Source organism: Haliotis rubra, unplaced genomic scaffold, assembly GCF_003918875.1.
Source record: "Haliotis rubra isolate DU_JTF1 unplaced genomic scaffold, ASM391887v1 Scf1783, whole genome shotgun sequence".
Classification (NCBI taxonomy): Eukaryota; Metazoa; Mollusca; class Gastropoda; order Lepetellida; family Haliotidae; genus Haliotis; species Haliotis rubra.
The window spans coordinates 1-112,883 of NW_025765762.1; the positions used below are offsets into that span (position 1 = coordinate 1).

At 40.4% G+C, this 112,883-nt stretch overlaps 4 protein-coding genes and 2 long non-coding RNA genes across 11 annotated transcripts; 1 reads left to right on the plus strand and 5 right to left on the minus strand.

The window, feature by feature from the left end:
- The first annotated feature begins 23,910 nt into the window (after window positions 1–23,910).
- LOC124273237 lies at window positions 23,911–27,054 on the plus strand. The gene is made up of 3 exons (XR_006897583.1): window positions 23,911–24,007; window positions 25,683–25,751; window positions 26,847–27,054. It is a non-coding gene; the product is annotated as an uncharacterized LOC124273237 (long non-coding RNA).
- A 1,218-nt stretch (window positions 27,055–28,272) lies between these two features.
- Window positions 28,273–62,554, minus strand: LOC124273240 (BTB/POZ domain-containing protein 3-like). 5 transcript variants are annotated; one of them, XM_046708456.1, is made up of 5 exons: window positions 62,307–62,554; window positions 40,601–40,870; window positions 39,625–40,087; window positions 29,558–30,035; window positions 28,273–28,570 (listed from the first exon to the last, which is right to left on the minus strand). In XM_046708456.1, the coding sequence occupies exons 1-5, from the start codon at window positions 62,411–62,413 to the stop codon at window positions 28,476–28,478; spliced, it is 1,413 nt and encodes a 470-aa protein (XP_046564412.1). In that variant the 5' UTR covers window positions 62,414–62,554; the 3' UTR covers window positions 28,273–28,475. The 5 variants fall into 5 exon arrangements, with proteins under 5 accessions (XP_046564412.1, XP_046564411.1, XP_046564410.1 ...); XM_046708455.1 differs by lacking the exon at window positions 29,558–30,035 and having other exon boundaries at window positions 28,273–28,555; window positions 39,129–40,087; window positions 62,307–62,510; XM_046708454.1 differs by lacking the exons at window positions 28,273–28,570; window positions 29,558–30,035 and having other exon boundaries at window positions 37,709–40,087; window positions 62,307–62,461.
- A 4,702-nt stretch (window positions 62,555–67,256) lies between these two features.
- Window positions 67,257–67,952, minus strand: LOC124273236 (BTB/POZ domain-containing protein 6-like). Its single transcript, XM_046708450.1, has one exon. It carries the CDS (start codon window positions 67,950–67,952, stop codon window positions 67,257–67,259), a length of 696 nt encoding a protein of 231 aa, XP_046564406.1.
- A 212-nt stretch (window positions 67,953–68,164) lies between these two features.
- Window positions 68,165–75,119, minus strand: LOC124273238 (BTB/POZ domain-containing protein 2-like). Its single transcript, XM_046708451.1, has 3 exons — window positions 74,987–75,119; window positions 69,162–69,431; window positions 68,165–68,293 (listed from the first exon to the last, which is right to left on the minus strand). The coding sequence occupies exons 1-3, from the start codon at window positions 74,995–74,997 to the stop codon at window positions 68,203–68,205; spliced, it is 372 nt and encodes a 123-aa protein (XP_046564407.1). The 5' UTR covers window positions 74,998–75,119; the 3' UTR covers window positions 68,165–68,202.
- Window positions 75,120–79,163: 4,044 nt separating this feature from the next.
- LOC124273241 lies at window positions 79,164–81,134 on the minus strand. The gene is made up of 3 exons (XR_006897584.1): window positions 80,981–81,134; window positions 79,656–79,760; window positions 79,164–79,540 (listed from the first exon to the last, which is right to left on the minus strand). It is a non-coding gene; the product is annotated as an uncharacterized LOC124273241 (long non-coding RNA).
- A 4,823-nt stretch (window positions 81,135–85,957) lies between these two features.
- Window positions 85,958–98,220, minus strand: LOC124273239. Of its 2 annotated transcripts, none has more exons than XM_046708453.1 (3): window positions 98,122–98,220; window positions 87,419–87,503; window positions 85,958–86,279 (listed from the first exon to the last, which is right to left on the minus strand). In XM_046708453.1, the coding sequence occupies exons 1-3, from the start codon at window positions 98,132–98,134 to the stop codon at window positions 86,069–86,071; spliced, it is 309 nt and encodes a 102-aa protein (XP_046564409.1). In that variant the 5' UTR covers window positions 98,135–98,220; the 3' UTR covers window positions 85,958–86,068. The 2 variants fall into 2 exon arrangements, with proteins under 2 accessions (XP_046564409.1, XP_046564408.1); XM_046708452.1 differs by having other exon boundaries at window positions 87,380–87,503.
- Between the last annotated feature and the right edge of the window lie 14,663 nt (window positions 98,221–112,883).

Here is a 112,883-nt window from a genome sequence, read left to right on the forward strand (position 1 = left end):
ATATTTGCAAAGGAGTGTAGCGTGAGGGCATTCCATTTTGTCATGCCACTGTTCAAAGGCACCTAGGTACATATTCGGTGCTGACAGATGTGGGATTGCTTGAAGAAGGGTTAATGTGAGGATCCAGACTGTGCATATTGTCCATTTCATTAAGTAGAAATAGAAAGGACATACAAAATTAAGTATAATGCGCCAATAACAAATGGTCATGGTTACAAATAATTCTGAAAAACAAAACAAATGTGATGTGACAATCATGTCATTAATGGTATTGATTGGTTGATTGAGAAAGCAAGCATATTACCACCAGGTACTAGCGAGCAGTCACCTGCACAAGAAAACAGAGAAACCACAAAGCATGGCATTCTCTAGACTAGCAGCTTAGTACCAATATATATATAATTTGATAGTAACAAACAAACCCATTTAAATTGAAAAGGAGTCCCAGGGAGACCAGAGATTCAGAACCACAGAACCTGAATCTAAGGAAATCTAGACTTGCTCCAATTAGGGCTTTAGCACTGCAGAGAGCCTAGGTAGTAAGGGAAAATAATATAGTTCAGGGACTGCAGGACAGACTATGATTTCTTAGCTGTCAGAAATCCATGGTATGGGAATTGAACTATGTGTTAACATTCAACTGGGTTTGTTTTATAATTCTCTACAGGTTCACATTGTATTGGTTTAAATGTATGTTGAATATGGGTATATATTTGTCTCACATGTACCAAATCTTTTTCAAAAAAAAATCATATTTGTTATGTAGCAGAAGTTGCATCGATCAATGTCTGTGATATTTCTTTTGAGTGTGGACATGGAGGGTAGATCTGCATGAATTTGTTCCTAAAATTGAAAATACTTTGTTATTTGTTTTGCAGTATCATCCTATTTTGTTAGTACTGCATTGGTCCCGGTGTCTAATGATATTATTTCTTTAGACTGTGTTATGACAATATGCTCCAGGTGTTTCAATGAAAATGTGTGCTGAAGATGTCCATCACTAGTGTATGATAATTGTAAAAACATTAAAATATATCCACATAATAAACATGGAGGGATATATATGTGCATGTATGTGTTCCTAAAAATTGAAAATGCTTTGTTATTTATTTTGCATTATCATCTATTTTGTTAGTACTCATTGGTCATGTCTGTGATATATGTGAGTGTGTTATGGCAAATGTCATCAGGTTTGTCAACTGACAAGTATGTGCTGCAAGACATTTATTGTTTAAAACAGCATCATAAAAAATTAAAATAAACATGGATGAAAGTGAAGTCGAATGAACAATTAAAAGACTCTTTGTGCTATGTATTTCTGCGTTGGAACAATGTTGTCCATAGGTGTAACACATTAAACATGTTATGTGTGGCACATTAAATATAAATTTGCTCACCTGACACTCAGGCTCAACCGATTGAATGCCACTGCCCAGGCACCGTCGCTTCGGGGAGGTCTCACTGGTTTGATGGCGCTTCCATCGGCACTGATCCGGGTCTGGAAACTCTCGTGGGATATCCATTCACAAAATGCTAACAAATATTTTTAAAATAGACACAAATACATTAAAATTATCACCTATACGATTATATTGCCTTGGTAGGAACACGACGTTTAACTTGCTGAACTACCGCTTAGTACTTTGGTGGGTTGTAGCGAATTCAAGAATTATCAACCAATTATCGTTATATAGCCAAAAAGGAAAACGCTGCCATTAGGATAATATATTGCGTTAGTAAACATATAATCCGAAGATATATCGATATGAATTTACGGTCATATGCTGGAAAGACCAGTTTATACGCCTACACTACACTCCAGTCATACCTTTGAGCAGACGAACTTTAAAGGTTTGTTTATGTTGCCGATACATTCAGGTGTCCGTGGGGTCGGCCGCACGCTCTAATCCACCGCGAGCACTTCTCAAACTGGGTTTCGGCTTGGAAATGGCGGGAAATGGACATTAATGACTCTCCTGCTGGGTACCTTTCGTCCGAATTGCATGTACCCCAAGCGCAGCGCTTCACCATTTCAGAAAAACTCGCTGACAGCTATGTACCTTAGATACACAAAAGCTTGGGGACCAAATGGCGCCTTAGCGACAAGCTGTGCAGCAGTAAAGGCGCTGGAGCGATGCTGATTGGTTAAATTAATTCAGCATCGGAACTATGCATACTTGTAAATAATCGAGTCTGGACCAGAAAATCCTGTAATCAACAGCATTAACATCAATCTATGCACTTAGGAACCGATGGCGTGTGTCATCCCGTCAGTCGCCTCTTACGACAAGCATGGGTTACTGAAGATCAATTCTAGCAGATGCTCATGGGTGTAACATACGAGTGGATTACATCTATTTCTATCTTCTTGATAACAACCAAAATCCGAAGACTGTTAAAACTATCTAGAAACAGAGTTTGTATAGTTCTATACTTAGATTAGTAATAATGTGCACATATAATTACAATAACAGAAGTATATAGCATATTTAATTTATAATACCAGAAATAAAAGACTTTTCAATTTATTTAGGGGGATTGCGATTTACCATTCCCTCAAAGGGAGGCATTATTTCCATTCCCGTAGGTTCTGAGTTTGTGTATAACGTTATATTCAATAAACAAAGGGCATGCAATATAACGAGATTAGATTTTCACTCTGCGAAGTCAAACTACAATAGAAGAGGTCACGCGCGTATACATTCGTCACCACTCGCCCCTTTCCAGCTAGCCTCCAAACTCGTCCCCACTCGATACTTGTTATGTGCGAAAATACGACAAACCAATCAGAGACGCGCGTAAATGAGCGCGGTGCTGATAAAATATAAAAGTATACGTCGTTTATGGCATTATAATCATTGTTTAAAATCATGAAAATATATATCGTCATATTGAAAGTACTAAGAACGTAATAAAGGACTTTGCTGCCTAATGAAGTTTTTAATAAGAATCATGTTATTGACGGTAAGAGATTCAAATACACGCACGTGCGTTTGTTGACATAACTCTCTTGGGTCCAACTGAGTGTATTTCTGACGATCTTGCGGGCTTGTTATGCAGATTGTACGTGCGCTAAAACCAATTTAAAGAAATGTAATTATAATCCTTTATAACCAATAATATCGTATTTGTATGTAACTACTCGCATAATCTTTAACATTGGGATTATATTTCATATCTCTGGGGATATTTTAGTCTGTGGCTGTTTATGGTCATTCATATTTTTTCAGCGGAATTCATTTACAATTCCACCAGAGTGCGAGCATGTAATGACCTACTTTTCAGCCGATCCGAAGTTTCTCCTGTAGACATTGAGCAGGCACTGCAAAACAACTATGGTTACACTGAATTCCCTTCCTTGTTTCAAAGGAAAATGGTGTTTACAAATTTATTTAATTGTAAAGTTTTAAACAATCTTATTTTTATATTTTATGTCATTTTAGTCAGCATGTCGTTAACTAAGACGTCTAGACTGCCCCCATGTTTGAAGAGGTCGTACAATGATTCACAGTTCATCCTGGATCACTGGTTACATCTGTTATGTGTTTTTGCGTTTAACAACGTATTTTTGTAACGTACAATGTGATTGATATAATTATCAAGTCCGTACCTTTCTAGCGGATTAGAGGAGCGTAGTGCTGCAATAAGTGCTTAGATACAAGTGCAAATAATACTGATTAATATTTATATATCAGAAGAATAGAATTGGTATAAAAATTCTGGACTGGTTATTTGTACTTAGTTGCGCAATAGGACAGACCCAGTCTGCAGGAAACGAGACTTGATTGAATATTGCACATCATAAGACTGAAAGGTATTACATGTATTAATTATTTCATCTACTACTGGCAAACAGGGGAACGCGTTCACGAGAAATAAGCGGTGCACAGCAATGAGCAAGCCATTTGGTTTGTGAAAGTTAGAGCAGATGTTGGCTAGTGCACGTGCATTACATGACGATGAGAGTGATTCCGCGCGTAACTGCGCACGCCTTGCTCATGGGACTCTCACGTAGTCGCGCTACACTTGATCGCGGACAAATTGGGTCCTTCGCTCACAATGGCAAGCGCCAGTGAATTGGTGAGTGAGGTTAGTTTTACGCCGCACTGAGCAATATTCAACTATATGGCGGCGGTCTGTAAACAATCGAGTCTGGACCGAACAATCTGATGATCGACAGCATGAGCATCCATCTGCGCTGGTGGGAACCGATGACATGTGTCAACCAAGTCAGCCCGAAGTCCTGACCACCGCGATCCGTTAGTCGCCTCTTGACAAGATAGTCGCCTTTTTATAGCAAGCACATGGGTTTGCTGAAGACTATTCTACCCGGATCTTCACGGGTCCGAAAGCGCCAGTGGGAGGCGCTCATACATGCTAATACGGGTCGAATTGTCAGGTCGATTGCTCCAGCTAATCCTTGTTTTTCCAGTAACACCTGTTTAATGGTTAAAAATGTTGTGTACTACGTTTACTATCTCAATTTCGTGCCGTATTGTTCAAACAAAACGGTTTGTGTGCTGGCGATTAGTGCCTGACTCCAGCCGTGGGTTCAGCGAATCGGATGGGACTCAACCCTACAAAGGACAAGAATATGTACATTACTAAGAAAGTGTAATCCAAATATAACGTCATGTTAAAAGTTTCAAAGGATAAACCGACATTGAACGAAGCTAAATATAGAACATACATTATAATACTGAAAGTGTAGTAGCAGGATAGGGTGATAGTGTTTATTCTTATTTCAACCGACCTTCACCTCAAAGGGTGCCAAGTAGTAGTATACCAGAAAATATTTGACGTAAGACATCAAGTTCGCTATGACCATTGCTTCGGTGGCATAACCCTACAGGATTTTGCGAGGACATTCTCCTTATTCGGGGACCGTTTCTCCATAAATGTCTTGATGTCGGTAATAAGGAACAGACTAAAGAATAGCCATTGCAATAGAAATTTAATGCCGGTAATGTACCCATTGCCGTTTTGCGATGATTATGCGTCAGTCGCGGCGTTCCTGCTGCTGAAACGTGGCAATTTGAATTTATAAAATCTTTATTATTATATGTATTTTAATTCTGTTTCTTGCCTGGATACTCTTGCCGTGCATATTCTAAACGTATTGAGCCAATACCTGCACTGGATAGACCGGATGGATGTTTAAATTTCAGAACACCATGTCCACTGTCATTTGTCAAGTTTGTCAAGTTTGTTAATCTACATGGTTTTGGGCCGACGTTGTTATTGCTCTCGACCAACAACATTTTCCTTTGATTTCTACCTTAAAGGCGTCGTACTTTATATCTATACAAGATATCATGGTGTGATTGAATGAATTGATATCAAGACCTATTGACATAATTCTCTCCAATACAGGGAGCAAGACTTAGGCCAGGAACATATAATAAACACACACACACACACACACACAAACAAACAAAACAGAAAAAAACCTGGAGACATCTTGTGACAAGTTCTGCATGGGATTTCTGTAAGTCTAAAGCGCACCAGTGACGTCACAAAATATGCTCAGTTAAGCACGATGCGTCATAAACATCCATATATTCATATCACATTGTTGCAACTTACGCTGATAATATACTGGCTGTCGGATCTTTCAAGCTACCGTTGTCCTTAACCTCCTCGTTGTAATATCCATGCAGAGCTGACGTACAACAGTGGACTCAACTGGATTTGTGGGTGAGTGAGTGAGTTTGATCTTATGCCGCCTTCGCTATATTCCTGCAATATGCGGACTAGAAATGCGCTTCACACATTGTACTACATGTTGAATCAGACGAATTCGGCGTGACCACCCCAGATTTATGGGTGCAGGGGGCGTATACTATTGATCTCAGTGTTAGAGAGACATGCCCGAAGCTGCTTTTGATCACAAAGCTTTATCAGTGTAATGTACGGCAACTAAGTAATTACATGTAACAGTAAAACTTGATTATTGCCTGCAGTGTACAATATGAATACAACAAGAATGCCAGTATACCACCACTGCCAAACGTACTTACCAGATCCATAACACATGATCTACTAAATGTAGCCAAGAAGTATGGGTTATCAGGAGTACCAGACAAACTTATCAAAACCGGAGAATTCCCATGAAAAATGTATGGGAAAGCACAGTGCAACGAACCTTGTGTAGATTTGAACATATGAAGTGGAGGGACACTTTGTAACAACATCATGCTGAGGTTTAGTGATATTCACAACCAGCTTGCTCCACATTGTCACTGGAATCTCTGTGCATGGTATGGTATTGCATCTTCTGTATATACCCTGGTTAAGCTCGGCATATTACCTGTAACATCGGGACAATGTCTGCTCTGTGCCTGCGAAAGTGAGGACATAGTTAAGCACCAATTGCTTTACTGTGAAAGCCTCTTTGAACACAGATATGTGGTATTGAGTCGTTGTTTGATAACCTCAACCTTGACACCTATCTCAGACTCAAGGACACTGCCAGTGACGAGGCTAAGGTTCTGACATACCTCGGTGTTATTTAAGATGTGGTCCATGATATGACACTTGACAGCTGGGCAACGTTCATGAGCATCGTGGCTAAAAATTGTCAGCTCACGGAACTTAAGGTGTATATTATATCTGTGAAATTATGTCACACACAATGTATATACAGCTCTCATATTTCTCTTCGTTGTGAAAACCCTGTTTCCTTGTCATATGTATGTTTCTATTGTCAATTGAGACCTGACAAGTAATATAATGTAATGTACTTTCCCAATCATTGGGGGAAATAAGAGCATTCATTCATTCATTACATGTAACAGTAAAACTTGAAATTGAAAAATCTACCAACTAATCTAAGTCTGCAGTGTAGTGTCAGTATCAATAGTGTAACTATGTCTCTTCGAGTGAAATGGCTTTTAACTATACAATTTGTTGAATTATTTCTATTTTCAGTTTTTCGAAAAATGGGTTTCTATTATTTTTTTATTTATTTATTTTATTACATTTTAGAAATTGTTTGTTTGTATATTTTTTTGTTTGGGGTGGTTTTGTTGTTGTTTTTCTTTCTTTTTTTACTTTTTGGGGGTTATTGTCATGGCTTTAACTGACGGAATATAATAATTCTTTACGGCCCAATTCTAATTGCTGCACTTCTTGTTTCCCAAGAACTGCCAGTTTTGCCCGATACCTGTGGCCCGAGTTTGAGTTCAGCCTGGAGTATCTGCTGCTTTTGGTGGAGGTGTTATCAGAGTGCCTTTGAACCTCTCCTTCCCCTAACTCTTGTCATCGCGTTCCTTGTCTGGAGCCATGTCGTCTTCACCCCTTCCTACCTAGCTTGTGGCGCCCTCTGGGTTCTGTACTCCAACTGTAAAAGTATTATCATCATTATTATGAAGTATTGTCACGTCATGCAACATGCATATGTCAACCTGGAGACACTGACACTACTATCGTTAAAAAAAAAATCAAGAAATGTGGATGTGGGCTGTAACACCATACAGGTCGTGCTAAAATGGAATTACTGTTAAAGAATTCATAGTCCAATTCTCCAGTGATATACGCACACGCACGTATACGCATCGCACGCGCACGCACATGTACACACACACACACACACACAATGAACACAATAAAGATTATAATCACAAAGTAATAACATTGTGGCCCGTAAGGATTTATACAAGACCAAATTCCCGGCACTCTCTTTCTGGTCGTGCAAGGCAACGTAATTAGATCGGTTGGCCAGGCTAGACAACTTGGGTGCACTGTCTCTCATAATATCAACCACATGATATTTTGCGTCGGGTCTTACAATATGAATACCAAATGAAGATGTTGGCAAATACAAGGAAAATGTTAATATTTGTATTTAAACATTTAGACCCACAGCTGATGCAGGTGTAGGGATTCGAATGAGTTTCATTAGTGGCAACCGGCACTTTGTCCTCGTTAGGGGCTTTTATAGCAAGTAAATGTTTTGTTTGATATTTAACGCCGCATTCAGCAATATTCCACCTATATGGCGGAAGTAATAATTCAGTCTGGACCAGACAATCCAGTTCTATCCATAGCACTTCAAACCCTGATCTTCACGGTACGCATGTATACATGTACATGACCCTTTCGAATGAGTATAGTTTTACGCCGTTTTATGCAGTATTCCAGCAATATATCACGACACGGGACATCAGAAATGGGCTTCGCACATTGTAACCATGTGGGGAATCGAACGCGGGTTCGGCATGACGAGCGAACGCTTTAACCACTAGGACACAGTTGTCATTAGGATAAATAAGGGTGGTGGTGGGACTAGGTAAAGTTAAGCGTTCGCTTGTCACCAGATTCGATTCCCCACATGGATACAATGTGTGAAGCCAATTTCTGGTGTCCCCCGAACTATGATTACTATGACTTATCACAGCGACTTAAGTGGAACGAACCATCTGGATCAACGAGTGAGTGAGTGAGTGAGTGAGTGAGTTAATATTTAATATTTTTGCCAAATCGTGACGAGAATTGGAATATAAATACAAAATAGAGTTTGAATATAAAGGCTAGCATCGATGGAGAGTATAATAGCAAGGTTATCACAGATACAATTTAAAACTAATAAATAGCGGTTAAAAGAAATAATTATTAACCAAAGAAACAATTTGAATGAGAAACCTGTCATCGATAAACAGTATATGGACCAGATAATCACCGATGCAATTTAGAACTAGGCTATAGCAGTTAACCATTAGGCTACCCCACAGCCCCCCTTAATTTAAGGACCGCCTCCGGGGTGTAGTGGTTAGAGCGTCCGCCCGGAGAACGGAAGGTCGTGGGTTCGATCCCGACCATGTCATACCAAAAGACGTTAAAATATGGTACTTGTTGGTCCCTGCCTGGCACTCGGCATTAATGGGTACAACAAGGACTGGTCGGCTCGGAGTCAGTATAATGTGTCTGAGTGGGGTACTGCGGCATGGTATCTCAGTGGGCTAGCACTATAACACCAGGTGAAGTCTGGGCTAGTACAAGCAGCCGCACATACACATACACACGCATGCACATCGTCATATGAGCGAAATATTCTCAAGCACGACGTAAAACCCAATTTCACCTCACCTCACCTCACCTCACCTCCTCACCTCACCCATTAATTTAACGCTAACGCAGCATCAATATATACATTTCTTCATGAGTCTCTTTCTGACCTGCATGGTTGTTCCAATCCATGTTTTATAGGTCAGTGGGATCATGTCCCGCTTGAACACATTGTTGGAAGTTCTTTTCCATGTTTGGTTCGTTAAGTGTTATTGTTTATATACAAACTGTCGCGATACTCTTACTGTAGTTGAAACCCGATCTACTTCCCTAACAAACACTAACATGGCATGCCAAAGTCGCATAAACTGTTCTATAACCTTTAACTATTACTGGACCCAGTCAATTCAGGCGATATGTTCTTCATCGTATTTCATAACCCGTCATCATGTATCAGCAACTACAACCTGTATAAGAATTCTTGTCTTCAGCAACTACAACCCGTATAAGAATTTTTGTCTTCAGCAATTCGTGCTTGTCGTAAGAGGCGACTAACGGGATTGTGTGGTCATGCTCGCTGACAAATGTCATCGTATCCCAGATGCGCTGATCGGTGCTCATGATGTTGATCACTGAATAGTCTGGTCCAGATTCGATTATTTGTAAACAGACCGCCGTCATGAAGCTGGAAAATTGAGTGCGGCGTAAACAACAAACAAACAAACAATATTATTCACGTCAATACATATCCATAGGAAGAACGTGTGTATTAAGTATTTCACACCATGTGCAGCAGAGGTGTGCTTAATGACCTCACAACGCATCTTCGTAATGTTGACACATTACACTGGTTCCCGGTCCCCGCGTCGTCAGCGTGCGATATGAGAGAGACGGGGCCCAGTTTGTTGCCATCCCAGATGCGTTGATCGGTATTCATGACATCAAGCACTAGATTGCCAGGTCGGCATCATATAGCTGGGAAACTATTGAGTGCAATATAAATATCAAATCAAACAAATCAAACAAACTATTAGATCCGCAAACAAAATTCTAATTGTATTATTATGTTATGCAATACACTAGTTTTGTAAATCGGGTACTACTATACGTGTATATTATCATAAACGGCCAGGGAGCTATTCAAACTCTTGTGTCTTAAAATTTGGCACTCAGCATCTTTGACTGTTACCAACCAGATGGAAATATACTACCCATCAAAAGTTTAGACTCACTAGTGTAAACTTAGCCACTTTCTTCAGTCCGCTGTTCTAAACTAGACTTTGCAACATATTCCATACTGTTTAAAGGTACTGTTTACACATGAACTGATGTATTGTAAAACAAAGTCGTAACGTTGAAAAGATTATAATGAGTGTTTTAAGCAAATCTAAACTTTTGATGGGTAGTATAGATGTATTCCACTCATATGTTAATTTGACCACCTCATATACCGCGAATAGCGTTACAGTGAGTGAACGAGTGAGATGGAATTTACACCCCTTTCAGCAACATTCGAGCACTCTCACGCCGGGGACATTAGGAAATCGGTTTCACACAATGTACCCATGTGGGGAATTGCGTTTCAGTTTCATGTGGGAAAACGCTCTGTTCTGTTCCTATATTCTGATTTCAGATTCTGTTCCACTTGTCATCTGCCTGTTCTGCAACATCGTGATGACCTCCAGGTATGTATACGTTTTCATAAACTGACGTAGAAGAGAAAGTACACACCTGGTGTTTTTGGGATTATCTCCTGCTCCCGAAAAAAGCCCAGCGGTGTTTGGTTTTGGCAACATGTGTTGGTCACTATCAAACGGGGCGGTGGGGTAGCCTAGTGGTCTAAGCGCTCGTTCAAGACTCGAGTTCGATTCCCCACACGGGCACAATGTGTGAAGCCCATTCCTGTGTGCCCCGCCGTGATATTGCTGTAATATTGCTGAAAGCGGCGTAATACTAAACTCACTCATTCACTTTCACTTTCGTAATGTTCACATTCTTGAAATATATACTTCATCAAAAGTTTAGGACTCACTATTGTAAATATATAGCCACTTACTTCAGGTAACTGTTCTTAACTAAATTTTGCAAAATATTCCATACTGTTTAGAAGTACTGTTTACACATGAACTGATGTAATGTAAAACAAATTCGTAACGTTGAAAACCTTATTGTCATGAGTTCAGTGAATGATGAAAATCAGTGAAAATTGGCGAATTCTTAACAAAACTGTACACCATAACGCAGCTGTTCACATGCACGACACTTGCACGTGCTTTTAAGCAAATTTAATGCATGATACTTGTGCAATTCATTTGCATAAAGTTTTCAGTTGCATCCCCAAGTTAGTGGAGAAATCAATCTTCGATGTAACCATATATATATATATATATATATATATATATATATATATATATATATGATGCTGATAAACCTAGTTACGTTATCACGGTGAACCGGGGATTCATACCCACAATCATTTGCGGCTAGCATACCAAGTGGACGCGACATAACACATGAAGTTGACGTGATATAGTTTAAAATTATATTGAAAGCGAACGTGAAACGCGCTCACAAACAACAATATTCATTCACTCGCTCATCATAGATGTATGTGGTGTTTCAGTGAAAAAAGCGGTTGGGAAGCTCCGCGAGTAAAAATAAAACTACTTCGAAAGGTGAAACGGACAAGGTCAAGATGTATTTTCATGCCCATTTCATATATATTTAGACAACCAGCGGTATGGTGCATATGTTGGTTCTGTGTTTTCTTGTAAAATGTATTGTCATACACATGCAAAGATAGAATAATAAACACAAACAAATATTTCGAAACTTTCATTTTCATTATTAAGTAAGTTAGGCTATTATTTATGGTCTGATTCGAGCGATGACATCATCATATTTTGTCGTGACCCACTCGTGGTATTGTTGGACAGGCCTGTTGGAGGTTACGAAAGGGGCAAGTGGTGACAAATGGATAGCGCCTGATTCGAGTGACCAGAATGGGTGCTGAGGGACAACGGGATTGCTCCATGCAACTGATCCGATCAGATCCGATTTTTCTTTAAAAGATCCGAAATTACCCGTCTAAAGCGCCTCCACTTAAATTTGATGCGGATTCAACGAACCGATCCGAATTCCTCTTGGCCTAATCGCTTATGCCTGTACAGATCGTAGCCGGCCTACATGCGGCAGCACTGTGTGAGCATTTTCCCAGTTGGCGAGTGAATATTGGTAAATATTATTGACGGGGTCACGTTTACCACAACAACTGCCTTGCCTGGCTCATTTAGTCGTCGTCAACCAGTTTATTCTATGACGGGACTTCGATTCACTCAAACTAACACGTTGGCACACGCTACACGTTAATTTCGGATCGTGGAAGATTTCGCATTCGGATCCTATATTAATCGTATTCATCCACCTGTATCTGTCGATCAGATAGATCTTTGCTTTCTGCAAGTGATACTTGCGTGTTCTGTTGAGCAGCACGAGCATGAGTTAAAAAGCGTAAGATCAAATTTAAGTTTCTCCTTAGTCTTATCCACCACACTCACCTTTTAGGGTTCCAAGTCGTACCCAATTTTTCCATCTCTCTCTCTCTCTCTCTCTCTCTCTCTCTCTCTCTCTCTCTCTCTCTCTCTCCTCTCTCTCTTCCATCTCTCACTCTCTCTCGAACTCTCCTAAAGTTACTCTCTTTTGCCTATTATCTCCACAGCCGATAAACCTAAAGCCGATATGAATTCCACAGCCGATCTAAGCCGATATGAATTCACATTCGATAAATTACAAACCCGTGAAGATCCGAAAGTAATTTTGATCTTCAGAAACCTATGCTCGTTGTATGTATGAGGCAACTATCGGGAGGTCAGGCTCGCTGACTTGGTTGGCACATGTATGGCATCGGTTCCCACTTGCGCAGATCGACGCTCATGCTGTTGATCACTGGATTTTCTGGTCCTTATTTACAGACCGCCGCCATATAGCTGGAATATTGCCTAAACCTAAACTCACTCACTCTCTCACTCAATAAATTACAGTGAAAAAATGGATGTCAGCGATTATAAGAGACACGTTTTCACACGGTCTGGTACCATGTGAACTGAGATATATTATTCCTGTTCCTTCTTCGCAGATGAGAAAACCTACTTGGGCGTCCCTCTATCTTTGCATTAAATCTCCGATGTAACCTCTGTGTACAGGTAAATCAGCGTTTAAAATTCCCGCCTGCCCGACCGTCCGGAACGGTCTATTTTCATCCTGGACGGTCAAATTTCAAAACTAGCCTGTCCGGTGGTCTGGTAGATAATTTACCCCTAAGAGTAAATATTTCATAATATCGGACAGGTTTCTCTTGTCGTCAGTTTGAGGTGTTTAAGATTTTATGATAATTATGTTAAACTATTTACGATTGCGCAGTTCATGTCACGATAACCAATCACAATCATGTACTTTCTGTTAACCTAAACTCGGTGCATTGCCTTTTAGTGCTAATGTAGTTCATTGCGATGCCTACGAACAGTGAATGGAGCTTGTGCGAGTTGGAAATGGCAGTCACAGTTTTTAATTGTTGAAAACCGGACAGGCAAGTTTGTATCCGGACTGGTAATCTTTTTAAGTTACCAGTCCGGCTGTCTGGCTTGGAATTTTGGGAGTTTTAAACACTGAGGTAAATTCATAACTGGGTGTTGCTTTGGCTGCAGCATCAACTATTATTGTGTTGCAGGAGTGATTCCAGCATGGCTGGATATGTCTGTGATATTTGGATTTGAAAGTCGTGATATTGATGAAATGTCGACGTTAAATCGACATGAGATTATATAAGTTGAAACAAGGTCATGTGCCCTTCCGGGAAATACATGCAGGGTGTCTCTTGTATGTTCAGTTTGACTTCCCCTGCATTCTACAGCATTAACAAGCCATGTATAATATTAACACATTATGTTCACTGGATACAAAATGTCTAACATGCGACTAACGTGATCTGGTGATCAGGCCCGCTGACTTGGTTGACACGTCATCGTATCCCAATTGCGTAGATCGATGCTCATGCTGTTGATCACTGGATTGTCTGGACCAGACTCGATTATTTACAGATCACCGTCATATAGCTGGAATATTGCTGAGTGCGGCGTTAAACAACAAACCAACCAACCAACATGCTGCGCATTGCTTTTCTAAAATAATTCTAAAAACTACCGATCAAAAAGCATTTTGTCTTTATGAAATGCTCGAAAACATTTATTATTTTAATATCATTCTTTTGCTGCTGGGACGGTGGGTAGCCTAGTGATTAAAGCGTTCGCTCGTCACGCCGATGGTCCGGGTTCGATTCTCCACATGGGTACAATGTGTGAGGACAATTTCTGGTGTCCCCTGCCGCAATATTGCTGGAATATTGCTAAAAGCGGGGTATAAACCTTACTCACTCACTCACGTTTTGCTGCTGATGCTGCTTCTGACGTGTTTCACAGTTGATCAAAACATTCCTTCAACTGTGGTCCAATTCGACTGATTCATCAGCAGCATGTTTCCTATTCGTGACCAAGTCGGGTTATTCCGGGAGCCTTCGTTGAGGTTACGGAAAGGGGTGAGTGGTGACGAATATTACAGCTAACGTATATCGGGATTATTAGTTGTGTCAGGTTATTGTTGGTTATATATAAACAGGCTGAATGTTCTCCCAAGTGAAATTTCTCTCTCTATATATATATATTTTGTATACACTCGGAATGTTGAAAATAACTTTCAGCCAATAATATTTAGTGTCTTTGTATTTTGGCAATTACTAATGACCAATGAACATAGCTAATTAGGAGCCACGTGACCATATGGGTAATGAGGAAATCAAGTTCTCTATAAATCTATAATTTAAACACATTCTGTGATCTAAAACGTTAATAAACTGATCCATTTTCAATTCAAACAATTTTACAAGTAATATAGCACACTTGTACTATTTCAGTACATAATTTCGAATTTCAGAATTGGAAAATCCACTCCAATTTAGTAGCACCCATTAGGTTTTCCAAGATACATAGCCCTGACGTGTTACTATTTTAGGAGGGAATCCCCCAATTCTGACAGGTCACGTGATTCACAATGACGCCGCTGACCTGCGAGAGATCGACTGAGATGTTTGATGGCTTGCAAATATTGACCTCTGGTTAGTTTCATAATGAAAATCCATTGCGGCCGATAGAGGTGCTTCACAGCGTTCGTGTGTGAGAGAGCTATGCATCTTAGCTAAGACATGGGTAGACATGACAAAGACCTTTGATATGTAATGTCACATACTGGAGATAAGAGTACCGTATAATAGAAGCAAGTCTCTAATAGACGGAGGTATGGTCATCCTGATGCTCTTGAAATCAGCTTCATTCCCCAAATCATCTCACGTTCTTCTGATTAAATTTCTTTATTTACTCGGGTGCCTCCAAAGTTGCCTTTTTAAAAGTGTTTCCTCGTTGTAAATGTGTAACAAATGTGTAACTCCCTTTCTGATTCCGGCTGACCTTTCGCACACACAACATTCATGATACCATGGTGAACCGCTGAATTTAGTTTTTATGCCGTAGGAATCAACCCTGCCGCACTTCGTGTCGTAATATAAAATCAGTAACGTCAACACACATCAACCTCTTCAACTGTATAAACTCAAATACCATTCGTGTATTCACCTTGTACATAATGTTGTATGTCATTTGCCTGACAATGGTGTTAGTATCTACACCTATATAGCAATGAAGAAGTTGTCTACCCATCAACAAGTGCTCCTCTTCATCAGTGTTCAAGCTTCTAAATGCCACTTATAGAACAAGTCATAGAATCAGTTTTCGTTTTCATTCGAACTTACCACCTTCACTCTTCAGAAGTGCAACCATTTTTTTCCTATGCTTACTACGCGCTCACTCCAGAGGCGTCACTCCAAGGCCATTCGTACGGTTGATATCGACTTTGTCTGCCGGTAGAATAAGTTTCAGTATGTTCAGATCTCCTCCATCAATGGCCCAATGTAGTATGTTGAGCGAATTATTATCTACCGCGGACATATCTGCTCCTTTGTTCATTAGATATTCAAATACCCGCCTCTTTCCGTACATTGCTGCAATTAAAATTGGCGTCATTCCGTCCCCGTTTTTGGCGTTGATATCTGCCAACCCCGACTCCAAAATGCTTCTGACAACATACAAATTCCCGGATCTCACAGCCTGGTGTAATCGTTTTCCGGCTTTTTCGGATACCTGAGTGGGATTCTGTGCTGCTGTAACAGAAGATGTAGGGCAATGTGACACAGGTGCATGGTATGACATCGATGGTATTTTGCTAAAGTGATAAAAGAGTTCATAAAATAAAAGACACAAGTTTAAACGCATTGTGTTTCAAAACCTATTAAATGTGTGGTCCTGTGCATAGAACTCAGGTCACACATCAGTTGAAGTTCAGTAACCTTTGGCGCGGAGAGTCCTTGTATGGGGGACCGTGTTTGGTAGCTTCACTCCTGAGAGTTTATAGGACCTCAGTCTAGCCCCACAACGAAGCGCGTTGGTCACACCTTAGGCAAGTGAATTTATTCAAAATTGCCTTTGTTCACCCAGCAGAAAATGGGTACCCGGTGGATAAATCATGTTAACCTTCTAGCGCCTCACAGTTTGGGTTATCCGGGTTAATAATAATCAGATTGTTAGCCCACTGAGCATTCACCTGGTGAATGGAGTTTATTGCATTATAAAGATAAGTATTATATCTATTAACATAAAATCAATTAAAGCAAGGGCGCCATGATCCCGGCAACACTGTTCTTAATTTATCATTAAAGCTTGCTGTATAACCCGGACTCTCTCAATTACGGATTACGGCCTGAAAAATAACAGTCCCGACAATCAACTTGCTATGAGACAATTTGGCTCATCTACGGTTATATACGGTTGACCAATCCGGACTGCTTAATCATCCGGACACATGAGTCGGTGCCAGGCCAGTCCGTAATAGACAGATTCCACTGTACTTAATATTCGTCGTGTCTGACTCTAATCCTGATTTGCTCTGGTTGTGTTTCAAGAATATCAACACAGTATCCGCCTAAACAGCGGGGATCCGTGAAGATCCGGTTGAGAATTGATCTTCAGTAACACATGCTTGTCGTAAGAGGCGACCAACGGGGATCGGGTGGTCAGACTCGCTGACTTTGCAGACAAAAAAATACTGTATATGAAATTGTTTTACTCACATTGTTTATTACGTTCATCTGTGGCAGGGTAATGATTACCTTTGACACAGGTTTCTTTTCCAGATCTTGTTACAAAACATCTCCGGTCCTGCATGATCGCCTTGCTGGAACGGGAGCCTTTAGGCATCTGAAGTTTTAATTTAATGTACAATGGGGAGAACAATGTGCAAATGTGTAGGGAACGTGCTTATGTTTGATTATGCATGTTATTTTTCATGTTGCTGAACCTTTGACCCAAGACAGGGAATATTTTTATTTGCACTTAGGTACTCAACACTAAATGTATATAATTTGTTCGCGTGTTGTTTAACTCAGTACTCAGCAATATTCCAGATTTATGGGTTTTCTGTAAATAATCCAGTCTGGACAAGACAATCCAGTGATCAACATCATGAGCTTCAACCTACGCAATAGGGATACGATTTGTCAGTAAATCGCTTATTACGACAAGTAATCTCCGACGCCTGTTAACAGGGACGACCTTGGGCAGAAAGCGAATGAGAAGTCGAATACAGGAGGGTATTATAAATTTCTCTTTGCTTTGGATGAAAGTCATTTTGTATATTTTGCATCGCAATCAATTGTGTGAAGTCACATAAGTGCGATGTGGTGAAGAACTGAATTTTGTATGGTTAAATATATTTTAGTAAGGTGTCATTTATGATAGCAAATATAACGATATGAAACAAATCAACTTCTAGCCTTTTAAAGGTGGTAAGTGGTTTCAGGTAGATATTGAACACGAGTTAACATCAAAGTTAATTCTGCAGTACATCAGCCATATCGTTACAAAAACTAGCATCTATCTCTAAAAATTTACTCCTATCAGAACAATTCAATATAAAAACGCGCTGTAGATCACGAACAACTGAAGGTTGTATTACTATATAATAGCCAGTTTTTATCCTCACTTTTTGACAAGATTAATTAACAAAAGTTCTAGATTGTTTTGATAAGTATTATATCATACTTGTTGACAAAAACTAGTATGCATTTACGGCCAATAAACATACCATATTATACAAACATTTCATTTTATTCTTGAAATTCTTTACAAAAGCATTAATACCATGCAAATAATTGGTATTACAGTTGTGTCTAAACATGAATATTACATTTGCTCTTATCTGTTTACTAATAGAACATTTATCAGAAATATTACTATACATGTGTAATATTATATGAAGAATATGATATCGAAGTTGACAAAAACTATGCAATTATGGCATATATTTAATCATTTTCAATAAATTGGGACATTTTGACTACTTCCTGGGGCAATATTTGACCAAACATCCGGGGCAAATTTGCTAGGGCATTTTGTAGCAGGGGCGATGTGACTGGCACCCCCAGGGACCATGGGGACTTACAGTACATTTGCGACCAGCATAGACATAGCTTGATTTAAATCATATAAATGAAGTATACTGACATAACTTTATAAGCTTGGTTGGGAATCTAAAAAGGCAACATACATACAGTAGTTGGCCATAAGTGAGTCATCATTAGTGACATTTCCATAGACTTACATGTTAATTAACTGTTGCAAGAATAATTTTCATATAGTTGAAGTCATTTTATTTGGAAATTTTACAAACATCTTGGAAATATATATATAAGTACAACTTTTAATCTATCCCATAGACAGCCATGTTAAACCTGATTGGTATTTCTAATATATGTTGTTTTAAACAGTTGCAGTTTTCTTGATAATCAACAGAAAATTGAATGGAAATTTTCATCCAGTGTCATGCCTGTTTACAGGCTTCAAGAGGAATGGCAACTATGGGTATAAAAAAGACCCACACGGGGGCAAAAAAGGACACAGAACTATACTTTGGTGGTAAACCCTGACAGCATTAGCATACATGATGCACAGTTCACCAGATGTGAGACACACAGAGCGAATATGACAGCAGAGTCGTGAGATTTGCGCCAGCAATAAACAACAAAATGGCGTCGTTTGTGTAGACAACGGTCGCTATGGAGAGGTTGCTAAACCGTTCATTCCAAACAAGGATGTACTCTCGCGACAAACTGGTTCCATCAGTTTGCGCTCCAAGCAAATGGTTTTGTGTGCTTCTGTAGACAGGAGCCTTGTCCACTCAACCCACGGGGTCCTTATCATAGAATCTACACTGAAGTGTGTGCCCATCAACGATAACACACTTGAACAATGTTCATCAAATTTATTGTATCGTGTGTATCGGGCTCCGATTCTTCGACATTGACCGCCAGCACATGGCATCAATTCAGAGGTGTTGTCACGGCTATAAACTCGTATCTCATGGATATAACCCTGTGAAGAAATAGTGTAAGCCTGTCTGTTGCGATTTCTGCGTCAAAGTAGAATGATCTGGCAAGAATGCAACAGATATTGTGTCGGGAACTGTCAACTGGTAAACGGTGCCTGACAGTGTATCCGCCATTTTGACAGCTCGGCATCCCAAAGCTTGGGGGACGTAGCAACAGTAACCAAGGTGGGCGGAGCTTGTCTCGGAAGTCGGAACTATGCATTACGTTTCAAGGTACTTTCACTACACATTATTTCAGCATAAAGTATTTGGAGAAAAATGCATTTTGAGATTAGGAAACATTCAACATGCTGCTTGTTTCAATCGCATGCATATCAATACTTTGTTTCCATACATTGATATATTATTACTTACTCAGTTGGTACTGCATCCAACTGAGTGAGTGAGTGACTTGGGTTTGACGCTGCTCTTAGCAATATTCCAACAATATCACAGCGAGGGACACCAGAAATAGACTTCACACATTGTAACCATGAGGGGAATCAAACCGGGGTCTTCAGCATGACGGACGAACACTTAAACCACAAGGCTACCCCACTGCCCCACATCCAACTGAAAACAGTGTGTAGATCGCAATACACAGGACCATGACATGCTGTATTTGGTCTGAACTGTTGACAAGAGATTGTAATTACTCAGATGATGATGCGTGTGTTTAAACTAGATTTATTTATATAAGTTAGTGAAATAATGCTCATGCGATTTGCTGAAAACAAGGTTTGTTTCAAAGCGCCCGAAAACGCGTAAGCGAAGAAAAGCCCGGATCGGATCGGATTTTGTCGGCACAGGTATTTTAGAAATGGTCCGACTGTACCCATCATCAATATCTTTGATATTTATTCCGAGGGTACATTTGCCATGGCGTAGAATATGACAATGTTTGTCTTTTTGGACAAACCAAAAAGACGTGTCATCACATCAATCAATCTATAATTAGTGAGTGAGTGAGTATGTTTTTACGCTGCTTTTTTTGCAACATGCCAACAACATCACGGCAGGGCACACCAGAAATGGACTTCACACATTGTCCCCATGCTGACAGTCGAACCCGGGTCTTCGGCGTGACGAGCGGACGCTTTAACCATTAGGCTACCCCACCGCCCTTCTGGACCAGACAATCAAGTGATCGACATCACTGAGCATCGATCAACGCAACTGGAATACGATGACATGTGTGTCAACCAAGCCGGATCTAATATATGAAAATCCGTTAGTCGCCTCTTACAAACAACAAACAGATTATCTAGTTCTTATTTTTTCCCAAAGGAAAGTTTGCCCTTTCGTGGAATATTACAATGTCTGCCTTCCCGATAAACCCAAAGGAACATCAACATCTAAATCTATAATTATACATAGATAAGTAGGAAATCTTCAGTTAAATGGTGTTCAGCACTAGTTTAAATAATCTGAGTCCCACTTTGGATAGAGAACTCGGTTTTTTATAAGTTCTGCTTGTTGTATAAAACATGTAAGTATTCAGAAAAAAATCTCTTTGCCCTTGAAGATCCGGGTTAGAATTGATTCTCAGTAACCCATGCTTGTCGTAACAGGCGACTAACGGGATCGGGTGGTCGAGCTCGCTGATCGTTCGTAATGTTAATTACTGCATTGTCAGGTTCAGACTCGATTATTTCCAGATTGTCGTCATACAGCTGGAATATTGCTGATTGCGGCTTTAAACAAATGAAAACAAAACGTTTTCTATCTAAATGAGGGAAGCATGTATTTGATCGAGTCGGGGCCAGATTCTTCAGCGACTGAAGTGAGCGAGTGACACAGATCATGAGTGAGTGAGTTAAGTTTACGCCGATTTCAGCAATATTCCAGCAATATTACGGCGGGGCACGCTGGACATTCGCACATTGTAACCATGTGGGGAATGGAACCCAGGTCTTCAGCGTGTCGAGCGAACACATTAACCACTTGGCTACCCCACCGCCCCATATATTGTGAACATTTCATAACTTCGGGTTTTCGTTATTGCCTCAGCCAGTCGAGGGGCCTTAATTCCAGAGTTGTCTTCGATAACTATAATACTCCCGGGAGCGGGTGCCACACCTACCTGGGATAGATATCCCACTGACAGACGTCCAGGAAGTTGCAAGTTGATAGTGAGTGAGTTTAGTTTTATGCCGCTTTTACCAATATTCCAGCAATAACAAGGCTGGGGGACACAAGAAATGGGCTTCACACATTGTACCCATGTAGGGAATCAAACCTGGATCTTCAGCGTGACGAGCGAACGCTTTAAGAACTATGCTACCCCACCGCCCCTAAAGGTTGATAGACCGTGGAAGCGTGATAAACTACAGTACAACCAGAAATTATTAAAAATTTAAAGATTGTAAAAAAAAATTAAATTTTCACTCATTACTCACGTATTAAATGTGAATATAAGCAGAACATAACTCCAGATTCAAAGACAGGTGAACAGTTAGTATTTTGTCAAGTCACCATAGGCAGCAATGCAGGCTTCAATGCGGCGGGGCATACTACTGATCAAAGAAGTTAGAAAGTCGTGGTCCATGCTGTCCCAATATCGGACCACCTCTTCTTTCATTTCAGCAATATTTGTCAGATTTTTCTTATTGACACTTTCCTTCATAAGTCCCCAAACATTTTCTATTGGATTTAGGTCAGGGCTATAGCTTGGCCAATCTAATAATGTCATATTTTGGGTCCGAAACCAGGGCCTGTGAATGCTTTGAACGATGTTTTGGGTCGTTGTCCTGCTGGAAAATCCAAAAATTTCCATAGAACACGTGAGCAGATGGAAGTAAATGTCCCTCGAGAATATGTGTGTACCGCTCACTGTTCATATTCCCTTCAAATACACAGAGGGGCGTTGCCCCTAACACAGATATGCCACCCCACACGTTAAATTTCGGACTGTACTTTGGGCGCTGATACAAAGGTTTTTCAGTTTGTTTGGTCCAGAATTTCAGTGTATTAGGAACAGCCACACAGAACTTTCATCTGAGAAAATCACATTGTCCCAGTTAAAATTTCTATGCTGTAAGCACCAGTTCAACCTTCGCCCTTTTGTTCAGGTTTCATGATCGGTGATGGAATTCCCTCGACTTTTCTGCCAACCCATTGCATGCAGCTCAGTTCTAATTGTCTCCTTACAGACAGCCACAGTTCCTCTATCAATCATATCCAGCCTTAAGTTTTCTAAACTCCTTCGTTTGTTTTTAGAAACAAGAATACCAAGCCGCCTCCTGTCACCGACAGTCAATTTTCTGGGCCTACCTGCGCCTCCTTGGTGCTCAATGCCATATCCATTTGCAATATTTTTCAAAACACGATAAACAGTGGACAAAGGGATGCCTGTTCTACTTGAAATCACTTTAGCTGATCTGATGTCCTTGTTATAATACTCTAAAATCAACTTCCTCTTCTAAATCATCCATACTGAGGATCACTGAAAATGTCGTCTGCTAGCAAGTAAACAAAGGGGGATAACTCTTCACAAACTAATGAAAAAGGATTAACGGAGTTGTCTCTCTTGAATGAAACCAAGCACTTGATAGCTGGTCAAGGTTGTTTATACTAGAAATCCAATTAAACATATTCCTAAAATTCTCAATAATTTCTGGTCATACTATAGAAGTTGGTTGAAAGTAATTCAGCTTTAATCTGTTTTGTGGACCTTATGACATTGTTGTAATCGGATATCTGAATTCCTAGATCATTTCTAACAGATTGTATATACACATTCACACCTGATACCTCAACTGTAAGACATTCCACCTCACTGCCCTACAGTTAGTACAAGTTTGATAACCGGGCTGAGGCCGTTTCACCATTGACGGTCTCGTCCACCGTGAGTCGGTGAGACTGTAGTGCACGTGCTGCACGAGGTGGCCGAGAGCTGACACGCATGTTGTCTTTGAACAACCTGTCCAAGTAAATGGAAAATACGATAACCTTGAATGTTTAATTATATTAATTCTGTGCGCCCAATTTTGTGAAAATTTGTGACAATATTTAATTTAAACCAGCCATACCACAGCGATGTTATTTTCTGCTTCTATTCAACATACACATTAATTCTCTCTGTTGTGTACTAAAAGAGACAGACACATTATTTGCGTCTGGTAAAAGCATGTCCGTTATGAATTTTTTTGTCAATTTTGTATGATGTGATGAAGTGTACCGCAAAGTAATTAACTGATAATAGTAACTTGCAATTCTACAATATTTCTTTTTCTTTTTCACCAAATTCGAAACAGAAAAATAAATAAAGTCGCTGACAAATCAAGATTATTATTATGACGTGTATACCCTTTCGGCAACACGTCAGATTCTATATTTAGACTGAGGGTAAACCCAGGATCTCCTGACCAGATAAGTACTTCCTAGCAACGAACAAACATCCGCATTCTGTCAGTATATATATCACCGGTTTGTATACTGAGATACAACACATACTTCGCCACGATGTTTGGACAAGGTAAGTGAAATGACGCTGTACCTCACACTAAAGACTGCAGTATTTATTCTTAAAGATTGAAAATATAGTCAATGTGTTATATCTTTAAATATATAGGAATGGTTTCACAGAGATGAAATATGTCAGCAAATAGAAACGTCCTTCCAGTACATGAACCACTGTCAGTGATTCGTATCACAAATGAAACGTGTATTTTTTTTAATTTTTGCCATCCCACCCTCTTTGACTATTTTTTAACCCTTAAATACCATATCACAGATTGCATTAAAGACGCCATACACTGGACATTGGCGGTAAGACAGTGTGAAGGTTATATATACTCGTGCCAATAATGGCTGTCACCCCTTCAATATTTTTCTTGGAGAGGGGTGTGGCGTGTGTATGGGGTTGGGGTGGGGGATGGGATGGCATGAGTATATTTGAAGAGCATGATACAATTTCCAGATGTAACCTGGACAGTATCAGCAGATAAATATGTATTTTTGGCATTTTCATAACTGCCTTTAAAAAATTGACGATAATTCTAAAATGAGGTAACGGTTTCTTTTCGTCTCATGAGTCAGACGTGTAAAAACAGAATTACCTATTTCTGATAGTGTTTTTCGGATTCATAATGCGATGTGCACGTGATCTTGAAAGACCTGTTTAAAATATGGGTGGAAGGTTCGAGGGTTTGTTCTCAAGCCAAAAGTGGCGGTGGGTAGCCTACTGGTCAAAGCGTTGGCTCGCCACACCGAAGATCCGGGTTCGATTCCCCACATGGGTACAATGTGTGAAGCCCATTTCTGGTAACCCCCGCCGTGATATTGCTTGAATATTGCTAAAAGCGTCGTAAACCTATATTCACTCACTCTCACTCAAAAGCCAAAATCCGGGTTCGTTTCCTACATGTGAAGTCGATTTCTGGTACCCACCATCTTGACATATAGGAAATATACTAAAAGTGTCGTAAGCCCGAAATAACACATACATTTGAACAAAGGCATGTACGGCTCGTACAATACAACAAAACAAACCGAAACCTGAGTCTCATTAACCTATTCAGACAATGACCTACTTTCTCGTGTGAAAGTGAAAATAGACATCATAAGCAACTATGGTTACACTGAATTCCAATTCCTTGTTTCAAAAGAAAATGGTATTTACAAATGTAATTTAATTTTAAATTTTAATAACATCGTATTTCTATATTTATGGCTAGGTGTAGGCAGCATGACCCTAACTAAGACGTCACAGACCGCAGATTCACAATGCATCTGGCTCACTGGTTACACCTGTTATGTGTTTTTTGCGCTTATTCAGAGTGGTTCTGTAACGCACAATGTGATTGATATAATATCAAGTCCGTACCAGACCGCAAAACTTTTCTAGTGAATTTCCAGATTTCCGTTTCTCAGAGCACGCTGTGCGACAGAGCACGGTGCACGACGTGTTTGCAACGACTAGAAGGAGCGTAGTGTTGAAATATACAAGTGATTAGATGTATCAAATAATACTGATTGATATCTATATATCCATTTGAACAAGTTGGTCTCAAAATTCTGCTGGACTGGTTATTGTACTAAGTTGCGCAATAGGACGGAACCCATTCAGCAGGAAACGAGACTGATGTGTAATCAATGTTTTGACTTGTACGTTTAACAAGTACACTATTTGTCGTTATGATATTTTTCAGGGAGAGGACCCAGACTTCAGATTCCCAATCCAGATATTAACACTGGAGGCAAGGGATCAAGACCAAATAGTAAGGACGTTGTCACGATCAAATTAGTATACTAATTATTCTTAGGTTTCTGGGTCTGTGCAAAAAGCACAATCAGCAAATCAATTGAAGTTAAGCAACGTCCTTATGGGTGATCGTGATTGGCACGTTGACTCTTGCGACTTTCTAGGAACACATGCAACTCATGTCGTCTCACCTTAGGCAAGTGACTTTGATCAAAATTGTCTCTGTTCACCCAGCAGTGAATGGGTACCCGGTGGGAATAAATCACAGGCAGCTTAGGTTGTTCTGCTCACTGATCAATTGCCAGCGGTAATAATTATAGCGCTTTGAGCATACACCTTGTGTTTGGAAGTACAGCAAAATAAGTACACACATTATTATCATGACACTGACTCTTTATCTAAGAGGACAAAATACAAAGAGCAGTGGGAATCAGAATTAGTGCATTTTCTTACAAACACTAACGATTTAGTTAGATCGAGCGCACGGGGTGGCCCATTGGTATTTTTCGCGGCATTTCGATTTGAAGATATGTGAAGATCCGGGTTAGAACTCAACTTCAGCAACCCATGGCCACGCTTGTCGTAAGGGTCGATTGAGGGGATCGGGTGGTCAGACTCGCTGACTTGGTTGATACGCCATCATATCCGTAGATCGATGCTCATGATGTTGATCACTGGATTGTCTGGTCCGGACTGGATTATTTACAGACCGCCGCTTCATAACTGGAATATTACTGAGTGCGGCGTACAACTAAAGTCACTCACCTAATTTGATGAGATTGTCTCTTGGGTGTACCAGTCTTGTCCCGATTTGCCTTATTATTGTTGCTTTATCAGCACAAAGACTTGGTTTGATTTCACCATATTAATAAAATTACTAAGACATGCTTATATGTGGTCTCGTTGCGCATGAAGTTCACAATACGAATATAAACTAAACTACTGTTTAAAGCGACGTTACTCAAACACCTCACTCACTCTAAATAGTTGCCTTCATGAAATCTGTTAGCGAGTTGTCTGGAGGTCAAGTGTAGTACTCAGCTGAACATCATCTATTAACCAGATTTCTATATTGTACGTTGTCAAATCGTAAACATGTTGTCTGTTGTAGTTCCGAACATTCCACGTCCAAGAAATGTACCCAACGGACCTGCCCCCAGAGATCCACCTGCACCGAAGGCAGAGCAAGGTGGGGACTGCACCATATCCTAACCAGACGCACGCCAACGCAGCCACGTCTGTTTCCATGGCAACAATACTGACGGAATTTTAATACGTTTTATATCTCGGTGGAAATACTAAAATAAAACATGGAACAAAATGAAGCTCTTTATTTCTGTTTCACAAGAACATAATGAGAACGAACGATAACAATAATTTTTCTTTTTTTTCAAATAAGTTATTTATCACGTGGTTTAAAGAAAAAGATGATATTTGCACGATGATAAAACTTGTCATTTTTGTCAAATAAGTTATTTATCATTTATATTATTTTTTTAGTTCTCAAAAAACATGCCCGAGAGTTTCACAACATAGATATTTCTTTGCTGATCTAATAATGGCAAACTGCGTCCTTGTGTCGCTGACGCAGGCCGACGGTTGTCCACCACAAAATGTTATGTATTTCACATATGACGTATGTATTTCCGTGTAAAAATATGCTAGTACAAAAACAAAAACGAGCGCACACACACAGTCATTTGTACACTATAAAGCCTCTGCCGGGTCCAACGGCACGAATACGACACGACAGTACATTTAGGGAATCCTAGTGAGTGAATATGGTTTTACGCCCCTTTTAGCAATATTCTAACAATATCAGGGTGCGGGACACCAGAAATGGGCTTGACACATAGCACCCATGTAGGAATCGAACCCGGGTCTTCAGCGTGAGAAGCGAACGGTTTAACCAACCGCTTGGCTACCCCACCGCCCCAAGGAATCCAAGAATTGCATGAATCGTAACTAATGGGTCATTTGTTGGTCATGATGAACGAAATGGGATTCATATTAAAAAATCCTGTTATTAAGTTGCTTGGAACGTGTACGCATGCTATCAAGAAGATGGACGATTGTGTGTTAAAATACCCACTTTCTATGGCAAGGAGTAACCTACTTATCCACATCCAGTTAAAGTAAACTTAGGCTCAGTATTATTCGTAACGAATAATACTGAGCCTAAGTTTACTTAGACTGATCCACATATAAACAGACTTTACATTCGACGGTGGTCGCTGCATTTAACGTTTTAGCTCAGCGTCAATCAGATGATGATGATGATAATGATGACGATGACAATGGTATCTATCCAGGAATGCATGCTCTAACCGCAACACAAACGTGCAACAGATGAGTCCCCAAAGAGTGATTGGTATCAGGTGATTGGTCAACAGACAGATAATGACTGTCAAACCAGGTTTGCAAAACCTCACACTATTACACTACGACTGCTGGCTTCTAAACTCTAGAGTATTGATAGCCCTCATAATGCATAACATCAAACTCACTGACTCACTCGGACACAATTTTGAAAATGATGGAATTTATTATATTTATTGTTTGAAAACACGTGATAAACGCACTGGCACTTTGTATCTTGTTAAATCGTACTAGTATTGTATGCAAGATTCATCCAAACTCATTGAATGCAATTGATACATTTCCCACTTAAACACAGTCATGAGTCATGTTCCTTCAGATATACTGACTTACCAAAATATAGTACACACACACTATGACACTATGACTGCTGGCTTGTAAACTCTAGAGCATAGATTAACTCGGCGTGGCCCTCCCAATGCATAATATCAAAGTATCTACGGAGTTTGCATTGACCAGTGGTCTACTCCCATTTGTGAGAACTCCTAATTGTGCGACTCCCAGTTATGAGACAGTGGAGTAGGTAAGTAACAAAGAAAACACACCATACTCCCCTGTCTGATAGAATAGATTAACCCTAGCTAATTACTGATTTGCTATGTAAAAGAATCTTGGGGAAGTCTTAATGAAACTTTATGAGATAAATTGATTAACATACACTTTGTGTAGGCAACTTCGTGATCATTTGAAAGAGAAATTAATTTACCTACTCAGATTTACATCCGTCTCCTAAACTACAAGATATAGTCTAAGAAATAACTCTGAAATACAAGTTTACAGTCGAACTGCCTCTTATGCCAGTTCCTTTTTACCCGGCACTACCCGTTATAACCTGGATACCATTTTCAACTTAAACCAGAAAATAGTTGAATCTGTCCACGATTATATCATCAAGACACAAGGATTCAAATTTTCTCAGGAAAATACTTAAATTAACTCAACAACCTTCTCATGATTGATTTATATTCCTACAATAGCTTGTTAGACACATACAACTGTAACTCTCTAATTATGACTACTTAGAGAATAGATGTATTTGATGTATACTTAAAAATATATTTATGAAATAGTCAATATCGATGATGTCACATCCTCCATTCCATTTTGTATTTCATGTTGCATGGGAGCGGTGTTAACATAAGCAGTAATGCTTGCTCACCAATCCCAATTCATTTTCATAAATGATAATAAAATATGTTTAAACCAAAATGACTTTCAAACTTCATATTATTCTATTTCTTCTGTGTAAATAGAATCTTTGATAATCTATTTCATTAATCTACTCATCAATGACTCCTGTGGGTACTCTTCAACAACTGGGCTGATCCCACTTTCATTGTAGGGATGTGAAAACGCCACCTATGTGCACTGAACCATTAATTAATGTGTATCACAACTGGGAGTTCTCACAAATGGGAGGACACAAATGGGAGGACACCTGACCAGTTGTTACACTCTCCATCTCACCATCACCAACATACACTGGGGAACCTTTCTCCATCTCCACATAAATGTAATAATCTTCCTTTGCTCTTATAGCCACTGGAGTATCCAGGTGATATCTCTTTATATGACGTGTTTCCAACACCTCTTCCGAACTTCGTAATGTAAACTTGATTACACCAAATATGTTCCTGTAATCGTCCCTGCTAATTTGACACGTAGAGAACTCTTTATCCCCCTCTCCCCGTCCATACAGACATATACTGTGTACAGTGATGTCGCGAGAACAAGTAAAGTCGATTCGTCCATATACACGGGTTTGTGTTGTTTGTACACCACTGAATACTTTGTGTCGATCGAAGAGAACAAAGTCTTTTCCTGATTGCCGAATAAAAGGGGATGGGACTTTACCAGGACACAGCAAACATGACATAATTTTAACGTTTTCCGCATCTGTCAAAATCCCTCTGGGTACAACCTTGTCGACGTAAAGCTCCTTGTCCATACTGGTGAAGGGAATCCCGTAAGCTATATCACCTAGGATCGATCTGAGGTTGTTGGGAGTTATCTCCCTTCCTTTCCGATAATGGGATATACTTGAAACCCTCCGATGCGAAGCAGGTGTCTCCATGCCAAAGCACAAGTTTAAAAGCTTTGTTGTAGAGATCTTTTTCATCAAACATATGCGCCTGCTCGAGAATCAGACAAGCATTTTCGGGTGTCAAATTTTTCTCCAGGAAAGTGAGGCAAAGACTCTCAAGACCCCCGACAGCATACTTCTTGGCCAGGTACAGCAATCCAGTGACATTTTCGGGCGTGACAGTCGCACCATCTGTGTACAAATACCTGCAAGAAACAACTGAACGTATAGGCGACAGTTACTCGTTAGACCATGGGGCCGTGGGAAGCCTCGTGGTTAAAGCTCGTCATGCCGGATTCGATTTCCAACATGGGCACAATGTGTGAAAACATTTCTGGTGTCCCCCGCCGTGATATTCCTGAAATATTGCTAAAAGGGGCGCAAAACCATACTCACTCACTCACTCGTTAGGCAAAATTTTGAAAATTGTTTGCATTTATTATTCGAAAGCACGTGCAACACAAATGCATGCTCTGTATATCTCTGTATTGCCAACGCCAAGATCGACGAGATTTCAAACGCAAATCGTACGTTATTGATTCAATTTTAAGTGAACTGCATTTGCTCTGCGCTATCCGAAACATGGTAAACGTTTCTTGTTAAAAATCGTAATATTTCATGCAAGATCCATCCATGCCCCTAGAATGCAATCTAAGAGGAAGCTGATGATACATTACCCACTTACACACAGTTATAAGCCATGTTCATTCAGATATACTGACGTACAAAAATATAGTACACACCTTGGGCTTTGGTATGATTTTTCTCCAAAGGACAACAATACAGTACTGATTGTGACTAATACGTCAAATACAGTGTGATCGTGTTGAGAATCACTTTGTTTGCTTGTAAACGTGCCTGCAATACTCACATCAACATTTCCGAGAACACGTCTGCCTCAATGTCAGATAATTTTATGTCATCTTTCTCCGCTAGGGGTCCATACATCATTGCATCAAACACATGGCTTCGATTGATGAGCACGTAGTGATGTGCACGGACTGTCTCTCCATCTTTGCCAACCAGGAAGGTGACGTCAGGGGTGTGTTTTGATGTCAACATGTGGCGGTTACACTCAACCACGGACGTTCCATTTTGCCAATTCTCAACAAATCCAGATTCAGTCATGTCTGTCTGTTCACTAAAATGAGAATTTAAAGAAAGTGCAAGAAGTTTGCCAGATTCGGATGCTATGTCTGTCTGTTCACTAAAAGTAGCATTCCAAGACGACGCAAGGAGTTTGCCAGATTCAAATGCTATGCCTGTCTGTTCACTAAAATTAGCATTCCAAGAAGACGCAAGGAGTTTGCCAGATTCGGATGCTAATGTCTGTCTGTTCACTAAAATTAGCATTCCAAGAAGACGCAAAGAATTTGCCTCAAGACTGCGGTCACAATTCATTAACTTCATGAAGACATCTACTGATCTGAGACTAGTTCCGAACACGATTCACTGTACATAGAACACCTCTTACTGTTTGTTGTTAAACGCCTGTCGGTTGACGACCACCCATAAATAACCCAACCTGAACCACACAATCCAGTGTTTGAACAATTTCATTAAAACCAGATCTTAGATCTAGTCGGAACTAACATTTATCGACCATGAGAACCGATCTATGCTTGCTAAATCAGGACAATCAGAATGTGTTGTCGAATCAAGTATCCTTGAAAATGTTAAATACGAGGTATGAACCCTGACGCCCCACCACCCACCACCCGTCCCCCGAGTGTCTGAAAAGATCTGAACTGACTGTAAATTCCATATGATTGTGTCCAGTATACTATTTATTTGTGCTTTCGTATGATTTGTTTTGAATATTTCATCTGATGTATATGCTATCATCATATGAACTGTTGTATGCTTTTTCAAAATAAGACATTTGTAATGTTGTGATATTTTGAGTGTTTATGCGAGTGTATGTGGATGGTGAGGTATGAAGTACGTGCTTAGGTGAGTAGGGGAAGGAGAGTGAGTGTTTTGGGGGCATTGTGAGAATGAAGTTGTGAATATATGACTTCAATTTCCACGTCAACGCCTACAATATTACTACCTCGTCTCGAACTCGAAAAACAGATGTCCCAGTTTACGAAATTCTACACTTGTCAAGAGTTGCTTCCCCTGAAACATATGTTCCCGTCGTTGCACAATGCCTTTCAAGCTTAAACTTCCGTGTATTATTCGAACCATTAAAGGAGGTACATGCACCCTTCGAATGCTTACTGAACATAATTGAAAACGCACCACCTGTATTAGTTTGGATTTCGAAGAGCATAAATGAGCAATCGATGTACCTGTTTCTCGTACTTTTGTAGTCCAATGATTGGTAAAGAAAAGAAACAAGAACCAATCCAGCAAAACACTGACGTTTTAATTCAGCTGACCATGAAAGAAAGATGGAGTCAAATTGGAAAGTCAGTAACGTGTATGACCACCGTTAGCAGCAACACAAGCTGTGCAACGTCTCCTCATTGAACTGATAAGTCTCTGAATAATGTTTTGAGGAAAATTAATGCTTTCCACTCTTGCTGCAAGGCATTCTCAAGTTCCCCAAGGTTGTTGATCTGTGGGCGACGTGAGAGGCGTTGGCCGATGTAATGCCACAGTGTTCAATTTTTATTTGAACATAGGAGTGTTGAGTGACACCTAGAACTACATAGAATCTTTACCTTGTAACACTTGCAGCGATTGGACTGACGACGCTTTGAGCCAGCACAGTTGCATTTAGTGAAACCTTGTCCACTACAGTAAGAGCATTGGTGAACAGCTTGCCGAAGGGAAATGGTTTTCTCAATGTTGAAGTCATCTACAGAGTACAGTCTCGTAGCACACATGTCGGATTGGTTACGAGCATACTTCCTATCGAGCTCACCACATTTCACTGCTATAATACACATTTCACTGCTATAGTACACATTTCACTACTGTAGTACACATTTCACTGCTGTAGTACACATTTCACTGCTATAGTACACATTTCAATGCTATAGTACTCATTTCACTGCTATAGTACACATTTCACTACTATAGTACACATTTCACTAATATAGTACACATTTCACAGCTATAATACACATTTCAATGCTATAGTACACATTTCACTACTATAGTACACATTTCACTACTATAGTACACATTTCAATGCTATAGTACACATTTCAATGCTATAGTACACATTTCAATGCTATAGTACACATTTCACTACTATAGTACACATTTCACTACTATAGTACACATTTCACTACTATAGTACACATTTGAATGCTATAGTACACATTTCACTGCTATAGTACACATTTCAATGCTATAGTACACATTTCAATGCTATAGTACACTTTTCAATGCTATAGTACACATTTCACTGCTATAGTACACATTTCAATGCTATAGTACACATTTCAATGCTATAGTACACATATATGTAAAAGTTAAAATGAATTAATGCATCGTTGCAATAAATCGACTCTCGCACCTTCTACCGCCCGAACATTATTTCAAGCGAACCCCATACAGTTGTGTCCCTTGGAGCACTCTTTACGAATACCCATGTACAACTTGTGATTAAAACCAGTTCGGCAAACACCGACAACGTCGCGTGCGACAGTTTTCGATGTACGGAGCAATTGTTTACATTCCATTATATTGCAAGTGTTCATTCGTAAATATTCGTGTCATTCCGGCAAGCCGGATGGCGTCTCGTACCCCTCTCATGACCATAGTTACGACTGGGCCCTGTCCATCGCAAACGAGCATTGGTGATGAAAATAGTCTAGTACTATTACAAGGAAAGATACCTCCAAACATTTCCAAACACGGCTCATAGAATATCCATTATCCCGTGGGCAAAACAGCAATACAGTCATTTCCTTTGTAAATATGTTTCAGTGTTTAAAGTTTGTCATCCTTTAGCTCAAGGTTTATGTTTGAATTGTGCTTTGAAAAGTTTAGCGAGGTATCAAAGTTCAGCGGTGCCGCCATTTCATGCTTCGAAATGCGTTTTACAACGCGCGATTTGTTTGGTGTGGTGCGATTCTTTGCAATAATGGCGTACGATAGGGGTACGAGTCTTCTTGTAGGTCACGGAAAGAGGCGAGTAGTTATGAATGGCAAGTTTTTTCTGGAAGCTGTTCGCCTCAAAGTTTTTTATGGATTTCAGGCAAGTCGTAAGGGATAATAAGTCTGTTATTGCATCAAGAGGTCGCTAAGGTGAGTGCATATGTCCCAAAATGCATAACATAGGCCAAAATATTGTGGAAAATGTGTGACATTGTACCTTGAACACTGTGCTGAGTTCCGTCGCCTGGGCCAAACATGGGTTCGAATTTCGTCTCGTCCCCATTATAGTTCTATACAGCACCAACGTGAACGTCTGAGACCTGCCTCAGTTCTATCTCTCCTCAGAACTAGCCGGTTCCATGTGATATAAATGGAATTATGTTCGGCGTTATGGTACAATGTGTGAAGCCCCATTTGATGTCCCCTGTTGTAATTTTGCTTGGACGTAAAACCATACTCACGCACTCATTTGTCACGCGGCAAGGAAACGGTGGGGTAGCCTTGTGGTTTAAGTGTTCGTTGGCCACGCCGAAGATCAGGGTTCGTTTTCTAACATGGATACAATGTGTGAAGATCATTTCTGGTGTGCCCCGAAGTGATATTGCTGGAATATTGCTGGAAGCGGCGTAAAACTAAACACACTCACTCACTAGTCACGCGGTAGGTTGACACATCAGTTGTCTTGACAGGTGTTGTGTTGTGGCATTCTCCTCCTTGATCGGCAGACTTTTAACAGTACTCACCCGATACATCCGGAACTACAGCCTCACTAATGTATGGCCTTAAATTCCAGATCTGGTGCCATACCACCCTGCAAGAAGGCCTGAGGAGTCACTTCCATGAGTTAGATTAATCTTCGGTCTCAAAGTTTTAAAAAATCATTGAAACCTTTCTGATTTTAGCATTTTTCAGTTGGGTCCTGGAATAACAAAAATGAGTATTTGTTTTTAATTCATAAACGAACGGGAGGAGTCATTGCACATCAGTGAAGACTCCGTGTGTTACATATACAAAGTAGGTCGTACGGCGGCAATAGGAAACTGTACAGTAATTTCAGAATCACACTGTTTCCCAGTACTGTCAATGCGTGGTATATGGTCGACAGAGGAATTAGCTCATAATCAAGATTAAGTGTACTTTGACAAAGATGAAGGAATACGTTGTGTTCAAACTTCTTTAGTTGGTTACACAAGACATGGCAAAGAAGTATACAAGAATGAGGTGAGCGGAGTTCCAGCACAACCCAGGGCGTTTCCTACGAGCGGCATTATCCTGCTCGCGGTCGTCCATACGCAGACAGTCGAAATACCGGACTGCTTGACAATATAGATGTCACGTATCTATAGAATTTTTGACAACAATGGACAGACGACGAGTCAACAATGGACAGATAGAGAAACAAAAGCACTTCCTTGATCAGTTGATGTGATGGCAGACACGGCCAAGGGGGATGACCAATTAGGGCAATAAATGTCATATACAATAATTAATGACAGTGACAAAGTGGTACAGGGTGGCTGGCAAGACAATGTACACTGCGGTAGTGATAAGGATTAAGATTGCAGATTGAGTAATTACAATAAAGTCACACATGGCTTGGCTACATAGTTTTGGAACTATTTAAATATTTGGACGATGTCTGTCCTGAATTAGTCACTATAACAGTACTCACCAAGCGAATACTATCTGATGCACTACCAGGTACCTTCATGCGAAAGATCGTCTCAACAAAATATTTTCTATATGATGTCAACTTTAACTTTATTACACAATTTTTGCATGAGTTAGAGTGTAACATTCTCTTCCCACATAGGTTACTGGTCATATCTTCCTACGAACCTCTGTTCTAATACGGCCCTTTCATGGTGCGAGTGTTCAGGATTCGTGATTGGTTGCAATTAGATTTAGTTGTGCAGTCAGCGACGTTGTTTCTAAAGTGATCATTCGCAAGGTAATTTCCGTATGCTTCGGGAAAACTAGAACCTCTTTCCCTGCGCGATGCACAAACGTTTCTTCAAGACAGAACTCAGTCATGTAACAGCTGATCAATGGCGTCTCTATCGCGCTCGCTGACAACGGACAAGCTAGCCATTAAATGCCTTGTGTGTCACATCAACACAAGTCCCCGGCAGAGGAGGGATATTTGTGGCCCCACATTTGCTTGCATTAATCTAGTTGGATCTAAGTCGGTGTAACACGTGTTCTGATTGGATAGAAAGAAGAGAGCTAATTCGTGTTGCGATTTTTGCCGCAAGGGGATTTTACGAGAACTGGGAAATATGGCTGTATTAGAACAGAGGTTCGTCAGAAGATATGACAAGTAACCTCTGTAGGGACAGATTAGGGGTGTGAAGGAACCAAAGAAATTAAGGTTGTTAAATCAAAAGGAACTTCTTACCTGCCTGCTTAAAAGACGTTGTTATCGATGACGTTTGACTGAGTCTGGCAATTAGCATTTGACTTCTAAGAATTTCCTTCGTAACGATCTCTGTATAACAGCATCAAACGCGTCAGCTCAGAGTCAGACATAGGGTGATGATGATGATGATGATAGTGATATCCATCCAGGAATGCATGCTCGTAGTGTAGCAGAGACATATTTCATGTTTTTAATAAGTCAGTTTGGTTTGTTTGTATAGAACTATTTTACAATTATTGAATATAAAATGGTGTTATAGTGTCTTATTGTTTTACAAGTAAAATAAGAATAAAAATATTATATAAGTCATAAAAAGGTCACTAAAAATATTGAAGGTTGGTGGTAGTGTTCTAAAGTTTGTGGTTTTATGCGTATGTCAATCATATTGATATTTGGTTGTATTTGTCAAGTATTTCGGATGAATTTCGTGGTACATTATGGTTTACCAACAAGAATCCATTCAGATCAAGGTGCCAACTGTGAAAGTCGTCTGATAGAAGAACTTTGTACAATTACCGGAATGAAAAAGTCAAGAACAACGCCGTACCATCCCATGGGTAATGGTCAGACGGAGCGCTTCAACCGAACACTTTTGAACATGCTTGGAACTCTTCAACCTGACCAAAAGAAGGATTGGAAAATGCATGTCTCTCCTCTAGTTCATGCCTACAATTGTACCAAACATGAAACTACTGGGTATTCTCCGTTTTATTTGATGTTTGGAAGTCATCCACGATTGCCGATAGACCTTGCATTTGGAATTGACTGGGATCACACAAGCCAGTCAATACAATCCTACACAACGTCTCTTCGTGACAGACTGAAGAAATCTTATGAACTAGCCACTAATATCACTCAAAAGTCTAAAGGAAAACAAAAACAGAACTATGGTCAAAGGCACTAGCACTCTATCACCAATATGTACAGCTGCTACATAGCTTACTTCAGGTCAATTACTAAGGCAGTAATTGACCTGAAGTAAGCTATGTTACTACATAGTTAATGTTAAATTTAATTAAGAATTGAATTAACTGAGTACTGTTTTAAATATTTATTTAATATAACCTAAGTTTGGATTTGGTATTTGATTTAATTAAGATATAGCAGTAGGAACCTAGTTACCTAAAAAAATGACTGAAGGAATTTACAACACAAGGACTAGTCATTCATGTCAACTCATCGTGCAATCACCCAATCATGTCACAAGGTAAAAAATACAAAATCCACACATCACACAGGCACAAAAATGAACCTATAAAATAAACATGGGCAATAATTGACACACATGGGCAACGACTAAGTTCATTTTGTGTTTCACCACCCCTAAAATTCACAAATATCACAGTGTTGAGATACAAGTATATATATTAAAACATGCTATAAATCAGAAAATGTATAATATCACAGAATCTGTAAATTGCAAACACCATATAATAACTCTGTAGATTCACTGCTGCACACATATAAAAGTCAAATTCTTGTTGTATAAAATGAATAAAAAGTCAATGTATACAGAGTTTCTGGTGTAAGAGCACAGCAGTGTGTTTAACACAGCACAGTTGACGTTAACACAGGCACATTATAAGTATCACAAGGCAAAATGACACACGGTAAAGTCACTCACAGACACATCAAGTCGTAGCAGATGAATTACAACTTCCGGTCCACATTCTTGTACCAGCAGAGATCAGCTCATGGTCCTTTCTGAACAATCCTCACTGGGGGCTCCAAATGTTACAGCTGGTTAAAACGCCAAGTAATGTCAATGGATCACATCACTCGCTGTATGGGTGAGGTGCGGTCTATTCAGATATTATACATCGAACCCTGAAACACACATAACAGTCTTAGAAACATTTACACATATTATATAAGTCATAAAAAGGTTACCCGAAAGGTGTATATCCTTTTTTTTTTATGTACACCTTTCGGGTAACCTTTTTATGACTTATATAATATGTGTAAATGTAAGACTACAGAATTGATTGTGGTAAGCTAATTGTGATACCTATGCAAAACGTTATGTAATGTGTAAATGTTTCTAAGAATGTTATGTGTGTTTCAGGGCTTAATGTATAATATCTGAATAAACCGCACCTCGACCCTACAGCGAGTTATGTGATCCATTGACATTACTTGGCGTATTAACCAGCTGTAACAGTAGCATAATACAAAAGTGAAATGTTGTATGATAAACCTTGAACACATTGCCCGATGATGGGTCATGAAACGGCTGAGTCTACTAGTGCCTACAGGGAATAACGCCTACAGTCTTATATAAACAACTTCACGAATTAATGGTTTTCAATTCTACAAACAGGTAGTGAAAGTCTATTTAGGTTCGCAAAGCCTCACACAAGGAAACTATGACTGCGGTCTTGTAAACTCAAGGGCATAGATTAAGTCTGCGCAGCAGCCATGGTATGTAGTATAATATGTTTTATAACATTTTCGATGGAGTGTGCATTGCCCAGCTGTTACACTCGTCCTCTCACCATCTCCAACATACACTGGGGAACCTTTCTCCATCTCCACTTCAATGTAATAATCTGTATTTGCTGTTATAGCCACTGGAGTATCCAGGTGATATCTCTTTATTTGACATGTTTCCAACACCTCTTCCGAACTTCGTAAAGTAACCTCATCACGTTCACGAACCATTTCCGTGTTATCGCTCCTGCTAATTGTACACGTTGAGAACTCTCTTTCTCCTCCTCCCCGTCCATACAGACATATACTGTTCAGAATGATGTCGTCAGAACAAGAAAAGTTGACTCGTCCAAATGCACCTTTTTGTGCTTTTCGCACATCACTGAATACTTTGTGTCCGTCGAAGAGAACAAAGTCCTTTCCTGATTGCCGAATAAAAGGGGATGGGTCTTTCCCGGGACACAGCAAACATGACCATATTTTAACATTTTCCGTATCTGTCAAAATCCCGCTGGGTACAACGTTGTCGACGTAAAACTCTTTGTCCATACTGGTGAAGGGAATCCTGTAGACTATATCACCCAGGATCGATCGGAGATTGTTGGGAGTTATCTCCCTTCCTTTCCGGCCACATTCGGCCTCTGCCCAAATTGTGGCGGCTTCGAAAGCGTTTTTAGGCAGGATAATGAGATCACGTGACCTCATGGCCTCATTAAAGCAATAATGAGACAGATACTTGAAACCCTCCGATGCGAAGCAGATGTCTCCATGCCGAGGCACAAGTTTAAAAGCTTTGTTGTAGAGATTTTTTTCATCAAACATATGCGCCTGCTCGAGAATCAGACAAGCATTTTCGGGTGTCAAACTTTTCTCCAGGAAAGTGAGGCACAGCTTCTCTAGACCCCCGACAGCATACTTCTTGGCCAGGTACAGCAATCCAGTGACATTTTCGGGCGTGACAGTCGCACAATCTGTGTACAGATACCTGCAAGAAACAACTGAACGTGTTGGCGATACTCATTAGACAAAATAGGGAAAATAATGGACGTTTTTGCATTTTATTGTTCGAAAACACGTTCTACATAAGTGTTCTCAAGATCGATGAGATTTCCAATACAAATCGTACGTTTTTGATTCAATGTCACGTACATTGCATTTGTTCAGCGACATCTGAAACACGGTGAACGTTGTTTCATGCTTACAATTCATATTATTTTATGCAAGATCAATACATTCTCCTAGACTGCATTATCAGTAAAAGGTCTGTTGTACTGCTGATGCATTTCCCAGAAAACCATAGTTCAATTTTGACAGCAATGTTGCTTTAGATATACACTGAGGTACACAAGAAAGTGCAAACCTTATGCTTTGGGATTATTTTCCTCCAAACGACGTAAAGTTTCTAAAAGTGTTCCGATTTACAGGACACAAACATTATGTACGTGTTGAGAATCACTTTCTGGTCTGGTTTACTTGTAAACGTGCATGCAATACTCACATCAGCATTTCCGAGAACACATCTGCCTCGACGTCAGATATTTTTATGTCATCTTTCTCCGCTAGGGGACCACACAGCATAGCATCAAACACATGGCTTCTGCTGATGAGCACGTAACGATGTGCACGGACGGTATCTTCATCTTTGCCAACCCGGAAGGTGACATCAGAGGTGTGTTTCGAGTTCAACATGTGGCGGTTACACTCGACCACGGACCTTCCATTTTGCCAGTTCTCAACGAATCCAGATTCAGCCATGTCTGTCTGTTCGCTAAATGAGAATTCAAAGAAAGTGTAAAGAAATTGCAAGATTCGGTTGTCAAGTCTGTCTGTCTGTCCACTAAAACGAGAATTCTAAGAAAGTGCAATGAATTTGCCAGATTCGGTTGTCATGTCATCTGTCTGTCTGTCTGTCTGTCTGTCCACTGAAATAGGAATTCAAAAAAAGTGCAAGAAATTTGCCGGTTTCGGATGCCATGTCTGTCTGTTCACTAAAAATGAGAATTTAAAGAAAGCACAAAGGTTATACAATGTTGTCAGTATTCATTAACTTCATGAAGATATCTGCTGATCTGAGACTAGTTCCGAACACGATTCACTGTAAATAGAAAATCTCCTATTGTTTAGATATTGTTTATGAATAATCTGGACCATACAATCCAGTGACTGAGCAATCTCATTCAAACCAGATCTTAGATCTAGCCGGAACTAACTTCTGACCAGTCAGAACGTATCCCAGTGGGAAAGCGTTCGCTCGTCACGCTGAAGACCCGGTGTCGATTCCCCACATATAGGTACAATGTGTGAAGCCCATTTCTTGTGTCCCCAGCCGTGATATTGCTGGAACATTGTTCAAAGCGGCGTAAAACTACACTCACTAATTCACTCACAGTTCCCAAAGGGCCATTCAAGCGTGACCTGTGCTGAAATGTCCCTATGTGTTGCGGAAAGAGCAAAAAGATTTTAATGATGCTGGTGATTGACATCATGAGCATCGATCTACGCAGTTGGGACACTAAAACATGCATCAACCAAGTTAGCGAAACTGACTACATGATCCAGTTATTTGTCTCTTACAACCAGCATGGCTTGGTGAAGGCAAAGTTATAACCCCAACCTTCACGGGGGCAAGTCATCTTTTCTTGTTTCAGACATCGTTATAGTGCGCAGGTGATCGCAACTCATTCCACTTTAGATCTCTTTCAATTAGAATGTGTGAATACATAGCTATTTTATAGAAAACTTGACACGTTGGAAAATATGGACAATAGCCTCTATGAGATTGTTGTAATCAATTAAATACATGAGTTTAATGCCAAAGATGATCAAGGTCATTTGTGAAACTGATTTTTTTTATCATTGACGCCAATTTAGTAACTCATAGTTTCAGAAGATATGCCTTCTGGTGTCGGGTGAGATAATTTACTTGATTTATCATCTAATAACTGTGATAAAAAATAGAATGTTACTAAACCGTGTCTGTAGTAATTCAATTCAGACGCAAAAGAATGAAATATGTTACTACCCACACTCGAACTCGGGAAATCGATGTCCCAGTTTACGAAACACTACACTTGTCAAGAGTTGCTTCCCCTCAAACATATTTTGCCCGTTGTTCCACTATACCTTTCAAACCGAAACTATCGTGCATTATTCCAATCTTTAAGGAACGTAATGTACACTTCCAATGCTTAATATATATTTACTGATTATGTCAAACCACATAGCATTATGTAAAACTACTAGGATTTAGAATTATTACGCTAACAATACAGATCTAGTTCAGTAAAAGGAAAGCAAAAGTAGAATGGCCGTACAAATAGAAACACACACACACACACACACACAGACACAGACACAGACACAGACACACGCATATTCAACTCAATGTTGGTTTTATATAGATTACTTACATGTATGTTATGCATAAATGTACTTAAATGAAGGAATTGTCAGGTAAAACAACCTATCTTACTCAAGTGATAAAATTATACAATACCCAAGACTCCCTGTTATCCCAATTGTTGACGGGTACGTGCGTCACGTGATTGTGACACCAAGCTCAGAACATTGATTGGTCTATTGTGACTTGTTCCTCTATAGCATACCCGAATAATGACTCATGCCTTTCTATGTCATTCAGTGTCCATTGACTGTGGTTTTGTAGATAAGCAGTTACAAATGAATGTATGTATTTAAATATTCAATGCATATGGGAATAATAAAATGTTGGTGGTGTGTACAGTCAACAGTTCAGTGAGCATGGGTTTACGCCGGTTTATCAATTTTAGAAATACAGTTCGCTCTACCCTCATGTATAGCGTAATAAAGACCACTCTTGCCCTGAACTATTATAGTTAAAGTTCGAGGACGCTTGCCAACGTACAAGTCAAAACATTGATAACACAACAGTCTCGTTTCCTGCTGACTGGGTTCCGTCCTATTGCGCAACTTTGTTCAATAACCAATCCAGAATTTTGACACAAATTCATTCAACTGGATACATAAATATTAATCAGTATTATTTGATACATCTAACCACTTGTATATTGCAACACTACGCCCCTTCTAATCCTTGCAAACACGTCGTGCAGCGTGCTCTGTCGTACAGCATGCTCTGACAAACGGAAATCTGGAAATCGTGGAAATCTCAAAACGAGGCTCTGCCGCTAGAAACGTTTGGCGGTCTGGTACGTACTTGATATTATATCAATCACATTGTCCGATACAAGACTACAATGCATAAGGGCAAAGAACACATAACAAGTGTAACCAGTGAGCCAAATGAATTGTGAATCATTTTACGACCTCATCAAACAGGGGCAGTCTGTGACCTCTTAGTTAAGGTCATGCTGCCTTCACCTCGCCATAAAATACAGAAATACGGTGTTATTAAAGTTTTAAATTACAATTAACTTGTAAATACCATTGTTATATGAAACAAGAATTTGGAATTCAGTGTAACCATTGTTGTTTGTGGTGTATCTTTTCACTTTCACACGAGAAACTTCGAATCGGCTGAAAAGTAGGTCATTGCCTGAATAGGTTAATAAGACTCATGTTTCGGTTTGCGCAGTTGACAACAAGAAAGTCTATTTCCAGCTGAAAACCTTATATTGTGTCACCGAATGGTCAGTTTCAAACAAAATCGTCGGAAATCCGCGGATCAGCGGAAAATTGCCATCCCTGACGTAAGTTTAGAACAGTAAATCCAGATGAAATTGACCAGTCACGCGACATTCCACGGATGCATGCATTGTGGAACTGTGGACGTTGGCTTAGTCAGCAAACATTGCCGTGTCGCTGTTTAATTGTGAGTCGAGCTGAGACATTTATCCGTCGAAAAAGGTTAACTTCGTAAAAATGTTTCCAGCAGTGATTTTAGCCGAATGGAGCAAATGCAATGAAAGAAACGAGGTGCTACGGGTAGTTCACAGTAAGCGACTGTACCAGGCGATGACAACTGACATGCATCGTAACGTCGGTTAATAGGGTACGTTTAAATACGAAGGGGCAGAAGAGAACGGAGTAGTGACGTCAATACAGTGTGACGTAATGTAAAAAAAGTGTACTTTATCGCCTTTGATCTTTAATACCCCCTTCACTCTTGAGGCGGAATGAGCCGCAATGCCGTTGGAATGAACATGCCTGGAGATTCATGGAAATTCGAACTGCATTCTAAAACTTCTTACTCAATTCCGAATGCACTCCAACTATGTTCAAAACTTTCGAGGCACATTCGAAGTGGAAAAATATTGCTACACCAGCACTGCCAGGAGATGGTTCGGGTATAATGCTACACCAGCACAGTGAGACCGTGGTTCAGGTATAATGCTACACCAGCACAGTCAGACCGTGGTTCGTGTGTAATGCTACACCAGCACAGTCAGACCGTGGTTCGTGTATAATGCTACACCAACACAATTATACTGGTTGTGCTGGTGGTTCGGGTATTATGCTACACCAGCACAGCCACGCAGTGGTTCGGGTATAATGCTACACCAACACAATTATACTGGTTGTGCTGGTGGTTCGGGTATAATGCTACACAAGCACAGCCACGCAGTGGTTCGGGTATAATGCTACACCAGCACAGCCAGACTGGGGTTCGGGTATAATGCTACACCAACACAGTCAGACAGCGGTTCGGGTATAATTCTACACAAGCACAGCTAGACTATGGTTAGGGCATAATGCTACACCAGCACAGCCACACCGTGGTTCGGGTATAATGCTACACCAGCACAGCCAGACCTTGGTTCGGGTATAATGCTACACTAGCACAGTCTTTGGTTTCGCAAACTATAATCTGTTAAGTGATGGCCCCTTGCTGTACATTGTAAGTTCCACGACAACGCTGTGATCGCTAAGGATCTTGGAAGGTGATATGTCACGTGAGTCACCTTCACCTTGTTGATGTTTACAACGGACGAGACTGCTTTCTTCGAACGGATTTCGGTTGTTTCGAGTGTGTGTTCAGGTAATATACCTATAAGTTAATTTATTTATATTTGTGCGATGTATCTGTCGGACATTTTGCCGTTGGTTTTTTTTTTTAATGTTTTTAAAGGGGTCTAGAGCTACTCCAGTTTTCGTTGACTCATCATGGCGAATATTTCATATCGTACAGCCTTTTTAGGTGTCCGAGTAATCAGCAGCGGACTGTCCTCTTTATCCACGATCAGCAGATCTGAGACGAGAATCTCAATACAAATGTACTTTCAGTGCAGTGATTTTTGTAACCTCCAGCGTCAAGCCCTCATTAAAATCATGGGACAATTTTTTGGTTTGCTGGCAGAGTTATCTCCCGCACATGGAAGGTCATCAAACTACGATTGGTGGCTTATCAGCACGGGGAAATGCTTTCAAAGTCAACGTACCGCTCAAAACATGGGCAACGTAACATGTTTTGCGAACAGACTTTTGGCCACTGACTGTATTATTTTTAATTCAGACATACTGTTCTATACCTTGGACTTTTTGTTCCGTGACACATAAATACATTTAACTTGAAATTCAGACAAAAGCTTATTTTCCGAGCTATTACATTGTAAGCCTGAAAATAGCCACCTTCAAAGTTTGAATCTTTTTAGGACAGTTGGGTGGATTATTACAGAAATTATCGCTTCCAGATTATTGTTAGTTTACACAAATACCGTCACGTATTATCATATATTATTCTCTCAGTAGGAACATTGTCAGTGCATGTTTTTCTTGTAGCTCAAATCAATATCCATCCTCCCAAATCAGGTTGGGCAAAATATCTTCTAAGGAAATACAGTAATTAGCAGGCGAAATGTTAGGGTTCAAATTATTAATTAGTAAGTAAGTCACAAGTCTTACCACTCCATGGATGTCTCTTTGGAATTATACAGGGTTTAAGGATGTAGTAAGTAGAGCCTGGCTTGGAAATGTGGGTGATTAAGACAGTATTAGAAAAGTGTGTGTAATTGTAAAACCCTTACAAACAGTCCTCTGTAAATATAGAGTTTGATGGTAAACAATAGTACATGACTACCACATGTTGGAGGTGTGTTTGTAGGCATGTCATAAGTGAGAGTATATGCCATCAGAAATCAGAAGCCTTGTGTGTATTTGTATTTGTGCCTTTGAAGATGATCAAGGAAAAACATGAAGAGAGATTCAAATGAGATACACACGCGGGGCGCGGTGGGCGAACTGGCTAAAGCGCCAGGCTAGTGATGCAGCGAGCGTGAGGTGACGGGATCGAGCCCACCTGTGACCGGGTGTAAAAACCTTGGAGTCAACTTTGTGTGCAGACTCTTTCAGTGTTGTCACAACCCCTAGTGTACAGTACACAACCCTGTGCACTTAAAAGAACCCACGAACCGTTGGTATATGACCAGATGGTGGCCACGTGAATACGTGCAAACACCCAGTTGCGGGTGCAGCAAACTTGGACAAAGTACTGTGACTATGTGTCCCAGTCCACCCAGCTGTGAATGGGTACCTCGTAAGGATGGGAATGCCCCATTAACTCGGTGCGCCTAGTGGCTGCAAGAGTTGTATGCTCCCAAGGGAGTTGAGATTGACAATACGATGTGCTGTTGAGATTGACATCCAGTGAACGAGGGGAAAACAAAGCGCCTTTGAGCAGCTGAGCTGAGCTGGATATCGGCGCTATACAAATGTTAGTATGTATGTATGTATGTATATATCTTCCTATCAAAGTCATACATGCTTTGGCAGGATATAGAAACAGTTGGGGAAACAATCACACACCCCAAAAAGGCAAACTAAGGGACCGTTCATAATTTATGGCTAGAGGGGGTGATGATGATTTTTAAGGCGGGGTCACCCATTTTGTTCTGGGGAGGCGGGCCAGTGACTATTTCGCTCACTGCTTTAATGTCGCCTCTCTAGTCATATAGTCATTGTTTTGACACTCTGACTCAATTTGTGCATAGATTTTAATGTGAAATAGACGAGGCGGTCTCACTGCTCTTCTTCGTCTCTTGTTCAGTGTGACCATTTCGTTTTGAATGAACGATATAAGATCATGATAGGATGGTTGGGGAGATTTTGAGTTAATTGATGAATTGGTTCTCGTGTTCTTAAGTCAGTGATATAGTCTGCACAGTTACACGTATATGGTTTTCAGATTACCAGTTTTTCTCTTTCCGTTACTTGAAGAAATGAGGTCGTTCAGGCATTTCAGACTGTGGATTTAAATTTCAGTTCACCCAAATTATTAGGGCTGTAACGATTAGTGTTGGGAATTGGTTAAAATCCCATAATTGATGATTGGTTCATTACAACCGATCAATCTTCGAAAATAATTGGCCAGCGTCATTTATGAAATTTTCCTGGTTATTTTTGTTTGCGCAAAAACAAAAAGAAAAAAAAAATGTACTTCTTTGATTTTTTGTTGCAGATTGCACATCTTTAAAGGATGACTAGTATGTTAGAAACATTAATTTCTTGGAGTCTTTAAGATAAATTAAATCATGACTTGGAACGAGCTTGTTGTAGTGCTTATGAAATGTAACAGACAAAACCAAACTTGTGAAATATCTTGTTAATGCAAAAGTCCTTTATCACTCCAGGCCTTCCTCTCACATGAGTGAGTGAGTATGGTTTTACGCCTATTTTAGCAACATATATTTAGCGGTGGGATAGCCTAGTGGTTAAAGTGTAAGCTCGTCTCGCCGAAGACCCGGGTTCGACTCCACATATGGGCAAACTGTTTGAAGCCTGTTTCTAGTGTCCACCACTGTGATATTGCTGGAATATTGCTAAAGGCGGAGTAAAACTAAACTCACCCACTCACTCGTACTGCGCCTTAAAATAACATTCAGTCATTGCTCATCTGAAACTGTTTTGTTTTCTGTTTCAGATCCGCAAATATATGGCTGCAGATTCTGGGTTTGTTGAAAACTGGCAGAGCGGAAGGAATGTGGTAGAAAGTAATCTCCACATGCTGAAAGTGAGATACTGTGACGTGCACTTCGGGGAAACGACAGTCCGAGCTCACCGCTACGTGCTCATCAGTCGCAGCTGCCATTCGTCACTACTCGCCTCTTTCCGTAACCTCCAAGAAGATCGCTATTCGGCTTGTCCCGGAATAACACGAGTTGGTCACGAATGCATTATACCCTGGATGCACCCACGGCTTACCTCCCTTGGCTGGCTTTTTATCCAATCAGGTGTCTACGCTGGGAAGTTGAGTGAACCAATCACAACTCACTTTCGCTTCTTAAATTATCTAACGGTTTAAACTTTGCAACACAATTGATGCAGAGGTACTCTGAAAGAGGTAGGAGTTCTTTTATATATTTTTGAAAGTACCAGATCTGTCAATTTGTCTATATTATTTCCTCAAAATCTGAGTGGCACTGCGACTGCGACCGCTGTCGTTGTTGACACTGGCAAGCTCCGAATGTAACGGCGGCTTAGCTGATTGGCTGCTGTGAGAATGCGAGAGACCAGCAAAGAGAGGTAATAATATTATCGGGACCAAGCCGTGTAGCATCCAGGGTATAGTGGAGAGTGATCGTAACGTATACCCTCGAGATTATAGAGGATGTATCGCATGGAGAAACAAGAAATAGGTTTCACACATAGTACCCTTATAAGTTGTAGAATGAATGAATTCACGTGTTTGTTATGGATGAACAAGTAGTTCCGTCACAACGTGACCTAACTGAAGGTCATCGGTTATCCAATCAAATCTTTAGAATCTTAGATCAAGTCGTTACGACGCAGGTCAACGCGATATGACGCTCGTGTGACGTAAGAGATTTGTATGCACCTACCCACACGTTGACCACGTGGGTAATGAAAAAGTGATATCTCCTAGGATATCTCGCAATAAGCACATCCTGTGGAACACAGCTTTGGATGATGAAGGCATTTCCCTGTCACTATAACAAAACGAGAAACTTATCTATATCAATGGCATCATCATTCTATTATTTGAACCAACTAAACCAACCAGCTGAAGCAATTTGTAAATGTTAGCCAACAGCCAGACACTATCTCACACACCACACTCCTAAAAAAATTAATGCATTTCTCAATAATACTACCTATCAGGCCTTAGGAAGTTACCATATAAACTAACGGTCAAAGAAACGATACCGAGTCGAAATCATTGATATTACAAAACAACAAACCACCATTGTGAAAAGGACAGTGAATTTAATTACGGGTGTATGGGCAACATGCACTCAGTCATTACCTTACACCTGTTATTACAATTCGGCGCCATTTCCATTTTCGGACGGTCAATTTTACAAACTAACACAAAATTGACTCACTTATCACTTACGAAGCTTTATCTTCCACTGATAGTGTGAGAAGCACGAGAATCCCACGTGTCTTGACGCGACAAAGGTCTGCTGATCAGATTCTACCTCGTCATAAGTATGACGTCACTACGGAGTCACGTGAGAGAGACCGCGTGCTTCGTCTTCATTGCGCCGTTAGCTTTCGAGGTGAACAGACGCTGTTTTCTTCATGTGAAGCGTTATTTTCTTGGTTTGTTGAAACCTGAAGTTACTGGGCCATATCTCTGCTCCATATCTGGATGACCGTTACATTACAAGGGGAAACAACCACTGATTGTTTTGCAAAGTGTAGTTGACACTATCAAAATGCTTGACACCCTGGGACTTATTATACATCCTGACAAATCTGTGTTTCAACCAATTTAACCTGTTTAACCTTTCTGGGTTTTATTATCAATTATGTTGATATGACGGTTCAGTTAACAACTGAAAAAAAGAAATAAATATTCAATGCTGGAAAATAACTGTAGGTGGCAAACACATCCTCAATTAGAGATGTAACCTTGTCTTAGGTTTAATCACATCAGTTTCCCTAGATTAATGTATGGGCCATTACATTACAGAAGGTTGAATCTATGAAAATCAGAAGCCGTTAAAAACACAAAGAAAACTTTGACTGCGAAATATATATCATTAATGCAGCAAAACAAGACCTTGATTAGTGGCTGATACACATTCATGCAGGCTACAACATGGTTGATCAAAGGACCCCCTTCGTTACAATGTACACTGACGCCAGCAAAACAGGACGGGGAAAGTACTAGATGGTCAACGTACTGGGGTAACTGGGTCCTGAGAAAGCTTACTTGAGCACATATAAATATCTTGCCCTTTATTTCTCATTGAAATCATTCAAATCTGACATTTAGACTACACATGTAAGAGCAATGATGGATAACACCACAACTGTATCAACTATTAATCACGCGGGCACAAGCTATTATTCAGAAAAGTCCAATCAACTTACCAAAATGATTTGGGATTTTTGCATTGAAATGGTATTTGATTTCAGCAGCTCACATTCCTGGTGAAGAGAATATTTTCTGCGGACGCTGAGTCGCGCTTTAGACAGGAAAGAGAAAGAATGGAAACTAGATGAGAAATTGCTGAGAAAATCTCTTGACATACTGAAGGTTAAGCCTGATGTAGATCTGTTTGCATCTAGCATCAATGCTCCAGTTGGACAAATATGTTGCCCGCTTGCCAGACCCAAATGCTTTTGCTATTGGTGCATTCTCACTAACTTGGTCATGTTTTGATTTGTGTCTACATATTTCCTCCTTTCAGTGTCCCGACTCCAGGCGCTTCCAGAAGATGGACCAGGACTGCTAGACCGGGTGTGGTGGTTGCACCCTACTGGACCGGGACGGGGCACCGGAGTGTGGTGGTTGCACCCTACTGGACCAGGACTGGGCACCGGGTATGGTGGTTGCACCCGCTGGACCGGGACGGGGCACCGGGTAACAGTGGTTACCCCTACTGGACCAGGACTGGGCACCAGGTGTGGTGGTTGCACCCTACTGGCCAGCAGATTTGGTTTACGATGCTGATCTGCCTTCTGATCGACGATCCCTTGATCCTTCCCAGAGGAAATCCGCTTCTTTGCCCACAGTGCAACAGCCAGCAGAATTCACCCGATGCACAGGACACTGCAGTTAATGGTGTGCCACTTATCAGGAAATCCTTGTGCGAGAGACAATTATCTCGGAAGGCTACGAAATCAAATCACCTAAAGTGTTGGAGGAAAAGGCACACAAAAGCAGTACGGAGTCACTTACCGGGTTGGAAGTGTATTATTGAGTCAAGGCAGATTAATCCTTTTGCAGCAACCTATCTCGAGGATCGGATTAACCTTCTAGCAGATCTAGCATATGATGGATTGGGCTATAGTGCTATGAATACAGCCCGCAGTGCAGTCATCTTCAGTGATATCACCCCTGATGGTGTTTCATTTGGAGAACGTACTGCCGGAAAAACCAAAATCGAATTTCTTGTCGAAACCGTCTCTTCCATGCCAAGGTTTCATTTGGGATGGATATTGTTTGAATCATCTGTTAAAACCGTCTCTCAGCCGTGAAACTATTAGGGCCTCCCAAGAGTTAACTCCTCAAGACAGTGATGTTTTCACGCCTTCGATTGATTGATTAACATCAGAACTGACGATATCATCTGATATTATAGATTAGATAGACCATCTGAATTGATTATTTGAACTTTATTTAGCGTCAAAACGGATTTTATTGTATTGATATTATCCTTGATGTTCATTATCTGATAATCTGATGCAGCAAGTGTTACTTTTGTTCTTGCAATTTAAGAACATGGAACTTGTCGTTATTTCAAGGTTCATGGACGCAGCTTTAAAGTCTCACGTGACTTTTCGTAGTGATGTCATACTATGACGAGGAAGACCATAAACCAAACGAGACTTACCTGTAAGATGAAGCTTTGATTGTAGAACCTACCGAGTTATAAGGCGTTCAGGAACGGATGAGTCATGCGCCCACCCGGTAGTTATAAAATTCTGGATTTCGAAGCAAGCGCCGTACGGACATGCCCAACGCGCTTTAATAAATGAAGATTGGGCGGTGCGTTTCGATATTGATTCATCATAATTAAATCAAAGTTCACCTTTACAGGTAAGTCTCGTTTGATTTCATCAAATCAGTAAATCAACAGCAGGATAACGGTAAGATTAGTAGGCCTGTTGAGACACGAGTGGAACCCATTCCACCGCTTAAGCCGTCTGTACAGCCGTATAAAAAGCAGCGCAGTGTGGGTTGACAAAACATGTGTGGAGGCTGCAACTCTTCCTTTGTTTTCTTTCCTTGTTTCTTCAAATGACTCATGAACATTTTTGGTTTCCACCAAGTGAACGAAAACGAGAAATCCAGATATCCTGATATTCAGTTGGTCAAATACCATGAAACGAAATGGGTCCTGGCAATTCCAGTCCCTTACTCGTAACACTCATAAAGCTGCCGGTTAAATCCCAACTGGTTATATGGTTCTATGGATACTCATCGCTTTTTAGCAAATATTCCGCACACGCGTAATAACAGGAATGGCCTCAACAACATCGTACCGTAAAATCGAACCTGGGTGTTCGATCGTGCGCCACTGAGCGACGCCTTTAGCCACGAAGAGCGAACGAGCAGCTCGGTTTACGCCGCCAGCAATATACCAGCATTTGATCACCAAGTAGACACTTTCAAGAAATGAGTCACAACATTGTAAAATCACGTAACGGAAACCCGTCTATGACGAGCAAAACGCTTTAACCATCAGGTTGTAATTCTTAATTCCAGGGCCCTAAATCACCGGTAAGTTCCAGTTAATATTATCGCCATTTATACTTCACCAGTGGGATTCGACATCAGATACCAGTGTCTGGCCTTCGACACGAAATGAAATGCCAACGCCCGTTATTTCCTGTTTTAAAGAAACAGCGAAAATATACGGCCTCGCCCCCAACCGTGTTACATCTCCTGAAACCATTTCAATATTCGCCGGTGGACATAACTACTCCATCTGAATGGAGCAGTTTCTATCGAATCTTTCTGATTTGTCTCTTGTGTTGATTCCTGGCCCAGAGGGAGACGTGAAGGATTGCGCTGCCATGCGCTGGTAAGACAGCAAAACGTCATCGTTCATATATCATTCAACATCCGTATCATTAATGGCAGCGATGGCGCAAACAAAACGGAGTTTCAGCCACCGTGACGCGAAATAGATATGAAACCGGTTTGCTGTGATTATGTATTTTATGCCATCTAGGGATCGTTAACAAATCATAAGTATGAATTGCGAGCATTTTATTTCTGTGAATATTTTACGTACCATTTTGCATGTGAACTTATTCCACCACTTATATATGTATGCAACAGTATGACACTATGATATTTAGTAAACATTGATATTTCTTTCAATAATAAACAATTAATCCATATTTTCACTATCGCCAACCCCATATATTTTCCATGCGTCGATTAACCGAGATGATCAGCAATCGCCAGTCTTTATCGAAACGTAAATTCAGAAGCCGTATTCGTGGTTGTTTGCACATCAATAGATGTTACAGGATGATTTTCAGGGCGACTTATTAACCGCTGACTTCGCACCAGTGAGTTTGGCATGATTTTGTCCCGCACTAGCTTCTGCGGGTTTTGTAATTTCCGGAAAGCTATGACGCACCAATTCGGGCTACATTCATGCAGGATCGCCCTTGACGAGAAAGCTAAAGACGCAACTTCACCTGCTACATTCATGCGTGTAGAATCGTCTTGACGAACGCTAGGATGCAATTCACCCGCTACATTCATGCGTAGGATCGTCTTGACGAAAGATGGTCTCCGGTGGATGTCAACTCATTACTATTTTATTTCATTGTCTTTAAGAAATGTCTACATTGTCTTTGTTAGAAAAAAGCTGTTAAATCACAATATCAAAAGCGAACAATACATCTGCCTCGCTGAAAAGGGGCTTGCTATTTAGCACCCGGCGATTGGTCATAAGACAGAATGTCTAGCCAGGTTCGCGAAGCATCACACTGTGACAATATGACCGCTGGCTGTAAACTCAAGAGCGTAGATTAAGTCTGTGTGGTACCCATACTACTTTAATCTTTGTAATGGAGTGTGCACGGCCAAACTGTTACACTCTTCCTCGCACCATCTCCAACATACACTGGGGAACCCTTCCATCTCCACATCAAATATATAATTTGTATTTTGCTGATATAGCCACTGAGTATCCAGGATATCTCTTTATGTGACATGTTTCCAACGCCTTCCGAACTTCAATGTAACCTCCTCTCCTTCACTGTGATATATGTACTTTTTCTTCCCCAAGCATCTCTACACGTACAGAACTCTCTATCTCTCCTCCTCGTCCATATGCAGACATATACTGTGCAGATTGGATATCGTGAGAACAAGAAAAAAACGACTCCTCCTTTTGTCCACATTCTTCTGCTGTTCCTTCCATCACTAAACAGTTGAGTCCATCGAAAGAACAAAGACCATTCTTGATTGCCGAATAAAAGCGGGACGGGTCTCTTTCCCTGGTAAACACAGCAAACACGATGATAATTTTAACGTTTTCCGCATTCGTCAAAACCCGCCGGGTAAAATTGTTAATGTAAACCTTGTCCATACTCGGGTGAAGGGAACTTATAGACCGCGTTTCACCCAGGATCGACATCTGGAGGTTTTGGGGAGTTATCTCCTTCCTTTCCAACACCACATTCGGCCTCGCCCAAACTGTGGCGGCTTCTGAAAATATTTTAGGCCGGGTGAATGAGGACTGTCTGACCTCATTACGTCATCAAAGCAGGCACGAGAGATATTTGAAACTGTCCGATGCAATAAACATATATTTCCCTACGCCAAAGCACAAGTTTAAAAAGCTTCGTCGTAGAGATGTTTCTTTTCATTAAACCTGGCGTGCGCTCGGAGAATCAGACAAGCATTTTGGTGTCAAACTTTCTCCAGGAGTGAGGCACAGATTCTCTAGACCCCCGACAGCATATCACTTTGGCCAGGTACAGCAATCCAGTGACATTTTCGCGACAGTCGCATCATCTGTGTACATATACCTGTAGGAAACAACCGAACGGGTACAGAGAAACTTTATGGGGTTTTTTTGCATTTATTGTTCGAAAAGGTATTTCGCCATTCATCCATGCCCAAACACTGCCGTCTTAGAGAAACCCTCTTTACCGTGCTGATGATATTAATTTACACTTAAAGACAGTGATGTTCCTTCAGACATAAACTGATGTGCAAAATATAAGTTTAGTACACACCTTTGGGCTTCTGGTATGGAACGCCAAACTTGGAAAGTATTCTGGTTGTGGCTTACGGGTCACAAACATTGTGTGCGTTGAGAATCACTTCTGGTCTGGTTTGGTTTGTCAGATTGAACATATGGCCCAAGATGTCTATCAATCCACTAGACTGATATATTATTCTGGAAAAAGACGACTGAGCTCTAATGCCATCGAAACTTCATTACTTTATCCTTTTGTTTTACAGTTAGAAATATTTTGTGAAGGCATTTTCAGCAAAACGAGAATAACAGCTGTATCAATGGAATCGTTATTTTATTTCTGTTTAAATGTGGAGGGCCAACTAATTAAACCTAATCAGCTGGAAGCGATTTGAAAATGTCAACCCACAGCCAGTCCTCAAGTTATATACCGCAATTCGATGGTACTTGCAGAGTTATTTCCCACTCGGCCCTGCAGAAACCTATGAACATGGGTTCTAATCTTCGATTCGCCCGGAATGTATTTCTAGGCTTAGAGCACAGCCCGTGCTCGTGGGTCTCATAAAAAATAGCAAATGTCTGGAGACCCTTTCTGCATAACTAGGGTTCGAATCACTGTTTGAAAATAACTTTTTAAAATATAAAATCTAGACTTTTGCAATCATATATTGTTTGTATATGTTATGATCAACATAGATTTCAAATTTGAACGAAATCGAAATAAAGAATTTACTAAATTCTACCGCTACACTCATTACATAAAATACACCTATAAAACAATATATGATTGCAAAAGTCTAGACTATTATTTTCAAAATTATTTGGAGCTTTCCGCATACCAGAGGTGAAATGCTGGTCAGAGGCCTTACTCCCAATTATTTCCCAGGAACTAACTGTAAAAATCCTTTAAGTTACTGTCATTAGTCGGAGTTATGGATAGGTCTGTGGTTTAAGCTTTTGCTCGTCACGCCGAAGCTCCGGGTTTGAAAATCCGTTAAAATCACGCTGAAACCATTTTGTTTCTAGTTTGGGGGAAATTTATTTTATCCAGTTCCAGGAAACAAAATTTTATAGTGTTGATGTCCGTAAACAAAACTCTGGGGTTGGAGATTCTGCGTGTAGCATATACAAAGTAGGTCGTATGGCGGAAATAGGAAAATTTCCTGTGGTTTTACAATCATACTGTTTCCCAGTACTGACCAAGCGAATACTGCAGCAGCATAATTCTATTGCAACTTGCATCTGTCACTTTAAAAACATGAAACAAAATTGTAACTAATTTCTTTATCAAAGGCACAACAACAAAATTATTTAGACCTTTATCGTGAGGATCAGTAAACAATATGATGCTGAGTGAGTTTGGTTTTACGCCGCTTTGGAACACTATTCCAGCAATATCACGGCGGTAGACACCAGAAATGGGCATCACACATTTTGTCCATATAGCCGAATCGAACCCGGATGATAGGCGTGACGAGCGAACGCTTTAACCACTGGGCTGCCCCACTCCCGTTAAAGGGCCACTGATTCAGAGCAATTTCCGTGAACTGGTTGTTGCTTTTCGTTATTGTCTTTCTCCAGTGAAAACCGGATGATATCCCAGAATTCATGACTGCTTCGTGCCCTCATGCTGCGCCACCCCTCATGCGCAATTGAAGTATAGACTGATCAACAAAGATGAAATCTTTTTTACTCGATAATCTTATGTTGCTTTTGTTGTAAAATTATGTAGACTTTGATGAATAATTTGGTTTCTTATAGAAACATATTCACTTTGATAAACATGCTGATTTTGATGTAAAATTTTGATTTCATAGTAATGTTGACTTTACAAAAATGATAACCTAAATGGATGTAGAATTTGATTTAAGAAATAGTTTGATCTTGAGTTTGGTGAGAAGCCTGATATAATAGCATTGTTTTGAACGTAAGGCTAACTAAGTACATGGGGAGTCTTGGGGAGAGTAGTGAGCTTGGGTTCACTACTAGTCAATCTGTATGTTGTATTAAATGGCATTATTTTGATAACAAATGAAAACATTTTAAGTTTAACCATCTGCCAGTGGTAATAAATGTTAGGACTGAAATAACGACGTCAATGCACGTCTTTATATTTTGTCTTATAATCCTAATTAGTTTATTATCATATTTGTATACATTTTGAAACTTAATAAAATACACACGATCTGCTTATATTTAGTGAATTTATAACTTTTATCTAGACATCTTATAGATTGCCAACGTGTATCACATTTCACACAGACGCCCTAAATGCGACCTAGTGTGTATTTACTGTCTCATTACACTTCACGACAAAAAATAAAATGATTCTGTTGAATTCCCGTAACAAATAAATAAAAACAAAATGCAAATATTAAAATTAAAACAGACCAAAGTTATAGCAACAATATCAGGCTATTACCTTGTTCGAAATGTATCCATCAATATCCACATAAAGGAATGAGGATGCCATTCATCTGCAGCTGACAAAGTATCCTGTTCCATGTCATGTGTCTTTTAACTGTGTAATATGCGAAAAGAGAAGTGATTTATCGTTTCAGGTTTTCACATTGGTGTATAGTCCCATTGGTCACCAAGATGGCCCACCTGGCAACTAACTGCATGATGTAGAAAAGTAATTTAGTTAGCCAATAATCGGCAATCAATGTATTGGCGGTTAATCCTTTGAAGGAAGGACGTTGTTTTTACAGAGAGACTTTACGACAGGGTGTATTCAGTACAGACCATTCTTAGCCAATGTGCATGACCTCGAGGTCAAATCGAAAGCGAGGCTTAAATAGGTTGACCCAACCATTGAAAATGGCGACCTCGAAAGGAAAGATTACTGCTGTGTGCCTTTGCGTTGGAGTGATGCCCGTAAGGATTTTACGGTATCTTTTCACCATATTTCCAAGAATAAGATCAGAAGAAGGCAGTGGTTGACGAAAATACGGAGAGATCCTGGAAAATGATTCATAGTAAGTACAAAATAATTACGGCACATGGCATAGTCTAGATCTGCCGTGTAATGTACAAACTGTTCACTATGCAAGGTTTTAATATCAGGGGCACATGTACAATGTGAATGTCACACACACAGACACATTCAAACCCCACCCCCCACCCCACACACACACATTGTCATGTTCAAAATCAGTGATCACCCCTAGTTCATATGGACACAATTGACCCCTCTCCTGCCTCCCAAAACAAACTGGGAGACACCCCAACCCCCACAAACACCGCACCTAAAATCATCATCACCCCTTAGTCATAAATTATGAACGGTCCAATATATTAAAAAAATTAAGCATATGGACATGTGCAGACACTCTTGTCATGATGGCAAGGGAATTTTATTTGCAAATATTCTGTATCAGTGAAATTAGATTGGCTGCAAATCAAAGTAACATTTCAAGTACATATACATTTGTATATGCAGGACATACACATGCTGTTAAAAATCTTAAATATGTATGTACTTTCAAAATTACTGCATACTGACCAGTACTTCAGGGATACAGGACATATTACTGGACAATCTAATTACACCAACTGAAATATATTTAGTGTTTAAATATCCATTTCAGATGCTGCTAATTAAGAGTCAGAGAGCATGTCACCAGCTCAGGAACCTCCATAAGGAATCTACCACAGTCACCATCTCAGATACAGTAAGAATGTCAGATCGTATTAAGTTAATTTTGCCAACTGACATGGTTTTAAAAAGAATTTAATACAACTGAACTTTGACCTATATGCTATGTTATTTACATATAAAAATATTGATTGCCCATACTGTCTAAAATATGAAATGATGTTAGCCTCTATTCCTTGATGTATATTTGTAATTCCAGAGATATATTTATTGTTTGTGTGGTCGAAGAGATAATAGTGATGCTTTACAATGCTTATATTACAGTGAAGCAGAGAGTGATACAGCAGCCACTGACCCCAGTCCTACATAGAACAACTCCATCAAAAATTACATGAACAGGGAGGCAACTCAAGGAAAAAGGTTGACAAAATAGAAAAATTGAACAGAAAACTTGAACTTGAAAAGTTTGGAGTTTGTAAGTTCATGTATGATGATAAAAATTGATTGAACATTTTACAGTATTCCATCATTTCAAACATTGGCACTGATTAGCTGGAACTTTTTCATTTGTTGAATATCTTCCCAGGTTTTGTGAAGTACCTTGCCCAAACAGCACAAAAATTGACAGACATGAATGTAAATGAAATTGTTTGGTGCTTTTGTGTTGTGTAAATGATGGATGAAAAAAGAGACAGCTGTAATACATACACATTGATGGATTTAACTGAATAATAGAAAGGTCTTTCATAATGGCATAGTTGTAGATGTAACTCATTTGCTGCTGTTTAATTAATAATTGATGAAAAAGAATGTATTTCATCCTGTTTGAAAAGAGTTAGTTGGGAATCAGAAAAAAACATCATTCATAGGTAAGAGATTATGATAATGTGTAAGGGGAGAAAACTATGATAAATTATGCATTGATCCAGCTGTAATTGTTGCCATTTATGTCAGACTAATCTAAAAGGATACTTCTATCAACATAAATATTGCACCCAATATATTTTCAATTTGCATCCTCTGAAAATTTTATTGTTATTCATCAGTATTACAGTTGGAAGCTATTGTGAATGTGTCTATTGTTATTGGACTTTTAAGACACCATTTCAAAATAATTTTTATTAACTGCACTCAGGTGTTCGTTATTTATTTGGGTTAATTGTTTGCTGTAGTGTGAATCCTGTTATGTTAATCTGATAATATGTTCTCCTTAAAAATGTCTTCAGTTACAGTGGTACAGAATAAATACACCTGATCTACAATAAATCAATTTTATGGTATAGTAACACAGTATTGAAAATTGGTTCAAATATTCCCATGCAGGTACCACTTGTCCATTTAGGTAAATTAATTATTCACCTCCAAATCAGTCAAGAAAAAACTTGAAAAAAATCATCCAGTTTTGTCTTGCACATTGTGTCCCACCAGAGACCATATAATAGATATGGTCTCTGGTCCCTACTCATGTTGATTGAAATAAATAGTTTCTACATGATGATGTGGCGATTCGTTTTCCTCTGCGATTGTAACATGCAGCTACGCGCACATCGCCATCACCACTAGTCCTGTACAACTGAAAATAAATGCGTGAATAAATACCCTATATCTATAAAACAGAGTCGATAGGACAAAACATTTTAAACAGAAAAAATACCAAACAAATAATTTCATCACATGAATAATACAAACAAATTTGTTTGGTCCAGATCCACTCGAGGAGAGCTATCTTGATCTACATATTACTTATAATCTCGATTATCCAGCTCAAGAATTAACAACACTACTCCCATGTGGAAGTGGATGATTTGAATCCAGGTCAGGAAATACGTTGAGTCTTTTGCTTTGTTCATATGTTGATAAAGTAAACGTAATTGACTTCCCTTGGTAATATTTCCACTATTGTGACTTTAGAGTAGCTTCCCTTCATAAATGCTGCGCAACATGGTAAACGTTACCTAGATATCTAGGTCATATGACTTATCGTGATGTGTCGTGATGTACAGTAATTATTCACCCTTCAATCCGTGGATATGCTACAGAAACATTTGTGTAGCCCTTTCCCATTTCTCTGCGATTTCCCTGAACTACTGGACAGTTTCGTAATGTACCGTTCAAGGGAAATTTGAAACCAGGAAGTATACATTGAGATTTGTCGCCATTATGCGATTGTGTCCTTGCCCCATTTAGCCTCGTTTTGGTACAGATATGAATATTCATGAGGCCTCATTAAGAATGGTCTATAGATTACGGTAATTCCATGCGTATATTACACAAGATGTAATACATTTGCGACATCAGACCTCAATTTATAGTGATGAGTATTTACTCCAGACACAAGAAATGCCAAATGGGAACCTTTGTCGGGTAATCTGAGTGGTGTTATCACTAATTATACCTGTTATAAATTCATTAACTGACCATCAAGTGAATGATGACAAATAACATGTGTTACCACAAAACAAGGGTTACAGCAAGAAAGTAGTAAGAGAGCAAGTTCGATTGCCTGAAAAAAGAAAATAATGGGCCGACACTGTTTTGAGGATACGAACGGAACTTCATTGTTACATAAGAAATATATATAAGCATTTGCTGTGTACTTAGTTAAAACTGTACATACCTATGTACCTAAGTAAAATTTCAGATTTTTTTTGCAATGGCAAAGTTGGGTTGTTTAGTTTATGGATTCAAATATATCAAATGTGTTTTTTGATATCATAGCGTAGGTAATAGACATATTTTTACATGATTAAATATCGAGGTAAAAAACACAGAAATAGGATCAAACTGGATCAGTCACTATAGCATCGAAACATTTGAAAATCTGAAAAAGCCTACACCACTGGGATACTTTATTACAATCATACAAGAACTGTCGGGGATATTTTTCAAATAACGGCATCAGATGGGCATCCACCCTTCCTAATGTTCCCTTGATTAGGTTGAAGAAATTCTGCCAAGGTGGACAGTAGCCCAGTCCCCGTGTTCGTCACGGTCGAGGGAGCAGGGGCTGACCAGTTTGCAGCTAGGTTGCGTAATTAGACTGTTGGCTGGAAACATTAATCGCTTTGGATCAGTGGCCCTTTAAGTGGTAAGAGCTAGCCGAGAACAGGATCTCGAAAAATCGATGTCCCAGTTTACGACACACTACACTTGTCAAGAGTTGCTTCCCCTGGAACCCATGTTCCCAGTTGTTACACTATTCGTTTCAAACCGAAATTATCGCTCATTTTTCGAATCATTAAAGAAGGTAGATGCACACTTCGAATGTTCAATATATATTTTACTGATTATATCAAACCACGTAACGTTATATAAACCAACTATCGTTAACAAATTGAATATGTTACCAATATAGATCTAGTTCAGTGAAACGAAAGAGAAAGTAGAGCGACCGTACAGATTGACGCACAAATATTTAACGCCGTGAGAGGTGATTATTGGTTTTATATAGAATACTTGCATGTATATTATGTACAAATGTATATAAATGACTTCATGAGTTGTCAGGCAAAACAACAGATCTTACTCACGTGACAAACTTTTGCACGACCCGAGTCTCCGTGTTGTCCCAACTGTTAAACGGGATGCGAGTCACATGATTATGACGACACCAAGCTCCGTACATTGAATGCTTCATGCCTCGCTTGTTCCTTTATAGCTTCCCCGTATAATGACTCATGCATTTCTGTTATTCCAGTGTGTATCGCTTGTGGTTTTGTAGATGTGCAGTTACAAATGAATATATCTATTTTATATAGCCTATAGTCAGTGTACATGGGAATAATAAAATGTTGGTGTGTATAGTCAATAGTTGAGTGAGTTTGGTTTTACGCCGCTTTATCCACAGGCCCCCACTGCGGGTCAGAAAATCGATAAACTAGGCCCCGGTTTAGTATCAACACCCCCTACTATATAATATAGAAAGGTTCATCACAGAAATACGGTGACATGATCGAAAACCGGACAATTACGCACATGTCAATGAATATATCGTATTTTAAAGGTCTCACAAGTATCAAAGGCTTTTGTCCATATCTCCGATGATGTATGAAGCATATACATGAATGCATGCATTTGATGGTTTTTATTAAATCGCCAAAGACCGAGTTGCATCCCCACGGAAGCCCATGTATATGCCTCCTACATACATCGGAGATATGGACAAAAGCTTTTGATACTTGTGAGACCTTTAAAATACGATATATTCATTGACATGTGCGTAATTGTCCGGTTTTCGATCATGTCACCGTATTTCTGTGATGAACCTTTCTATATTATATAGTAGGGGGTGTTGATGCTAAACCGGGGCCTAGTTTATCGATTTTCTTACCCGCAGTGGGGGCCTGTGGCTTAATCAATATTCTAGCAATCCCACCGTCCCGTAAAGTCAATAAAGCTAAACGATGTGTATTTCAGTAGAGTGACTAAATGCTGTTTAATGCCGTAGAGAGTAATATTCTAATTGTGGAAGGCAATGTGTACAATTGTTTTATCACATTCGGGCAAAAAACAAAATGTTTTGAAACAATAAACTACATTCACAGGTCCGCTTTCCCGTCAATTTTGGACATAATTTTCAGATTGAACATATAGCTCAGGATGTCTATCAGTTACTAGATTAATATATTATTCTGGGAAAAGACGACTGAGCTCTAATGCTATCGAAATTGCATTACTTTTTCCTTTTGCTTTGCAGCTATAAATAATGTGTGAAGACATTTTCAGCAAAACGAGAATAACAGCTGTATCAGTGGAATTGTTATTTTATTTCATTTTAAATGTGGGCCAACTAACCCAATCAGCTATAGCGATTTGAAAAAGTCAACCCACAGCCAGTCCTCTAGTAATACACCGCAATTCCATGTGCAGAGCTGCTTCCCCTGGGCCCTTCTAGGCTTAGAGCACAGACCATGCTCGTAGTGCTCATAAAAATGGTAAATGTCTGAGACCAACTATAGCACAAGGGTTCGAATAACTTTTAAAAATAAAACAAATCTAGACTTTAGCAATCATATATTGTTTTTATATGTTACGATTAGCATATATTTTACATTTTAACGAAATCGGTGAAGAAATGAATATTTTAGAAAATTCTGCCGCTACACTTATTACATAAAATACACATATACAACAATATATGATTGCAAAAGTCTAGATTATTACTTGTAAAAATGATTGTCCAAACAGTGATTTGAACCCCTGTGTGCTATAGCATCATTTGGACCTTTCCTCATACCAGAGGTGAATTGCTGGACAAAGAGGTGTTAATCCCATCTAATTTAGATGCAATTCCCAGGAATCATTCAATAACAGCACACTATAAAGCTTTGGGTGGATCCCACCCGTGAAGATCCGGGTTAGAATTTTTCTTCAGTAGCCCTTGCTTGTCGTTTGATGCGACTAAAGGGATATAGGGTGGTCGGGCTCGCTGAGTTGGCTGACACATGTCATCGTATCCCAATTGCGTAGATCGATGCTCATGATGTTGATCACTGAATTGTCTGGCCCAGACTTATTTACAGGCCGCGGCCATATAGCTTGAATACTGCTGAGTGCAGCGTAAAACTAGACTCACTCACTCACTCACTGTCATTAGTTGGAGTTACGGATGATGTGGTCTAAGCTTTCGCTCGTCACGCCGAAGCTCCGGGTTTGAATCCCCACATACGTACTATATGTAAAGCCAACTCCCATTATCTCCCGCAGTGATGTTGGTCTGGTATTGCTCAAAACGGCGTAAAACCATGGCAACCTACTTCCAGGACTTTTTACGATTACTCATTTAAGTATGATCTTTTCGGATCTGGGCACCGATTCACAAAACATTCGTAGCACTACGATATTCTTAAGCCTATGATTAACTGTAGAGTTACGAGGCCGTAACGTTAACGCTTTGTGGATCGGGACTATGCAGATATCATATCATTCTCCCCGAAACTTCCAAAAATCCCGTTGAAAGGATTTTGTTTCTAGTGTTTTCATCAAGTTCCAGGGAACAAATTTTAGATCGTTGATGTCCGAACTCTGGGGTTGGAGATTGTTTTTGTGGCATATACAAAGTAGGTCCTAGGGCGGAAATAGCAAAATATACAATAATTTAATAATCATACTGCTTTTCAGTGCTTACCAATCGAATTCTACCAGCCTAATCCTATTGCAGCTTGTAACTGTCACTTTCAAAACATGAAACAATATTGTAACTAATTTCTTTATAAATGGCACAAAAATTAAAAACACCTCATTATTATACCTTTATAAAGATATCTAAACACCGACATGTGGTAAGTCAGTGAGTGAGTTTGGTTTTACGCCACTTTTAGCAGTATTCCAGCAATGTCACAGTGCCCTTGAGGACACAAGAAATGGGCTTTACACATTGTACCCATGTAGGGAATCAAACCCGGGTCTTCAGCGTGACGAGTGAACGCTTTAACCACTAGGCTATCCCCCCCTCCCAAAGGAATCCTAGAATTGCATGAATCGTAACTAATGGTTGATTTACCATACACATAGTACCCATGAGGGGAATCGAGGCTGGGTCTTCGGCGTGACGAGCGAACGCTTTAACCACTAGGCTATCCCCCGTCCCAAAGGAATCCTAGAATTGCATGAATCGTAACTAATGGTTGATTTACCATACACATAGTACCCATGAGGGAAATCGAGCCTGGGTCTTCGGCGTGACGAGTGAACGCTTTAACCACTAGGCTACCCCCCCTCCCAAAGGAATCCTAGAATTGCATGAATCGTAACTAATGGTTGATTTACCATACACATAGTACCCATGAGGGGAATCGAGCCTGGGTCTTCGGCGTGACGAGTGAACGCTTTAACCACTAGGCTATCCCCCCCAAAGGAATCCTAGAATTGCATGAATCGTAACTAATGGTTGATTTACCATACACATAGTACCCATGAGGGGAATCGAGCCTGGGTCTTCGGCGTGACGAGTGAACGCTTTAACCACTAGGCTACCCCCCCTCCCAAAGGAATCCTAGAATTGCATGAATCGTAACTGATGGTTGATTTACCATACACATAGTACACATGAGGGGAATCGAGCCTGGGTCTTCGGCGTGACGAGTGAACGCTTTAACCACTAGGCTATCCCCCCTCCCAAAGGAATCCTAGAATTGCATGAATCGTAACTAATGGTTGATTTACCATACACATAGTACCCATGAGGGGAATCGAGCCTGGGTCTTCGGCGTGACGAGTGAACGCTTTAACCACTAGGCTATCTCCCCTCCCAAAGGAATCCTAGAATTGCATGAATCGTAACTGATGGTTGATTTACCATACACATAGTACATGAGGGGAATCGAGGCTGGGTCTTCGGCGTGACGAGTGAACGCTTTAACCACTAGGCTATCCCCTCCCAAAGGAATCCTAGAATTGCATGAATCGTAACTAATGGTTGATTTACCATACACATAGTACCCATGAGGGGAATCGAGCCTGGGTCTTCGGCGTGACGAGTGAACGCTTTAACCACTAGGCTATCCCCTCCCAAAGGAATCCTAGAATTGCATAAATCGTAACTAATGGTTGATTTACCATACACATAGTACCCATGAGGGGAATCGAGCCTGGGTCTTCGGCGTGACGAGTGAACGCTTTAACCACTAGGCTATCCCCCCTCCCAAAGGAATCCTAGAATTGCATGAATCGTAACTAATGGTTGATTTACCATACACATAGTACCCATGAGGGGAATCGAGCCTGGGTCTTCGGCGTGACGAGTGAACGCTTTAACCACTAGGCTATCCCCCCTCCCAAAGGAATCCTAGAATTGCATGAATCGTAACTAATGGTTGATTTACCATACACATAGTACCCATGAGGGGAATTGAGCCTGGGTCTTCGGCGTGACGAATGTACGCTTTAACCACTAGGCTATCCCCCCTCCCAAAGGAATCCTAGAATTGCATGAATCGTAACTAATGGTTGATTTACCATACACATAGTACCCATGAGGGGAATCGAGCCTGGGTCTTCGGCGTGACGAGTGAACGCTTTAACCACTAGGCTATCCCCCCTCCCAAAGGAATCCTAGAATTGCATGAATCGTAACTAATGGTTGATTTACCATACACATAGTACCCATGAAGGGAATCGAGTCTGGGTCTTCGGTGTGAAGAGGGAATGCTTAAACCCCTGAGGCAGCCCACTCCCCGTTAAGTGGTAAGAGCTAGCCGAGTTTACAGTTTGTAAATACTAGAGTCTGAAGCAGACAGTTCAGTGATCAGCATTATGAGCATTGATCTACGCAACTGGGATACGAGGTCATGTGTCAACAAAGTCAGCAACCCTGACCACCCGATCCAGTTAGTCGCCTCTTACAACAAGCATGGCTTGCTGAAGAACTCACTGTACCTGGTGTCTATCCTCAGATATCCGGACTAAAAAAAGCCATAATGAAGGATAATAGCCCCTCTAATTATAAAATCGTTGGTTTTGGTTGTCTTTAAGTGTTCCTTTCACACCCCAATTACCAAGCCATGGGTTATGTTTAAGTGGCCACTGGAGTAGACAATATCACTCAGCTTGTGGATGGTACATTGATCTACCGTTACATTCTCAACAACGTCTTTTGGATCGCCTTCATGAGTTGGAGCACCTCCCTCCATTTCGATGTATATGAAATACTCAGTGTTTCGCTTGAAAAATCTGGGTTCCAGGAGCCAGTACTGGAGAATGTTATTTTTCCCCGATGGTTTGATTTTGGGTGGAAAAACTGTCTCGCGTTTCACATCCATAAAGTTCGCTGTCCGGTCACAGATTCTGATGTGGTAGACTATGGCTTTGTTCTGGTCGTGTCCATATAAGGAGATCCCGTAGAGAATGATGTCATGGGAACAGGAGACGTCAGTTCTTCCCCAGAATGACTGCTTCCTCGTCTGAGGCATCTTCCGGTGTTCTTTATAAAACACCACGTTGTGAGTTGGTTTTGCAGATCGCCGGAGGAATGGAGACGGGTCTTTCTCTGGGCACAGCAAACATGACATAATTTTCACATTTTCCGCATCTGTTAAAATCCCTCTCGGTACAACGTTGTCGACGTAAAACTCCTTGTCCATACTGGTGAAGGGAATCCCGTAGACTGTTTCACCCAGGAGAGATCTGAGGTTCCTGGGAGTTATCTCCCTTCCTTTCCGGGCACATTCGGCCTCCATCCATGCAATGGCAGACTGATACACGTTTTCAGCCTTGATGGAAAGCTCGTCAACCAGGATGACTTTGTCAAAGCATTCATGGCACAGCTGTGTGAAACTTTCATTGCCAAAGGATACGTCGCCAAACGCAATGACACGATCAAATGCTTTATCGTAGAGATCTTTCTCATCAAACCTGTGCGCATGCTCAAGGATGAGACAGGCATTCTCAGCACTCAGGCAGTCTTCTAGATAGGTGAGGCACAGACTCTCAAGACCCCCCCACAGCGTACTTCTTGGCCAGGTACAGCAATCCAGTCACGTTCTCTGGTGTCAGGTGTACGTCGTTTGTGTACAGGTACCTGTTAATGAAAGTTTCCATTTGAGTGAGTTTTTACCTTTTAGCAATATTCTATCAATATCACAGCGGGGGGGACACCAGAAATGGGCTTCACGCTTTGTACCCATATGGGGAATAGAACCCAGGTCTTAGGCGTGACGAGCCAACGCCTTAACCACTAGGCTACCCCACCGCCAGTTTCCATTTGAGACACAGAAGATGACGTATTACCTGCATGAATCTACAGAATTAATTCCTGAAACAGGAATATATCACAACGAGATCTATCACTACAAATGAATGTAGTAAATTTATGGATGATAGTTACTGAGTGAGTGAATATGGTTTTACGCCGTATTTGGCGATATTTCAGCAGCATCACGGCGGGGGACATCAGAAATAGCGTTAACACATTGAAGCCATTCATATATTTGATCGTCAAATCCAAGTTTCACAATGAGTAATATACTATAGATACCGAATAGCGTCTAATCATATTTCATGACATCATTCATATTTTAAATCCAACGCTGTAGAAACTATGAAGGAATTAGTATGGCTTTACGCCTCTTTCAGAAATGTTCCAACAATACCCACAATTCGTACAGTGTAAGTATTTACAACCCCGTGAAGATCCAGGTTAGAATTGATCTTCAGTAACCCATGTTCATCGTAAGAGGCGACTAACAGGATCGGGTGGTCAGGTTCGCTGACTTGGTTGACACATGCCATCGTGTCAGATGTAGGTGTTTGATGCTCATGTCAATCACTGGATTGTCTGGTCCAGATTCGGTTATTTACAGACCGCCGTCATATAGCTAGGAAATTGCTGACTGGCGTGTTAAACAATTAACAAACAAACAGTATGAATTCATACTACATCTACTTACGTTAACAGCTCGGAGAACGTGTCTGCATCAACATCCGATATCCTAATGGCATCTCTCTCAGCCAAAGGGCCACACAGCATGGCTTCGAACACACAACTGCGACTGATAAGCACGTAGCGGTGAGCTCGGACTGTCGTTTCCCGTTTGCCAACCCGGAAGTGGACGTCACAGTATTTCTCTGTTTTCAGCATGTGGAGATTACTTTCTACCACATTCCTCCCGCTCTGCCAGTTTTCAACAAACCCAGAATCTGCAGCCATATTAGCGGATCTGAAACAGAAAACAAAACAGGTCCAGATGAGCAATGACTGAATGTTATTGTAAGGCGCAGTAGGAGTGAGTGAGTTAGATTAGTTTTACTCCGCTTTTAGCAATATTCCAGCAATATCACAGTCGTGGACACTAGAAATAGGCTTCAAACATTTTGCCCATATGGGGAGTCGAACCCGGGTCTTTGAGACTAGCGAACGCTTTAACCACTAGGCTATCCCATCGCTAAAAATATTGCTAAAAGCGGCGTAAAACCATACTCACTCACTCATGTGAGAGGAAGGCCTGGAGTGATAAAGGACAGATGTTTACCACTTTGGTAACACAAACTAGCATGGATAATGTTGCTGACAAACCTTGAAACATAATTTGTAGGGGTGACTATTGAGGGGGAAACAACTACTGCGATAGTGATAGTCTATTGCAACATACTGTTGCGACGTAGCGATAGTATATTGCGACTAACTATTGCAAAAACATTGCAATATTTAGTTGATTTTTCCTTGAATTGTCTCATTTTAAAATCATTTCCCTAATAAATGTATAGTTTATATGAAGAAAACACAAGTTGAAGTTATAAGTCTCTTTTAATAACTAACAAGAAACTTGAAACCCAGATCAAGTAAACAGTTATAACATAAACTCAATGGAGATGCAAGTCTGCGCCCAAACATCCTGTATTTTACGCTGCGCATTTATCAGTGAAAATTAATTACTAGACTATCGATAGTCATACATATTACTGATGCATCCATAGTGTTTCGTTTCTACCATCGCTTGACTGATATCGGAAGCTCAGCAATCGCAATCCATCCATAATTCGATGCATCGTTAGTAATTCGTTACAGCCCTAATAATTTGGGTGAACTGAAATTCAAATCCACAGTCTGAAATGCCAGAACGACCTCATTTTTTCAAGTAACGGAAAGAGAAATCTGGTGGTCTGGAAAACCATACGTGTAACTGTGCAGAATCTATTACTGACTTAAGAACACGACAGCCAATTTCATCAATTAACTCAAAATCTCCCCAACCATCCTATGATGATCTTATTTCGTTCATTCAAAACGAAATGGTCACATTGAACAAGACTGACTGACTGAGTTTGGTTTTACGCCGCTTTTAGCAATATTACAGCAACATCGCGGCGGGGGGACACCAGAAATGGGCTTCACACATTGTGCCCATGTGGGGATTCGAACCCGGGTCTTCGGCGTGACAAGAGAACTCTTTAACCATTAGGCTACCCCACCGCCCCACACTGAACAAGAAACGAAGAAGAGCAGTGAGACCGCCTCGTCTATGTCGCATTAAAATCTATGCACAAATTGAGTCAGAGTGTCAAAAAAAAACAACCCCACACATGACTATATGACTAGAGTGATGACATTAAAGCAGTGTGCGAAATAGCCACTGGCCCGCTAGCCGCTAGCTAGTAAAAATCCAGTCGGGCCAATAAATCTCCACAGTCGCTAGCCCGACTGGCTAGTGAATTTTCATAAAAGCAATGACCAACAAACTTAATAAAGACAAACATATCTGAATAATGTTCTCGATTCTCATTTATTGTAATTCTTATTACATTTCACAACCTTCGCTGTAGAGTCGAGCATGCTCTTTCTACCAAGATTTCACAGAGGGCCATGCGACTCTCTTACTAAGAACCTGTTCAATGTTACGACATTCAAAACTTGTGACAGTAATGCTTTCAACAGTTTGTGGACGACATTTCCCAATTTGAGCCCGTAAAGATCCGGATTAGATAGAAGTGATTTTCAGTAATCCATGCTTGTCGTAACAGGGATCGTGTTGTCACGCTCGCTGACTTGGATGACATATGTCATCGTATCCCATCGATGCTCATGCTGTTGATCATTTGATTGTCTGGTTCAGACTCGATTATTTACAGACCGCCGCCTTATAGCTGGAACATTGCCGAGTGCGGCGTAAAACTAAACTCACTCTAAATTCGACGCATTAGCAACAAAATAATTTGTCAGATTCGATTTCTTATTTTGACCTTACCATATATTCTCGTGGTGAATTTTTCGATGAAAAAATTGGCTTGCCTTTGTATATATTTGTGATGGGTGCCACGAACAGGCAGGCTAGACCACCTTTTCGAGATCATTTATCACAGTTTGATAGTGATTCATAGGCTTTTATCTTGAAATTAATACATTAAGCCCTTTGAATTCGACAAAGAATATCAAAATGTGATGACATGGTACTTCATAGGACTATCCCAGACCATGTGTATGTTGGGTACGTAATTTAGTTTAACCTACATACATACAAGGGTATTATAAAATGTGAAGAATATTTAGCCATATGGTATATTGAAATACACTGTATTTTAGATTAATACTTCTGTAATAATGTACAAATAATTGTACCTATTTATCATTCCAATGCGGAACACTAACTGTGACACCAAATGGTGACATAAATATGTCAAAATAAGTTACATGTATTTGGTCTATTGGGGATTCTCGTCACAGATTATTTTATAGATGTGTTCTTGAAACTTGGCAGATGAAATCAAGGTGTGGAGATGATATGAAATATGAATTCAAAACGGCAGATTTACGTGAGTACGAATATCCCCTAAATGTCTAAAATTGTAACTTTCTTGATATCCCTTATTATCATAGTCCTTATAAGCTGTACAGAAAATGCAACGTGAATCTTATTTCAGTTTATTCAGATTATTAAGAGCAGTTTATTATAGAACACTAAACTGTGGCTGTACTTTGCCACAACTATAGTTTAAATAGCATATATTTATGGTCGATTGTGCGAAAAACACCTTCAAAAACAGCAACTATAGTACTGTCGGAAATAGAAAAAAACTGTTTTGAGGCTGTTACTCTGTATCCCTAAAATTGACACAATTGCAAATAGCATATGTCTAAATAACCTATATTGGCCTAACTGAGCGTTCAGTGGGATGCGTAATAAGATATCCAGAAAAGCATGTTTACTCGTAAAATCGGGCGAAACTTAGAAAAAAATACGAATAGCTGCTGAAAACAATAGATCAGACTATAGATGGCAATTAGGTCGCTCAGCCAGGTATGATGACGGACCGTCGACTCACTTGACATGAAATGCACGTGCTGCCCACAGACACAAGGGGTCATCTCAGATATATTTTATGCTTTTTCATGTGTATTGAATATGTCTCTATTGATTATCTTATCGTAGCTAATGACTCCATCCCAAAGCCCGACCCCAACTACTGTCAGCAACACCTGTCTCGGTGTTGCTTTTGAGACGACCCCTCCTACCTGTTTCTTTTTATAGTGATAGTGAGACTCAATGGTATCTATATCCTTAATAGTTTCAGTATTAAAATTGTTATTTTTTACGTCTGCTTTAGTTTATAATAAAACTAAGTCTAATTTCATATTGGATATTCAAAAAGTGTCATTTGTTATACTATATCATCGCACACTAATTTGCATAAAGCCATGGTCTGCTCCAAATAAGTCGCTTCAGACACTGAATAAAACCGCATTGCTCATTTCTGCACTAATCTCTCCTCAGTAAAATCCTTCTCTAACATTTCCTATCTCCCTCCCACTGAGACTGTAGTTAGGCCGAACTTAGTTTAACAGATTTTTCACACTTTCACATATTAACTACCTAAATTGTAGATATAAATGTGAAAAAACAGTTTTTTTCTATTTCCGACAGTACTATAGTTTTGTTTTCGATCTGGAATTATGTATTCAACATTTTAGTAAAGCACCAACATGCATGCAACATGCACCCTTTGAGGTTTTAGGAAATGTAAGAAATGGGAAAAGGAAGTCCACAAAGTCACTCTATTTGCAGAATAACAGGCATATTTTAGGGGCAACCATTACCCCAAATAGAACATCTGATACAATATACATGACAATAAGAGGAGATAGCAATATTAGTAAGATTCGAGTGCTAGGCTTATAGGATAAAAGGCTTGCAGCATGTCTCTCCAATTATGTCTTTCTAAATACTTGAAAGTTGAAAAGATAAAAAAGTTCAAATTTCAGTTTGAAATGCTAAAATGCTGAAATCTGGTGTCTTTGTTGGGCTTATGAAATGTTGAAATTAGGAAAATCTATCAGTTGTATCAGAAACAAATATCCCATAAATCAAACATTAAACACAAGTTTAACCATATTCCCTGTTATAGCAATACCCTGTCACTGAAATTGAGGATTCTCTATACACTTAAACTGGCAATGGTTTAGACTTAGAATTTTGGAAAATATCATCAAGATATAGTTCCTTCAGGAAAGAGTAAATGTCCAGTTTATTATTGTTGTTTGGGGAGTTGGTGTGTTGTTCTTTTATTCGTTGTTCTGTTTTGTTTTATTGGGTGTGTGTCTTTTGGTTTAGTTTGACGTTTTTTGGGTGTGTGATTTTTCCCCCAACTGTTTCTATATCCTGCCAAAGCATGTATGATTTTGATAGGAAGATATATAGCGTGTGTATCTCATTTGCATCTCTCTTCATGGTTTTCCTTGATCATCTTCAAAGGCACAAATACAAATACACACAAGGCTTCTGATTTCTAAAGGCATTTACTCTCACTTTTGACATGCCTACAAACACACCTCCAACATGTGGTAGTCCCGTACTATTGTTTACCATCAAACTCTCTATATTTACAGAGGATTGTTTGTATGGGTTTTACAATTACACACACTTTCCTAATACTTACTTAGTCACCCACATTTCCAAGCCAGGCTCTACTAACTACATCCTTAAACCCTGTTCAATTCCAAAGAGACATATCCATGGAGTGGTAAGACTTGTGACTAATTAATAATTTGAACCCTAACATTTCGCCTGCTAATTACTGTATTTCCTTTGAAGATACTTTTCCTTACCTGATTTGGGAGGACCAATATTGATTTGAGCTACAAGAAAAACATGCACTGACAATGTTCCTAATGACAGCATAATATATGATAATACGTGACGGTATTTGTGTAAAATAACAATAATCTGGAAGTGATAATTTCTGTAATATTTCGACCCAACTGTCCTAAAAAGATTCAAAATTGGCAGGTGCCTATTTTCAGGCTTACATCGCCCTTGTATAAATATAATAGCTCGGAAAAAAACATTTGTCTGAATTTCAAGTTAAAATTATATCTGTATCACGGAACAAAAGTCCAAGTCCAAGGTATACAACAGTATGTCTGAATTAAAAATAAAAAGAACTACTGTACCGCTGTGATCATAGTTTGATGACCTTCCATGTACGAGAGATAACTCTGCCAGCAAACCAACAAAATTGTCCCATGATTTTAATGAGGGCTTGACGTCGGGGGTTAAAAAAATCACTGCACTGAAAGTACATTTGTATTCAGATTCTCGTCTTAGATCTGCTGACCGTGGATAAAGAGGACAGTCCGCTGCTGATTACTCGGACACCTAAAAAGGCTCTACCGTCGATAAGGAACATTCGCCATGAGTCATCGAAAATTGGAGTAGTTGGAGCAAAATGTCCGACAGATACATCGCACATATATAACTAAATTAACTTATAGCTATATTACCTTGAACACATACACGAAACAACCGAAATACGTTCGAAGAAAGCAGTCTCGTCTGTTGTAAATATTAACAAGGTGAAGGTGACTCACGTGACATATCACCTTCCAAGCTCCTTAGCGATCACAGCGTTGTCGTGGAGCTTACAATGAACAGCAAGGGTCTATCACTCAACAGATTATAGTTTGCGAAACCACGGACTGTGCTGGTGCAGCATTATACCCGAACCACGGTCTAGCTGTGCTGGTGTAGCATTATACCCGAACCACGGTCTGCCCGTGAGTGTAGCATTATACCCGAACAACTGCGTGGCTGTGCTGGTGTAGCATAATACCCGAACCACAGTTTGGTAGTGCTGGTGTAGCATTATACCCGAACCACGGTCTGGCTGTGCTGGTGTAGCAATATACCCGAACTACGGTCTTGCTGTGCTGGTGTAGCATAATACCCGAAACACGGTCTGGCTGTGACTGTAGCATTATACCCGAACCACGGTCTGGCTGTGCTGGTGTAGCATTATACCCGAACCACGGTCTGAATGTGCTGGTGTAGCATTAAACGCGAACCACGGTCTGGCTATGCTGGTGTAGCAATATACCCGAACGACTGCCTGGCTGTGCTGGTGTAGCATTATACCAGAACCACAGTCTGGCTGTTTGGTGTAGCATTATACCCGAACCACGGTCTGACTGTGCTGGTGTAGCATTATACTCGAACCCAGACCTGGCTGTGCTGGTGTAGCAATATACCCGAACCACGGTCTGGCTGTGCTGGATGAGCATTATACCCGAGCCAAGACCTGGCTGTTCTGGTGTAGCATTATACCCCAACTACGGTCTGGCTGTGCTGGTGTAGCATTATACACGAACCACCGTCTGGCTGCGCTGGTGTAGCATCACACACGAACCACGGTCTGGCTGTGCTGGTGTAGCAATATACCCGAACTACGGTCTTGCTGTGCTGGTGTAGCATAATACCCGAAACACGGTCTGGCTGTGACTGTAGCATTATACCCGAACCACGGTCTGGCTGTGCTGGTGTAGCATTATACCCGAACCACGGTCTGAATGTGCTGGTGTAGCATTAAACGCGAACCACGGTCTGGCTATGCTGGTGTAGCAATATACCCGAACGACTGCCTGGCTGTGCTGGTGTAGCATTATACCAGAACCACAGTCTGGCTGTTTGGTGTAGCATTATACCCGAACCACGGTCTGACTGTGCTGGTGTAGCATTATACTCGAACCCAGACCTGGCTGTGCTGGTGTAGCAATATACCCGAACCACGGTCTGGCTGTGCTGGATGAGCATTATACCCGAGCCAAGACCTGGCTGTTCTGGTGTAGCATTATACCCCAACTACGGTCTGGCTGTGCTGGTGTAACATTATACACGAACCACCGTCTGGCTGCGCTGGTGTAGCATCACACACGAACCACGGTCTGGCTGTGCTGGTGTAGCATTATACCCAAACCATGGTCTGACTGTGCCGGTGTAACACCCAACCCCAACCATGCGGTGACTGTGCTGGTGTAGCATTATACCCGAATCACGGTCTGGCTGTGCTGGTGTAGCATTATACCCGAACTACGGTCTGGCTGTGCTGGTGTAGCATTATACCCGAACCACAGTTTGGCAGTGCTGGTGTAGCATTATACCCGAACCACGGCCTGGCTGTGCTGGTGTAGCATTATACCCGAACCACAGTTTGGCAGTGCTGGTGTAGCATTATACCCGAACCACGGTCTGGCTGTCCTGGTGTAGCAATATACCCGAACCACGGTCTGGCTGTGCTGGTGAAGCATAATACCCGAAACACCGTCTGGCTGTGACTGTAGCATTATACCCGAACCACGGTCTGGCTGTGCTGGTGTAACATTATACCCGAACCGCGGTCTGGCTGTGCTGGTGTAGCAATATACCCGAACGACTGCCTGGCTGTGCTGGTGTAGCATTATACCAGAACCACGGTCTGGCTGTGTTGGTGTAGCATTATACCCGAACCACGGTCTGACTGTGCTGGTGTAGCATTATACTCGAACCCAGACCTTGCTGTGCTGGTGTAGCATTATACCCGAACCACGGTCTGAATGTGCTGGTGTAGCATTAAACGCGAACCATGGTCTGGCTATGCTGGTGTAGCAATATACCCTAACGACTGCCTGGCTGTGCTGGTGTAGCATTATACCCGAGCCAAGACGTGGCTGTTCTGGTGTAGCATTATACACAAACTACGGTCTGGCTGTGCTGGTGTAGCATTATACACGAACCGCCGTCTGGCTGCGCTGGTGTAGCATCACACACGAACCACGGTCTGGCTGTGCTGGTGTAGCATTATACCCAAACCATGGTCTGGGTGTGCCGGTGTAACACCCAACCCGAACCATGCGGTGACTGTGCTGGTGTAGCATTATGCCCAAACTACGGCCTGGCTGTGCTGGTGTAGCATTATACCCGAATCACGGTCTGGCTGTGCTGGTGTAGCATTATACCAGAACCACAGTTTGGTTTAAGGCCGGTGTACCATTATACCCGAACTACGGTCTGGCTGTGCTGGTGTAGCATTATAACCGAACTACGGTCTGGTTGTGCTGGTGTAGCATAATACCCGAACCACGACCTGGCTGTTCTGGTGTAGCATTATACCCGAATCACGGTCTGGCTGTGCTGGTGTAGCATTATTCCCGAACCACAGTTTGGTTTAAGGCCGGTGTAGCATTATACCCGAACCACGGTCTGGCTGTGCTGGTGTAGCATTATACCGGAACCACGGTCTGGCTGTGCTGGTGTAGCGTTATACCCGAACCACGCTCGCTGTGTTGGTGTAGCATTATACCCGAACCTCGGTCTGGCTGTGCTGGTGTAGCGTTATACCCGAACCATGATCTGGCTGTGCTGGTGTAACATTATACCCGAACCACAGTTTGGCTGTGCTGGTGTAGCATTATACCCGAACCACGGTCTGGCTGTGCTGGTGTAGCATTATACCCGAACTACGGTCTGACTGTGCTGGTGTAGCATTATACCCGAACCACAGTCTGGCTGTGTTGGTGTAGCGTTATACCTGAATCACGGACTGGCAGTACTGGTGTAGCATTATACCCGAACCACAGTTTGGCTGTGCTGGTGTAGCATTATACTCAAACCACGGTCTGGCTGTGCTTGTGTAGCATTATACCCGAACCATAGTCTGGCTGTGCTGGTGTAACATTATACCCGAACCACAGTTTGGCTGTGCTTGTGAAACATTATACCCGAACCACAGTTTGACTGTGCTGGTGTAGCATTATATACGAACCACATTCTGGCTGAGCTTGTGTAGCATTATACCCGAACCACAGTCTGGCTGTGCTGGTGTAGCGTTATACCCGAACCACAGTCTGGCTGTGCTGGTGTAGCGTTATACCCGAACCACAGTCTGGCTGTGCTTGTGTAGCATTATACCCGAACCACGGTCTGGCTATGCTGGTGTAGCGTTATACCCGAACCACAGTCTGGCTGTGCTGGTGTAGCGTTATACCCGAACCACTGTCTGGCTGTGCTGGTGTAGCATTATACCCGAACCACAGTCTGGCTGTGCTGGTGTAGCATTATACCCGAACCACAGTCTGGCTGTGCTGGTGTAGCATTATACCCGAACCACAGTTTGACTGTGCTGGTGTAGCGTTTTACCCGAACCACAGTCTGTCTGTGCTGGTGTAACATTATACCCGAACCACGGTCTGGCTGTGCTGGTATAGCATTATACCCGAACCACAGTTTGACTGTGCTGGTGTAGCAGCACACTATAACCATGGCCTGGCTGTGCTGGTGTAGCGTTATACCCGAACCACTGTCTGGCTGTGCTGGTGTAGCATTATACCCGAACCACAGTCTGGCTGTGCTGGTGTAGCATTATACCCGAACCACCGTCTGGCTGTGCTGGTGTAGCGTTATACCCGAACCACAGTCTGTCTGTGCTGGTGTAACATTATACCCGAACCACGGTCTGGCTGTGCTGGTGTAGCGTTATACCCGAACCACAGTCTGACTGTGCTGGTGTAGCGTTATACCCGAACCACAGTTTGGCTGTGCTGGTGTAACAGCACACTATAACCATGGCCCGACTGTCCTGGTGGAGCATCCCTGAATTATATCCTCTAAACCCGAAATCTGTTCAAAACGGCGATGAAACAAACTTATTCAATAACCAATTTCGGATTTATGTTTTAAATCCCCAGTTTATTCACCCGTTTTCTGACACTACGAAAATAAGAAATATGTATAATTTCATTTGTGCTTTCAGCAAGCTGATTAAGGTCTGGACTTCGGACTTCTGAATTGTCCGAAGACAATCTTAATCCAAAAATTGTTAATGCTTAGGACTTCATGAGTGAGTGTGTTTAGTTTAAGGCCGCTTTTAGCAACATTCCTGCAATATTACGGCCAAGGTAACCGGCCTACATGAAAATGTCTGCATGGTCCTTTCCAGTTTTGATATTTTCTTTGCAGAGAGGAAGAAGTCTTCGGAAAACTGCTAACTCAGCTTCTTGGTTGGAAAGCAGGTTTGTAAACTGGAGCTGAAATATATTTTAAAAAAAAATTAAAATAACATTCTTACAAAAAAGTACACAAATAGATTGCCCGTTATGTAAAGTCATGACACTTATTGATGATGGAGAAATATGCACATACATCTTGGTCTTGGTCTTGGCCGTGGATCCTGTGGGCGTGGCCTTTGAACAGGGGGTGATGTTGGGTTTCCTTGAGAAGGCGGGGGAGGGAACCAGCTTTTTTGTCCTGCAACAGAAAATATTTATGATCGTTTATGGACAGGTTAATAATATAATTTATGCTTTAATAGACTATAAAGCATTTCGATGGATTCTTCTCTTTCTGAAATGAATGAAATTAGAAATCGGGAAATCGTTATTAAAATATTATCTTAGCTGTTTGTATTTAACATTGAAATCTTCTAAGTAACGATTTCCAGGATTACCTATTGTTTGAGTTTGGAAGCCGACCCGTGAAGATCCGGGTCAGAATTGGTCTTCAGCAACGCATGCCTGTCGTAAGAGGCGACCAACGACTCGCTGACTTGGTTGACACATGTCATCGTATCCTAACTGCGTACATCGATGCTCATGCTGTTGATCATTGGTCTATGTGGTCCAGACCCGATTATTTACCGATCGCCATATAGCTGGGATATTGCTGAGAGCGTTGTTTGAGAGTCGACATGTTGGCAACAGTTTAAATAGAACATATAAATAACGTGATGTTTAGGATTAGACTTTCTCAGTAGGTATCAAATAATCTGATAATTTCTAGTACATCTTTTTTTTTTTAAAACAAAAAAGAGCTAGTCCAGCCCATGCACTCTGACCATTATAAACTAACACGATACCCATTTTCGAAAGCTATGAATATACAATGCATTTAAGAAAACAGTCAAATTAACATGACATTGTTATATACTGGACAAAATAATTTAGGGATATTGGTATTGTTATGATTGATATTTTATCAATGTGTCAATGAATAAATACATCATTATTCATAATTTCAAAATTTACATATATCCCTAACAATTTTTTGTCCAGTAAATACTGGGGATTATACTTTCCCACGAAAGTACAAATCCTAGCAGTTCCGGCCGGGGGTTTGTTGTTATCGAATTCCATCCGGGACTCTAACCCACATTCTCAGAGCGAGGCATCAGCTTTATTGCACACTTACAGGCATTCCACCTGTAACCCTCATGGTTACAAATAGATCTCAGTGGATCAGTTTACTGTTGTTACTATTTTGATCAAAGTAAATGAGTTGGTTGTAAAGATTCACATGGGAGGATACTAGTGGAGCTGCAAGACTCCGACACAACGCAATGTTATTTCGGAAAATACCAAATCAATTTCTTAAATACTCTTTTGTGTATACGCAATATAATACAAAGCCGGGGATGTATTATATTGGCTCTCTGTTACATATATTCACGAGATCATATTGTCACCACCTACCTTTCCCAGACATTCTCGCGTTCAGTTCAGCCTTCCCGATCTGAGTCGAATGAAAACCGAGCTCCAGGCGATGTCGTCGGTGTCATTGCGTGAATCTATTTTTAGCGTGTTGGTATTTCCCATCCAAGCGCGCCTGGGAACAAGCCTGGGTATTTTCCACTCTCCGTATTTACTGACCTCGCAGCAAAACACCACTGCGTCAGGCGAATAGGATTGACATAAAAAAGATCGGCCTAATGCAAGCTTTTAAGTGTGTTCTTCATATTGTTTTGCAGTTTATTGCTGATAGTATTCTATTACAACTGAGACAGTGGTGTGCGCATATTTATACATACTGTGAGACGAACTTAAGAATAATGCCGACCTGTCATTTGAACCGGTCAATCTGAATAGCGGTGCAGTCCATTTTACCATTAAGGGGCCGAGGGTATTTAAAGCGATAAACTGCTGTGAAGCCTGTCAGTCTACTCTCGCTCTACTGGAACGGGTTCTATTTGCAAATACTATTTTGCATGCTATTTTGCGGTTGACCATTTCCATACACAACCAAATACAACACTCGAATGTTTCATGTGTTTAACGATAAAAAAATACCAAACGGTTAATTTCTGTCCTAGCCTAGGTTCTGTATGTGTGAATATTTTATGGATAATACGTTTACCCAATTTAGAGTGCGACATGATAAGTTTCAAATATCTGCAGAGTTTAATACTCTTTTAACAGCCCACTTTACAAGATACTATTATACAAATGCCCAAGCAGAAACACGACGCTTCCGAATCATTGCGTAGAAAGTGATTACTGCAAGGATCACAAAAATCACGCGCGCGAAGTTTTCATACCTGTTCCCCCTTCGAGTAGGTAGTGGATCAGTTCACGGCACGCTCCCCACTCTCCTTTCACAAACGCGTCTTTCGCGCACCTCATTTTAATGTTGGTTGGACAGTACAAGCGGCTGTATCGGTCGCTAACTCTCCACATGGCTTCTATCACAGCATGTTGAACCGTACTTGTTACCGATATAAATATACGTTAGCGACGCTAATGGAAATTGTGTTTCACGTTTTCGGTTGATCTCGTAATGAAAGTAAACCATTTTATTACAGATGTGTATTTAGATTTTGTGATGACTCATCAAAAATGAAACAGATGAAACACGTGCAAGATCTTGACTGGACTTTGTAAGATGTGGCGAAGCGTCTCGTGTCACTGAGTGATATATCCGGGTATTCCTGCCTCTTTTCTCAACAGGTATATTGTCACTCATGGAAAAGGGAAAGGACGTCACATGTAGCTGACTTCTCGCAAGTTCTCAATTCTCCAGGGCCTAGATTTTCGAAGCTCTCTTAGCGCTAAGATCGTCGTAAGTTAACGTTAATGTATGGCACTTACGACTATCTTAGCGCTAAGAGAGCTTCAATAATATAGGCCCATGCAGGAATCCACGTGGTCCTTTTCTTCACATGGGAACGTTCTTGATAACGAGCAAGTGTGCGTGCGTGGAGGGTCGGACGGATCGAGGGAGGGATTGGCTGGATGTATAAAAGAGCGAGATTGAGAGAGTGACTGTGTGTGTATGTTTCAATTCAACATTTTGAGTAGGTTTTCCAACTTTGATTATGTAATGTACGTATCGATGTCTGTATGTATGTGTGTAGGTAGGTAGGTAGGTATGTGTGCATGTACAGTTGTATATGCATACATGTAACACCCAAACGAGTATAATGGAACAGTCCACTGTCTAGTGAGTAGAGCAGGGTGAGCCTAAAACAGGTTCGTTACTGAGAAGTTTGATTGTGTGTAAATAGAACTTTGTTTGATTAAATGATAAATGATTTCTCTTCTAAATATTTATTTTACTATCAATTACTATCGAATGTAAAAACAGGTTTGTCACTGAGAGTTTTGATTGTGTTTATTGATAGAAAAGACCCATCCCAATAATAGCATATGTACAACAGACGTTAACTGAAAACGTTTTGTTGGAGAGATATAGATATGTACATATTTGAAAACATTCTGATTTGCAGTAAATGAGACACCTGCATTGCTATGTAAGATACGATTAATACCAATCGGTGTTCTAATTTCAACAATCCTTTCTAAAGATTGTAACAGTTTATGTCTTTGAGTAGTATACAACGGGCATTCAAGGAAGTAATATAAAACATTCTCACACCCATGGCCACATTGACATGATGCGTCATATTTTAAATATTTATTCTAAATAAATCGTAATTAAGTGCACTCGTCATATATCTTAATATTGTGTGCAAAACATATAACTTCTATATTCCACATGAATAATATTTAGGTTCACATTTGTCTATATTTGATTTATATGATACAACAGTGTCGCAAATTTCTAATAGCTAAGCTAATGTTTTCAATATGATGATGCCGACTCCTGTTAGACTAGAAGGTTAACCGAAATGTTTATGAAAATAAACTGTTTTTATATTGCCGCAATCAAAATTCAAATTACTGTCTTTTCGTCCATCTTTCGAAATAAATAATATAGCTTCAGTTTGTTCCTGTGTTTTTATTTGGACTATTCTATTATAATGTGTAGGTAACAGGTAGTAGATAATCTGTTCACTGAACCGTAAATGTTGTTGTTTTAAGGTGTCTGTGAACTGGATGTCTGCGTAATGGGAGGACACCTTGTAACTTACACGATTAACGACATTCGCGTACATTTACGATAAAAAGAACACATCTTAATACGTATATGATGAGAAATGAACGTTGTGACCACACCGTATATTCATGAAGTTATTAGAAATACGACCAATACAACTTTATCAAATAATACAAATACAAGCAGTACGCAACATCTCTGGCGCATGGCGGCACCCTGTAAATAAGTGAGTCTGAACAAGACGGGCTGACAAGTTCTAACCCAGACCTTCACATAATGATGATGATAATGTTGATGATGATTTGATGTTTAATCTGATCTTCACGGGTCGGCGTGATACAGCCATCTGGATAAGTCTTTGTCATACAGCGAAACAACGTTAATCGGAGTTGTGAGTGAGTGAGTGACTTTAACCCGGGTCTTCAGCGTGACGAGCGAACTCTTCAACCACGAGGCTACCCCACCGAACTAATCAGGGTAGTACTTGTCTGTCAAGTATTTTGAATCAGGATTCTGTTCACTTTCCTTCCGACCAATTCCCTCCGACCGTTGTCATTATCCCCCGCAACGCGTTTTGCGGGGGTATTAAAATGGACTCCGTCCGTGCGTCCGTCCGTCCGTGCACATTTGTCATTTCCGGAGCATAACTCTAAAACCATTCAATGTTTCTTCACCAAACCAGGCACATAGATAGATCTGGTGGTGTACTGGTGCCTTTTGGTAGTTTTGATTTCTGAATCAAACATTTTTTGCGTTTCCATGGCAACAAGTTTGACTTAGACTGAAATTGGTGGTAGTACTCTTTTCCGGAGCTTAACTCTAAAACCATTCAATGTTTCTTCACCGAACCAGGCATATAGATATATCTGGTGGTCTACTGCTGCCCTTTGGTATTTTTGGATTTCTGAATAAAATAGTTTTTGCGTTTCCATGGCAACAAGTTTGACTTCAACTGCATTTGGTGGTAGTGCTCCTTTCTGGAGCAGAACTTTGAAACCTTTCAGTACTCTCCTTCCACTTAGCCATATACACACCAAACATTTGACATAATCAAAACTCGTAGACATATATGAAGAATATTTTGCCATTGCGGGGGATATTGATGACTTTGTCTTCTTGTTTATCTTTACCAGTGGTATGGTATTTTACCATACTTATAAAAATTAGACAATAAACAATATCACTCCTTGTGTTAAGGAAAAGCTAATAAAGAACGCCCGGCGTAACGTTGCTTGAGCTGGAACCTTTTAGTCGCATAAAGGCCAAACATGAATCACACCCTAGACACGACCTGGCTGTCCAAGTGTAGCATCATACCCGAAGCTTGTTCCCCCGGTGTTTATATGACGTCACAGTCTGATAAAGAAAAGTGCCAAATTCAAAGATTGGTTGAAATACTGTCACATTTTCAAAGTCACAGTTCCAAAACGTTCTGTCACAAATATTTCTACATATGATGTTATACATGCCTAATTATAACGATTGATATTAGTGTCCGTTTTAGGTGGCCGTAAAGATCATGTTAGAATTGGTCTTCAGCATCCAAGGTTTGTAAGAGGCGAATCGTGTGGTCAGGATCGCCGACTTGTCTGATGCGTGTAAATTGCATTGTACACCAATTGTTTATAGATCGACGCTCATGATATCTATCACTGGATTGTCTGTTCCAGGCTCGATTGTTTACAGACCGCTGTCATCCACCTGGAACATAGTGCGGCTTTAACCAACAAACAAACAAAGTTTGGAAGTGTCCGGGTTGTTGTAGTCGTCAAAACTACATTTTTGGTTATTGTGATTTTCTACATCTGATTAACCAATCATAATCGAATATTTTCCAGGTTCATGGAAGAATATGCGTTAATATTATTTAAATAAAACAATTGCTACGCATAAACAAATAAATTCGACACGCATTTTCATTTCCGTAATCAAAATTTAGATTCACAAAATTTTGTTTACGACAAATGCATAGAGGGCGTCTTCATGATAACATCTTCTGATAAAGAGTTCGAATCCTAGGATCGACTGGATTCTGATGCAGCACATCAATGAGGATACGGCATAAAATGGTCATTCATCCATACGTAATTTCCTGCTAAAACGACCATAGACTCGTGAAGATCCGGGTGAGAATTGATCTTCAGCAACCCATGTTTGTCGTAAGAGGCGACTAACAGGATCGTGTGGTCAGGCTTCCTGACTTGCATGGAGCATGCCATCTTATCCCAATTGCGTAGATCGATGCTCATGATGTCGATCACTGGTTCAGAATATATTATTCATATAACTGGAATATCGCGGCGTTAAACAGCAAACAAACACAAACAAAAGACATATGTAATTCAATCTTCATTAACTTAATACTTTCAGCAGAGTAAGTTTCCACATCTATATTTTAATCATTGCCAGGACCTGTTCAAAGATAACGCCTATCAGTCAGTAAATTCTTATGCCAACATAACGAGATTGTATGTCCGCAAGGCCATTTTACGTTGTAATACTGCCATATCCATTCGTGACCAATTCGTGTTATTCCGGGAGCAGCTCTTGGAGATTACGGAAAGAGGCGAGTGGTGACGAACGGAATGTGCTATGCCGAGTGAGACTTCGGAAAGCCGCCCCCGCTTGTTGTGTGTGTTGCGCGTATCAGTCGAGGTGCTAAAAAAAAGAACATACGGTGTTTTTTTTACATCCTTGGAAAAACTTCAATTGTAGAGATATAAGATACTCCTTCGAGGCAAATTGTGACACTCCATTACTAAAATAAAACTTATAACGTCGCATTTACACCTTTTTGTTTGAGAACATATTTCCAAAGCACCAGGTGTGTACTTTCTTTTGTGCGTCAGTATATTTTCATCCGGCATCATTACTTCAGTTGTCATTTCACCACAACGTGAAGAGAACAATTTATTTTAATAAGAGGGACATTTGGACAATAAAAACCTGTCGTCAAAGGAGAATAACACAAACAGATTTTGACTTTAAACTAGCATGATATCATAAAATGATATCACTATGCAGAAAGATACAATATTCAAACAGCTATAGATCGCTAGCAACGGCAGGAAGATCACCACACCAGGGACCATCAGGACTGACAGGACCTTCGCTACCCAGCTGGATTACACCTTTACCTCATGTTTGGCCGATTCTCAGAAAGTTTGACAAACATTAAAAGAACACATAATCTACTAAAACAATGCTAGATGTATAATAGACTAAATCTGAGTCTCTGAATGTTAAAAGTTTGACAGTAATAAATAATAATCCCATTTAATTTGAAAAGGTGAGGTGAGGTGAAATTGGGTTTAACGTCGTGCTTGAGAATATTTCGCTCATATGACGACGTGCATGCGTGTGTATGTGTATGTGCGGCTGCTTGTACTAGCCCAGACTGAAGCTGGTTTTATAGTGCTAGCCCACTGAGATACCATGCCGCAGTGAAGCATGAATACCCCACTCAGACGCATTATACCGACTCCGAGCCGACCAGTCCTTGTTGTACCCATTAATGCCGAGCGCCAGGCAGGGAGCAACAAGTACCATATTTTAACGTCTTTTGGTATGACGCGGCCGGGTAATTTGAAAAGGAGCCACAGTGAGATAACAGAACCTGAAGAAGTCTAGACTTGCTTCATTTAGGTCTTTAGCATTGCAAGAAGGACTAGGCAGTAGGGGAAATAATGGGGTTCAAGGACTGTGAGACATAACAAATACATACATGTATACACGTTAAATGACATGGTCTTACATACTCTCTGAATGGAATATTTCCTGATGGAATATTCACATACCTGGGGGTGGCCGCGGGGGGTGGCTGCTGTGGAGGTGGTCGGGGAGGAGGGGCCGATCCCTTGTTTCCGACGGGCACATATTGTCCTGTAACAGAGAATAATGGAATGCACGGTTCATAAGTTGCTCATGCCGGATGAAAATATACTGAAGAACAAAAGAAAGTACACACCTGTGCTTTGGGAATATTTTCTCAAACGAAAAAGGCGTAAATATTCTGAAAATTATAGTCATTTCGACTTACACCAACATTGTGTACGTGTACGTTGTTCTGTTCGTCAGTTTATACTGTCCTTATTTGCTTTCTGAAACACAAGGACAGCGATCAAATTATTTTGTTTTTACAGAAAAAGACTCCAAGTACGCGTAATTATAATAGCAGACATGCTCAGAAATATACATTTTGAGCACATGCCTATATCTTGTGTATCGAGAAATCGCTTTTTGATAACATATATTACTAAGTACTTACATTGACCCATTCGCAAACTGCCCATTTCATTATAGAGAAACTCTCATGGCACTCGGACTTCTAATTGCATTAGGGGGCGGCGCATTATCACTAGTGCAGGTATTGGCATACAACCTGCGATACGATACATCGCAATACTAAAATTGTAGTCAATACGATATATTGCCAAAATATTGTGCACTGAAGCTGCGATACGATACGAATCCCAATAAAAGGGTGGCGATACGATACGTATCACGATACCAAAACCTTTCATTCTAACACCAACTATAAAACACCGTAAGATCAAAACAAAACTACATGTATTTTAAAGCATTTTGTCAAATTCCACCAGCGTTTTTCAATGTTAATTCGGAAATGAGATAATTACGTTTATGCACGGACTTTGTGAATGTTAATATAATGCGAGCGCTATGTTTGACACAGTTCCTGGCGCAATAATTTCCGAAAAAACATATGATTTGAAGGGAAAATAAGTATGCATATAGTTTAATCATCAAACAAAAGTAAGTCTTTCTTGACATATATCGGGATTCGGCAATATTCAAAGTAAAACATCGATGTATCGTGGCCCATTTGAAGTATCGTATCGGGATATACGACAATGTAAAACTTTGTATCGATCACTATATCGGCGGCCCATGGATCGATGCGTATCGATGAATCGTCACACCACTACGCTTTAGCCTTGTGGTTAAAGCCTGCGAAGACCGGGGTTCTATTCCCCAGTTGGGTACAATGTGTGACGCCCGTTTCTGGTGTCCCCTGCCATGAAGTTGCTGGAATATTGCTAAAAGGGATATTAAACCCAATTCACTCACTAACCTCATTAGCTTTTCGTTTGTTTTACATCACCGATGACGTCACGATGAAATTCTTGTGGTTGATTCTGAGCCAGGGATTCAGTATCCATTTAGAAGATACTCTTCGAACTAATGAAAATTGATGCATAATTATTCGATGTTATGAATAAATTATATAAGAAACACAACATTGTTTATGTCAGATAAAAGTCTCGCTTTCGGTAATTCCGGAAGGAGAATTAACTCGTCCCTATGGATGTCGTTTATTCTGTGTCGGGAATCAACAGTTTCGAGTGATTTCTCTATTCGGACAACGAATCCCATCTCCTGACAATACAGACTTTGTCTTATGTTCTCCCCAAACCCTTTAATGTAGCCCGTCTGCTGTACGATATTTGTAAAGCATGTGATCAAGGAAAGCAATACAGTTTATTTACTAGTGAGTGAGTATGGTTTTACGCCGCTTTTAGCAATATTCTAGCAATATCATGGCTTGGGGTACAAGACATGGGCTTCAAACATTGCACCCATGTGGGGAATCGAACCCGGCTCTTCGGCGTGACCAGCGGACGCTTTAACCACTAGGCTACCCCACCGCCCCGTATATTTAGTAAAAGGTCATAGGCTCATAATACAGGCAGCGTCTGGTGTTATGAATTACACAGGATAAGTAGATCATCTTTATTCGTTTGATTTGTCCATTGTGTGTTGTTCATATCCGGTGAGCGCTTGGTTTATGTGTCTGTTCGAGTACCTGTGAATTTAGCAGTGAATTTATGACGGCCAAGAACCCCCGCCTGCTGACGCCAGGTACATTATATTAGGCTACACTTGAACTAAATACCTGGCACTACTATCAAAGCCTCTATGACACTCTAGTTTTCCCATTTCAGGTGTCCCCCACCGTGATATTGCTGGAATATTGCTTGAGCGGTGTAAAACTAAACTCACTCACACACTCACTCTAGTTTTCATAGTAAAACAATGATGATCATTAAAATACAGCATGATAAAATTTGAAATTTGTCTAGTTTTCCCATTTTTCGTTTCAAATTGCATGGTTAGCACCAACTTGTCACCTTTATCAACTTTAAGAGGTCACTCGATGAAGAGATAAAAAAATGATCCAACTTGATCAACTTTAAGAGGTCACGATGAGAGAAAAATGATACAATTATCCTTCATAAATTTAACAGGTCAATTTCTAGTAAAATCCATTCTTTAAATATGGTTTATTTGCACAAAGGCGATTTTTAATGGGGTGTAACAACATCCTACACTGGTGGCTAAATCTCAACTGACTTAAACCATTACAGGCGCATGAGTGTTAACAATTAAAGGCTGATGTTTGGGGATTATTTTTAAAGAAACGAAGTAAATGTTTTGAAAAGCGTTTTGACTTTGTGTTAGAAGCCATAGCCACTGTCTGTACACAGGTTGCTAAACTGGGTGCAACTTGTGGTGTACATTCCTGTGTACGTCAGTCTAGTTTATAAATATCAAGAGAAATTTGACATACATGGCTTGCTCCTCCGGCGTTTGAAGTCGCCCACAGTGCTACCGGTTCACTGTCAGTGTTTTCTGGTGCATTTCCAACACAAAACACCTCTCTAGCCTATATCTTGTAGACTGTGTACATTGTAAATGAAACCGCCATGACCCAACTAACTGCAGCTCTCGGGCTGTAGGGAGAAATCTCGAATGGGGTGCATATTATTTCAGCACATTCTACATTGTAATATATATGAATGAGTGTTTTACCAACTATTTGCGTTTTACTTTTATTTCATCATTAAAGTTGAATTTTTTTAAACTGTCAACTTTTCATCACAAAGATTCAAGTAAGGTGGCGGATAGTCAATAATCAGTTCTCTGGAGAGCGCATGCGCAGTTAAATATTACACACCAACCCCAAAGCCTAATCCCTTAAAAACAAGTAAAACAACAGGTAAATTCGAAGTGTACCGAGATTAGCCTACCTGCGAACATCTAAAACTAAAAAGGTCACCTTAACGTGAAACCCCGGAGAGCGGAAGGTCGGGGGTTCAATCCCCGACCGCGTCATACCGAAAGACGTTAAAATACGGTACTTGTTGGTCCCTGCCTGACGCTCGGCATTAATGGGTACAACAAGGACTGGTCGGCTCGGAGTCGGTATAATGCGTCTGAGTGGGGTATTCATGCTTCACTGCGGCATGGTATCTCCGTGGGCTAGCACTATAAAACCAGCTTTAGTCTGGGCTAGTACAAGCAGCCGCACATACACATACACACGCATGCACGTCGTCATATGAGCGAAATATTCTCAAGCACGACGTTAAACCCAATTTCACCTCACCTCACCTCAAAGAGACGGCAGCAGTAATTCAACGAGAAATGAATTACTGCTGGCGTCTTATAATAGAGTTCGTACGGTAGTTCTCATAATATATACATATCCCTCGGCAAACTGAACAAGCCCTGTGAACTGTTTGTTACAGTTGGGCACCACACAAAATGACTGTATTACCCAAATTTACTAACGTCAGGAAATACTCGTTTCATCCGGCGGCCATATGAACAACGTTTGAAATCTACGTATCATCTGGCCGTCAGATTTACACACGTGTAAAGGGGTGTTAAAATAAACGAACATTCGACTCTGCATTCACATATATTTCACAGGTGTGTAAATCTGGCCATTGTTTCCATGTGTTTCCTAACATGTGTAACATATGTAAATGCTGTGATTGTAGGACATGCATTTCAATACCCTTGAAATCTCGTATGACCAGGGTTAGGTTTGTCATATATTTTGTACATGCGTAAATGGTTGGAAATGAGTAAGTATAGTGTTACAAGATTAGCACTACTTTAACATGTATTTCAATGGTGCTGTAATGTAACTGTCACATAGGGTTCGTTAGCGCGTCCGACCACGCCATAATGTACTGAGATAATTAGAAACACATGGTGAAGTGATTCCCATGACTGAGCACCACTAATAACGTGCGTGTCTTTCTTGACATACACATGGTGTCTGTTTAAAAGGTTCAAATAACAGGTCTATGGGCCAGAGCGATATGTATGTTAGGGGAGTGTGTGTGTGTGTGTGTGCGAGGGAGAGGATGTGGCATGGGGTAGGCCTAGGGTGGGGTGGTGGCGGTGGTCGGTGTTGGGGTACTGACCAATAGGTAATATCATTTATGCTTTTTGTAACTGACCTTAGGTACAATTCTTATATATGTTTTACAAGGAGACACTGCTAATTACAATAAAACACAGATCTAGACGAATGTGTTCACACAGACATGAACCGGTAGGCCCCTAATTTTAGTGCTCACTTGTATGAGTTATCCGACCCATCATAACTGAACAAATTTCATTATCTATACTTTCATAAAAGATTATTACAATGTATTAATGATTCCCGGTGTAAATTACTGTTTTAAATGTGTGAACATGCACATACTTGGTATGGCCTCTTTTTTGATTCTTAATACAGGTATTATTCCATACGGACGTTTTCTCAAATTTCAGTTACTGAATATACTGTAGACATATTTTGTTTCCACCTCTTGGGTAGACTAAAGAAAATTGTAGTGATTGCGATTAGCTCATAATTTTCATATTAGACCTATTTTGTTTCCATCTGTTGGGCAGACTATAGGAAATTGTAGTGATTGCAATTAGCTCATAACTAAGCAGTTTCGATAATTGTTGAAAGCTTACTACCTGACAGCATTATGTTGCTCATGCGTTTTCTTTTTTGCTTTTGCTTTTTGCTGTCTAATTTGTTATACATTATATAATTATGTTAATCATTTTGGTATCTCAATATCATGGAATATAATATGTACTTATTAATCTATCAAAGTACCGAAACGTATTATCTGTATGCTTTACTGTTATTGGGTGAAACTGTTAAAAGTACCTTCGTACAGAATTTCGTGGAAATAGAAACTAAAAATTACTAGATCAATGGAAAACTAAATTGGATAAAGATCGCAACAATCATTATTTATATTCCACTTTTTAAATTATCAGTGTGCAGATCATGTCACTAACATAAAAACTGAAGGATATATGGTGACAAAACTGGGTTCAATCTTGAATGTATAATAAATGTACCAACAGTATCAAGGAATGATGGGGTACCTCGTGGCTAAAGCGTTCGCCTCTCAGGTCAAAAACCGGTGTTTGATTCCCGACAAAGGCACATTAAGACTGAAAATATATTATTTTGATAAAAGGCAAAGGTCTTAATTTCAATTGAAAAAAAAGACGAAGTAATTTGGAAGATTCACAGACTAACAACATCTATATTGGGGCTACAGGTGCAGGAAGCATCTTCAATTATAAAATCACATTCCACAAACATCAGTTAAAGGTTTAAATGACAAGCATATTTATTGGTATCTTGCCAAGCTCTGTCCTCTCTCAATGCAGTATAACCAGAGTGCTGTGGTCACTACCTCAGGTGGCCAAATTCAGCAGTCCCATTACTTTACAGTATTTTCTTACAGGCATATATATGGAAAGTTAACTTTTACGGGTATGGAAAGAGTGGGGGGGAACACGTGCAAATTATTAGTACGCTGATATTATCCTTCAAAAACATCATATGTACAACAATCACTTAAAATTATGGCATTACAAAAAGGCCATATTTCCAGACAGCAGACCATAACCTTTGGCTGGAGTTCCAAATAATTTGACACCGAAAGCCTGTCAGTTAACGCAAAGGAAATAACCCTTGTGCTTTAAAGTGATAGTCACAATGAAGTGTAGGTTGCCATGCATTTTATAGTCTGTCTCACAGTCCCTGAACCACATTATTTTCCTTACTGTTTAGTCTGTCTCACAGTCCCTGAACCACAGTATTTTCCTTACTGCTTAGTCTGTCTCACAGTCCCTAAACCACATTATTTTCCTTACTGTTTAGTCTGTCTCACAGTCCCTGAACCACATTATTTCCCCTACTGCCAAGCCCTCTCTGCAATGCTAAAGCCTTAAATGAAGCAAGTCTAGATCTCCTCAGGTCCAGGGTCTGTTAACATCTGCAAGAAACCTAACTCACTATGGGGGTCGGGTTACAAAGTAAACATATCTATAGCTAACTGCCATGGCTCGCCGGACTGAATCTCGTGTCTCCCTCAATTTAAATGGGCTTGTTTGTTACTATCAAAATTATATATACATGTATTCAGACACTAAGCGTTAGTCTATGTATTTTCCGATATGATGGAAATACTAATATTGACCAGATAAAATTCTAAAGGAGCCCTTCTTCAAGCAGTGACTTAACGCCATCCATAGCTAGACTTGCTTAGATGATAGACTTCATATAAGGCATCACAGATATTTCACAAACATGGTACAGGACCCTTAGCCTCATTAGCTTATTGCCTCACCACTTGCGAATTAAGCGTTTGCAGATGTAAATGTTACTGGAGATGTTGGTCCCGCCAGCTGTGGGTGTTTGGTATAGCTCTCCATAACCCGAACCCTGCAGTCAGTTTTCCTAGAGACGGAAGGGGAGAAAATATCGTTCTGTGACTATGGAAAACCAAAATTGTGGACAACACACCATTGTTTGGGTCTTTTAATTGTAAATATGATTCAAATAGCTTAACCTAGATTTCGATATCCTCCGAATGTACATTTGGTGGAAAATATACATTTATCCAGAGCCAAGGACGAATGTTTATATATAATTAAAAAATGTAACAGCACTAGTATCCATTTTGTCTTTTGTCTTCTACCCGTCAGAACTAGATTAACAACTAGTCTCTGATATGAACATATTTTACAGAAAAAACGTTGATAGTAAAAAAAAATATTATATGAGGAAAAGGAACCCTGAGACTTTCTCCTGAAGCTGTGGAAATCTAGACTTGCCACATTTTGTAGACTTGCGTGGGCTTGGATATATTTGCTTCAGGGTCTGTATGACAGACGACGTCCCAACACACGCTCAATCACATGTGTCTCCAGGTCACGGAGAATCAGTGGTTAGAGGCCCGTATTGCAATTCTCGTGCGTTTGCCAGGCACGTAGCAAGCCAATTTTTTCGTGTAAGACCTATGGGCTGCAAAGCCTTATATTTAGGTGGTATTGAGCTCTTTCCCAACTTTCACTTTTTATGAGACCTGAAGAGTTATCGTTTGACGTTTGATGATTTCAATAGCTTCAAAATATTGTGGAAAGACTTCCGCCTGTATCCCCCCTTAAATTTCATTCTAGTCAAATCATATCACCTGAATATATATTCCTCATCCGATAAGGATGAGTTTTAACGTGTTTTGTTTTTTTAATCTGAACATACTGAAAGACATATAAATGCCACTCAAAGAAAGTTTTCCTCATCGTTACAATTTAAGGGTGGGTGGATGGGTGGGTGTGTCTTACCACCATGGAAATTCAAGTGTGATTTCCTCATAAACAAATATGTTTGGACATATTTTATACATGTCAGCTGCATTGATACAGTACCATACATCGAGTATTTGGTGTTTTTTCTAAAATAATTGATAAACAAATGATAAATAAACAACTGCATTTCAGTGATGGTTCACATATAATCATGACTGTAACAAAACATCCTCATACATGTCGATGGAAAAACAATCATCACTGAAAGCTATGATATGAAGAATAACCTGTTTACTGTACATGGTAATGCTTTAATCAAAGAACATTGTAGTCAGTATGATACATAGAGGGATTTCCACTTTTTAAATGGAACGTGTTTGTAGGTATTTTTGGCAAGAATTAGAAGAAAAATTATTTTTTAGCAAAGATCATGTGTATGCTCGAGCTGTTTTTTTATAATGGTAGCTACGCCCCTGTTTGCATGTGTTGTTGACGCGGCATGGACTCCATGTAACATCACTATTTGATTATGATTCACAAACACATGCCCATGATATGGTCGGAATCGTGCCACGGATTAGCAGATACTTATCATGAAAACAGGTTTTTATGTAGGTGGCTTGAAACTCGCTTTTACAAAGGCCTATAGGTTCGATCACAATACATTTCGTTTTACAGCTTTTCTTTTCTTAACATGCTCATGTCAAAACTGATTTAAATTCTAATCACAGATTAAAGAATAACACAATAAATAGTATGCCAAATTATCGTTACCATGACAACCCTGTGATATTTCAACTTATGTAAGAGAGTAATGCAGATGATACTGTCGGCTGTAAATTTTGATAAGTTGCTTCATCGCTATCAATAAACACTGGGTATCTATACAATTATATGTGTGATCAAAGGCCATATGATAGATTATGTGGTCCCTGGTGTGATGGAGGAGAACTTGCGTCGCTAGTTTTCTCGATAATCTGAACACATGTATGTAGCGTGAAACCGGCAGATACTTTAGAAGAAAGTGTTTGCCCTACCTGTAACAACGATGTCCCGTGTCTATAAAAGGGATATAATATAACTTTTATCTTGGCCCGTTAATGATGATACATACTGCGATCTTTCACAATAATCCCTCTGGCTATCAGATTGAAGGTACGTTTTAAACATAACCGGTATTTCTATTATTGTATTTATAAAGTTCTTCGAACGTTCTCCATATACGTCCGTCATATACATCGCGCACTACCCTTTTCTCTTTTGATCTTCTCAAACGACTGTTACAAGTTCGAAGAATCCTGGTCAAAGTAGAAAAGTCTTAAGACTATTCCCTACAATTCTGTAACTCACACATTGTACCCTAAATGGGTAGAGCTTTCGTTCGGGGGAATATCAGGACAACGATACAGTTATTTCTAATGTTGTAGAAAGATCTCCACTTACTTAGGAAAACATTGAGATATTGTATTCATGTCGGAATGATATTTTCAGCCCCTGTCAGATCAGAACTTGAACATGCGATGTCCGCGTCTGTGTCAGACTAAAGGCCTATAAGATGTTTAGCAACACTGGGGCGTAATAGCCATAGATCTTCTCCAAACAAGGGAATATACATCTTGTGAGAATGACTTCTTCGACAGGGAAATTTACAGCAATGCGACATCACAATTACTTACGTGATATTTACTCGCAATCTGAGTTATGGATCGTCAATTTAAACAGGACAATACAGACGAATTTCACAAAAGGCACGGAGATCCAACATGTCTATGATATACTCAGAGAACGCACCCGCCTGTGCTATCCGGTCATAATCGCTACTCGATAAAAACAATTTTTCATTTCATGTCTCACAGAATATATAATTTGATATGACATTGTTTCTTAGTGTATACTTTTGCGTTAGTGAAACAAACTTTAAAGTTTATGTATGGCGTTATTACAGCAAAGGCTGAGCGAATGGAGAAATAACATGGTTCAGGCACTGTGAGACTATTAAGAAGGTCACATGCAGTGCAATAATATTCCAATTATGTACTGCCACAAAATATTTTACAGTAGATGCGCGAGCTGAACAGACTTAAGAAATTACGAGTTGGTTCGTGTAGCATATTTGACTGTGCTCCAAGAGAGACAAAGTGCTATTCTTTTGGGGCAGCTAGGGACGCTTGCGAGGACAAAGGGGCAACGCATCGCCCTTTGTTCACCACTGAACCTTTCAATCCCTCGAAACATGCACCTCACAAGATTTGCCAACACCACAGACAAGGCGTAACTGATACTGGTAGCAAGAGCGAGTGCAGATTAATAAGGCGTGTTAGCTTGCGTAATACCGCTTTCTTTGTCAGGCTCTTTGGTGATAAGAATATTGAGGTCATGTGAACGTTGATTTCAAACGTACTAAAATGTGTGAAAGTGAAATTACATGAGCCAAGTAATTCACATGATGGAAACATATGATCATCTTGCTTGAGTACAGGTAACATGATGGTGTATGAACCGTTCATATACATACCCCTGAAATCCGGTATGATACATAAATATCTAAGGTGTGTCAACATTTGCAAATTTGAAAATTTACATGTCTTTCCCCACCTAAGTAAATTCACATGTTTCCAACCCGAGTAAACTTAGAACGAAATCGGAAATTTCAGCACCCATTGAAATTCAAAGGAATGCATTGGAAATACTGCATGATCATGTATTTACCGGGGTATCTGTTTTGCAATTCATATTTGGAAATCCCTGACAATCCGGTCAGGGCATACATGAACGAGGTGCTTGTGCATACGAAAATGTACGATGAGCATATGTTTCAAAGGTATAGATTCATATGAAATATATGCCCGAAGTTAGGAAATATCTGAAAACATACGTAAACCCGGTCATGGCATGTATTTCCTACTGTATTTACGTTTATTTCAATGGTTTACTATCCGGTTTTTTGGTGCTGTGACTGGGTCTGGTGTTGCTGCTGAAATAGATTGACACAATTCAATACTTTTAAGAACAAATACTCTTAGGGCGGTTTACACAATGTAGTACAAGGCAATGTAGATCATAATCTGACACCTACCTTTACCAGACATCGTGACAATCAGCTCAGCCTTGTCGATAGCAGCCGATATAAGCCGAGCCCCTGGCAGATGACAGCTGTGACGCGTGGAACTATTTTTAGCACGCTGGGTATTTCCTGCTATTCCCTCGAATCTTGGTTTTCTTGGAAAAAAGGCTTGAGCGTGGTACTGAATCGACGCAAGCTGTCTCTCGCTTAGGTTCAGGGTCATGTTGGTTCATCGTTTGGCAAGATATTATTTTTCACCACGTAATTGTTTGTTTGTTGTTTAACGCCGCACTCAGCAATATACCAGCTACATGGTTGCGGTCTATAAATAATCGAGTCTGGACAAGTAAACTCAGTGATCAATATCATAAGCATCGATCTAAATAGTTGGGGTAAGTTGTTTAGAAGCCGCAGCTATATTCCATGCGTGGGTTGCTAAAGACCAATTCTAACCCGGATCTTCACGGGTACTATGTCCCTGGGGTGAATTTACATTCCCAAATATAATTTAAGGCTGTAATGACGCTGAGGATGAATTCTGAACATAAGATCCGCTGATGCTGAGTTCGAATCCTAGGTTCAACTCGATCGTAATACACCACAAGCTATTTGTATGTTTCATTTTTGTAGTGGTGAAAACGAAAATGGCCCGTGAAGGTCCGGGTTAGAATTTGTCTTCATCAACCCATGCTAGTCTTAAGAGAGATCGGAAGGTTAGGCTCGCTGATTTGGTTTAGTGAGTAAGTGAGTTCATTTTTACGCCGCTTTCAGCAATATTCCAGCAATATCGCGGCAGGGGGAAACAAATTGGCTTGACACATTGTACCCATATGGGGAAACCCAGGTTTTCAGCCACTTTATTTTTGTAGTAAATGTTAAGCCGAAAAATGTGTTGAAATGGGCTTGGAACCAAAAATACTCACTCCCTGACTATCGACTGCAGTAACAGCCTTATGTTCAGTTATGAGTGAGTGAGTGAGTTTAGTTTTACGCCGCACTCAACAATATTCCAGCTATATGGCGGCGGTCTGTAAATAATCGAGCCTGGACCTGACAATCCAGTGATCAACAGCATGAGCATCGATCTGCGCATTTGGGAACTGATGACATGTGTCAGCGAGCCTGACCGCCCGATCCCGTTAGTCGCCTCTCACGACAAGCATAGGTTGCTGAAGGCTTATTCTAATCCGGACTTTCACGGGGAGACAAGCATGGGTTACTGAAGGCTCATTCTAACCCGGGCCCTTAACGGGGAGACAAGCATATTTTGCTGAAGGCTCATTCTAACCCGGACCTTCACGGGGAGACAAGAATGGGTTGCTGAAGGCTCATTCTAACCCACACCTTCACGGGGAGACTAGAATGGGTTACTGAAGGCCCATTCTAACCCGGACCTTCACGGGGTGACAAGCATGGATTGCTGAAGGCTCATTCGAACCCGGACCTTCACAGGGAGAAAAGCATGGGTTGCTGAAGGCTCATTCTAACCCGGACCTTCACGGGGAGACAAGCATGGGTTGCTGAAGGCTCATTCGAACCCGGACCTTCACGGGGAGACAAGAATGGGTTGCTGAAGGCTCATTCTAACCCGGAACTTCACGGGGAGACAAGCATGGGTTGCTGAAGGCTCATTCTAACCCGGAACTTCACGGGGAGACAAGAATGGGTTACTGAAGGCTCATTCTAACCCACACCTTCACGGGGAGACAAGCATGGGTTACTGAAGGCTCATTCTAACCCACACCTTCACGGGGAGACAAGCATGGGTTACTGAAGGCTCATTCTAACCCACACCTTCACGGGGAGACAAGCATGGGTTACTGAAGGCTCATTCTAACCCACACCTTCACGGGGAGACAAGCATGGGTTACTGAAGGCTCATTCTAACCCGGAACTTCACGGGGAGACAAGAATGGGTTACTGAAGGCTCATTCTAACCCGGAACTTCACGGGGAGACAAGCATGGGTTACTGAAGGCTCATTCTAACCCACACCTTCACGGGGAGACAAGCATGGGTTACTGAAGGCTCATTCTAACCCGGAACTTCACGGGGAGACAAGAATGGGTTACTGAAGGCCCATTCTAACCCGGAACTTCACGGGGAGACAAGAATGGGTTGCTGAAGGCTCATTCTATCCCGGACCGTCACGGGGAGACAAGCATGGGCTACTGAAGGCTCATTCTATCCCGGACTTTCACGGGTTTGTTCAGTTATGAGTCTTGATATAACAAACATAAAACGAACATATAAATTAAAATTCAGTTTTATTATGATGCTTTAAGCAAAACACATCCTGACATGCTGGTTAAAATCTGGTCACTGAGTCAATGATAACACATCAACTCTTATTGGTTTGGTCAGCATATTGAGATCGGATGCATCTGGGTGGTGCGTTGAAGCTTTGACATTTACAATGCTAAGACGATGATGTCTTCGAGGAGCCGCCGCCTCCACCGCCTCCGCTAGGTGCAGCAGTTTTCAAACGTGGCGCTAAAAATCGAAATAAAATACCATCACATACAGTCATACATCGGTTGTGTCGAACTAGCGGCTGTGGTGAAGTTAAAACTTGGTGCTGCGTATTCATTATTAAGTCATCATAATGAGGAAATGTCGTACTTCAGATACTGGAAGTATTTACGTGAGTCCCTTCAACTTCGATATGTTACAGGGAATGTATGAAACCGGGGATTTCACGTAATCCCTGAAAGAGTCAGTGATTTCATGAAATCCCTGTGACCCCAAGGGATTTCACATATTCCCTAAAATTTCAAGGGATTTCATGAAATTACTGATGTCATGTTGTTCCATTACACACATTCCCTGTTATGATATCAGTGAATGTGTGAAATTAATGTTTGTAGCTTAAATGGACACTGATCCAGAGCTATTCTCCGGGAATAGTTGTTGCTTTTGTTATTGGGTTTCCCCTGCAATTACCCAGATGATATCCCAGAATTCTTGATTGGGTGGAATCTCTGTTGCACAACATGCAAGCGCAATTGATAGTATAAGTATAATATGTATATCCTACATTGATCAACAAAGATGAAATCTGTTTTATTCATTAAAAATATTTTCATCTTCATTATTATGGTAACAAATAAACACAATTCGACGTTTATATGCCAGTGACACAAAATGTTAGGACTGAAAAAGAACTAAGTCAATGAATGTCTTTATAGTTTTGTCTTATAATCCTAATGTATTTATCATTATATTTTTATGCATTTTTTAAACTGCATGAAAAGTAAACAATCTGTTCTAATGAATATAAAAGGACTGTAATACCTTTACATTTTATACATTGCCAACGTGGATCATATTTGACACACATGACCTAAGTGCGACCTAGTGTATGTTGTCTGTCTCATCGAAACAAAACAGCTAAAAAAATGAAGTGGAATGATTCTGCTGAATGCTACAAAATATTAATAATAACAAAATACATATATTTGAAGGAAGGACGTTGTTGTTACACAGGCCCTTTACGACACAATACATTCATCAATCAGTGTGTTATCGGTTAATCCTTTGATCGATTTGTTTTAAACCCATCTGATGATTCCTCTTGCTGCACTTCCAAGCGCATATTACATAACATGTAAACACTTGTCACATCAGACAAAACAATTAATAACGGTTAATGAGTTATTCACGGCCCTGTATTTGTCTGTACTCTGTAATGTATAATAAACAAAGTGTAATGCAAATGAGTTGCGCAACAGAGCAAAATGACCAGTCTTCCTCATACGCGCGAAGCATTTTGCTATGTTGCTTAACTCAGTTGCATTACAGTTTGCAGGTCTGTACAACCCCTGGTTTCACACATTCCTGTAACAGATGTAATGCTTTTCGATTGTACATAGATTTAGAAAATATGACAGCTGTCATTGCTGTTTACTATTGATGTTGAGATCCATGAATGTCCGGGTTAGAATGAACCTTCAGTAACCCATGCTTGTCGTAAGAGGCGACTAACGGGATCGGGTGGTCAGGCTCGCTGACTTGGTTGACAAATGTCATTGGTTCCCAATTGCGCTGATCGATGCTCATGATGTTGATTACTGGATTGTCTGGTCCAGGCTCGATTATTTACAGACTTCCGGCATATAGCTGGAATATTGCTGGAGTGCGGCGTAAAACTAAACTCACTCACTCACTACTATTGATGTTGAATATACACCATTCGTGACCCACTCCGTGTTATTCGGGACAAGCTGAATAGGTTACGGAAAGGGCGAGTGGTGACGAATGGTTCTATCTGGTGGCTGCCGTGGAGGTGGTCGTTGTGGTTGTGGTCGTGGAGGAGGCCGATTGCTTGTTTCCTTTGGTTTCTGGAACATAAAGGTTACTGGTCAGATTGTTTTATTATTATAAACAACAGCATTACACATGTGCTACTTATTTTGAACATATGATTCATATACACTCTTCAAAAGTAAGATAATTCGAGAAAACCTGTGATTACAGAAATTCAAAGCCTATCGAATGATGATTCTAGATGGATAGGAAAATGAAAGGATTAGATTTAATATGTGAGTGAGTATGGTTTTACGCCACTTTAAGCAATATTCGAGCAATATCACGGTCGGGCACACCAGAAATGGGCTTCACACATTGTACCCTTGTGGGGAATCGAACCCAGGTCTTCGGAGCAACGAGCGAACGCTTTAACCACTAGGCTACCCTACCACTCCGGGTGAAAGACGCGCCGTGTTGAAGAACTACAAATATCGATAAACAAAAACAGAGTCGTGTATTCAAAATAGATGTTTGGGATCCCTGGATTAAAGAGGCACGTCTCCATGACGAGACTCAAAGGAGCGTGGCTAATACACATCAGGTTATAATCAGAGTCAGGTGATGTGAGGTGAAATTGGGTTAAAAGTCACTGATCATCCCGTAACGACATATGACCCGTGAAGATCCGGGTTAGAATTGATCTTCAGCAACCCATGCTTGTCGTAAGAGGCGACAAACGGGCTCACTGACTTGGTTGACACATATCCTCGTGTCCCAATTGTGTAGATTGATGCTCATGCTGTTGATCACTGGATTGTCTGGTCAAGATTCGATTATTTACAGACTGCCGCCGTATAGCTAGAATATTTCTGAGCGCGGCGTTAAACAACAAACCAACCAATCATCCCGTAAAGTCGAGTACCTGACTGGATACCAAGACATACCACCATCTTTTGACGACTAGTTAGAATGAAGTCTCAATTTTGCCCTATAGTAAGTCAAGATACAAATTTTAAGTCGTGAAAACCAAAGTTATTCTCCGTGAACGTGTTATCTGCACCTTACATCCGTCTTGGTTATATACATTGTTGGTTTATTTGTTTGTGCGAGTACTTAACTGAGAATTTATAACAAAGGTAGGTCAAGAACCTACCCTGTCGACGCCTATGACGTCTAACACACTCGAAAGCACCGCTTTATGCCCTCTCGACAACTGTTGTTTGCATAACAAAATCGTGAAGACAAGTTGGACCATGTATCAAGTGAATAGAAGATATGTCTTTTGTTGTCACATGACTTCATGTTTCTTCCAAATTCCTACCAGTCATGAAAATATAAACGTGTTCATGTCACTCCATGTGTGACGTTGGTTCTTTGAAACGAAATTTGAAATTACATATATCCTCTACCCGTGACGATCCGGGTTAGAATTGGTCTTCAACAACCCATACTTGTCGTAAGAGGTGACCAACGGGATCGGATGGTCAGGCTCGCTGACCTGCTTGACACATGTCATCGTATCCCAAATGCGTAGATTGATGCTCATGCTCCTGATCACAGGATTGTCTGATTCAGAATCCATTATTTACAGACCACCGTCATATATCAGGAAAATTACTGAGCGTTGCGTTAAAGAATAAACAAACAATAAACAACAATATATATCCTTTATGAAGACTACCTGGACACATTAAATACCTTGACTAAACAATAGTTAGTATTTCACATTCGTAATACCTCCATTGATCACGGATGGACCCTACCAATTCATAACCTGATTACTCACCTCTACCGTACATCCTGACCTTCTGTTTCGTCTTCAAAGTACGAGCCGAATGACAGTCAATGACGTCAGCTTCTTCCCGTATCTATTTTTTTGGCATAGTAGGAATTTCCCAAACAAAATACTCCACGGATAATTTACGAGCCTCGACGCTGGAGGTTTATGAATTCGGCCAACATAATAATAAGTGACACTAACAAAACTAGTGTTTGTATGATCACGTCGTGCTTATACCACGAGTCTTTATACAGGCAATGCTCTTCAAGACAAACGCTCTACACTTTCAGGGGGATTTTCGTTATATGGCACAGCCAATGGAACGACACACTGACAGACACTAGTCGACATAAACCACTACTCGGTTCATGTGTGGCTCATTGAAAATATCTTTGTCACAGGAATATACTTACTTTGTACATAAAACGTCATTGAGCATAGATAATATGTATCACGTGGAATTCGTTATTACGTAATAGTAAACGTAACTAGAACCGGTGCAACGCTGAAAGTTATTTAACCATTTGGTCTAACCGTCACACACAAACACATTCGGATCTGACTGAACTTGATCTGCGACTGTCATGACAAATTCATTTAGCGCTTACACCTATTTCGTAATGCTTCTTGATCCAGTCCTGCTTGTATAAGTTTATCGTAGAGTCGAACCATGATGTGTCGAACTCACTTTTATCTCGAAGTGAAAGGTTAATCCTTAGGTATTATATTAGTCAGTATTTCACGGTTGTGTCGAGCCTTGCTTAACTCGAACTATTTACATAGGTCCCTTCGACACAACGGTGTCCTGTACTCTACGTCTACCAGTAAAATGTCAATACTTACTTAGGGGCGGTGTGGTAGCCCAATGGTTGAAGCGTTCGCTCGTCACGCCGAAGGCCCGGGCTCGACTCCCCACATGGGTACTTGAATGAAGCCCATTTCTGGTGTACCCCATCGTGATATTGCTGAAATATTGCTACACGCGGCGTTAAACTCAACTCCACTCACCTCACTCACTCAAAACTTACCTAAGGCTGCGGATACCAGATTTCATTGCAATTCAGTTTTACTACTGAAATTAAACTATTAGCTTTAGTATGTTCAGTGTCAAAACGTTTCAATCATATTTTAAGACATCGCTGGTATACAATATGGTTACGAGTGAGTGAGTGAGTGAGTGAATGAGTGAGTGAGTGGGAGGTAGGCAAACATACACAGCAATAGATCAGCAATATGAAGGTGATGATCATCAGTGATATGATTTAGATCCTTGCAGCGAGAGGGAACCTAAGCGGCTGGCCTTTATTTTCGAGGGATATTTACAACATCTTTACGTCATCAAGAAAAGTGCTTACAAGAACTTGAGAGAACAAAGGGAACATTTAGCCCGATGAATCCTGAAATCGTTACATCTTACCTTGTTTTTCACCTTGACAGCGTTACCTTTGGTTTCGGGAAATACATGTCAAAAACTGGAACGAAATGTACACCTTGCATGATACTTACACTGTTTCCCGACATAATGAAAACACCAAACTGATTGGAGCACACATAGCCCAATACCTGGAAGACTTTTACTATTGCCTTTCGATAAAATAGACAAATGCAATTGCAGTCTAATGAAGTTACTTTGGTTTGACGTCATCGTTATCTACTTCCGGAAACAAAAGTGCTTACAAGAACTTGAGAGAACAAAGGGAACATTTAGCCCGATGAATCCTGAAATCGTTACATCTTACCTTGTTTTTCACCTTGACAGCGTTACCTTTGGTTTCGGGAAATACATGTCAAAAACTGGAACGAAATGTACACCTTGCATGATACTTACACTGTTTCCCGACATAATGAAAACACCAAACTGATTGGAGCACACATAGCCCAATACCTGGAAGACTTTTACTATTGCCTTTCGATAAAATAGACAAATGCAATTGCAGTCTAATGAAGTTACTTTGGTTTGACGTCATCGTTATCTACTTCCGGAAACAAAAGCTCAATGCATTATGAACTACAAGTTTGAACAAAGGCAGTCCCAGAAGGTATTTGGGTGCACTTATATTTGAGAGGACTTAAAGACATTCTTGACCAACTCGTCGTATTCCGGGACAAGCCGAAATACAATTCGTGCCCCTATGGAAGGATTTTATAGTGGCGTATGAACATCAGAACTACTTTAAACAAGAACGACAACACAACTCCAGCAGTGATAAACAATACAGAAACACTCGAATTTTTAAAAGTTATAAGATTTTAACCTGTTAAATAAATAATGATAATGGTGATTTGTTGAATATACGTTCTTATGTAATTATTACCAGCTGTTCACTTTATACTCTGAATACGGCTTACGAATTCACTTGGAGAATATTTTTCTTCGTGAATAGGAAAATCAAAATAACATTTAACTGTAACAAGAGAAAATAGATACACCATAATTACGTTAACATATATCTCGATTTGGAGAATTTGTGGAGAATCCTATATACGCGGTGTTAACCAGTTGTCTGAACTTGCATGTAACCTTGCTGCCATACCCAAGGTGGAATTTATGATGAATACGCTGACAAAATATGAAGGACACAAGAAACTAAAATATGCCCAATGAAGTGAAATGTAAGCACGGTGACTGAGTTTACAGTTGATGAAGGCTATTTATAACTGCATTAAATACAAATGTCGGAAGCGCACGTAGAATCTCAAAAACATGCCCGCAAATCGCCCAAGAAAACACGCAACAGGAGAGCCGTACAAACAAACGCACATGCGTGTATTTGCATCTCTCATCGTCCATGGCACTATCCTTACATCACTTGAGGCAACACAATTCCGTTAGCTGCGTTCTTTGTACTTTCAATATGATAATATACCTTTTTCTTGATTTTCTAAACATTGACATATTGTCATAAACCATTTAAGTACTCGGGATTATTTTTTATTAAAGCACCGCAATCATTACGCAAGTTATGATTGGCTCATCGTATTTTCGCACATAACAAGGATCGAGACGGGGACGAGTCTTCTTGGAAGTTACGGAAAGGGGCGAGTGGTGACGAATGGGCGACGACGCGTGCAGATTGATGCATGGACAAGCAACCTTTGCTCTCTGAATAATCTTGTCTGAGAATTGCAGGGTTCAGTAGAGATAACGTCGAAAGAACTCGTTATTTTATCTGACTGAGATGCTTCTGTATACATCTCACGCACAGTCTCTATTCTCCCTGTGTTTCATTTTGCTTGAGAAGACTCTTCTTCAATATGTACTTCAAGCAATATTCATATTTTTCTAGCGACGCTTTTAGCTTCACCTTTATAGTAACTGCTGAAACTCTGTAACTGTTTTTGCCGTTGACGCTCTTTGGCCAAGAAATTAGCCTCCGATTTCTTCTTACGTTCGCGATAGGCTTTTTGAAGTTTGGCCCTTGATTTGGCCATGACTGTATGAACCTGAAAATAAAACCCTATTTAGACTTTAGAATAGAAATCGTTGATGGTTATCTAAAACTACAATTCCATGCTTTAACATCCGGTAAAGTTAGTAAAATCTGATAGAAAGTGTAGTAGAAAATGTACCATGAAAGACCTCAGTAATTCATCAAAGCATTTTATGCAGTAAGCAAATTCCAATCGCAATTTAAAAATAAAGTTTGCATTAAATAGTGAAAGGGCAAGTTTACACGAAAATTAACCTTATTGTCTTGCACGTTTTCATCATAAAAAGTGTTTATCAAGCAGTTTTATATCCATACTCGTATATATATATATACACATACACACACAGATCGATATATACGATAGATACGATATATATGTGTGTGTGTGTGCGTGTGTGTGTGCGTGCGTGCGTGCGTGCGTGCGTGTGTGTGTGTGTGTGTGTGTGTGTGTATATATCTTACCTTCATGTAAAATACTTTAATTTCATTGGTCAATGACAGTTTAACAAGTTTAGTTTAGTAACTAATTTATATTTGGCGTTATATCAATTCAAATTTTCAACATTTACCGAGAGTTCAGTGTCCACAATAAACACACCATGGCTTATGTCCCTTGGAAATGACGTCATTGGTGCCCAAACGATAAACGAATGACGTCGTTAGACCGTATTAGACCCATTTCACGTGGTGCAGGTATAGGTGTGGTTCTTGTGTCTCGATGCGCAGGCTACTGTTTTCATCCAGCTGTGCCTGACTGTCAGCTGGCTATATGGTCAGTTCAACACCGTAATGACCTTTACAGTTTGTAAAAACAAAACGTATACATTGTACTGAAACTTTGCACAACGCACCAAATTGTATAACATTAAACCCTCAGTCGGTCGCCCTTCCAACAGCATCTTTGTTCACAAAAATTAAAAACGTATATGCACTACATCTCTTTTGCCATCGGTGAATGCGCCGGCATTCTAATTGAATTATTATAGGATTGAAGGCCAAGGTCGTCAGTGGCGAACGGGCACGACACAATTCTGTTTATGATGAATAAATGTACGTAAACAAACGTAAGTTACGGCTACAAATTCTGAGAAGAAGGATTTTGGCTCCGGAATCGAGAAATCACGATTTTTCGAGCTTCCGAAGACCCTAGCTCCCAAATTTACTGCTCGATTTTTGTGCTGTATGTCTCATTTTGTAGGTAAAATCTATTGGCTTGAAATGTGTGCAACTCTTTAAATGGGATAAATACAGTGAGTATTGTTGAATTGGCCCTGAAACGAACCTGGTGTGTTGGACCACGTTACATCCCTTTCCTTTATATATAGTACTTAGACCCCGTTAGTGACAGTATATACCTTGATGGCAGTTTTAGCGTTACAAGCCCCTGTGTTGTGACCAAGGGAAATAGTCAGAAATTAAGAGAAGTACCGTCGTTGTGCGTGAGTTTGCGTCAGTCACGGCGTCATGCTCAGAAAGTATAATATGTTGTGATGAATCTAGAAAATCATTGGAATACTCATATTTTATGTAACTATCGCTTGCTACGATACTGCTTTCCCATGCATGTTCTGAAACTAATGACCAAGTGTACGCAACAAGTAGACGAACGGATGTGCACAGTGTAAAAATCTTTGTTTACATTTCTGAAACAAGACGTCCTTTCCCAGAGCGGCGGCACCTGATATAAATCGTTCGATTTCATTAAAACATTTCCATTTGGTGACAAAGTCCATTTGTCAGCTTTATTTTGAACTGTATGAGGAATTCGGGGACTCGTGTAAGGGAAGATGGTGTTGAATTATACAATTGCTTTTATGGGCGAAACATAAACCGACATACTCAGTACATGTGACGTGATTTTATAAACACTCTGGCTGAAAATTCACTTCGACGTTGTGTTTTCGTATTTTCCAAAACATTCTCGGTGATTCTCGGTACATCGACAATGTTTCAGAAGGAGCATTGGTGATTCGATCATATAGCAACAAAACTACCGCTGATCACAATGATACGTCTTTGTCTTTTGAAAAATTCAATTCTTCCAGTAAAATTTGACATTTGAATTAAGACGTACTATAAATTACACGCAAAACACGCAGTGAATGGTGATTTAGCAATGTGTCTCAAAACTGGCGAGTTTTACGATGCATGTAATTTTCAGTGTATTTGATCTACAATGAGCGGATGATATCATAGAAAAATGAATTTCAAACAGAGTTATAAACCTATGGCCAATGTTGTCTATTGTTCTTGCAGTTGCTTCGCATTATGGAATAACCTCGGTAGAGGTTTTACAATGATCATTGTAATACCTCGCAGGAGGTTTTACAATGACCATTGTAAAACCTCATACCCATACCATTATTTATGACTGATACAACTTTGTCTTGCTATGACTGATCGTAAAATATCTCTTTGAAAACTTCCAAGATTCAGTGGCGATAACTGGTTTCGAACCCGCGACCTTCGCTCTCTGGCTTGGCGGTTTTATCCCACTACACCGCTACGAAGGGGATCGCTGTAGAGTAATGGTGTTTGTCCAGTATGAACCATGTGTTTCTCACACGACAGGTACTGCGCGGGCAGCGCGGTCTGCAGGACACGGGTAGCGCGTGCAGAGCACGAGTATTGCGCGATGCGGGGCAAAGTGTGCTGGCTGCCAGTGGCGGGCTGTTCCATCAATGTTGGTCTACACGGTACATGTACAAATTGAAATTAAGTGTTGTCTGTGACGGTTTATAGAAGTTAGATAAAACACTCTCCTCCACTCGGTTTGGGTTGAGATATGTAAAACCTCGGTGTCCGAAGAAATCTCCTGGCGCTAACGCGCCCACTCGGGATTTCCTCTTCCTGAGGTTTTACAATCTCAACCCAAACTATCCGGAGTCGTGTTTTATCCTCTGTCTCCAAAACTGCACATTGCATTTATCCTCGTGATGTATTTGGATATGGTATAGATATCAAAGTGAAGGTGGGCGAGGGAGGGACATTACATGCGATTTATGTAGGAATTCTTTTAGTAATAAACGTAATAGGTTTGAAATCGTCTTCATTCGAGTTGTAGGCAGTGTGCTCAGGACCCAATTCACGGTGGAGTCTTCAACATAAACATCGAATCTCGACATCCGTCATTGCATTGGCGTCCTCGCCGGCTGTCGCCGTATTATTTACAGTGACTCAAGGCCCTCCGATGAAGAACATTAACCACGCACGGCCTTGAGACATACAGTTCCCTGTTATTCACATGCGGTTTCCGCTTGCTGCGTGCGTTCCGCCCCTGACGCTTCCTTTTCGCTGCTTGTTTGTCATCAGTTCTCACCATGACTAGCCCGGAATAGTGATGGCCGATTGAGATTTAGTTCACGTAATCAGAGCTACAGGTACAGATAACTTCTTGCATTATTGAGTTATGTACTCGCTTGTGTTCATCATCAAAATTTTCCTTTGAGTGCAACCAAATAAATCTGTACTCACCTCACCTTAAACTCAACCAGGTATTTGACCGCCTCCGTGGTGTAGTGGTTAGAGCGTCCTTGCCCGAGAGCGAAGATCGTCGGCGTCTGATCCTCGACCGCGCCTATACCAAAAAGACGTTAAAATATGGTACTTGCTGGTCCCCGCGGCCTGACGCCCGGCATTACTGCGTACAACAAGGACTGGTCGGCTCGAGTCAGTATAATCATGTCTGAGTGGGGGTATCTATGCTTCATCTGCAACTTGGTATCTCAGTGGGCTAGCACTATGCAAACCAGCTTCAGTCACGAGCTTTCAGTACAGCGCGAGCCGCATATGTACAATTCCATGCACGTCGTCATGCAGGCGAAACATTCTCGCTAATGACGTTAAACCCACTTTCACCTCTGCTAATTCCTCACCTCAGCCGGGTATTTTTTGCCAGTTTCTATTAATTTAAAGAAATATGATCAAGTTTAAATGTTACCGCTTGTAATTTATATTTGATCTTGTAATATCAGAAACGATAAGAAAAGACTGCAACAAGCCAAGTTCATGTCCTGGAAATAAAACCTCTCAATATACCCTCAGCTATTTTATCCATTCACCGGTACGCGAGAAGATTTCACATTTTGCGTGATAGCATGTAAAGATCATTTATTGTGGTATGTACAATAGTAACCAAGCGTATTTATACGCAATAGACTTAATAGGAATTGAGTTTTCACGTAAATATGTTGCAGGCAATTTATGCAGATACGCAGCTTATCTGTACCTCTGCCGTAATTCCATTCATTTCAAAAATATTTACACTTCCACAAGTATTTAGTTGAATTACATTATTGCATTTGAAACTAAACTCTCACCTTGAAAAGATTTAAATTTTGATTCTGAATTGATTTGTACCAATGTGTTTATTTTCTTGACTGGATTAAATTTTGCTGGAGTGAAGCGGTGGTTGACATTCCAATCACCAATATGATGTATCTATCTTCCGCGTTGTGCGGTTCTACATAGGAAAGCAAAATATTGCTTTATTTAACTATATTTTCATTGTTTAAAAACGTGGGTAATAAATAGATACAGCTGTTACCCTTTCGAGTATTGTTATGTCCTCGTGACATTTCCTTTTGCCTTTGTTACTCGCTATTTTTTAAAGCTCGTGACAAAGCTAAAAATTATTACACTCGGGACATAAACTTGGATATGAAAGTGCCCAGTTTGTTATCCTTTAATTAGTCCCTTTCTCTTTCGGTAAGTGTTTTGCTATCTGTTTCTGCCCATTATCAAATAAATTCTTGCCTTTAAAGGTGAAATACCACGCGACTCCTTCCACCACACCATACTGGGCGGGCCTACTGCTGTCGAAAGGCTTCTTCAGGTTCCGAGCCTCGCTTTCGTCGCAAACGTGGCCGCAGCGTGAATATGGAGTATTGATCACATTCGGCTCGTACCTCGAAGACGGAAACGGAAGGTCAGGATGTACGTGGTGAGTAATCAGGTGATTATGTCTTTAGATCCATCCTGGTAATAACAGAGCCTGATATAGAGCCAATTATCCCCGCATCATACAGTATTGTATCCTGGGAGAGTACAGATTTGTTATGCAAAAGTTGTCGAGAGGACTTAGAGCGGTTCTGGTATAAGTAGTTTTGCTTTCAGCTGTGTTAGACGCCATAGGCGTCGACAGGGTAGGGTCTAGGTCCATGTAGGTAAGGCTCACGCTCATGAATGGCACATGTGCCTCCTCAGGAAGAGCCATTGACCTAACATTAGCCGTGGTTGTTCAGAAGGCTGTAAGTTATGGCGAGACAGTCTGTTATCTTAAAAAGCCAAGGGACGATAATTTGGACTTACACAGGT

Excerpts from the sequence above, each read along its gene's own strand:
- LOC124273240 (XM_046708454.1), bottom strand. The coding sequence starts at position 62,413 with ATGAAGCATTCAATGTACGGAGCTTGGTGTCGTCATAATCATGTGACT. Across the intron at positions 40,871-62,306 it reads GTCGTGCAAAAGTTTGTCAC|CGAACAGACAGACATGGCTG; the intron begins GTGAGTAAGATC and ends ATTCTCATTTAG. Across the intron at positions 40,088-40,600 it reads GTGTTCTCGGAAATGCTGAT|GTATCTGTACACAGATTGTG; the intron begins GTGAGTATTGCA and ends TGTTTCTTGCAG.
- LOC124273236 (XM_046708450.1), bottom strand. The coding sequence starts at position 67,952 with ATGGAGGCCGAATGTGCCCGGAAAGGAAGGGAGATAACTCCCAGGAAC.
- LOC124273238 (XM_046708451.1), bottom strand. Across the intron at positions 68,294-69,161 it reads ACGTTCTCCGAGCTGTTAAC|GTACCTGTACACAAACGACG; the intron begins GTAAGTAGATGT and ends TTTCATTAACAG.
- LOC124273239 (XM_046708452.1), bottom strand. Across the intron at positions 86,280-87,379 it reads GGAAATATTCCATTCAGAGA|CACCTCGACTGATACGCGCA; the intron begins GTATGTAAGACC and ends TCTTTTTTTTAG.